Genomic DNA, 113,197 nt, shown 5'->3' on the forward strand with positions numbered 1-113,197 from the left:
TGCTGCTCCAGTTCCAACTGTTCTGCCTGCAGCTATGGAACCCTGACCTGTTCGCCGGACGTGCTACCTGTCCCAGACCTGTTGTCCCAGACCTGCTGGAACCCTGACCTATTCACCGGACGTGCTACATGTCCCAGACCTGCTGTTTTCAACTCTCTAGAGACAGCAGGAGCGGTAGAGATACTCTCAAAGATCGGCTATGAAATTGCCAACTGACACTTACTCTTGTGTTACTGACTTGTTGCACCCTCGACAACTACTATGATTATTATTATTTGACAATGCTGGTCATTTATGAACATTTGAACATCTAGGCCATGTGGTGTTATAATCTCCACCCGGCACAGCCAGAAGAGGACTGGCCACCCCTCATAGCCTGGTTCCTCTCTAGGTTTCTTCCTAGGTTTTGGCCTTTCTAGGGAGTTTTTCCTAGCCACCGTGCTTCTACACCTGCATTGCTTGCTGTTTGGGGTTTTAGGCTGGGTTTCTGTACAGCACTTTGTGATATCAGCTGATGTAAGAAGGGCTATATAAATAAATAAATAAATAAATAAAATAAAAAAACTTTGAGGAAGCAACACTGAAGCATGCATGAGAGCACCAGCTGTTCCGGATGACTGTGTGATAACGCTCTCAGTAGCCGATGTGAGCAAGACCTTTATACAGGTCAACATTCACAAGGCCGCGGGGCCAGACGGATTGCCAGGACGTGTGCTCCAAGCATGTGCGGGGCCAACTGGCAAGTGTCTTCACTGACATTTTCAAACTCTCCCTGACCGAGTCTGTAATACCCACATGTTTCAAGCAGACCACCATAGTCCCTGTGCCCAAGGAAGGGAAAGGTAACCTGGCTAAATGATTACCTCCCCATAGCACTCACGTAATTAGCCATGAAGTGCTTTGAAAGGCTGGTCATGGCTCACATCAACAGCATCATCCCAGATACCCTAGACCCACTCCAATTTGCATACCGCCCCAACAGATCCACTGCCCTTTCTCACATGTACAAAAGGAACACCTATGTGAGCATGCTGTTAATTGACTACAGCTCAGCATTCAACACAATAGTGCCCACAAAGCTAATCACTATGCTAAGGACCCTGTGACTCAACACCTCCATCTGAAACTGGATCCTGGACTTCTTGAAGGGCCGCCCCCAGGTGGTAAGGGTAGGCAACAACATGTCTGCCACGCTGATCCTCAACACTGGGGCCCCTCAGGGGTGTGTGCTTAGTCCCCTCTTGTACACCCTGTTCACCTTACGACCTCGAGAGCATCCTGACCGGTTACATCACCGCCTGGTATGGCAACTGCTCGGCATCTGACCATAAGGCGCGACAGAGGGTAGTATGTACGGCCCAGTACATCACTGGGGCCAAGCTTCCTGCCATCTGGGACCTATATATTAGGCGGAGTCAGAAAAAAGGCAAAAATATTGTCAAAGACTCCAGTCACCCAAGTCATAGAGTGTTTTCTCTGCTACCGCACGGCAAGCGGTACCGGAGCGCCAAGTCTAGGACCAAAAGGCTCCCATACCCCCAAGCCATAAGACTGCTGAACAATTAATCCAATGGCCACCCGTACTATTTACATTGACACCCCCCCCTCCATTCGTTTTTTACACTGCTGCTACTTGCTGTTTATTATCTATGTATAGTCACTTCACCTCGACCTCTATGTACAAATTAACTTGAATAACCTGTACCCCCGCACATTGACTCAGTACCGGTACCCCCTGTATAAAGCCTCTTTAATGTAATTTTATTGTGTTACTTTTTAATTATGTTTTACTTTTGTTGATTTGGTCAATATTTTCTTAACTCTTTCTTGAACTGCACTGTTGGTTAAGGGCTTGTAAGCATTTCACGGTAAGGTCTACACCTGTTGTATTCGGCACATGTGACAAATAAAGTTTGATTTGAAAACCCCCATACCATTTCATTACTCCCCTTACAAAAAAACTTGTGAAAGTTTTCACATGTTGAGCTGACATGTTTACATGTGAAAACAAAAGAGAAACATGTGAGGTTAGTTGTTCACATGTGAAACCATTAAACACCACCTTTTCACATGTGAAGAGAATAACATGTTTTCACCTCACATGTGAATTGTAGTTTCACATGTAGAAAACTTCACATGTGAAAATAACATTTTCACTTTCACATGTGAAAAACTTTTACGTGAAAATGTACCTCTCACATATGAAATTGCATTTTCACAACTGAAGAATATTCACATTTGAAAATAGAATTTTTAGTTTTCAAATGTTGTCACGTGTCATCTCACGGTATCCCATGTTGAAATGTTGCATCCCCATCTTGTCACATTTATTTCACATGAGATCATGTTTTCACGTGTAGCTTCATGTTAACATGTCGCATTTACATGTCACATGTTATGACATTAACTTCACATAAGATCATGTTTTCACGTGTAGCTTCATGTTAACACGTCGCATTTACATGTCACATGTTATGACATTAACTTCACATAAGATCATGTGATCACGTGATATTTATTTGTTTTTCCTCAAGGGGAATTTTTGCTAATATTTTTCTGTCACTGCTGTAACCGACTTGAGCTGGTTACACCGACCCCTCTCTCACATTTATTACAGTTTGTATGTTCTGTTACACTAACATGAGTCTGGTATTTATGTCATTGTAGGAGTGTTACTGATGGAACACTGTGTTGTATTGGTCCCCTGCTACACTAATGGTATTCTGGTCAGTGGCCACACTCAGACAGGACTCCTAACACAGCAGAGCAGAGTCTTTTGAAGCTCATTTTGGAGTGGAGTAATTTACTAATTGTGTGTCAGCACTGATGTCTGTGGATGTCCATCAGGGGCAGGAACAGCTGATCACACTAACATAGGGACAGAGGGGTGAGGGACAGACTCACACTGACTGAGTGAAGAGGTTTAACATGTACCATTTATCATTGTGTTGCAGTAGTGTTTTTGAGATTGTATACAGTCTGTCTGTCTGTCTGTCTGTCTGTCTGTCTGTCTGTCTGTCTGTCTGTCTGTCTGTCTGTCTGTCTGTCTGTCTGTCTGTCTGTCTGTCTGTCTGTCTGTCTGTCGTCTGTCTGTCTGTCTGTCTGTCGTCTGTCTGTCTGTCTGTCTGTCTGTCTGTCTGTCTGTCTGTCTGTCTGTCTGTCTGTGTGTGTGTGTGTGTGTGTGTGGGAATTGAGCCATTGTTTTGGCATTGGTATGCTGGCAGGCACATGGTTGAGCAGCTCCACTGTGACATGCTCATATGCAGCTGAGGGGGCTGAGAGAGAGAGAGAGAGAGAGAGAGAGAGAGAGAGAGAGGAGAGAGAGAGAAGAATGAGTGAGTGAGTGAGTGAGAGAGAGAGAGAAGAATGAGAGAGAGAGAGAGAGAGAGAGAGAGAGAGAGAGAGAGAGAGAGAGAGAGAGAGAGAGAGAGCGAGCGCGAGCAGCGGCATTCCACTAGTCAGAGCTAACCCTATCTCAACCCCCAGCCTACCTGCAATCTTCTCACAGACACAGTGATGCAGGATTCCACCACGCTGTGCTGAGAGTGAGCTCCTTCTGCTTCTGACACACCACACATCACACAACTCTCTTCTCAGCCAAACACAACCGGTGAGTCTCTACCTTTTCTGTGTTGGTTTTTCTGTGCTTATTGGGCTGTTCATTTCTGGATCTGGCTTTTTGCTTGTTTCTAGTAGAGGTACTAGAAGCATGTTTTCTGTAAGTGGACTTTTGGGATGGCTCATACTGTTAGCATCATAGGACTGCAACTGGTAGTATCCTGATTCTGTTCTTCAGTTTGGTTCAAATATAAAGACAACACAGCCGAACTGTTTCTCTGGTTCGTGAGGTGGCTAGCTAACTGCACTGTTGTTGTTCCTGGTATAAAAAGATCATGCCAAGGGGTCTCTTGATTGAGTAATCTTTTAATCTGTGTAATCCTGGACATTTGTGCTCCGCCGTCCGATTCTCCCAATGGGGGGTCTCTCAATCGTCTGTCAGTCTAATTTAAGGGGTCTGGGCATTAAGCAAAAACACTTTCCTTTCTAGACACAATCTGAAAGCCCGAAGAGTCACCATCTAACTAACTGGACCAGAAGTAACTAACATAGTTCCTCTCCACTTAGTAGTTTAGTAGTTTCTCCATCCATTTACTACTGGATGGGAATGTCTTTACGTTTTAGATAATGCATTGTGGATATTGTCCATGACAAGTACACAGACACAAATACACTAAGAAAACATTAACACCCACACACACGCAAATGTGCGCAAACAAACACACAAATCACCTCCTTACTCTGTACACCCACATACTGAATCTCATCACCTTAGAGAGATTCTGTAGTTGAGTGAAGAAAATGACTTTATAGAAACGGTATTACATGGATTTTGGTACTGTTCTCATAGCCCAAAGAGCTATGAAGCCGTCATTATAAATAAGAATTTGTTCTTAACTGGCTTGCCTAGTTAATTAAAGGTAAAAAACATGTTTTAAAAAAAAAGAGTGCTGGTGTTCATGCTAGTTGAGATGGTAAAGGGTGTACTGTAGTATAAGGGACAGTCTACAGCCAGTGGTAAATGTAAATGTATCTAACCACAAACAGTGTTCTTCATTCTAGTTAACACGACATGTTGAAGCTGCAATATGTTACTTTTTGGGCAACCCGACCAAATTCACATAGAAATGTGAGTTATAGATATGTCATTCTCATTGAACGCAAGTCTAAGAAGCGGTAGATCTGTTCTATGTGTGCTATTTTTATGCTCCCCATTTTTAAATTCAGTTTTTGCGTCTTTTACTTTCGGTTTGGCACATTAGCTTCAATCAGCTGAAAATACAATATTTTTGGTTATGGAAAATATATTTCACAGCAGTTTAGATGGCACAGTGATTCTCTACACAATGACTGCTGATTTGGTCACATCAACTGAAACTATTCTAATTTTAGCAAGCAGAAAATGGCTGAGCGATTTCTGCATATTGCACCTTTAAGTACAGTACATTCTTAGAAAAAATGGTTCCAAAAGGGTTCTTCAGCTGACCCTATAGGATAATCTTTTTTGGTTCCAGGTAGAACCATTTTGGGTTCCATGTAAAACCATCTATGGAAAGGGTTCCACATGGAACCCAAAGGGGTTCTACCTGGAACCAAAAACGGTTCCTCAAAGGGTTATCCTATGGTGACAACCGAAGAATCCTTTGAGATTCTAGATAACACCTTTTTTGTAAGAGTGTACAGTACACTACTGCATATGGGTCAGTGTATCGCCAGTGGATCATGTAAATATATCTACTGTATGTCCAGTTTCCATGCTAGAGGCAGATGCTAGAGGAGCTCGATTGGGAACCCTAACCCTTAATCCAGTGATCAGATTAGGGATGAGAGATTACAAGGTGTGTCTCTCTGGACTGTGACGGTGGCCAGTCTGAGATAGCTGGGGATCAGGTTATTGTGGCTAGAACACATAATTAAATAGAACACACCTACGTCTCTCCTAACATTTATTCCAATTGAATGTATTATTGACCAACATGGCTGATATGATCTGCACATTTTCGAGCTTTGCAGGTCTATGCCATCAATCTAGTGAATTATAGGACCTCTATAAGTCAACTGGCCTCTCACCATGCAGACCCATCTCATTAGAGAATGTCAGTATGTAACTAACGTTATACATCATTATAGAGGCATTTAACTATGATTTTAGATTATTATAGCAGCAGATAACTTGACATATTCGAATGAGCCCATGCTACACTGGACAAACAGTATGCTCACAAATGGGTTAAAACTCTAATTTAATAAAGGAATTTATTGTTTAACATTTGACTAGCTGTGTGCTTTGGTTACAGGTTTTCAATGTGATCATATACTGCATAGCTATTGTACAGACAATGAACCATTGTGATATGATTTATAACAATATTTGGAAATTGAGTGGTACCACATTGCCAATATTACTGTATATTAGCCAACTGTATTACATCAGATGTCTCCCTCCCTGTGGTTGCAGTATCTGATTGGCTGAGTAGTGACCAAGGGGTTAGGGGTTAAAGATCAGTGTGTACATGATTGACTTGTCGCTGGTGGTTTGTCTAGATCCTATGTGCTCTTAGCAGCTACGTCACCTGCTGGAAACCTTCACCTCAAACAAGCCGCAACATACATATGCTGACATACACACACTCACACACACTGTGACTTGCTGGTAACAGTACAGCTGTGAGAGAGGTCTCTATTTTGAGCCTGGCTGGATCAGGGTAGAGAGGAGCACGCTATAGTGCCAACAGGTGGGGCAACGCTAACCGCCTCGACCTTCTGTAGCCTCCCTCTCTGTCCACGATAGCTGTCTTGTCTTAGCTCCTGTAAGCTGTGGCTTCAGGTTACGAGGACAATAATGAAGCATGTGTGTGTTTGTGTGTGTGTGTCTCCCCAATTGGTAACGTGCATGTGAACGTGTGTGTGTAAGTGGGTTGGATGAGTGTGTATGTGGGAGATGGAGGGATGCAATATAGGCCAGTGTGTGTATTTGCTGAAGGATGTCCATCTCCAGGTTGTGTGTGTGTATGGTGGAGACATGTCTCTATTTCAGCATACTGTATGTACAGTGCAGTGTATGTGAGGTTACATCTGTGACTAACACTGCACTCCTCTTCAGTCCCATATCGCCACCCACTCCTGCCTTCTCTCCATTTCCCAGTGTGTCTAATTTGCTGGTTATATAAATAAGATCCATAGACATTGTGTATGGCAGGTTTTACATAAAGATCCTATAATTCAATAGAATTATTCAACATAATTGTGATTCTAGTTAATTCTATAGGCTTGCATTTCAACTGCTCCCATTACAGGCCTGAGTAGCATCGTCACATACAGATATAGCTTTCTATAGAGCACATCTCTGACAGATCACATGGTTAGGAAGAATTCAATGGCCTAATACCTATATGTGTCAACGCCTAATACTCACTTACACTGTGGGATATGTTTAGTCTGGACTGGTTTTCAGGGCATCGATCTGAAAGCTAGTTAGGCTGTTACCGATCTGTTAGTCTAATGGTAACCTAATTACCAATCTAATATCCTACCCAGGCTAGGGCTGCAGGTTAGCTGAAAGAACTACACTGTCACTGGATACTGGGGCCCAGAGTTGATCCTGGTCCGGTCATGTGGTCAGGGAAAACAAGTCGTGATGGCGTCAATCGAACACTGGTCCAGATATGAGTTGTATGCTATAGAACAGGCAAATAGACCTGGGACACCAGGTGGGTGCAATTAATGATCAGGCAGAACAGCAATACTCCAGACCTCCAAGCACGGATTAAATACCTGCTATAGAGAAGAAACTGTTCCTGATATATGTTGGAGGTTATTAGGCTACAGAGGGGTCGGCGTCAGAATGTCTGTGTCTGATGTTGCTGCAATTAGTGTGGAGCATGGCAATAATTACGTTGAGAATACACACACTTTCATGTGCGCGGACAACCACTCTCACACACACACTCGCACAAACATGTAAGCACACTGGGCAGTACGTGCTGCATTGTTCATGTGTGTATGGAATGCATATGAAGTCTGCAGCCGTGTGGTATCATGGTGTATTATATTTCATAGACATAGTGACAAGGCCCAGTTAAAGGTGGACACGGTGACATTTGAGTAATCCAGGTGCTAACTGAAATGTGAACTTCGCTGCCACACAAATAAACTTCCTTGGTCATTTGACATGAGACTTCTCACTTTCCCTCATATTTTGGGGATTTCAATTCATATCTGGCATATGTAGATAAAATTCCCTATAATTGTAGATGCTGACATTTAAAAAATGCTTCAACATAGTGTCTAAAAGAATTCAACTCCTAGAGAAAAAAGGGTCAGCTTTAAAAGCAGTCTGTAATGAACACAATGTGAGACAGAGAGCTGGTTTCAAGCGCAGGGCGCAGCAGGTGTTTATTGGTAAAGGACCACAGGAGGAGGCAGGTAGCTGGGTCCAGGGGCAGGCAGAAGGTCATACACAGGGAGTCCAAAAGGGCAACAGTACCGGCAGGGAAAAGGCTAGTAAAGTAGTCCGCGAGATCAGGCATTAGGTAGATCATTCACAGGAAAACCCGACACTCTGAAAGACGTGTGTCACAAAACAAACAATACCTCAGTGATGGGGTGCAAAGAAGTGAACTAAATAGTGTGTGATAATGACATACAGGTGTGTGAACAGGTGATTAGAATTCAGGTAATTGGGATCTGGAGAGTGAGCTGCGTTCAGGGGATCTAGGTGTTTGAGGGTGTGAGTTGGAAGCAGACGTTACAGTACCCCTCCTCCACGGGCGGTTCTTAACAGCCTAGGAAGCTGAGCAGGGAGCCTCCCCCGGGGGCATGGAGCTGGGCGGTCAGGACAGTTACTTTGGAAAGCCAGGATCATGGCTGGGTCGAGGATGTCCTGGACGGGGACCCAGGACCGTTCTTCGGGTCCGTACCTCTCCCAATCTGGTCAAGGAGGGCTCGGACGGAATAAGCCGATGCACCGCCGACGTCAAATGGAGAGGGTGCGCCACAGGAGGATGGAGAGGGCTGTACCTCACAAGGGACACATGGAAGGATGAGGAGATCCGGTAATGGTGGGGCAACTGGAGACAGTAGGTGACAGGATTGATGTGGTGTGTTATTTTGAAGGGACCAATGAACCAGGGACTGAACTTTTTGCAGGGGTCACAAAGTCGGATGTCCCGGGTAGAGAGCCACACCCGTTGCCCAGGGCGGAAGAGTGGAGTAGGTTGGCGACACCGGTCAGTGAACCGTTTCTGGGAGAGGGAAGCGTGATGGAGGTGCCGATTTGCGGTCTCCCAAACCTGCTCGCTCCATCGAAACCACTCATCCATGGCAGGCACAGTTCTGGGCTCTGTCTCCCATGGGAACACGGGGGGTTGGTATCCGAGGACACTGAAAAGGAGTGAGATGGAGTGAGGAATGCACCAGCAAGTTCTGTGCGTATTCAGCCCAGGCTAGATAGTGACTCCGCTCGTGTGGTTGGTGGGTGCAGTGTTGGCGAAGGTACTTCTCTATTTCCTGATTCAGGCTTTCCGTCTGCCCGTTGGTTTGGGGATGGTATCCCGAGGATAGGCTGATGGAGACCCCCAGTTGGTCGCAGAAGGCTCACCACACACTGGAGATGAACTGGGGTCCCTGATCCGAAGCGATGTCTTCCGGGATCCCTTACAGACGAAACACCTGTTGGAACATGGACTCAGCCATTTCCATGGCATTAGGTAGATGCGGAAGGGGGATGAGTCGGCACATCTTCCATTACAACTAAAATAGTCATGAAGCCCAAAGAGTCTGGCAGATCTGTGAGGAAATCCATGGCGATGTGGGACCATGATCGGTGTGGTGTAGGTAAAGGCTCGAGCTCACCGGTAGGTAGTTGGTGAGGGCTCTTTGCCCAATTACAGACGGGACAGGAAAGAACGTAAATCTCAGATGTCGGCTGTTAGGGATGACCACCAGAACTTGTGTGTCAGTAGCTCCGTGGTTCGGGTGATTCCGGGATGGCCAGAATTCAGCGAGGTATGGCACCACTGCATTAGTTGGGGTCTGACGGATGCAGGTCTTGCCTGCAGGGGTGTCGGGAGGTGCTGGGTCATGGCGTAGGGCCTCTTGGACAGCTGCTTGGATTTCCCACTGTATGGGTCCCACGACACAAGCAGGATGGGCTCGGGAGCTGGGTTAGAGGAAGGGGCGTCAAATAAATGGGATAAGGAATTAGCCTTCACATTTTTCTTGCCGGGCAGGTAGGTGCTGGTGAAGTTGAATCGGGTGAAGAGTGCCCAGAGAGCCTGTCTGGGTTTGAGCTCTTAGCACTTCTTAAGCACTCCAAATTGCAGTGGTCGGTAAGGACAAGGAATGGGTGATGAGCTCCCTCTAACCAGTGGCGCCACTCTTCAATAGCCAGCTTAATGGCGAGGAGCTCTCGGTTTCCGACCTCATAGTTCCTCTCATCGGTTGACAGTTTCTTGGAAAAGAAGCCAAATGGGTGTAATTTGGGAGGTGTCCCAACCCGTTGAGAGAGAACCGCTCCCACACCAACTTTGGATGCATTCACCTCCAGAACAAAAGGAAGGGTAGGATTTGGCTGCCTAAGGGTGGGTGCAGAGGTGAAGAGGCGTTTCAAGGTCTCAAATGCGGTGTCAGTCCATTGGAGGGTATGGGTTTTTTGACTGGTGAGAGCTGAGAGAAGAGCGGTTGTGCTGCTGCAGTTTTGGATGAACCGGCGGTAGTAGCTGGAGAATCCTAGGAAGTGTTGTAGTTCCTTTACGGTGGTAGGTTTGGGCCAGTTAATCACGGCCGTGACTTTGCCTTCATCCATGTTGACCTCTCCTGGTGTCAGCACAAACCCTAGGAAGGTTACCGTAGTAACGTGAAAGGCACTCTTCTCAGCCTTGACATAAAGATGCTGGTCCTGTAGCCATTGGAGGACCTGTTGCACATGCACATGTCTTCTGCAAGGGAGTGAGAGTAGATCAAGATATCAATGTACACGATGAAGAACTGGTTGATCATGTCCTGGAAAACTTCATTCATGAAGACTGGAAGACTGCGGGAGCATTGGTGAAACCGTAGGGCATAACCAGGTATTCATAGTGACCCCTAGCGGTGATGAACGCCATCTTCCACTCATCCCCACTTCGGATACGGACCAGGTTGTAAGCACTACGTAGGTCCAGTTTGGAGTAGATGGTAGCCTGTCCAACTTGGTCTAGTGCAGCCGGAATCAGAGGAAGAGGGAAGCAATTCTTGATGGTAAGGTCATTGAGGGGTTGGTAATCTAAGCAGGGACAGAGACTACCTTGCTTTTTTTTTACAAAAAAAGAAACTGGATGCAGCCGGAGACGTGGATGGACGGATGAATCCCATAGTGAGAGCCTCTCCTATATAGGTGTCCATAGCCTCATTCTCTGGAATGGACAAGGGGTAGGTCCGACCCTTAGGGGGCAATTCCCCAGGAAGGAGGTCGATCGCGCAGTCCTCCGGGTGATGAGGGGGCAGAAGAAACGCCTTTTTCTTGCTAAAGACACTCAGGAACTGGGCATATACAGGTGGGATGTGGGTTGGAATGGCAGACCCCGATCCTTCTATAGAGGTGGCTCGACAGGGTAGACTGAAGCAGTTCTTAAAACAAGCGGGAAAACATGACAGGAGTTCGCCTTGCCACCAGGAGATAGCAGGGTCGTGAAGGCTTAGCCAGGGGTGACCAAGGATAAGGGGTTCTTTAGGTGAAGACAACACTATTAACTGAATGACCACAGAGTGAAGGAGGCCAATCTGAAGGGTGATACTTTCGGTCACGCCAGTCACAAGACCAGTTCCGAGAGGTTGTCCGTCCAGCGAATGAATCCTAAAGGGAGGATTAACAGGGATTAGCTTGACCCTTAACTGTTGTGCCAATTGTTTGTCAATTAAATATCCTGCAGCCCCCAAGTCCACTAGTCCCTCCACAAACTGAGTGACCCCATTAGCAGAAAGAAGAGCCGGGATCCCAAACTGCCTTTAGGTAATGTTCAAAAACGTAGAGGTGCTTACCTGGGAGGAAGTGGAGGGGTTGTGGTCACCCCTTCGTGGGGGGGGGGAATCAGACAGCTACTGAGTAGATGGTTACTCTCTCCATAATAGAGGCACAGGTTCACGTAACCTCCGGTGTCTCTCGGCAGGTATGAGAGGGGTGCGGCCGAGTTGCATGGGTTGGGGCTGTTGGACCGTGGTGGACGAGAGAAGGGCGTGGAGGACTCGCAGGCCATGGGCAACTGTATAGGTCTGCGGTCCACCAGTAGGTTGCCAATGGATATGGACATCCGGATGTATTGGTTTAGATCCGTTAAATCTCATCTGCAGGCCAGTTCAGTCTATAACTCCCGATTAAGACCACTCCGGTAGACTGTAAGGAGAGCTGGTTCACTATATCCACTGCGGGCAGCCATGGTACGGAACTCAAGGGCATACTCAGTGGTGGAGCGATGGCCCTGTCGCAGCACACGTAACAGGTCTCCGGTGTGACGACCTGAAACTGAATGGTCGAACACCTCCTTGAAGGGGGCATGGAAAAATGATTCAGAGGACAGATCAGAACTTTGAGCGGCCCACAGGGCTGTGACCCAATCCAGAGCTTTGCCTGTGAGGAGGGAGATGACGAAGTCCACCATGTCTTTGTCAGAGGTGAAGTCAGCAGGGTGACAGTCTATGTACAGGTTTTTCTGCATTGGAAATCCTTGACATTTCCCTGGGGAGCTGTTGTATTTATTAAGCATGGATATGGGGGGAGACGAACGAGAGGAGGCTGTGGCACCTGATATGGGTGAAACAGGAATGGACTGGCGAAGGAGGTTGCAGAGTTCATCGATTCGTTCCTCCTGTCAGGCCAGATGTAGCTGCAGCTCCGCTGGTGAGGTATTCTGTAATGAACACAAGGGGAGACAGAGAGCTGGTTTCAAGCACAGGGCGCAGCAGGTGTTTATTGTAAAGGACCACAGGAGGAGGCATGTAGCTGGGTCCAGGGGCAGGCAGAAGGTCATACACAGGGGGTCCAAAAGGGCAACAGTACCGGCAGGGAAAAGGCTAGTAACGTGGTCCGGGAGATCAGGCATTAGGTAGATCATTCACAGGAAACCCAGCCCTCTGAAAGACATGTGTCACAAAACAAACAATATATCACAGTGATGGGGTGCAAAGAACTGATCTAAATAGTGTGTGATAATGACATACAGGTGTGTGAACAGGTGATTGGGATCTGGAGCGTGAGCTGCGTTCAGGGAATCTATGTGTTTGAGGGTGTGAATTGGAAGCAGACATTACACAATCAGACGCTTTAGGAAAGCTGGAGACAGACAGACAGACAGACAGACAGACAGACAGACAGACAGACAGACAGACAGACAGACAGACAGATAGATAGATAGATAGATAGATAGATAGATAGATAGATAGATAGATAGATAGATAGATAGATAGATAGATAGATAGATAGATAGATAGATAGATAGATAGATAGATAGATAGATAGATAGATAGATAGATAGATAGATAGATAGATAGATAGATAGATAGATAGATAGATAGATAGATAGATAGATAGATAGATAGATAGATAGATAGATAGATAGATAGATAGATAGATAGATAGATAGATAGATAGATAGATAGATAGATAGATAGATAGATAGATAGATAGATAGATAGATAGATAGATAGATAGATAGATAGATAGATAGCCTACGGAAAGTATTCAGACCCCTTGACCTTTTCCACATATTGTTAAATTACAGCCTTATTCTAAAATAAAAAAATAAAAATGATCCCTCGGCAATCTACACACAATACCCCATAATGACAAAGTGAAAACAGGTTTTTCTCAATTTTGGCAAATGTATTAAAAATAAAAAACAGAAATACCTTCTTTACATAAGTAATGAGACCCTTTGCTATGAGACTCAAAATTGAGCTCAGGTGCATCCTGTTTAAATTGATAATGCTTGAGATGGCAGTGCATGTTAGAGCAAAAGCCAAGCCATGGGGTTGTCCATAGAGCTCCGAGACAGGATTGTGTCAAGGAACAGATCTGAAGAAGGGTACCAAAACATTTCTGCAGCATTAAAGGTCTCCAAGGACACAGTGGCCTCCATCATCCTGAAATGGAAGAAGTTTGGAACCACCAAGACTTCCTAGAGCTGGCTGCCCGGCCAAACTGAGCAATCAGGGGAGAAGGGCCTTGTTCAGAGAGGTGACCAAGAACCCGATGGTCACTCTGACAGAGCTCCAGAGTTCCTCTGTGGAGATGGGAGAACCTTCCAGAAGGACAACTATCTCTGCAGCACTCCACCAATCAGGCATTTATGGTATAGTGGCCAGACGGAAGCCACTCCTCAGTTACAGGAACATTACAGCCAAAAGGCACCTAAAGACTCTCAGACCATGAGAAACAAGATTCTCTGGTCTGATGAAACCAAGATTGAACACTTTGTTCTGATTGACAAGCGTCACATCTGAAGAAAACCTGGCATCATCCCTACAGTGAAGCATGGTGGTGGCAGCATCATGCTGTGGGGATATTTTTCAGTGGCAGGGACTGGGAGACTAGTCAGGATCGAAGCAAAGATGAACGGAGCAAAGTACCGAGAAATCCTTGATGAAAACCTACTCCAGAGCACTCAGGACCTCTGACTGGGGCGAAGGTTCACCGTCCAACAGGACAAAGACCCTATGCACACAGCAAAGACAACGCAGGAGTGGCTTTGGGACAAGTCTCTGAATGTCCTTGAGTGGCCCAGCCAGAGCCCAGACTTGAACCCGATCGAACATCTCTGGAGAGACCTGAAAATAGCTGTGCAGCAATGCTCCCCATCCAACCTGACAAAGCATAAGAGGATCTGCAGAGAAGAATGGGAGAAACTCCCCAAATACAGGTGTGCCAAGCTTGTAGCATCATACTCAAGAAGACTCGAGGCTGTAATCGCTGCCGAAGGTGCTTCAGCCAAGTACTTAGTAAAGGGTCTGAATACTTATGTAAATGTCACGCCCTGACCTGAGAGAGATGGTTTATTTCTCTATTTTGTTAGGTCAGGGTGTGGGGTGGGCATTCTATGTTTTGTATTTCTTTGTGTTGGGCCGAGTATGGTTCCTAATCAGAGGCAGCTGTCTATCGTTGTCTCTGATTAGGAATTATACTTAGGCAGCCTTTTCCCACCTGTGTTTTGTGGGTAGCTATTTTCTGTTTTGTTATCTGTTACCTGACAGAACTGTTGGCCGTTTATTTGTTATTTTGGCTTTAGTGTTCTGAGTTAAAATACATTTCATAATGAACACTTACCACGCTGCGCTTTGGTCCCCTTGCTCCCAACGACGGCCGTAACAGTAAATGTGATATTTTAGTTTTTACTTTCTATAAATTAGCCAAAATTATTATTTTTTAAATATTAAAAAATGTGGTTTTATCAGTATGGGGTATTGTGTGTAGGCTGATGAGGATTTTTTTTCTCCATTTAGAATAAGGCTGTAACGTAACAAAATAATTACAGAATGCGCTGTAGATAGATAGATAGATAGATAGATAGATAGATAGATAGATAGATAGATAGATAGATAGATAGATAGATAGATAGATAGATAGATAGATAGATAGATAGATAGATAGATAGATAGATAGATAGATAGATAGATAGATAGATAGATAGATAGATAGATAGATAGATAGATAGATAGATAGATAGATAGATAGATAGATAGATAGATAGATAGATAGATAGATAGATAGATAGATAGATGTAGGAATGGTTTTAAATGAAGGGAGCCCTGCCATAGACATGTGGGAGAGGAAATCTGTCCTTCGGCCTGTGAGAATATCTGGCCAGATACTTGGCCATCTAGTCATCTGTCTTCAGACGAAGAGAGAAATTAAGCCAAGGCCTCCACACACCTTATAAATCACACATCATATTTTTCCGGTTTCATCACGACTCTCAGCACCCGTCATTCCTATCTTAAGTTTCTGTGGTTTCAGAGGGAGCTTGCTACTAATGTGCCTTTTGAATACTGGGACACTATTTGCAGTTCCTCGGTTTACATGAGACTAAACCAGTCCAGTTCAGCTCTAATTTCTGCACAGTTATTATGATAGTCATATTGAACATTGTCTATTGTTACCAAACGATGCAATAGTAGGTATAATACAACAATAACTGTATGTGTTCTCCTTTTCTTATACAGTAGTAATGGCTGGAAATAAAGTAGCTATGTTTGGCCTGTGAGAAAGTCACTCAGTGTTGATTCTATTTAAATCTCTTCAAGGACACTGAATGATTGTTTTTAAAATCCCTTCCCTTTGGGGGATGTCAATGAATGTATTTCTAGTATATTTTATTATTCTGTCATTGTTTGTTTGGAACTCAATGTCATTGGAGGCTGCTGCCCGCCTTTCCATGGGGCCTGTTGTCAGGCAGCCATGCTATCTGATCCTGGCTGGGTCCATAGCTCAGGGATGTTATTTGAATGCCCCCTAACCTTGGAGTCCTGCCCTGACCTGCTTGAGGAAAGATATATCCTGCCTCCTGATGTGTTGATTTGAAGAGGGACAGAGTGAGCTGACTCCACACAATTAGTAACACATCAACATGAAATCACATGTGATAAACCCAGAGCTGAGCTGACTCATGATAGACAGCATGCAGGTAGAGCTCACGGCTCACTTTATCTTGAGGGGGATACTTTAGCAATAAGGTAGGAGGGGCTGTAGTACATGACGCAAAGAGATGTGCCTGGAAACAGCTGCTCAGTATGACACTTTAGCAGTTTATCTCTTTAAATACTCTATGGGCTGGTTTCCCAGACACAGATTAAGCCTAGTCCTTAAGACTAAACCCAGAGGTGCCTTATTGCTTTTATAAAACGGTTACCAAATATGACTAAAGTTTTTCCTGGTCAGGTGACATGGTGAAGAAAAACTCTGGGATCTTGCTATAGTTGATCATACAATGATGTCACGTCTCGGCACAACATACTTACTTTACAAGTTAATATCATCAATCCAACTTCAATTCAGATTGAAGTGTCCCATGGACAAAAGCTATATTTTCCCCCTTTAGTTTACTACATAACAGCACATCAGCCTTGGGGTCAAGTCAAAATCCTCCTAGGTCAGTTCCTCTCTCTGTTTGCATGGTGGGTGCCATGTCCTCTTTATCTGCAGTTATTTACTGTGATCACATCACGGTGCATGTAAAAAAATCTAGTAACGCTATGTCAGATTCCATACACAGGCCAGAGAGGCAAGTGTGTCTGCCTAACTGTTTGCCCCATCCCTTTTTAAACCAACCCCTCGCCTGGATAACTCTGCCATGTGACGTGTCACAGAGACATGCCTGTTATCCCAGTTGGCCTTGGTTTGGGCTTAGCCCTCGAACCCTTCCTGGTGACACACACCCTCCTTCACAGGCTGCCTCACACATACTCCCTCCCTTCCTCCCCAGACCCAGGCCCAAGCAGATACACTCCTGTCACATGCTTCCAGGCCAACTCTGTTCTGTTCTCTCCAGCCTGCTGTCACCATCACATCACTGCCTCCTGTCTCTGTCACAGACCCTGCCAGGCCAGGCATACTAACTCTATCTTTCTCTCTGTTTATGCCCCCCCCCCCTCTCTCTCTATCTCTCTCAACCATACATACACACAGACACATGCACACACATGCGCTCTCACAAATTCTCTTTCTCTCACCCTCTCCTACACACTTCCGGGTAACGCTCTCGCTCCTCTCTGTGTTTCAGGGTCAGTATGGAGGAGGCCGACCTGTTGAAGGAGCGGCTCCAGGCCATAACGGTAAAGCTACAAAACAATACATCTTTATTGTTCCATTACACAGAGACAACAGACATTTGGTAATTTTTTGCTGTCGCAGTACCCAAATGATTCTATTAATGTGAAAGAAAGAGTGGTGTTTCTGAAAGCTACACATTTGAATAGGTCAGAGGCATTTATGAAGCTATTTGTGTTGTGATGATTCTGCAAATGAGAATGGATGGCAACAGTATCTAGTAGCTGTGAAAGAGAGCTAGGAAATCATCAGGATATCTTGTTTTAGAAATGAAGGTCAAACACTTAGTGTCAGGAAGTGAGAGTAAGCTCATCACTTCAGTTCAGTCTGTAGTGTAAGAGATCTATAGACCTGATCTCTTTCCTAGTCTGATTTTCCTGTCTGGCTGTCTTCACGCTTCACTGATTTCAGTAAGCTTGCTTCACTCTAGCTGTGCATCCACAAAGCTATCTGTCAGTAGACTAGACTTCATCTGGGATATCCATTCTCCCTGGGGCTTAGTAATACAAGGATCAAACATGGGACTATTAATAGACAACAATATGTCTGACCACCACACTTTACATTACAGATATGTCTATGCAGTTATAACTTTTCTACAAAAACGAAGACAGACAGGCATTATTTCTCTTTGATAATGCTAACAACCATTACAAAATAAGCATTACATCTTCTGATCTAATGTATGAAGTACTGTGTGGTTCTACACACCCAAAAAATGATGGGTTAAAAACAACCCAATTTGGGGTTCTTTAGTAACACAGCGTTGGATGAATATTGAACAGAACACACGGTGGGTTATTTTGACCGAGCTAGTTGGAATTCCTGAATAACCCAATATGTTGGGTTTCTGGGATTAAGTAAACATTGGTTAATTTAAGCATCAGTTGGGTATTTTTTTGTTTCATGCTTGGTTCACATGGCAGCTGCGTCTTTTTTAATGTAATCCTTAGGTTATTTTCAGGAGGCGTGGCTTATTGGGGGGGGGGGGGGGGGGGGGAGTTCAGATAGATCTTATTGGCCACCCGTGAGAGAAAATTCTATTCCTGTTTGTCATGTTAAGTTTACATACTGCAAATTACATGTGTTTTTTGGGGGGATTTTGCACATTCTTCTAGAATATTAATATTATTGTGATAAGGTGGTATCCATCCCAACAATGGGATTTGCATAGGCTTTTAGTGAACTAATACACTTCTGTAAGCCTCATTGAAGCTACATAAATGTCAATGTTCACCCTTAACATGTGAAAACTATACAACAGAACAGATGAACAGGAATGACATTTCCTCTCACGGGTGGCTAAACATAACTATCTGAAAGCCATGCCCCTACTAAACTACTTTTCCAGTCTTCTGATCTCAATAACCCAGCACCAATAACCCAGCATCAACAACCCAACCCTGCTCTTTTTAAAGAATAGATCGCAACGAAGTGACTGTACCCAGCAGTTGGGTCAACCAAACAATCCAACCATACAGGGTAGGCCTATACAGGGTAGCCATACAGGGTAGCCATTGAAATAGTGTTTAAGTGCAGGACTAGGCTTAATCTGTGTCTTGGAAACCAACCCAAATGGTATTTATAGAGAGAAACTGCTAAACTGTTATATTGAGCAGATGGACACTGTGGACAGGTTGTATCTGACTTGCTATGATGTCACAGGCATCTCCCTGCTTGATTGGACACAGTGGGGAGCTGGGGCATTCCCATTGGTTGGAATATCCATGACTAGCTGTAGATTAATTTAAGTCTATGAAATGACAAAAACAGGTGGAATCTCTCCATTGACAAAGCCATGCTTGAATGTCTTTACAGGAGAAAAGAAGAGTCCAGGATGACATCGCCAAAAAAAGGAGACAAATTGAGGAGGAAAAATTAAAACTCCAATGTTTGAAGGTACGTTTTAGTACAAACTATAATTTACAGTGCACTCGGAAAGTATTCAGACCCCTTGACTTTTTCCACATTTTGTTAAGTTACAGCCTTATTCTAAATTTTCCACATCAATCTACAGAACAATACCCCATAATGACAAAGTGAAAACAGGTTTTTAGAAATGTTGGCAAATGTATTAAAAACAAAAAACATAAATACCTTATTTACATAAGTATTCAGACCCTTTGCTATGAGACTCACAATTGAGCTAAGGTGCATCCTGTTTCCATTGATAATCATTGAGATGTTTCTAGAAACTGGATTGGAGTCCACCTGTGGTAAATTCAATTGATTGGACATGATTTGGAAAGGCACACACCTGTCTATATAAGGTCCCACAGTTTACAGTGCATGTCAGAGTAAAAACCAAGCCATGAGGTCAAAGGAATTGTCTGTAGAGCTCCGAGACAGGATTGTGTCGAGGCACAGATCTGGAGAAGGGTACCAAAAATGTTTTGCAGCATTGAAGGTACCCAAGAACACAATGGCCTCCATCATTCTTAAATGGAAAAGGTTTGGAACCACCAAGACTCTTCCTAGTGTTCGCCGCCCAGCCAAACTCAGCAATCGGGGGAGAAGAGCCTTGGTCAGGGAGGTGACCAAGAACCCGATGGTCACTCTGACAGAGCTCCAGAGTTCCTCTGTGGAGATGGGAGAACCTTCCAGAAGGACAACCATCTCTGCAGCACTCCACCAATCAGGCCTTTATGGTAGAGTGGCCAGACAGAAGCCACTCCTCAGTAAAAGGCATATGACAGACCGCTTGGAGTTTGCCAACAGACACCCAAAGGACTCTCAGACCATGAAGATTTTCTGGCCTGAATGAACTCTTTGGCCTGAATGCCAAGCGCCACGTCTGGAGGAATCCTGGCACCATCCCTACAGTGAAGCATGATGGTGGCAGCGTCATGCTGTGGGGATGTTTTTCAGCGGCCTGGACTGGCCGACTAGTCAGGATCGATGGAAAGATGAAAGGAGCAAAGTACAGAGAGATACTTGATGAAAACCTGCTCCAGAGCACTCAGGACCTCAGACTGGGGTGAAGGTTCATCTTCCAACAGGACAATGACCCTAAGCACACAGGCATTTCTGGAGAGACCTGAAAAGACCTGTGGAGCAACATTCCCCATCCAACCTGACAGAGCTTGAGAGTATTTGGAGAGAAGAATGGGAGAAACTCCCCAAATACAAGTGTGTGCCAAACTTGTAGCGTCAAACCCAAGAGGACTTGAGGCTGCAATCACTGCCAAAGGCGCTTCAACAAAGTACTCAGTAAAGGGTCTGAATACTTATGTAAAAATTATACTTAATCTATTTTTTAGACATTTGCAAAAATGTCTAAAAACCAGTTTTTGCATTGTCATTATAGGGTATTTTGTTTAGATTGATGAGATAAAAAATAATTTTAAAAAATTAATTAAAAAAGAATGTGGAAAAAGAATGAGGAAAAAGTCAAGGGTTCTGAATACTTCCCGAATGCACTGTACATTGTTAAAAACCTATTGCATGTTGGTTTTATCTGAAGTCAAAAAGAATGGAATGGAATTTAAATATCTGCACGGTCGTTGGGGACACACAACAGTTATTGAGTTACAACACTATAGTTCATGGTGTAACATAGTCTATTGATGGTTTCCCCAAATAGAAAAAGGCCCTTCGAGAGCAATGGCTGATGGATGGGCTGAGCCCTCAGAGTGAGGAGGACCAGGAGGCCAACAAACTACAGGCCCAGGGCGACCAGGAGCAAACCCTATTACTGCAGAGTAACATTGACAGGTACATCTTAGAATGGGATGAATGGTGAGGTGTGTGTGTGTGTGTGTGTGTGTGTGTGTGTGTGTGTGTGTGTGTGTGTGTGTGTGTGTGTGTGTGTGTGTGTGTGTGTGTGTGTGTGTGTGTGTGTGTGTGTGTGTGTGTGTGTGTGTGTGTGTGTGTGTGTGTGTGTGTGTGTGTTTCGTGCTGTGATTAACCAAAATGTTGTACTTTTTTCAGTTATTAAACCACTAATTGACTGACGTCGGTTTAATTACTTGAGAGAAATTCCATAGAGAGAAATCATGTCAATCACGTGAGACATTGCATCAAGAACGAACTGTGGCACGCTGTAGGGAGTTTTTAATAGGGAAATATTCAACCTAATTCAGCGCATAAAACGTGGTAAAACCTCTTAACGAGTTTTAACCAATAAGTTAGGTAACAATCTGTTTCCTTAAAGTAGTGGAAGACTATAGTACAAAGGGTTCCAAAATGGTTCTTCGGCTGTCACCATAGGAGAACCCTTTTCGGTTCCAGGTAGAACCCTTTTTGGTTCCAGGTAGAACCCTGAAGCAGTTCATTTAGTTCTTAAGTCTGCTTGGGCTCCGTGTCTGTCTCAGTCATCTGGGACTAGATCATCTTCTGAGTTGTATTGAAGACCATCTGCCTCAGAACAAAGATCTGAATGAGGACGAAGGCCATCCACATGGGTCGGTCCAGCACAGCCCGATTGATGTCCACCCAAATTGTTTTGTCCAGCGTTGAGAGGAACCTTCAATAAAACATTACAGTACTTTACTTTATATAACATAAAACATGCTGTTTTGCATTGAAATGTCTTGAACTGTCCACACGAACACTTTTGACCAGCCAGAGGATAAAACCTGTCATGTGCTACAATATATTTTTACCCTCTCTCTGACCTTTCTAAACACTGTTAATATAGGTTCATGTTTGTTCTCCTGTGGATTCCTATAGTAACAGTGTTCGGGCAGATAGTGTTTCAGGTACCTGTGAATTTCTACAGTAACAGTGTTAGTGCTGTTGAAAACATCCTGTGGTGTGCCAGTCCAAATAAAACATACCCCCCCTGTCCTAAATGACTACAGGTCTGTCGAGTTGATTTCACATTATGAAAAATAACTCACTAGCGAAACTAAACTCAGTTGGTAGATTCTCTGTTCTCTCTTCCCTAACCCTGTCTCTCCTAGATATGTAGATGATGCATTTCTGTCATCATAACTATGTTACTGTTCATCCATTATGGCATCCATATACCACAGGGGGGCATAACAATTATGTTCTCTGAAAATGTTGTTTCATCTCCCATTCATATCATTGCATATTCTGTTAACTTGATGTGACTGATTTAAACTTACTACTTTCATTGTGGCCATCTTCCTTCATTGTGATGCCAGAATAGTGTCCCCTTAAGAGAGAGTCATTTAATATAATCTTGAACTGAGCCATTATAATATCCGATATAGCTAACGTTACTTACAACCAACAACCATAATTGTCACTAACAATAATTACTAATTCCACACAAAATTTGTAGGCCACCATAACTTGTCATCTGCCAAGCTGTATCCTTAAATATAAGCCTATTGCAATGAGCTATTTACCAATTAAAATATAGATAGCTAAATATCTTGGTATTAAATCCTACCAGAATCTATAAGGGCACAAGGTGCGACCCAGATGCAGACACGGGAGGCAGCTGGTTTGAGTCTTGGACCCGGGGACAGAAGACAAAGGACTGAGACACGGGCTTAATCCTAAACACATGGAACGTAGGGTGAATACGGAGGGCACAGGGTAACAAGAGATGGACAGCAGTGGAACTAAGGACTCTAGAGATGGGAAAACGAACCAATGAAACGAGGGGACAGTTTGCAGGACTCTACCTGAAGGAGCAGGTCCCGTGTGGACAGCCATACCCTCTGCCCAATGCAGTAGTAGGGAGCTGGAGTCTGGCGGCGGTCCGCTTGTTGACGATACCTGGAGTTGGTCTTGAGAAGCACTACCCTAGCTCTTCTCCAGGTACGTCGACAGCGGCGGACGAACATCTGAACCGAGGGTACGTTGACTTCTGGTTCTTGTTCTGGGAAGAGTGGAGGTTGATACCCCATAGAGCACTCAAAAGGGGAGAGTCCCGTTGCTGGACAGGGAAGGATGTTCCGGGCATACTCCACCCAGGCCAGTTGTTGACTCCAGGTAGTGGGGTTGGTTGAGGCCAGGCATCTTAGGGTGGTCTCCAGGTCAGCTTGTGCCGACTGGCCGTTCGACTGGGAATGGAGCGTTTGAAGAAAGTTTGGGGAGAGGGATGATATGAGCAGCCTTTGAGAATAGATCCACCACTGTCAGAATGATGGAGTAGCCATCAGATGGGGGAAGCCCAGTGACAAAATCCAGAGAGATATGAGACCAGGGAAGATGAGGGACCGGTAGTGGCTGAAGAAGGCCAGAAAGAGCTTGCCATGGAGTCTTGTTCTGGGCACACACCGTGCACGCGGCGACGAAGGCAGAGACGTCAGGAACCATTGTGGGTCACCAGAAACGTTGTCGGAGGAATGCTAGGGTACGGTGGGAACTGGGATGACAGGTCAGCCTGGAGGAATGAGCCCATTCCAGGACCCGGGACAGGACTGAGTTAGGGACAAACCGCCAGTTAGCCGGGCCCCCTTCAGGTCCAGGCTGGGAACGTTGAGCCTTGCAAACTAGGGTCTCAATACCATAACCCACTGAGGTTGCAAGGCATGAGGCAGGGAGAATGGTTTCAGAGACTGAGGGTTTGGCACAGGAACTGTATAGGCGTGACAGGGCGTCAGGCTTCACATTCTTGGACCCTGGGCGGTAGGAAATGGTGAAGTTAAATCTGGTAAACGGGAGAGACCACCGGGCCTGCCTGGTGTTAAGGCGCTTTGCTGTACAGAGATATTCCACATTTTTATGGTCGGTCCAGACCAGGAATGGCTGTTCTGCTCAGTCCAGCCAGTGCTTCCACTCTTCCAACGCCATCTTGACTGCCAGGAGTTCTCGGTTGCCTACATCGTAGTTCCTCTCTGCAGGATTCAGATGATGAGACAGGAAGGCACAGGGATGAAGCTTTTGGTCCTGGGCAGATCGCTGGGACAGGATGGCCCCCACTCCAACATCAGAAGCCTCCACTTCCACCACAAATTGACGGGACGGATCCGGATGGGTGCTGTGGTGAACCAATGCTTCAGGTCCACAAAGACTCTGTCGACAGCTGGAGACCATGTGAACAGTACTTTGGGAGAGGTGACTGCAGAGAGGGGGGCCGCCAGGGTGCTGTAACCCCGAATGAAACAGCGGTAGAAGTTACAAAACCCAGGAAACGTTGCAACTGCACCCTGGACGTAGGTTGAGGCCAATCCACCACTGCTTTCACCTTCCCAAGATCCATCTGAACATTTCCCTCAGCAATGACATATCCCAGAAAGGAGATTGTAGAGTGGTGGAACTAACTTCTCGGCTTTCATGAACAACTGGTTCTCCAGGAAGCACTGAAGGATCTGTCTGACATGAAGAACATGTTCTTGGGCAGACCAGGGGGGGAAAAAAGGATGTCATCAAGGTAGATGAACACAAAACGGTTTAGCATATCCTGGAGCACATCGTTTACCAGAGCCTGGAAGACAGCAGGGGCATTGGTGAGTCCAAACGGCATGACCTGGTACTCATAATATCCACTGGCTGTGTTGAAGGCTGTCTTCCACTCATCTCCTTCACGTATCCGAACCAGGTGGTAGGCATTCCGAATGTCCAGCTTGGAAAATAATGGTGGCCCCCTGGTGAGGTTCAAAAGCCGAGGAGAGGTGGGGGGGTAATGATTCTTAACAGTAATGTCATTTAGACCCCGGTAGTCAATGCACGGACGCAGGGTCTTGTCCTTCTCCACTAAGAAAAACCCTGGTGGACGGATGGCCCCAGTAGCCATAGACTCCTCTATGTACTCCTCCATGGTCTTGATCTCCGGCCCGGATAGAGAATATAGCCTACCACGAGGTGGTGTGGTGCCTGGGAGGAGATCAATGGCACAATCATAAGGACGTTGAGGGGGAATAGAAGTAGCCCGTGCCTTGCTGAAGACCTCCAGGAGGTCGTGGTACTCTGTGGGGACGGCAAAGAAATCTCAGACTTGACTTAAGCCCTGGGGAGGCCGTCTCATGGAAGGCTGCGCTGCTTTGAAGCAATGGGAATGGCAGAACGGACTCCAACCCAGGATTGAACTTGTGGTCCAGTCAATAACAGGGTTGTGTTTTTTGAGCCAAGAAAATCCCAAAACAGGAACATGGGGAGACTCAATGAGGAGAAGCTGTATAGCCTCACTGTGATTTCCTGAAACCCGCAGATAAATAGGAACAGTGCTGTGGGCAACTCTACCAATGGAGCTCCCGTCCAGTGCTCTAGCATCCATGGGAACAGAGAGGAGTGGAGTGGGGATATCTAATTCAGAAACTAGGGTAGGATCCATAAAACTCTCATCCGCCCCAGAGTCAATGAGCACCTGAAGAGATTTATCTGGTCTCCCCACAGCAGTATCACAAAAAAGGAGTGCGGTTGATGGGATTTAGAGGATTCCCAGTCTGGCTCGCCAGACTACTTGTACCTACTACAGAAATAGGTATCTTAACTGGGCAGGTGGCTGTATACTGTCCCGCAGCACAGGCAACTGTTGGAACTTAGCCTATGTGAACGTTCCCTAGGTGATAACCTAGCTCTGCCCAGTTGTATAGGTTCCGGAGTATCTGACTCACCCGTCGCCGATGATACTTGAGGGAGCTGGGGTGACTTAGGATCCTCTTGGAAAAACAGCCTTTGGGGACTTCCAGATTCCTTCGACTCCTCTCACTCCTGTGTTCCCTTAGACGTCCATCAATTCTAATGGTGAGGGCGATGAGGGAAGTGAGGTCCACCGGTAATTCCTGAGCAGCTAGCTCATCTTTTGCCACCTCAGATAATCCGTGAAGAAAGGTATTGAAAAGAGACTCCGGATTCCAGGCACTACTTGTGGCCAACGTGCAAAAGTCAACAGCGTAGTCTGCCACACTACGGGAGTCTTGACATAATTCAAGAAGTTTTCGGGCCGCCTCTCTCCCGGATACCGGAGAATCGAACACCTTCCTCACCTCTGGCATGAAATCCTCCAGATGATGACAAATGTCAGATTGTTGCTCCCAAACTGCCGTAGCTCAGGAAAGCACCCTTCCCGACATTAGCGTAATAATATACGCTATCTTCGATCGGTCTGAAGGAAACGAAGATGGCTGTAGCTCAAAAATAAGAGAGCACTGAGAAAGAAAACCCCGGCAGGTACCAGGATCCTCAGAATATTGCTCCGGAGGTGGTAAGCAGGGTTTTCCGGGAGCCGGAGTAGGCTGTACAAACTCACCACTCATAAGGAAAAAGTTAGTGTGTGGTTGGGGGTTCTCAGAAGTGGCAGGCTGCCTATGAGCTAACTCCCTGATTTTCTCCATAATAGCCTTGGTCGTGGCATTCCGTCAGGGAACAAAGCCCTTCCAAAAGGTCCTGTAATAACTCTTCATGCCTCCCAATGGTGGCTCTCTGCATAGAGACAGTGTGGCGGAGCTGGTCCAAGTCTGCTGGGTCTGTCATGGCCAGTTCATACTTTAAGGGCACAAGGCGAGACCCAGATGCAGAAACGGGAGGCAGCTGGTTTGAGTCGTGATATTTATTAAACAAGCCAAAAGGGGTAGGCAAGAGAATGGTCGTAGACAGGCAAAAGGTCAAAACCTGTTCAGAGTCCAGGAGGTACAGAGTGGCAGGCAGGCTGGAGGTCAGGGCAGGCAGAATGGTAAGGCAGGCGGGTACAGAGTCCAGAAAACAGGCAAGGGTCAAAAACCTGGAGGACTAGCAAATGAGAATAGAAGCAGGAATACGGGAAAACCGCTGGTTGACTTGAAAAGCATACAAGACGAACTGGCACAGAGAGAGGAAACACAGGGTTATATACACCAGGGATAATAAGCGACACCTGGAGGGAGTGGAGACAATCACAAGACAGGTGAAACAGATCAGGGTGTGACAAGAATTAACAGTTTAGTGTGGTTGAACAGCTTCCCGCACATGAAATGTACGCCATGGGAGAGGAATGTACACAACACATCGACAAGAGGTATAGAGACAGTTTGTGAGGTAGCTCTTGATAGCTTTAGTAGTCTTGAAAATGCCTTTTACTTTGAAGAACTACTAAAATTGTGATTTTGTCAGAAAGCTCTGCAGCATGGGCAGCTGTGGAAACCCAATGATCATGGGCTAACCTTTTCGCTAGCCTAGAGGAGCTTGGCTCGTTGGGGAGCACAGAGATAGCGTTAGATGGTTGTCTGGCAGACTTGCTGCTACTGCCTCAGAAGAGATGAGATGCGAAGAAATGAAATAATAAAGTACTTATATGAAAAACAAGTAATATACATAACAAAAATATTTTATTTAAGTAAAGTAATGTGAATAGATTATGGTAAATAAGTGCTAAGGAGTGATGGTGGTCACTACATCATGGGGGTTCTTTTAATTGCTTTATTCTGTGTTGTTAAGCGACAATGGAATGTTTTCAATGTTTTGGCAATTGAAAATATTTGGCTTTGGAATTTCAATTAAAAAGCTACAAAAATAATTCCTAGGTCATATTTCAGAATGCATTTAATGTTAAAAATTAATAATAATTGACGGTGATTTTTTTTTTTAAACCGAACCAAAACCCACCGAAAGCACTAATCACTCGGCACTAGTGTGCTTGTGCGTTCGTCCATGTTTGCTTGTGTGTGGCTGAGTGCAGTGCACACATTCACGCGTTAGTGAGTCAAGAGCATACGTTTCTAAGTCAAAGGGCAACACAGGAGATTTTCAAACGCTTTCCCTTTCTAGCCTGAGCTACTATGAGTGGGAAACGATTGGAAGGATTATACCGAGATGGTGCTCCTTAACCCACTGCTTAACCCCTGTGAGAGGCTTTGTGTGTCAGCCAACGGTCGTACAGACAGTCTTCCCACCCCAACCATTGTTACATAACAACCTGTCTACTGTGCTTATAGCCCTGCCTGCTTAAACCAACCACCTTAGAGAGGATTACTCCCTCAGAGTCAATGCAGATATATTTAAGCAATAAGGCCCGAGGGGGTGTGGTATATGGCCAATATACCACGGCTAAGGGCTGTTCTTATGCACAATGCAATGCGGAGTGCCTGCACACAGCCCTTATCCGTGGTATATTGGCCATATTTCACAAAGCCCCGAGGTGCCTTATTCCTATTAGAAACTGGTTACCAATGTAATTAGAGCATAAAAAATAAATGCTTTGTCATACCCATGGCATACGGTCTGATATACCATGGCTTTCAGCCAATCAGCATTCAGTGCTCGAACCACCCAGTCTATAATAAGTACTTTAAGAGAGTAATAGTACCATTATGCAATAACATAATGTGTTATAGTGTTATAGTGTTAGTGTATATAGCTTTTAGTATAGCTCTCAGAGTATAGCTGTAAGTGATTGTCACGTCCTGACCAGCAGATGGAGCTAGTGTTTTAGTTTTGGGGTCAGGACGTGGCATGTTTGTATTGGTTAAATGTTGGGTGGATGATTGGGACTTCCAATTGAAGGCAGGTGTGTATAGTTGCCTTTGATTGGAAGTCCTATATAGGTGTGTGTGTTTTTCTTTGGGGTTGTGGGTGGTTGTTTTTGCACTGTGTTTCTAGCCTGCAGAACTGTAGCTGTTGTCACTTTGTTTGCATTGTTAAGTGGATGCTTTACTTCTTTTTTTTAATTAAAGATGAGTATTCACATACCTGCTGCGCCTTGGTCCATTTCTACAGAAGACAGCCGTTACAGAACCACCCACCAAAGGACCAAGCAGCAGAAGAGGAGGAAGCCACAGGAGAAGAAAATGGAGGAATGGACCTGGCAGGACGAAAGAAAATTCTGGGCGGACAAGTTAAGGGAGCTAAGGGAACCCGAGAGGCAGCCCCAAGATTTTTTTTGGGGGGGGCACACGGGTAGTTTGGCCAGGCCAGGGAAGAGCCGTAAGCCAGCTACCCGTGACTACAGGGAGGTGCGTACGAGGTGGAGGGCGCCATGTTACGCTGAGGTGCGCACCATCTCGCCTATACGGACGCACAGCCCAGTTCGCCCAGTACCAGCGCCCCGCAGGTGCCAGGGCAAGGGGAGCATCGAGCCGGAAGGGGTGATGCCAACCCTGCACTCAAGACCGCCAGTGCGCCCTTTCGGTCCGGTGTTTCCCGCCAGACGCACTAGCATGGAGGTGCGTGTCTCCAGGCTGGCACGTCCTATACCAGCCCCACGCATCAGGAGTCTAGTGTGTCAACCCAGCCTCGCCAGTCAAAAGTCACCAGAGCTGCCCGCCAGTCAACAGTCGTCAGTGCTGCCCGCCAGTCAACAGTCGTCAGAGCTGCCCGCCAGTCAACAGTCGTCAGAGCTGCCCGCCAGTCAACAGTCGTCAGAGCTGCCCGCCAGTCAACAGTCGTCAGAGCTGCCCGCCAGTCAACAGTCGCCAGAGAGGTCAGACTGCCCTGAACTGCCGGAGTGGCCAGACTGCCCTGAACTGCCAGAGTGGCCAGACTGCCCTGAACTGCCAGAGTGGCCAGACTGCCCTGAACTGCCAGAGTGGCCAGACTGCCCTGAACTGCCAGAGTGGCCAGACTGCCCTGAACTGCCAGAGTGGCCAGACTGCCCTGAACTGCCAGAGTGGCCAGACTGCCCTGAACTGCCAGAGTGGCCAGACTGCCCTGAACTGCCAGGGTGGCCAGACTGCCCTGAACTGCCAGGGTGGCCAGACTGCCCTGAGCTGCCAGGGTGGCCAGACTGCCCTGAACTGCCAGGGTGGCCAGACTGCCCTGAACTGCCAGAGTGGCCAGACTGCCCTGTTCTGCCAGAGTGGCCAGACTGCCCTGTTCTGCCAGAGTGGCCAGACTGCCCTGTTCTGCCAGAGTGGCCAGACTGCCCGGTTCTGCCAGAGTGGCCAGACTGCCCGGTTCTGCCAGAGTGGCCAGACTGCCCGGTTCTGCCAGAGTGGCCAGACTGCCCGGTTCTGCCAGAGTGGCCAGACTGCCCGGTTCTGCCAGAGTGGCCAGACTGCCCGGTTCTGCCCTCTGGCCCAGCCCGAGGTGCCCTCCTGCTCTCCGGCCCAGCCCGAGGGGCCCTCCTGCTCTCCGGCCCAGCCCGAGGGGCCCTCCTGCTCTCCGGCCCAGCCCGAGGGGCCCTCCTGCTCTCCGGCCCAGCCCGAGGGGCCCTCCTGCTCTCCGGCCCAGCCCGAGGGGCCCTCCTGCTCTCCGGCCCAGCCCGAGGGGCCCTCCTGCTCTCCGGCCCAGCCCGAGGGGCCCTCCTGCCCTCCGGCCCAGCCCGAGTGGCCCTCCTGCCCTCCGGCCCAGCCCGAGTGGCCCTCCTGCCCTCCGGCCCAGCCCGAGTGGCCCTCCTGCCCTCCGGTCCAGCCCGAGTGGCCCTCCTGTCCCCCGGCCCAGCCCGAGTGGCCCTCCTGTCCCCCGGCCCAGCCCGAGGGGCCCTCCTGTCCTCCGGCCCAGCACGAGTGGTCCGTCTGCCAGGGTCAGCCCAAGTGGCCCATCTGCCCGGCGCAGTTAGCAGCGCCACCGAAGTGGGCTACGCCGACGATGGAGCAAGGTCCACGCCCTGCACCTGAGCCACCTCCAGGATAGGTGGGTTGGGGAGGGAGGGTGTAGCACAGTGCCGTCGGTGACGGCAGCCCCCCTCCCTTCCCTCCCTTATTGTTTTAGGGTTATTGTTTATGGGTTTTGTGTTTGTTTTTTTTTGTTGGTAGGTGCATTCCGGGGTCTGCACCTTGAGGGGGGGGTACTGTCACGTCCTGACCAGCAGATGGAGCTAGTGTTTTAGTTTTGGGGTCAGGACGTGGCATGTTTGTATTGGTTAAATGTTGGGTGGATGATTGGGACTTCCAATTGAAGGCAGGTGTGTATAGTTGCCTTTGATTGGAAGTCCTATATAGGTGTGTGTGTTTTTCTTTGGGGTTGTGGGTGGTTGTTTTTGCACTGTGTTTCTAGCCTGCAGAACTGTAGCTGTTGTCACTTTGTTTGCATTGTTAAGTGGATGCTTTACTTCTTTTTTTTAATTAAAGATGAGTATTCACATACCTGCTGCGCCTTGGTCCATTTCTACAGAAGACAGCCGTTACAGTGATTATATGTTCTATCAGAGAGAGGCACTGTTATATTTTCTGATGGTAGAACATTAATAGAGAGACGAGTGAACTGGAGGGACCTGTCTGTTGTCTGTCCTGCCGTCCTGCCTGCTAGCAGTGATGTGATGAGATGGGCTCTGAGCTTTGTTCACTGGACTGTATCAGAGCTGTGTGATAAAGCTATGTCCTAAATGGCACTCTATTCCCAGTCTATTCCCACTCTATTCCCGGTCAAGAGTAGTGCACTATTCAAAAGTAGTGCACTATATAGGGAATAGGCTGGCATTTGGGATGCTGGCGAAAGCTCCAAACCAATCTAGAGAGAAATCCTCCTCATCACCTGGACAAAACAACCTATCAAGGATCAGGATGAGGGTTCAGAAATAGACTTTGACCCCTGACCAAAACAACCACATTTAGAAAAACACATAAACAGCCTATCAATATTCACCTTAATGAGAGTATGATTGAATGTAAAATATTTAAATATTGGATGCAAGTAAAATAGTCATGTTTTTCTATTTGATATGAGCCAAATACGGAACATATTCAGTGTTGTTTTGATTGACGTCCAAGACGCATACTGATAAACACAAATTCAATCAAGCAATCTATCTCTATCAAAGAACAAGCATAGTCATTGCATATGTTAATTTACATGCTAAGCTATAAGTGACCGACTACCAATGATTACGGTTGCAATGGATAAGGTCATTTCCATGCAAATGTCAATTTGTTTTTCCGATTTCCATATGAATACCTCTGCTTGCTGAGTGATTACTGTCTGTTTGGACTGATTGCGGCTGCTAAACTGCTCTATATTTTGCATCCACTTTACAGAATGGAGACGGAAATAGAGGCTCTGGAAACACAGGAGCTGCAGATTTCAGCCAACGAGGAAGTGATTCTGAAGAGACTGAAGGAGGTGGAAAAGACTGCAGAAGACATCATCAAGGTATTGCTCGTCTAATACTAACATTAGACCACTACTTTGTGCTTATAATGTGGGATTTGTATTTATATCCATTATTCTGGTTCTTTGGAGAACAACAAGGGTTCATGGGTATTAGGCCTAATGCTTGAATCTTGAGTTTGCAGTGTACTTGGATTATCATTCTCATCGTCGGCCTTACACTAACAATAATGGGGGGATGGATAATGTCTCATAATCTGTGTCTATGTCCTTTATGTCTATGGGGCATGGCTTCATTCCAATGAAATGGAGGATATTAATTGAATATGCAGGTAGTGATTTGTGTTAAAAAAGAAATTCACCAAGAGGTTGTAGTGAACTGACTGTGTGGGTGTGCGGCGGTAAGCAAAGGTCTGCTTTCAGAGGAAAAGGTGATGCGATATGGAAGGCAATTATATTGATGGAGGGCAGAAGGTGCCGCTGTTCGAGTTGCATGTTTTCTGATTCCTTGGACATGGTGTCTAATCCCTAACCGGAAACGAACAACCCTCGAGACGTTTGGAAATAATCAGTAATTACTAACATACTTTCTTTTTCACCTGGCTTGTTGTGATTTTTTCATCATCCTTTCAGTCGGTTTTGATTGTGAACACCTGTATCTCCACACAGGAGTTAAATGCCGAATACCAGGCAGGTAAATACTTTTGTTGCTCTTGGTGTTGTGCTTGTCTTCCTAAAATTATTTTCCTATATTTATTCCATGTTAACATCTTCTGGTGGACCTGTTGGCATATGTGAACTGACTGGGTTGTTATCTTTACAGACCCGATACAATACGTTTACGCACCGATTCCAAATATGCCAGATTTCCAGATGCAAAGGTCCATCACACCTACCAGTAGACCACTGAGGAAAATAAAAAATCCACAGGAAGGACTTGATGGTGAAGAACCAAAGCAGGGTATATAAACAATATACAGTATTCTGTATGCAATATCTGGCCTATGTTATTTAGAGTGAATATTTTTATACACACAATAAGTGGCCATCTGCACTCTTTTATAGTGCTTAACACGACATTACGTAATGTCAAACGTCCGTAGGTCTCAACAAGCAGGATAATGGAATGAATAGACATCTGCCTGTCGAAAACATAGAAAAAGTGAGATGATATCTGGAATTATTAAGCACTTCACCTGTACATCACAGTGAATTTTTATGTGATATGGGCCTTTATATGATCGTTCTCTGTAGGTGACTCATTTGGATTCCTAGAACATGGACTCAGCTTGAATCAGGCCTTGACACCTGCTGTTCCAATTATGCCGTTTCAAAGCCTGTAATTTAATATTTTTAGCTTAGCAGAAATTGGATAAAAAGCTTTTTTCATTTGTCAAGGAGCTATACTTTGATTATTGATTGAACACATAAATACATGAAAACAGTGTACAGACAGAAGTTATAACCTACTGTACATATTTGTGGTACATTCAAAATACATTCAGTATGTTATATGAATCATACACATTGTGTTCTAGTTGTTATCCATCCTATGTCCTCTCTCTCTCCATAGCTATGTTCGCCATGGAGATCAGTGTAGAGAAGGACATGAGAACAGGAGAGAGCCAAGTTGTGTCCATGACCACCCTAACCCCTGAAGAGTTCCAACAGAAAGGTGTGAAGGTCTACGATGATGGGAAGAAGTCTGTCTATGCCCTACGCTCGGAGGGACAGGTGACCCGGAATGGGGTGGGGTTGGGTGAACTGAGTAACGTTGAGGTGGAGGCGCTCCTGCGCCAGGCTGGGGATGCAAAGGTCCCCACCGAGGTCCAGTACCACAGGCCTGTCTACGCTGCTCCTTACACCAGCAGGCCTTCAACCCCTGCATGGAAGCCCGAGCAGGGACACGTCAGCCCCAGTCCTGGTGAGCCCAATGGCCATCGGACCTCCATTACAACCCCCCATCCTCAAGCCAGCCCTTTCCAGATGCTTCCAGAAGCTCTGCCCAGAGATGGAGCCCAGAGCAGGGAAGAAGTAGCCAGCTCTGCCCCCTCTCACATTCCAAACATCCACGCTGACACGCATCTAGTGCAGCCTCAGTCAGCCACCCATCAAGGTTTCAAAACTGGCCAGAGCCTCACCAATGGTAGCAGTGGTATAGGCCCACACCCAGATAAAAACAGACCAGCTATCATTGCAGTCCTGAGTTCAGGAGAAAGCCGCACTCCCATACCGCTGATAGAGAATACTGTGACAGATTGGGACAGGCAGTCACCAATCTACCCCAACTGTCGTCAGTCTCCATTCTACCCCAGCAGTCGACAGTCACCATTTTACACCAGTGACAGTGGTGAGTCCTCCTTCAACATCATGAACACCTTTCCACCTGATCTGGACTCTGAACCAGTGACAATGATCTTCATGGGCTATCAGAACGCAGCAGAGGAGGAAGATGAGGAGAATATCCAGGCCGAGCTGGTCGTCATCGGAAACGGCGATGATGATGAAGAAGATGACAACAACAACATACCCTCATACCACCCCGAGGGATACAGAAGCAAGATCTTCCAACCCACAGCCAGATGCAACAACAACACAGACTATACTGCAGATTCCACAAACTCTGAGAGTCTGCTACACCGACCCACGTTCACCCACAAACCTGGCAAGCGCAGTTCCGACCCAGACCAACAGCCCCTGGCCATAGAAGTGCCCATGAGCGCAGGTATCAAGACGGGCAAAAATAATTGCTGCTGCTTAGGGGGCTGGGGCTCTTCAATCCCTCTCATCAAATGCTAACCTAGCCTCTCATCTACTCTAACAACCTAACACTCTCTCTCTGATCTTGTGAGCCTTTGAGATCACACGCGAACACTGTGGCTTCTGCGCCAACCTACTCACATCCCAAGCATGTACGGCATTCTCTAACCCGTGGACCCAACGTTCACCCTCTTTTGTCTTCCTTTAACAAGATAATAAGGCACAGTTTTAGAGCGGTTACCACAGCTGGCATTACTTTATGTGGCCTTATTTTAACTATAGTCAGCTCTGACAACTGAATGGAAGCTTTTAACTGCTTTGAATCGAAACAATATCGGAGAGCCGTTGTCATGTAAATCAGTGTATTACTATCTTGTTTTTTTGAGACTTTAGCTCCATCCAGTGGCCGTACTGCTGAACACATCAACATTTGCTTGGTCATGTTCTGGGTACAGGTGTACTGAATGCCAAAGATGATGCTGCTGCTTGAAAGGAAAGGCATTACATTTCTCGAATGAGATGTTCTTTATTTTTTATATAAGATTAAGTGCTTGGTCATTTCTAATGTATGTGTGTGCTATGTAATTTAACTGTTCTGCTTAATGTCTGCTTTTGAATCCAAACTAATTAAAACTAATTCATCATACTATCCACTGGTTGCAGTTCTCTCTTTGTCAATTCAGACTACAATTTCACAGCATGACTAAACTGCTGAATAACTGACTTATACCGCCAATCCTACAATACTCTTTCAATATAATTATTTACCTGACTTCAAAGGGTGATCATTTATATATCACCATTTAGTAATGTTTTGTTTTTTCCTCCTCCCTGAAACACACTCTCCATTGTTGTGTTGCATTGGTACAGATGTTGAACTGTGTTCCATGTTCAAGGTAATGTTCTGTCTATGCTGTTTTCTTTTGGGTCTCTATTGGCAAGCATGTCATTGGGTATTTCTTCCTAATCCATCTGAAAAGCCAAGACTTACGCTGAGGAACATGAAGTGGCATTTGCTTGAGAAGTACTTACATAAGCCTTTTCTTACCATTATATAAGCTACAATTTTGATGGAAAAAATCTCTTCCACCCTAAAATAAAATTCGTAAAGAAGAAATCTTAGAGACAGCAAGACAATGCATTAGTATTACATATGGATATTCACACAGGTTGTTCTTCTTATACCATGGAAATCTTCAGGAGAGCATTTTATATTACTGGGTTTGTGGGATGATTGACTTTAATTTAGGTGAAAATCAAGATTCAGTCAAAAATATTTAACTTAAACATTTTCCATTTTTCTTATCCACAGCTTTGAAAATGAGAATGGCAAAGCTAGGGGGGAAAGTGTAACCGGCAAAGTGATTGATTCCCGTCCCTGACGTTACTATTCGGTGAAGAATAAGGAACAGAAAAGAGTGGTCCTATGGAACAGACCTTTTCTACACACTATTTTGCTCATCAGATACAGAACTTCTTCTAAGAGACAGACCACTGACAAGACAGATGATCAGAATTGTATTTATATTATCATGGAAGTGCCAAGATGGTCTATGAATGTGTGAAATCGAAAATGTCTGTATGTCAATCATGCATTTATGGTATGCCTGTGTTACATTTATTAGGTGTAGTATTCAATCAGCAACAATATTTATTCAAAGACATTTGCTGATCATTTCTAAAATGGATGTGAAAGTGTTTTAATGCCCAAGTGACCGACCTTTTGCTGCTGTCAGTGCTTTCACAAAATCTACAATGAGGAATGAATTCCTGAATGATTAATGCCATTGGTAATATTGCATACTAAATTGGAAAATAAAAATGTGTTATCTGAATAACCAAAGAAAATGAATAAGAAAGACTCGGCATAATAACTTTGACATAGTTTTTTTATCAATATGTTATTTCTATGGTTGAGAGTTTGTTCTTTGATTGACCATAGATTCAGTGAAGGGATTGTTATCAATTGAAATAGTCAGAAAAGCATATCTGAAATTGAGATACACGCAATCGTCAGTTCAAATTACAGCACACTGGACAAACCTCAGGAAAGAAAACCCGAGAAGGTTAGAAAGATTAGAACTTGAACAGTAAGTTCCTGGTTTTGACTAAATGCGTCACAGGGTTATCATAGTACACAACATCAGCATTCTCAACGTTGCTCACAGCAGAGAAGTCTTGGGTATGCTCTTTATGAATATGCGACAGTGTGTGTGTGCAAGGGAAAAGGAGAGAGGGACCATCTCTTTGCACCATCCACACTGCTCTGCTATTGGTTGCTTCCCCTCTACACACATTCATAATCAGAGTTCTAGTCTCTGAGGCTACAGAGAGACAGAGCGCCAGCTTAACACTGCTAGCCAAAACCAGTCTACAATCACCTGCTGGACTGGTATAAGGTAGGACCGCAGCAACAATAACACAGACAGAATAGTTTTTCCTTTGTACAGAGTACTGACAGGGACTAGAAATACCAGCTGGTTTTATAGACCAGAATTGTTATTGCATGATGTAACTTGTATCGGTTTGCTGCAATTGTCTCTTGTAAAAGTCTAAAAGGGTTATGATGGGGAAAGGGCATCGTATAGATAGTGAACTAGAAGTGGGTGTTGAATTGGAGTGTGTTACAGTGTGTGAATGTGTGAGGGTGCGTTAGATTAGGTATAGATCCGCTGAGGTTGGTCAAAGACAGTATAATTGTTGTAATACAGAAAAACAACACAGCTACAGGTAGAACGAAAATATTTTATTACAATCTGAACAAAATCAAGGTGTTCTGACAATATATTTTGATTACATTCAAATGCTCATATTTTATATTTATATTTGACTTCGGATTGTATTAGACTATAACTAAATACTTGCTGAATGTGTTGATGACGCTCAGGTCATTTGAGGGGTTTTGGGGCGTTTTGGGGGTTACATTTAAGTGTGGAGAAAGAGATTGCAAATGTTTTATTTTGATATTTTACTGAAACTTCTTCTTCGATCATAAAACCTCTGAATGGAAAGATCATCCTATCTATTCATTTATTTTCCATATTTGCAAATAATTATTTGGTGGGTGCTTATATTTGTCCTATTTCACACATGTACAAGTGTTTATTAATACTTGTGTGAATTGGAAATGTGATTTTTGCATATCCCAACTCTCCCTAAGTCACAGCCAGGGTCTGCGACCCTGGAGCAATTAGGGTTAAGTGCCTTACTTAAGGGCACGTCGACAGATTATTCCTCTTGTCGGCTCAGGAATAAAAACGACCAATCTTTTGGTTACTGGCACAACGCTCTAACTGCTACAGGTACATCAACAAGATCAAAATGAAGGAATTTGTTTGTCAATTTCATAAAAGTCACATGCACACGTGCACTGCAAATGACAAGGGTAAAAGAATAAGAACTCATCTCTCTGTGTTTGCCTGAAAGCAGCAACAGGTGTCCTTGCATGTACGGCATGCATTTCATTACACATGCATTACATTGTGCTGTCTGGGAGTCAGATAGAGATAAGAGTTTTAGGTACTTGACTATGCAGATAGCGAGTTGCTGAAGAGGCCTCCATCATCACCACTCCATCTAGTCATTCCAGCCTGGGGAGATAGCCAGGTGTGCGGCACTCGCGCACCACACACACACACACACACACACACACACACACACACACACACACACACACACACACACACACACACACACACACACACACACACACACACACACACACACACACAGACCCTCTCTAACATCCTACTATAGAGGCTGTGACTCTTACAGCTCTATCAAGTCTCGTTGATAAATTAAAATGATAATGACATCACCCTCACTAGCTAGCAGTGCATAGCAACAAAAGCTCCAAATGTAGTTCCATCCAATTAGAATGTCACTACTATTGAAGTTTGTAATAGTGAACAAGCTAGCAGTGTAGAGTGTTCTCAAAAGTGCGGGAACGCACCACATGTATTAATTACACAATCTCCGCCAAAAAAACACTATACCACATTTTTCCGTCAAATTAGAATGTCACTACTATTGACGTTTGTAATACTGAGAATTTGGCCTATCAACACCAGAGGACAGACTTCATGTTCTTATTGTCAACGTTGGGTGTTTCAATATGTTAACCTCAGACGAGATGAACATGTAAAACTTGCAGGGCTCAAGGTTTCTTAGAAATATTCTATCACACTACTTTCCTTCAGGTCGTCCTCAATGATTTCCATACACTAGATGACTCATAGGGGTGCACTGTGTTGAAGCCCCGTCATTGTAAAACTATTTTGGACGCTAAATGCATTTATTAATGTCTACATTAGTTTTTGCCACATTTATTCTATTACACACACTAATGCATACTTTTAAATTATATTATATGAGTTAAACCTGAAAACCTAATGTTACTGTCCCCATTAAAACAACCAAATACTTAAATACACTTACAATTTTGACTTTAAACATTTAATCAAAATACTGTAGAATTCCAGTGACAATATGTCCGACCGGTCAGTTCAAAGCCTCTTAATGGCCAGTACATAGCATGAGCAATTAAGGGTGTACATACATCACTGGTCATACTTCATGTTTCCAACCCACCCACGCACACCATGTCTCTTTTCACCGAGCCTGTTCTGTTCCCGAACTTCACAGCTACTGTTCCTTTTGTATAGAGAACAGCCTTGAAACTAATAAGCAGAGTGTACAACAGCTTTCTTGCCAAGCATCATGCCTGCTGCAGGCACTTACGAATGACGCACACGCAAGCGACTTCAGAATTCAACGTGGCATTTAGCTAATGTGTAATTTGGATGATGCTTCGCAAGCTGGGAACACAAAAAAATAAAATAAACACATCACAAATGTCACATGCAGCTTTCAATCTCATTCCCTGCAGGAAATATCTCCATGATGCCACCATTCAGGCCAAAATCAATCCCATCATGACCTTGGTCACCTATTGAGCGGCTTGCTAAAAGTCCATGGCTTACACAGGGGCACTCAATGGCCACTCAGTGACTGGGAGTGCACTAGGACACCACCATAACATGTAGCCACATCCGTGATTAGGAAGTAGCCTGAGGAACAACCATCTCCAGCATCAACCTCATCACAATGGCATTTCTGCCAATAGAGTGCCCCTCTAGTTCTTTCGACACGGGTACCATTCACTGATCAATACCTCTGATCAGTTATCAATAAGGCTGTGTATTTCTCCCATCGCACCACACACAGTCACTCAGAGTCCATGTTAGGTGTTTGTTGTGAAGAGTGTATTTTGATTTGTCTGGACCAGTAAGATCAAGATGATCTCCTTCTGGCTCATCTGTTGGAAGCTTCTGGTAGGTACCATAGGGTCATGCACATTTGATTTTATTTCTACGGATATGGTGTTCTGTTCCGTTCTAACACATCAGCTCTGTCTCTCTTTCTGTGTGCTTGATGCTAATCATCACATTGACGCTGCATTATTTGCATTATTTATTGCATACAGATAGTTAGGACACAACAGTTAGGACACAACAGCTTGCTGCTTGAGAGCCTGTGAGGCTGTGGTGGAAGTTTGTGCACTAGCTGAGCAGAGCAGAGCTGTGTGCTAAGTGGTATGACTACTGGGGGTTGCCATGGTGCTCAGCACTTCTGTCTTATTTTGATTGGACTTAATGGCTTTTTGTGTTTGGCTTGATGATGTGTCTATTTCAGACCTTGGACAGAAGGAAACTTTGTTTTATCCATCTTTGTCCCGTTGTATTGTTGCAGAGGATTTTTTGTGTAGCATTTGTGTGGGATTAGATGGTTAAAAAGGATGATGGTGACAGGAAGAAAAGAGACGAAGGTTAGTGGTGCTGTCAACCAGCGGAAATACCTTAAGCCCTGTATCACCTCTGTTGTTTGTAGCTACACAGTACAGACTGCATTGAACTAGCTATCTGGTTCTGATAAAGCAGGGATAGGGAAATATCTGGGAGATGTTGTTTAGCTGACAATGGAGGTATGATATCATATTGTTGTGCCTTGCCAAATGATTCCACCTAAGAAATATTTTGAATGACTAAACTATTATCTCAACACATTCACAGGGAGAAGAAATGTAAAGTTATAAATATTTTATGCTATTTCACAAAATATGCTTTGAATTGATTTATCTGACATATTGTCAAAACAATCCTGACAATAACGGCTAATAACAGTCACAATTAAAATCTTGTTTCACAGTGTTTTTTGTAGCAACAGCTCTATAACAACACAAAGGAATTTGCCTACAGTGACAGTTGTAAAGAAAGTCATAGGATAGATGAGGATTATGGTCTCATTATGAATGACTGTTGGCAGTCCTTGCTGTTTGGAGCTGTTAAATACTCCGAGCTTTGGTGTGAAAGAGGCTACAGCTCCGTGCTTGATGTGAGCCTTTCTCTGGAGTTGGGCTTGGCAAAGACTCAGGTTGAACATTTAGGTGGTGGTTTCCCGGATAATCTCCATTGAATGTGCTTTTCAGTCCAGGATTACGCTTAATCTTTGTCTGGGAAACCGCCTCATGATGTACAACACATTTTACACAACGGATAGGATACAAGAGATGCTTTTGATTAGCTTGTCTGATCATAGATGCAGAACCGTGGGTGGAATGATGGAGTTAAGATGAGAAGGAAAACACTGTTTCCCTGATCAAATCAAAGCAAGACACCTGACTTGCGTGGTGTCATGGAGACGCTGTACATTCCACTGAAACAGTCAGTTTTGGTGTTGGCATCTAATCAATCCCTGTGTGGTGTGTGAAAAGTAGGTGATAATGAATCACCATCCGTAGAAAAAAATTCTAAACTATAAACAGTAAAGTGTGGATAGCATAAATCAGATATGTGACATGTAAATACTGTTTGAGAAAATATTTTATTTTCACAGCAATTTCAGAGCACAGAATGAATTTCAAATTCACCACCAACAGTTTCAACTAAAACATTTTTAAGAATCATTACATTTCTAAAAGCAAGTTAATTGACTGGAAATGCATGTGTTGTGTGTTCAGCTCAGCCGGTCTTTCTATCTAAGTTTTTCCCTCGTTATGACACTAATCAGCAGTCAGTTTCCTGTCTCTCCCATGGTGGTGGTGCTGAGCGGCGACATGGGGACACCACTACCCCTGGGCATGCTGGGGGGGTCTGCGGGTGTACACACACAGAACAGAAGTAGTGTATAATAACACACACACACACACACACACACACACAGACAAACACACACACACACACCCACGCACTCCTGAGCTTTAGCAGGGGAGGTAAGAGCTAACCGACTACAGGGACAGACCGTCACAGCAGAGCGTGGGCGATAGTCAATCCTGCAGTCTTATATAAGCCGGAGCCAGAGCCATCCAATTCAGCTGGTACGACTGGTGTTCTTGTTCAGCCTCACTGTGGATTAACCCAATTTGTCAGTTCACTGCAATAGTAAACAAACAACTTTGATGAGTCCACCCCTCTGCAATTACATGTGATCCTCTCTGTTTTGTTTTCAATGTGTTTGGTACAAATTGTAAAGTGGCCATAGATGGGAAAAGACAAAGATAGGATTTGCTTGGATTGGTTTCTTATGTGTTCCACAGGATTCAGATAGACTCTGTAGAATAATGTTTTTTGCCATTTTAATACCAACCCCTTTTACCTAGATCTAGAATCAAGCAAAACCTCTTCATAAATTATCTGCTGTCTGTTCTGTGTAATATACTGGTCACTGTAATAAGGTTTATTGTTTGGCTGAAAGGAGCTGTGTAGGTAAAGCCTTATCTATCACTTGGGAAATAAGGGGACAATATAACAGAGACATTTCAACTAAGTAAGAAGGGGGAGAGAGGGAGAGGAAGAACAAACAAATCTAAAGACTAGATAAAGGCTACAGAGAGAAAAGAGAAAATGATTTTCATATACAAAGTGCCAAACTCAGCGATACTGCACCCAGTGAGGGTATAACATGTAACACTGTAACAATTCCCAATCTCCCTTACTGACGGGTGAATACATTTTAATTTCTTTCAGAGAGCTACCGCTGTGGCAAGTGTGACGGATGGTAAAGAACTGAACGAAGGTTGCAGTAACACTCAGAATCACAATCCAAACGAACCCAGATCCTTCTCGAAGGCAGTAACCATGGAGACCAGTGAACAAACGGAGATGACCAGCGTAATTGCCTATGAAAAGGAACTCTCTCTCACTGACTCAACTGAAAACAAAAAGGGCTTAGGAGGAACAGAAGAGGAACAAGTCTGTTTAGAGGCTGACTCACTAGAATCCATAGGAAAGAAAGCATTGCTCGAAATCCTAGCAGATTTACCAGCTAGTATGATCGACGAGCTTGACGGCTTAGGAAACGGGCTCTGCACAGGTAACCCATTTCGAAAGGAGGCTTTGTCTAGCCATGAAGAACTCAACCGAAATGAATCCATCACTTCGTCTGTCTCTGACACACCGTCCAGTGTTGACAGTGTGTATGAGAACGAAGCTCATCGTAAGAGACAGGACACCCAAGAACTAGAACAGCCTGAAGATACTGTGTCCAACCCAGAGGATGGTGAAGATGGTGAGGATAAAGACTCAAAAGAGATTCAATATGGCCCATTAGAAAACTACATCAGTGATGTCCCAGAGGAGTCTTTACTAGAACAGTACATCAGAGAGGAGGTTCTGTCGGATGTCTCCAACGAGTCCTGTCATGGTCTGGACCCAGACGAGGTGGATGAATGCCTGCGTGTTGAGATAGCAGAGGCCTCCTCAGACGATGAGAGTGAAGATGGAGCAAATAAATGGAGGGCGATATTTTCCTCCTCGATCAACCATGAGGACGATGATGACTATCTGGATAGCCTCCAACTGAGTGCACAGGATCTCTTCGTCCAAAAGGTTGAAGTGCAAAACGTTGACAACCATGACGATAACAAGGAGGAAGTTCAAGTGAAGATGCCAAAGGAAGAGGAACTGGAAGTGTTGGAGCAACCAGATTACCTCACTGGTATTGCACAGGAAGTGACATACAACCCTGCAGCACTGCTCCAAAGCCTATCCAAAATCTCTGAAGACGAGGAAGGAAATGGCAATGGTTCAAGGCATAATACATCTTGCAAGGCAGATCCCAACAAGAAGCTTCCAAAGGACTTCTGCGTTATCCAGGAGACCAAGAGTGAGAACGTCAGCACAGAGCACGTGGACTTCCAGCTGGCCCGGAAACAGTGGAGGGAGATGGAAGAGCAGACCAAGAACTTGGTGCTGTCACCCACCACAAAGCAGTGTGGGCCGCTCACGGGCAGCCACAGCTTCATGTACACTCCAGTCAGGAACATTGACAGGCCCAAGACGAGAGATACGAGCCTAGAGAATTTGGCTATGGGTGGAGCTGAGTATCCCCACACCCAGTTCAGCCCCTGCTCAGAGGACTCAGGCCTGGGCGATTCCAGCTACAGGTCCCCTTATGAAGAATTCCCAGAGACCTCCATTGAGAGGGAGATCCGCCTGGCCATGGAGAGAGAAGACAACTTTAAGCGGGACAGGGGTTTCTCCAATGAGACGAAACCTACAGAATGTGCCCAGACAAATGCCAAGCCAGTCATCTTGCTCCCAGCGAAGCTATGTCAGGAGGTTGACGAAAAGAGGAAGACGTTTGAGAATATGGAGGATGGCAGCTGCAAAATACCCAGATCCAAAACTACTCCATCATTCATTATTACGTCTTCACCGGCAAAGGGGCCACTGAAACACGATCTGCCTGCCAACAGCATCATTATACTAGAACCGGAAGGAAGTCCAAGACATGGCGCCAGAGACACCTCCAGAGCTAACGAGTGGCACTCAGATGAGACCTCCAATGCCAACTTCATCATCCTAGAGACATCCAACCTGATCATCAGGAGCACATCAGAGTTCTGCCTGAACACGGCCTGTGAGCAGCAGGGCCAGGAATGCTCCTCAACGTTCCTCAACAACCCCTTCTTCAAGCTGCGCTCCAGGAGCCAGCTGTCATTGGTGGACGAGGAGATCAAGATGGTGAAACAGCGCGAAGAGGAGCTGAAGAAAGAAAGAGCGAACATCTATCCGAAAGGGATGTACAACAACACAGGCCTAGTGGCCGAAAATCTCATGGACAGCTTGTCGTTTGAAGGTAAGTTTATACAAAGTTTGTCTCATATATTTGGTCAGGAAGAACTTCTGACCCTACTCTTAAACTAAGCTGGAACATATTGTGCTTGTGTCTATGAATATCAACCAATTGAAAACATTGTGTCTTGAACATATTTCAGTTGATGCGCCACTGAAGTGTAAGTCTTCGCCATCATCACCAATGAAAACTGCATACAAGATGGATCGCTCAGCCCTATCCTGTGATCACAGAGTAAGTGAACCAATATTCTGTTGTGTTATCATACAACTACTGTAGTCGAGTGTCAATATCGCGTTTGATGTAAAGCATAAATATCATTGAAAGAAAGCCACAGGAGCTCAAATCAGGTGATTGTCTCTCAGTTTCCTGAGGTGTATGGAGCCGGAGGAAGGCGTAAGAGCGCCTTGGCGCTGCGCTGGGAGGCTGGGGAGTTTGCCGAGTGAAGAACAACAGGGTACAACCTGCAGTCACTGGTGAAAATATTGTCTGTCCACTTTCAGCTGAGTTAATAGACTTAATGCAGTGCTACAAACTCATGTTTGTTTCATGTTGCGACATTTAACCACACTTGCTGCTTCTGTAATGTTATCGATTCTCTGGTCGAAGTGCCAGGAAATAGTAGTGTGTGTTCGCCCGCCAAGATGCCTGAATGTAAAATGAATGTAATGTTTAGTCCACAGATGCTAACATTTTATGAAATTTTAATGTGAGCAAATCTGAAAACATATTTTGGTGTATTGTCTTGCTAAAGGAAAGAAGCTTATATTTATTGTACTTTCGTACTGTGTTTTCCAGAAATATTGATGTGGGCATATAACATACTGTATGATACAATACTATAACATGTAACTTGTATCAAAAAATATATTCAATCAGTAGCTGAAAACTGAGATATGTTGAACGGACATTATACACCATGTGAAATCATGTTTTATTGAAATACATTTTTAACATTCCCTTAAAGCTGGAATCCTTAATGGTGAAACCACCACATCTGTTTGCGATATTTTAAAAACAATAACAACGGTGATGGGCAGCCAGTGGTGCTGTTTCCCCTTATTACGGATTCCATGTTTAAAATAAATAAAATACTATTTCCAGAATCAAAAGGGATATGGTAAAAAAAAATGCTTATAAAAAAAATTACTTTTCTATATTGTGCATTTCCCTACAAATGTCAGATGTTTACAATTTTCAAAGAAGGAAAATGTTTCTGCTTTTAAATAATTATTGAGGCAGAGTATTAAACAAGCTCCATTTTTTGAGAATTGCCATTTAACGCTGATAATTGAGTTCATGAAACAAAAAATAATTGACATTGTTTCATTAAGTATGTTTGTATGCTTACTTGTTACTGTTTTGCAAAAATCACCAGTATTGCTTGCTAGCATTTTAAATTGTGTAAGGAAATTACCTAAAATAAGAGAGAGGCCACTTTATTACATTATTTTTCAGGTGATTTTCCTTGTATTCTTACTGCAAGTGTTCAATAGATTAGTGCAACAATAAATACCACGTATGAATACATTTGTTCAAGTCTTTATTTTAATGACAGGGGGAATGATTTATAAAGAGTCTCTTAAGATGATGTAACATATTTATTCAAATAAGCAGAGAGATTTTGTTCTTAAATACAAATGTTGTTCATCCATTTACCATTTAAGGACACGTTTTAATATGTTCAGTGAAATCTTAAAAAGGCAATGGCAGTAGTGTGTAAAAAAGAGCAACATGGCTTAAGTAATACAAAATACGATACATAATCTATACTATTATTGTCTACAATGACCCCTAACAAGGAGTATGTGATTCCCAGTCACACATTTCTTATGGTGTTTAGGAGAACAGACAAAAATCCAACATTTCCCATGAGGAACACCGCCAAGACAATCTTTTTGAATCGAGATACCTGAAAGAAATTGGAGTAAAAATAAAATCAGTGTGGACAAACTTATTATAAAAGAAAACTTCTCAAAAATATATCCAAAACATATATAGTTTATACATTTGTTTCAAGCTTACCTTTCGCTGTCTCTCACTATCCGAGTGAGTACACAGAATCTTTTCTTCGTCCTCAGCAAGAGTCCTCCCTGTACAGAGGTTAGAGATTTACCAGAGTTCCAGTATTCAATAGAATACATAGAGATTTGGCTTTCTGTGTGACTACTACATCCCTGAAAATAACAATTTAATATATATTTAAACCTTATATACACACATTACTGTGAGAGAAATATGTATTACTGTAATCAAGGAAGACATCTCAACAAGTGAAAAATGATTTTACATACCCACATCAAGTCTGTCGTTATAAAGACTAGTGTTTTTTTGTTGACATTTAAACCTGCTTAGCATTCCTGCCCACACACCAAACAATCCGTTTTCAATTCTCTTCTATGCTTAATGGAATCAGACTGTGTAATTGATTTGTTCCCTCCAAGCAAAACAACATTGCAATTATTTGACTGTTTAATAATCATTGTTATAAGGTCTAATTCAGCGGTTCCAGAACCAGGGATATATTAAAAGTTAACAATTGTTGGAAAGGATAGGAAGTGGGAAAGAAAAGAACAGGTTGGAGAAGGTTGTCATTGTCAAGAGTAATTTATTCTTAAAAAGATTTACCTGAATAAATCAAAAGAAACCAACCTGTTACAATGACTACTTTACTGTGGAACTCAAGTAGCAGGTCTACCAGGACTCCCCAGACTACGCAGCCTGCCAGGACACCAGTGGACCAGGGGCCAGGGAGAAGCAAGGCCTGCTGCTGAATACCCAGGAAGATGGCCACAACTACAACAGGGGAGATACTGGGGTTATGATTGACAGGGTAGAGAAGGTTGTTGCAACCACCAGGTTTGGATACACCATTGTTGCTGTTGTAGTCATTGTACTAGACATATTGTTGGCATCATTATCCGTATATAAAGATAATAATCGTCTTCATCATGTCAACATTGTTATGTCAGGATTAAGATGAATTTCTAACCTGCAAGTACCCGTGCAATAGTGCCTGTTCCCAAATGCATCCAGTTGAATATGTACCTTCTGTGGAAAGACAGTAAAATACAGCACAGTTGATTACTGGATCCTGCTACACAATATAGATAGCTAACATGTTTGGCGCATTTCAGAAACTGATCCATGTAGGGGGCTTTAGGTTGTACCGTGAGGAATCTGCGGCGGGTCTGAGGAGGGCCATGATAGGCTGGATAAAAGATAGAGCCATGACAGTACAGCCCAGGTAAGGGTGGGAGCCGGCATGCTGATGGAGACAGCGCAGAGCAACAGTATTACATTACAGAATTAGACACAGTAGAGGTGAACAACACTACAGGAACCTCTGAACAACAGTGCAGTAACACCACAGAGAAAGATAAGCGAGAGGATGAAATCAATGGATCCAGGGTACAGAAGACCCTGTAAATAACAGGAATTGAATTGGCACACAAGATACAGTCAGCCTCTCAAAATAAAATATATATAGCAAAGTGGACAAATATTTGACAAATTAAAAGCCTTCCTTAAAAAGATAAACAGGTGCAGATAATTTCAACCATCGATCAATGTCACTCCAACAAATGATTGATCTCCCATACATGCTCACACTGACGGAATGCAAGTTATTCAGCTTTGTAAGTCAGTGATAATTGGTTACTTGGCTCCACTACAGCACTCAACATTCTCTCTCTCTTGTCCTTCTCTGTCCAGCAGGGCCAGAATGACTAAGGCAGACAGACAGCTTGGTGGAGGAGGCAGCATGAGAGAAGAGGGAGAACATGACACACAGCTGAGTGGTGATGATTCAGTTCTAAGACAGACATTCAAAGAAATTTGATTCTAAGACACACACACATAAGCAGCTAAATTATAACGACACAATATATGGCCAGCCAGGCAGAAATACAGACAGATGGAGTGACTGACTGTCAGATGTGTAGCATGTGGTGATGACCGAGGGAGGTATTCCAGTCTTACCCTGCTCCAACCACCTCGGTAGATGAAGGGTAGTGAGAATCCCACACAGGTAAGGAGCACGGTCAGGGTCATCAAGGCTCGGTGCACCTGTAGAGACATTCCCAAAATACTACATCATCATCACCATGGTGAAAATATGGTTGAAATAACACTCGTTTTCAGGAGGAAATTAGAAAGATGGTGGTTTGAGCATTATCCATCACTAACTCATCTCTGATAACAAGAATAGAATTAACAAAATATTTTAATCAAGACAAAACACTTTAAATAAAACAGTCTTTACCTGAAACCATAGCCTGCGTCCAAATAGTCTTGTTTCTGGCCAGTCGTGTTTGAAGTAGCGCGCGATGATGACCCCTGTGGTCACTGTCGTCATCCAGGCCACAAGCATAAACACACCTGGGGATACAGAGGGATATACACCTCGTTCTCTGTGTTTGTATGCGCCAGACGTATACTGAAACAAGTGTATGGAACTGAAGTGTTAAACACGTGTTATATTAAGTAATGAAATGTATGTCTTTGTTACAACACTTCCTATTCAAACAAAGCAGGTCATAAAAGGCTTATCTTTCTGTAAACTACAGGCTTACCATGGAACTTAATGAGCAGGGGAGACCTGGAGCCAGCTAGATTCTTGGGGGGACCTGTGATGACTGTCTGATGAGTGGATATCAGAGGCTGCCGGTCATGTCTATAGATCACACCTTAAGATGGATGGATGAAGATAATGTAAATGTCTATGTCTGGCACCAACACTAGATCCAGCACTGCCAGTTAAGCATTGTGGTAAATAGATGTTGGAACCATTTACCAATGATTTATTATTGGCATGTGATTCACACATATGGCGGGTATGACTACTGTACTAGATAATCACAGCTTAAACCAGAAATCTCACGTACAAAACAGCAGTGAGCTCGTTCAAAACACTTAGCACAGGTTAGCCCACACCTGAGTCAACAATGAGGGGTTGAGGTCAGGAATGTTTAATCTAACCACAGTAGATGTCAAGTTCAGTACCAGCATCTACAATATATCTGGCACAATAGGAATAATCAATAATATGTATGAGACTATAGTATACGACCAAAGGTTGGTAAACAAATAGGAAAAGCATTACATAAAGACACATGGTCATACCATCTTCAGCCCTCCCGTGGGCTATGAACAGGAAGTAGCTCTGGTCCAGGCTGAACCTGCTCTCAATCTGACGGGGGAGGAGTATGTCTCTACGGAAGCGACACTGAATGACCCCATCTGCCAGCTGCCAAGCTGTGTCTGAAAGAACATTCTAGAGAGAACACAAAAAGGTCACAGGTCAAAGATCAGTTAGGTACTATAGAGGTCAATCTATGAAACAACCATCTAAAACAAACGAGCAACAAACAAATAACACAAAAACAAACATTCACAAAACTATTATTTCATATTTTTATCAGAACTTTGCAAAACATAAATTGTGTATACCTCAGAGGCCAATTCAGGGTGAGTTCGGCCAGAGACATAAGCAGCATTGATGTCCACACTGTCCCCATCTCTCACACACAGGTATACATCATCATTCCCCTACACATAAATACAAAACTCTAATGAGTTATAATTATATTGTAAGACTTCATAAAACAAATCTCACTGTGCATATGCCATATTGAAATACCCCAGATAGTAGCCCTAGATTTGGCATATCATTTAAGTCCACACAAGCTCCAAGTGGTTATAGAATACTTATTTGGTAGTCTTTCTGGGGTCATACCAACCATCCATTTGTCCAGTGACAAGGCGAAGGACAGGTATCCATCAGCTGGTCCACTGAGCTCAAACAGCACAGTCCGCTCCTCTGGAGTGAAGGAGAGGAAAAAGCACAGGGGGTCTCTGCCTGGGTCACATCCCACAGGGTCACGCAGACATGACTTACTCCTACCACAACCCTCTGAGCTGAACTGAGGAAGAGAGGGAGAGAGAAAAAGAGCGAGAGGGTTAAATTCTCCATCACCTATCATCACCACCACACATAATCATCATCCACAGCCTGTCGGTCAGTGTAAACATTATGCTGATTCATCCTCAGTCTCTTCTGTCTATACTTAGAGACAATCCTGGTGGTGAGTGACTCACAGGTCTGGTCAGTGCAGACAGAGTTGTGGTCACAGCAGTAGTAGTGGTGGTGGGGGTGGGGTTTGGTGGTGGAACCCCAGTCGCCCCATTCAGAGACACCACCGGCCCTGGGATCTGCACCCAGTAGACTTTATACTTCTGCACCACTGTGGCCCTGAAACAACAATATAATGATAATAATAATAATGTCATTTAGCAGAAGATTTTTATCCAAAGCAACTTACATAGCTGTCAGTATTGATAGTGAGTAGTGACATTCTGATTCAGTACAACAACATCAACACATTAGCAATAGAATGGAAGAATATCACAGTTAGCGATTGGCATAATGAGAATAAAGGAGATAATTACGCACATAAATTGGACACCGGCTGGGGTTTTTTTTGGAGCCTCCCACACGGCCTGTATCTCTGTCTTCTTGGATTTGCTGGTGTGGCTTACTGCAGATCCCTTCAAAATGACAGGGTTGCGTATCATACAATAAACTTCTCTTACACAGTACTAACTCCATTGAGGTGTGTGGCTGAGACAAGTAGCATCTTGTCTGTTTTACTAATGATATGGCTGGTGAAGGTTGTTGATAGTAATTCCAGACAGCCAGAGCTTTACAATACTTAGCTTGTGTTTCCAGCAATCATGTAGTATATAATTGAGGTCGGGTAACATCATCTCTACCTGTGTGTGGCCACAATGTAGGAGCTGTGACTCAGAAGGGTTGAGGAGGCTGAATGATCCAACAGCAGGACCGTCCGGGTTCTCAGCATCCCTCGCTTCAATCAGGAAACCTTTGAAGGAGATGCTCCCAGACGTGGGAACAACCAGCAAAGTCACTGTTAATAAAAAAATAAAAAAACTCAAGACATTTTCCATTGTCCCAACCCCCCCCCCCCACCACGAGACACACAAATACACACACCCACAGAGAGGTAGGAGGAATGGGTAAGACAAAGTGCAGCACCCCCGGGAGCAGTTTTGGGGTTAATTGCCTTGCTCAACAGCACACTGGCAGGAGATTGTTTCTAGAATACAAAACTTTTTCAGTTAAATATGCTCTTTGAAATATTCCAGGGATTACAGATGAGAATTATCTATTTTGCTAACTCGGGCACATCTACACCGATGTGAACACTAATGTTGATATTGAACAGCACTATCCCTATATAAAACCAGAAACAAATATATAGTAGGCTACCTGTGATATGGTCACCAGGGCTGAATGTGGGATTGTCCACGGTGATGTTATAAGGAGCAGGTTTAGAGCTGGAGTCATGGCCATGCTGTGGTATCATATCTCCGCACGCCTGAGACACTTTCCCATTGGCGAAGCCAGAGGCTGTCTCTATTAAACACACAGCCACCACCACCACTAACAGGAGATGTGGACCCGGCATCTGGAAAGACAAGACAAGACAGGAGGTTATAATGAAGGTTATGAAGATGGAGTTTGTATGAGAGTTCAGGGTCATACAACATACTGTAACTGACTAATGGCATTTTTGGTCATGGGTAGATCTAGGCTTATTCTGCTTCTCAGCTAGCTTACAATTTCTTTAAAAAAATATATATATATTTTTTTTTTATACAAAAGACAAAATGATTCTTAGTCTACTCAATAGCTTACACATAGGCCTACAGTATGGCGCCAGAGAGGATGGAAAAACCATATTGACTTTATTTGATGGCGCTTCATAAAGAGAGAGTGGGAAGAGGAAAATGTTAGTCGACTTCCGATTTACAGTTGTGTGAGGATGTGGCCTATCGCCATCCTTGCACAGTGTGGGCATTCCATTAGGCCTAATTAGGCTAATGTCTCCCCTTATACTCCTGCTATTGCACCGATTTGATTGTCTACATGTTACTTAATCTAAGCCCAAATGTTACCTATCATGCTGGAGGATTACCCCAGTATTTATAACATCACCACAATAGCCATTGTGGTTGGAGATATGCAAGCAGTCATTCACCTTACTTTGTTTGGTTCACGCTCACAGTCATATCAATAACTGCTCTTACACTGGCATTTGATTTTCAAGGTCTGCCAATTATGCCTTTTGCAGTCTTTAAAAGCCAAGGAATTTCTAACTGTATAAATGCAAATCGATAGCTCATTGTGAAAAAATAGTAATGGCGTCATTTTGTAGGCACTAGCTCTGCCATGGTTCGTTTTAGTGATGCACCGATATGAGATTTCTGGCCGATACCGATATTTTCCTTTACAATATTTTTTTTAAATATACCGATATTTAACATTTTAATGGCCTTTTAAGCATTCTAGTACAGTTAAATAGTTACACACACACGGACGCAACGGTCTAAGGCACTGCATCTCAGTGCAAGAGGCGTCACTACAGGCCCTGGTTCGAATCCAGGCTGTATCACATCCGGCCGTGATCGGGAGTCCCATAGGGTGGCGCCCAATTGGCCCAGCGTCGTCCGGGTTAGGCCGTCATTGTAAATAGGAATTTGTTCTTAACTGACTTGCCTAGTTAAATAAAAATGTCACACACACAAACACAGAACAAAAATAATATTTTGTTGGCATTTACGTATATCCCCATTACCAGTAAAACATAATCAAAACCTATTTATTTCACTTACTTACTTGCTGTGCTGTTTCATTGTTCATTTGTTCAGTCGTTTCATTCTCAACCAGGATTTCTCATTCTATGGAACACCGTTTGGGTCTTTGCGTGTCAAATAACACTATTTGACGTGTCAATTAAGCTTGTTGACCAATCAGGACCTGAATATGACTGCACGTCACATTTTAACATTTTAATTTAACACGTTCATACTTTTTTTAGGTAGTTATTTCACATTGATTACACTTCATATGTCATAACGATTCATCGATACGTATGCTATGATGCTGGTAAAGTTGTCTCGCGCACCCACAATGCTGGTCATTAAAAAAAGCTAGCTAGCGCATGGATGCAAACAATGTTCTTCCCCAAAAACATAGCAAAACGACAATCTGTTTCAGTAGCTATAGTTTACACCTAGCTATGTAGTTAGCTAGCAATCATCTAAAATAACCCGAATTGATAAGACAGTTCTTATTTGATTAATGGTGGTCTGACCCATCTATGTGAAGCTAGCCACAATAAGGATTAGCCACAATAGTGGACTGTGCGGTTAGCTTTCTAAATAAAAGTACGTCATCGACAGTAATGCAAATTAATACAAATAGTATAATTACGCCATAATTGAATAGATCATGCTAAACAAGGTGGGAATGTTGTTATATAAAATCAACAAAAGACAATCATTTGTTAATTTGACAAAAATCTGTTGAAATTACATTGGATGTATTATACTTTAGAATTGCATTGGGGGCATACTTATTTCACTGTACAGCCTTACCTATGGATGTGGATCAATGACATGGGGTATCAGTCTACTCAGTGACACCCAGAGAACATTAGCGTCGTAGCTCTTATTGCTCTTACTCTGAAACAACTGAATTGAGACATATTTTGTGTCAACCTGTGTATTGTCAACCTATGTGTACAGATGATGGTGCCGGAGGGTAGGGCTGCTGTCTTATCGGCTCTCAACCAATCCTGCTATTTTGTTTGTTTTTTCGCATTGTTCGTACCTTGTTTTGTACATAATGTTGCTGCTACCGTCTCTTATGACTGAAAAGAGCTTCTGGACATCAGAACTGGGATTATTCACCTCAAATTGGATGAGGAGTTCTTCAATGAGTCGGACACCAGGGATATACTGCAGACACCCGACTAGGCCCAAACCCCGTGATTTGCTGGAAAAGGAAACTGAGATTGAGGCAAAAGATCAGGGTGCCTTGCGAGGATCAGGCGACGAGTGACTAATCTGCCCTTGCCTTCCGTTCTGATAGCGAACGTTCAATTGCTGGAAAATAAATGGGGCGAACTGAAAGCACGTATATCCTTCAAAATGGGATATTCAAAACTGTAATATCTTGTGTTTCACCAAGTCGTGGCTGAACGACGACATTAACATACAGCTGGTGGGTTATACACTATCAGCAAGACAGAACAGCAGCCACTAGTAAGACATGGGGCAGGGGCCTATGCATTTGTGTAAACAACTGCTGGTGCACGATATCTAAGGAAGTCTCAAGGTTTTGCTTGCCTGAGGTAGAGTATCTCATGATAAGCTGTAGACCACACTAACTACCTAGAGAGTTTATCTGTATTTTTCATAGCTGTCTACATTCCACCACAGAGCGAGATTGGCATTAAAAACGCACTAAATGAGCTGTATTCCGCCATAAAGCAAACAGGAAAACGCTCATCCAGAGGCAGCGCTCCTAGTGGCTGGTGACTTTAATGCAGGGAAACTTAAATCAGTTTAACCAAATTGCTATCAGCATGTTAAATGTGCAACCTGAAGGAAAATAATTCTAGACCACCTTTACTCCACACACAGATGCGTACCAAGCTCTCCCTCGCCCTCCATTTGGCACATCTGACCATAACGCTATCCTCCTGATTCCTGCTTACAAGAAAAAAAATGTAAGCAGAAAGCACCAGTGACTCAGTCTATAAAAAAGTGGTCAGATGAAGCAGATGCTAAACTACAGGACTGTTCTGCTAGCACAGACTGAAATATGTTCCGGGATTCTTCCAATGGCATTGAGGAGTACACCACATCAGTCACTGGCTTTATCAATAAGTGCATCGAGGACGCCCCCCCCACAGTGACCGTACGTACAGACACCAACCAGAAGCCATGGATTACAGGGAAAATTCGCACTAAGGTAAATGGTAGAGCTGCCGCTTTCAAGGAGCTTATAAGAAATCCCGCTATGCCCTCCGACGAACCATCAAAACAGGCAAAGCATCAATACAGGACTAAGATCGAATCCTACTACACCGGCTCCGATGCTCGTCATATGTGGCAGGGCTTGCAAACTATTACAGACTACGAAGGGAAGCACAGCCGAGAGCTACCCAGTGACAAGCCTACCAGACGAGCTAAATAACTTCTATGCTCGGTTTGAGGCAAGTAACACTGAAGCATGCATAAGAGCATCAGCTCTTCCAGATGACTTTGTGATCACGCTCTCCGCAGCCGATGTGAGTAAGACCTTTAAACAGGCCAACATTCACAAAGGCCACTGGGCCAGATGGATTACCAGGACGTTTAATCCGAGCATGCGCTGACCAACTGACAAGTGTCTTCACTGACATTTTCAAACTCTCCCTGTCGGAGTCTGTAATACCAACATGTTTCAAGCAGACCACCATAGTCCCTGTGCCCAAGAATACTAAGGTAACCTGCCTAAATGACTACCAACCCGTAGCACTCACGTCTGTAGCCATGAAATGCTTTGAAAGGCTGGTCATGGCTCACAACACCATTATCCCAGAAACCCAACTAGACCCACTCCAATTTGCATACTGCACCAACAGATCTACAGAATATGCAATCTCCATTGCACTCCACACTGCCCTTTCCCACCTGGACAAAAGGAACACCTATGTGAGAATGCTATTAATTGACTACAGCTCAGCGTTCAACACCATATTGCCCTCAAAGCTCATCACTAAGCTAAGGACCCTGGGACTAAACTCGTCCCTCTGCAACGGGATCCTAGACTTCCTGACCGGCCGCCCCCAGGTGGTAAGGGTAGGTAAAAACACATCCGCCACGCTGGTCCTCAACACGGGGGCCCCTCAGGGGTGCTTGCTCAGTCCCCTCCTGTACTCTCTGTTCACTCATGACTGCATGGCCAGGCTCAACTCCAACACCATCATTAAGTTGATGACAACAGTGGTAGGCCTGATCACCGACAACGATGAGACAGCCTATAGGGAGGAGGTCAGAGATCTGACTGTGTGGTGCAAGGACAACAACCTCTCCCTCAACGTGATCCAAGACTAAGGAGATGATTGTGGAATACAGGAAAAGGAGGACCGAGCACGCCCCCATTCTCATCGATGGGGCTGTAGTGGAGCAGGTTGAGAGCTTCAAGTTCCTTGGCGTCCACATCACCAACAAACTAACATCATCCAAGCACACCAAGACAGTCGTGAAGAGGGAACGACAAAACCCATTCCCTCTCAGGAGACTGAAAAGATTTGGCAATGGTCCTCAGATCCTCAAAAGGTTTTACAGCTGCACCATCGAGAGCATCCTGACGGTTGCATCACTGCCTGGTATGGCAAATGCTCGGCCTCTGACCGCAAGGCACTACTTTATCATTATTGGGTATTGTGTGTAGATGGGTAAAAAACTTTTTTTTAAATCAATTTTGAATTCAGGCTGTAACAAGTACAAAATAAAGAAAATCAATTACGGGTCAACATTTAAATATTGCTCCCAGCGTTGATCAAAGCTCAGAATGCTCATATTTTTGATCTGACAGTTCTAATCGCGCCTGCCTCTTTGCGAAAGAGTGGATTCATGAACAGTGGTTTGTTCGTTATGTTCGCCTGCATCCCCTGGATTTGCCTTTTTAGCAGCACATTCACCACTCTCTTAAACGGCTAACTCCGCACTCTCGCGGCACAGGTCAAGGGAAATGCGGAACGAACTACTCTAGATCACAGTCGGCTCAATAGGCAAATAGTCTAGAAACGACTGTGTTTTGCAAGATGCCAGATAAAAGGCCATTTTAAAACCATCCCACGACTCCTGATGTGTCTACAGACATCCCAAACAAACAAAAAACGACTCTCGGAGAATGAGTGCCCAAGTAGTAAATAGTCGCGTATAGATATTTCAGTCAGGTGGATATCTGATGGCAGATACTTCTATCACAGTAACGTTGAAGGGCTCTGGCTAGTACTTCTTAGCCAGCTAGAAGGATGAAGTAAGAAGCCAACTTTACAGAGAGTAGGCTACTGAGACAGACAGTGATGTGGAGCTCAGTGGAGAGGCTGAGGCAGGCTGCAATGCATGCAGGAGGAAGCAGAATTAAGACAGATATAGCCCTTGGTTCACCCTAGACTTGACTGCCCTTGACCATCATAAAAACATCCTGTGGCGTTCTATGACTGGAACGAATTGCAAAAATCACTGAAGCTGGAGTCTTACATCTCCCTCTCTAACTTTAAGCATCAGCTGTCAGAGCAGCTTACAGATCACTGTACCTGAATGAACACAGCCAATCTGTAAATAGAAAACACCCAACTACTTCATCCTCATATTGTTACTTATCCTCTTGCTCTTTTGCACCCCAGTATCTCTACTTGCACATCAGCTGCACATCTACAACTCCAGTGTTAATGCTAAATTGTAATTATTTCGCCTCCATGGCCTATTTGTTGCCTTACCTCCCTACATTTGCACACACTGTACATAGATTTTTCTATTGTGTTATTGACTGTACATGTGTTTATGTGTAACTCTGTGTTATTTTTGTCGACTGCTTTGCTTTATCTTGGCCAGGTCGCAGTTGTAAATGAGAACTTGTTCTCAACTGGCCTACCTGGTTAAATAAAAGGTGAAATAAATAATATAAAAAATATTTAAAAAACAGAGAGACAGAGAGAGACAGAGCCAGAGAGAGAGAGAGAGAGGTTGGTACAGTGGTTCCCAAACTTGGGGTCCCCTGAGAAAATCTGCACTAATCTCATCAAACATGTTAGGAACATAAAAATATATATGTTTCAGTATGAACATCTTCCCTATAGGACTACATTAAAACGCAATCAAAATGCAAACAATACAGTTCAAAAATGTAATATGTTTTTGTTTCGTCGCTGATGCTACGTGTCAGTGTGAATCATTCATCATATTTCCCACCTTTCAAGGGTATAACATTACAATTGTATAGATAGGCTGTGTTTGTGTTTTTTTGTAAATCGACTGAAGTGAATGAACCTAGAGCAGCCATAATGGCCAGGGTGATTTTTTCTTGTTTTTGCTGTTTTCCAAATAGCAGTGTAACGTTCTTTTTGCTATTGTATAGAAATGCAGGAAATTAACAACAACAAAAAAATATATATATATTATTTTAAGTTTCACCTTCCGGATCTCACTAAAACTCAAACCCTAGTTATGGCCCTCGCACCAAGCCAGTGTCTACATATCTGAAAACAGAGCATTTCTATGAGAAGAAAGATCCTATAAAATGCTTCTCTGTGTCATCACGGGGTAGGATTAAAAGCAAAAAGTGTTTTCAAAACCTGCAATGAGTTTCTAGCGAGAGGGTTCTGGCTTCGCATGATGTAGAACTTTTTCTTGTTACACAAAACATAGAAAATGTGCTGTTTTCAAATATGTAGACTTTGTATTGTGATGGAGATAACCAATAAGGTTGAAAGTGATGGAATTGCCCTTTAAAAGGAAAAATCTACAAAATAATTATCTTTTGATCTTTTTTTCCATTAGTCTACTGTTGATACAGTAACAAAATGTTTTGCCTTTCAGCAGTCAAGTTTTCAAGATATAGGACTTTCAAGAAGCAAAGGGTAATTTACCTCATCTGTCTGTTACAGATAAAGAAGAACTGAGCTGGTTGTCACAGATAACAACAAGGAGTATTCTCATGACTTGTCCATGAATGTACTCTTGAGGAGCTACTCTTACTCCTTAAGGTCCAATGACCTTATATGTTAGTTTCAGAGGTAGACTGGCTCTGGCACCCAAAAACTCTTTCTAAACGTGAATTGATTCTCAATTGCAATACGGTTCTAGAAACATAAAGCCCTTTACTTTCATATCACATCAAAATAATTTCACAAATCCAAAATATACACTTACTGTACACTGTTCTAACCGGCTTTATCACAGTTGCAGCTGACTGTATTCATTCATTTACAATATGCTTCTGGTGACCTTCCATTACGGTGTGAATACCTTCAGAAAGTATTCACACCCCTTGACTTTTTCCACATTTTGTTGTGTTATAGCCTGAATTGAAAATGGATTAAATTGAGATTTTGTCATTGCTGGCCTACACACAATACCCCATAATGTCAAAGTGGAACTGTGTTTTTAGAAATGTGTATAAATTAATACAAAATGAAGAGCTGAAATGTCTTGAGTCAATAAGTATTCAACCCCATTGTTATGGCAAGCATAAATAAGTTCAGGTGTAAAAATGTCACATAATAAGTTGCATGGATTCACTCTGTGTGCAATAATAGTGCTTAACATGATGTTTGAATGACTACCTCATCGCTGTACCCCACAAAGAAAAGCATAAATGGAATATCCCTTTGAGAATGTTGAAGTTATTATTTACACTTTGGATGGTGTATCAATACACCTAGTCAAATAAAATAAAATGTTATTTGCCACATGCGCCAAATACAACAGGTGTAAACCTTACTGTGAAATGCATAATTACAAACCCTTAACCAAAGATGCAGAAAAATATTTACTAAATAAACTAAAGTAAAAATGTTATTAAAAGTAACAAAATAACAATAACGAGGCTATATACAGGGGGTACTGGTACCAAGTCAAAATGCGGGGGTACAGGTTAGTTGAGGTAATTTGTACATGTAGGTAGGGGTAAAGTGACTATGCATAGCGAGTAGCAGCAGTGTAAAAACAAAGGGGGGGGGGGGGGGGGGGGGGGGGCATTTGATGAATTGTTCAGCAGTCTTATGGCTTGGGGGTAGAAGCTGATAAGGAGCCTTTTGGACCTAGACATGGCGCTCCAGTAACGATTGCCGTGCCGTAGCAGAGAGAACAGTCTATGACTTGGGTGACTGGAGTCTGACAATTTTTTGGGCCTTCCTCTGACACTGCCTAGTATATAGGTCCTGGATGGCAGGAACCTTGGCCCCAGTGAAGTACTGCGCCATACGCACAACCTCTATAGTGCCTTACGGATGGATGCCGAGCAGTTGCCATACCAGGCGGTGATGCAACCGGCCAGGATGCTCTCGATGGTGCAGCTATAGAACTTTGAGGATCTGGGGACCCATGCCAAATCTTTTTGGTCTCCTTAGGGGGAAAAGCTGTTGTCATGCCCTCTTCATGACTGTCTTGGTGTGTTTGGACCACAATAGTTTGTTGGTGATGTGGACACCAAGGAACTTGAATCTCTCGACCCGCTCCACTACAGCCCCGTCGATGTTAATGGGAGCCGTTTCTTGTATTCCACGATCAGCTCCTTTGTCTTGCTCACATTGAGGGAGAGGTTGTTGTCCTGGCACCACACTGCCAGGTCTCTGACCTCCCTATAGGCTGTTGGAGTCGTGCCTGGCCATGCAGTCGTCAGTGAACAGGGAGTACAGGAGGGGACTAAGCACACACCCCTGTTGAGGATCAGCAGGGCAGATGTGTTGATGCCTACCCTCACCAGTCCGTCAGGAGGTCCAGGATCCAGTTGCAGAAAGAGGTGTTTAGTCCCAGGGTCCTTAGATTAGTGCTGAGCTTTGAGGGCAATATGGTGTTGAACACTGAGCTGTAGTCAATGAACAGCATTCTCACATAGGTGTACCTTTTGTCCAGGTGGGAAAGGGCAGTGTGGAGTGCGATTGAGATTACGTCATCTGTGGATCAGTTGGGGCGGTAAGCGAATTAGAGTGGGTCTACGATCAAATCAAATTTTTTTATTTATTTTTTTTTTATTTATTTTTTTACGATCACTACAAAGTGTATCACTACAAAGATACAGGCGTCCTTCCTAACTCAGTTGCCCGGGAGAAAAAGGAAACCGCTCAGGGATTTCACCATGAGGCCAATGGTGACTTTAAAACAGTTACAGGGTTTAATGGCTGTGGTAGGAGAAAACTGAGGATGGATCAATAACATTGTAGTTACACAACAATACTAAACTAATAGACAGAGTGAAAAGAAGGAAGCCTGTACAGAATAAAAATATTCCAAAACAAGCATCCTGTTTGCAACAAGGCACTAAAGAAATATTGCAAAAAATGTTGCAAGCAATTAACTTTTTGTCTTGAATACAAAGTGTTATGTTTGGGGCCAACCCAATTCAACACATTACTGAGAACCACTCCCCATATTATCAAGCATAGTGGTGGCTACATCCTGTTATAGTATGCTTGTAATCGTTAAGGACTGCAGAGGCAAACTCCCAAAGAAAAAGCTGGTTCAGTCTGCTTTCCACAAGACACTGGGAGATGAATTCACCTTTCAGCAGGACAATAACCTAAAAACACAAGGCCAAATCTGAACTGGAGTTTCTTACCAAGAAGACAGTGAATGTGGCCGAGTTATAGTTTTGAAATAAATCTGAGTGAAAATCTATGGCAAGACCTGAAAATGGTTGTCTAGCAATGATCAACAACCAATTTGACAGAGCTTGAAGAATTGTTTAAAGAATGGATGGGCAAATGGTGCACAAGCCAGGTTTGGAAAGCTCTTAACCTCTCTTGGGTAGGGGGCAGTAATTTGACGTCCGGATGAAAAGCGTGTCCATAGTAAACTGCCTGCTACTCAGGCCCAGAAGGTAGGATTTGCATATCATTAGTAGATTTGGATAGAAAACACTCTGAAGTTTCTAATTTCTACACAGTGTCTGTGGGGTCATTTTGCACTTCCTAAGGCTTCCACTAGATGTCAACAGTCTTTAGAACGTTGTTTCATGCTTCTACTGTGAATGGGGAGAGAATAAGAGCATATGGAGTCAGATGACTGAGAAAATTATATGAGCTCAATCGCACGCACTCCCGTGAGAGTTAGGTGTGCTCCTTTTCATTTCTGAAGACAAAGGAATCGTCGGGTTGGAATATTATGGAAGATTAATGATAAAAATATCCTAAAGATTGATTCTATACATCGTTTGACATGTTTCTATGAACTGTAATAACTTTTTTGACTTTTCGTCTGAACTTACTGCGCGAGCACAGTGAATTTGGATTACTCGACTGAACGCGTGAACAAAATGGAGGTATTTGGACATAAAGATGAACTTTATCGAACAAAACAAACATTTATTCTGGAACTGGGATTCCTGGGAGTGCATTCCAATTAAGATCAAAGGTAAGTGAATATTTATAATGTAATTTTTGTCATTTCTGTTGACTCCAAAATGGCGGGTATCTGTATGGCTTGTTTTGATGTCTGAGCGCTGTACTCAGATTATTGCAAAGTTTGCTTTTTTGAAATCTGACACAGCGGTTGCATTAAGGAGAAGTGTATCTATAATTCTTTGAATAACAGTTGTATATTTTATCAACGTTTATGATGAGTATTTCTGTAAATTGATGTGCTCATTCACCGGAAGTTTTTGGAGGCAAAACATTTCTTAACATTACACGCCAATGTAAAAATGGGGTTTTTGGATATAAATATGAACTTCATCGAGTAAAACATACATGTATTGTGTAACATGAAGTCCTATGAGTGCCATCTGATGAAGATCATCAAAGGTTAGTGATTCATTTTAGCTGTATTTCTGTTTTTTGTGACGCCTCTCCTTGCTTGGAAAATGGCTGTGTGGTTTTTCTTGTCTAGGCGCTGTCCTAACATAATCTAATGTTATGCTATTGCCATAAAGCCTTTTTGAAATCGGACACTGTGGTTGGATTAACGAGAAGTGTATCTTTAAAATAGGATATAATAGTTGTTTGTTTGAGAAATTTGAATTATGAGATTTTTGTTGTTTTGAATTTGGCGCCCTGCTATTTCACTGGCTGTTGGTCCTGCAGCTGGGACGCTAGCGTCCCACATACCCCAGAGAGCTTTTAAGATACTCTGGAAAAACACAGCTGTAATCGCTGCCAAAGGTGATTCTGACAGGAATTGATATATATATATATATATATATATAGAATAAAATTGTAACACACACACACACATATATATATATATACACACACAAATGTTACAATTTTATTCCACTTTGACATTAGTATTTTGTGTAGATTGACAAAAATTGACAATTAAATCAATATTAAACCCACTTTGTAAAACAACAAAATGTGGAAAAGTAATGGGGTGTGAATACTTTCTGAAGGCACTGTAGCTAATTAGCACTGTCTTCCGGTTGTTTGTCTTTCGTAAACGCACGCTGTAACGTGGAGATATGGCCATGTGGGAACACTAACCCTAAATAAGGTGTGTAGTAATTTACCCTTTAAAAAAAAAAAGTATTATTCTTTTTTCGGTGATATGAAAGATACGTTCCCAAAACCTGAACGCAAGCGATCCGTTTTATTGTTCAGAACAAGCATCGGAGCTCTTAACAAAACTTCCGGCGCCAGAAGATACTATCAACAATATGCGCTAAATGTAGTTAGCGTCTATGAATAGGTTAGCTTACCATTTAACTATTTGTATTATTATTTTAAGACAAAAACAAAAAAATACTGCTCACACTCACAACAGTAATAGCTTATGGTGTTTTCTTAAGACGGTGGAAAGAGAAATGTTAATCGACTTTCCATTTACAGTTAGTTGGTTCCATCAGTCTGCTGTAGATAAAGAATAACTGAACTATGGTTGTTACAAAAACGAGTATTCTCATGACCAACTGTAGTGGCTGTTTGAAACACGAGTTTACTGTTTTTCTAGTTATAGCCTACAGGTCCCAGTAGGGTACATGTAACAATTTATTCAAACATATAAATAGTTAGACAAATACATAATGCGTAGAGCAGTAGCCTACAATATGTAGGGAGGGGTCCAATTTTACCTTGGTTATTATGTCATTGAACCTTCTTTTTACATTTATGCATTGAACTCACTGTCAATAATGGGCCTAATTCTAAACAAAGCTACATTTGGCATTGAATATTTCTTCAGAAAATGTCATTCTTTAACATAATTGTTGATCAGTGAATCCATTGTATTCTAAATGTGGTTGTCATTGACAGCCCAAACAATATTGGCAAATAAGACCAAAGCAATGATTCCTTTGGGTAAAATCTGAATGTGGAGGATGGGTCATACTAACCTACTGTGCTTACCTGCACACACACCACTGTGAAAACAAATATTTTCTTCTTGAGTGTGTTCTCCAAAACTAAAGAAACCAAAACATTTCGCAATGCTCTCTTATATACGATTCAGTGTGAAGAACAGTAGGATATATTACCTATTGCAGGACAGTAAGAATGTTTATCTATTTCACTCTTTAAAATAAAAAATGTAATTGAGTTTACCTTACCTTCTCTCACGTAACTCTTAAAACCAAATTCAAGTCCGTCGGCAAATAGCCAACAAAAAGGGGGCTGTCCTTACTCAAAGTGAGTGTTGATTGGTTGAGGAGATGTGAAGGCAAAGAGTATCTATTTAATTAACAAGAGAGCCGAGTGACAGCTTGTGATCAATAAATGACGGCAGGCGAGATCAGGTAGGACCATTCAAGCCAATGAGAGGGCAGATAACCATATGAACAACAGGCACAACCTAAGTAAGACTGTGTCACTTAGCAGTTCATTCTGGTTTTGTATTCTGATCATGAAGTATTGTAGTGTGTCTGGCTAACTCGTGCTCGCACGTCAGGTTCGCCGAGCAGTGCAGAGCTGTTGGGAAGGAAGTTGTCAAGGAAGTGAGTTTGTGTTTGTACAGGACCTACCGTCAACCAATCATGTCAATATGGCGCCCTCCGCATTGTTACAACATTTGAGAGACGCATAGCGGATGCAGTAAAGAGCTCAATTTGGCCTGGCGTGCCTCTGGATGCTTCGCGATTGCGTCACACCATCCATACGGCGTATCCGACCACATTTCATATTAAGGTTTACATTTATTATGATTTTTATTTTATTTTAAATTTGTATTATTATTTTATTATTTGTATTATTATTTGTATTTTTTTATTACCAATGTAGAAAAATCTGTATACATACAATAAGTACATAAATAGACAATGATAATATATGCTAGGGGGTACAACAAATTACAAAGACCTTAAAAGAAACACACATATTGATTGTTTTAACAGCTTTCTTATTAGATGAATCTAGAAGGGTCATAATCTACGGCTCGAATTCCTTATAGAAACAGGAAGAGTGGTTTTTTTATTAGTGAATTTACATTTATGAATATGAAATTTTTCCATTAGCACAATTAGATTTATGAGGTAAAATTGTTTTTCTTTATCTTTGTTATGGTTAAGGAAACCGAGCAGCACATTCTCCCATAACAAACAAAAGTCATCAAGAATATTAACAATTATAAATCTGTGAATATCTTTCCATAATTGTTTTACATGTAGACAATGCCAAAATCAATGCGAAACCGTTTCTGGATGCTCAACACAAAAAGTACAATCAATGTTAATGTATTTTTTGAGTTTCTTCAGGTAATGATTCGCAGGGTAATACATATGGATCATTCTGAAAGAGACCTCTTTGACCTTGTTAACAAGCAAGTATTTGTGTCTTAATAACCAGACTTTTTTCCAACAGATATTAGTGACCAATGTATTCCAGTAACTTGTGACATAAGGAATGGATACAATATCCCTTTGAAAAAAAGCACGTATAGATCTGTTGTTCTGAGGGAGCAAGGAGAAACATATTTTCCCTATTGGAGAGTCAACTGGATTAAGCGAGGGTAGGTCAAGAAGGTGAGGTCTGGCTACACCTCTAAATAACATGAGAGTTCCAGATGGAATAGCATCAAAGACTATGGCGAACTCTCTGGGTGTTACAGGGATATTGTAACGAGATAAAAATTCCTCATAATTGAGTAAAAATCCTTCTGCATTAAAAAGTTGACTCACCAGCAGAATAAGATTATTGAACCAGTTCTTAAAAAATAAAGACTTGTTTCTATACAAAATGTCCTTATTGTTCCAAATGAAATATCTATGCGGGGAAAAATTATGTTTATATATTAATGACCACGCTATGAATACTTGTCTATGAAAAGCAGAAATTTTGCAGGAATCTTATCAATGTTATAGTTACAAAGTAACATAAAATTGAGGCCACCAAAACGGGAGAAGATAAAATGAGGGATGAAATTCCAAATTGAAGTTGGATTCTTTAAAAAATGTTTAGCCCAATTTATCTTAAAAGTTTTATTCAAAGTAGCAAAATCAAAAAAATTGAGACCACCATATTCATATGAGTTCATAACGACAGATTTCCTAATATAATGTGTAACATTTTTCCAGATGAAGTTCAGAAGCACCTAGTCAACCGCTTGACCTATTTTGTTGTCAAGATGTAGGGACTGGGCTGCATAAGTAAATCTGGAGATACCTTCAGCTTTAGAAAGCAATACTCGACCTTTCAAGGACAACATTTCATTTGAAGTATAAATAGTCTCTTAGCCTAGGATGACGACAATGCCGATCAAGCATTCTATCTTCAGAGAGGAAGTGAAAGAGAGAAGCCAAACTCGGCGGAAAATCAGTCACCCTCCAGGTGGTGGTGTTTTTTCGTTGTTTCGCTCACCAAACAAGGCGTTTTTGTATGGTGGTCAATGAGTTTTGAATTTGGGCAACAACCAAAAAATAATGGCTTGTTTGCTTTGAGTTTATTTGATCGAATATACGTTTTTTCAATGATTAAGTTACCTCAACTATACTGAGAGATAAAAAATACTTGAGTCAGTTATAGAACCCATTGCCCTTTATGGTTGTGAGGTATGGGGTCTGCTCACCAACCAAGAATTCACAAAATGGGACAAACACCAAATTGAGACTCCGCATGCAGAATTCTGCAAAAATATCCTCCATGTACAACGTAAAACACCAAATAATGCATGCAGAGCAGAATTAGGCCGATACCGGCTAATTATCAAAATCCAGAAAATAACCGTTAAATTCTACAACCACCTAAAAGGATGCAATTCCCAAACCTTCCATAACAAAGCCATCACCTACAGAGAAATAAACCTGGAGAAGAGCCCCCTAAGCAAGCTGGTCCTGGGGCTCTGTTCACAAACACAAACAGACCCCACAGAGCCCCAGGAAAGCAACACACTTAGACCCAACCAAATCATGAGAAAACAAAAAGATAATTACTTGACACATTGTAAAGAATTTACCAAAAAACTGTGCAAACTATAATGCTATTTGGCCCTAAACAGAGAGTACACTGCGGCAGAATACCTGACCACTGTGACTGACCCAAAATTAAGGAAATCTTTACTATGTACAGACTCAGTGAGCATAGCCTTGCAATTGAGAAAGGCCGCCGAAGGCAGACCTGGCTCTCAAGAGAAGACAGACCATGTGCACACTGCCCACAAAATGAGGTGGAAACTGAGCTGCACTTCCTAACCTCCTGCCAAATGTATGACCATATTAGAGACACATATTTCCCTCAGATTACACAGACCTACAAAAAAATTGAAAACAAATCCAATTTTGATAAACTCCCTTATCTATTGGGTGAAATACCACAGTGTGCAATCACAGCAGCAAGATTTGTGACCTGTTGCCACAAGAAAAGTGCAACCAGTGAAGAACAAACACCATTGTAAATACAACCTATGTTTACTTTTTCCCCTTTTGTACTTTAACTATTTTCACGTCATTACGACACTGTATATATACATAATATGACATTTGAAATGTTTTTATTATTTTGTAAGTGTAATGTTTACTGTTCATTTTTTATTGTTTATTTCACTTTTGTTTATTATCTATTTCACTTGCTTTTGCAATGTAAAATTATGTTTCCCATGCCAATAAAGCCCTTAAATTGAATTGATATCTCAAGATGGCTATGCATATTCATGTCATGAGGCTAGTAGCATAGCATCTCTCTATTGAATACAGGTGGTTGACGTCAACAATCCTCATCGATTATTAAAAAAATTATTACAATAATGATATGTTTCCACCAATCCAAAGAAAGGATGAGCGGGAGCTACAGCCAGCCGCCACTTTGTGGATAACGACTCACATTTTTAGGGCGGAGAGATATGTTATCTTGTCAGTATATCCACAATATTTGCTATGGTCTACGCTTGATGTGCATTCCCGGTAATACACTCGTATCCCTCATGGACCTGCTTGTACATAAAGCATCCTGCATTCAGGCCACAAAGGCATACTTTAAATCCTTAACTAGCTTTAATGGTGAGAAGGCGGAAAAAATGGGGAAAATATGCATAGGGTGAATTCGGAAAAAGTGGGACTTCATATTAACTGGCACAGCTTAATCCTGACATGTTATTTTTCTTGGTCTGAGGAGAAAAATCTAAACTATTGTTGCTAAGAAACCAGAGAAACCACATTATTGCAGAGAAACCACATTATCAAAATCACATCACTTCATTGGTTTGACATCCTAGAGAGGGGCGGAGCAAGCTTCAAACAGGAAGCTCACTCCACAAAGCACACAGTATGATCAGTGACAGTTTTTTTTCTGTTAGATGTTAAGGTTATAAAAGGTTATAAATAAGCTACTGTGCAAAATTGTGATGTAAATGTGCATACTATGTACTGGTGCATCAAAATACAAAAACAAGTTGCCAATATTATGTTTACATTTTGTAATTCAGTCTTTTTTTTGTGTTGTCCCCCTATGCCAACCATAAAGTAGGACGGCATGGAGTAGCTAAAGTAGGACAGTCTTCAAGGCTTTTCCAATAGAGCAAGGAGATCCAGTTTACATTAGGGTAAGGCAAGGCTCTTGTACTATATTCTGTTAATTTTCTTGTAGTACTGTTATTTGAGTGAATTGTATTATCATTGGGATAGAATTAGGATTATAATAATGGTGTCCCAGTATATCAATGCCAACTGAAAATATGTTTTTGACTCAGTGTACACTCCCTGTGGCTCAGTTGGTAGAGCATGGTGTTTGCAATGGTGTTTGCAATGCCAGGGTTGTGGGTTCGTTTCCCACGGGGGGCCAGTACGTAAAAAAAAAAATGTATGAAATGAATTGAAATGTATGCATTCACTACTGTAAGTCGCTCTGGATAAGAGCGTCTGCTAAATGACTAAAATGTCTAAAATGTACACTGGGTGTGTCATGCCTCCTGTGAATATGTCAAAAACATTTTTGTGTGATTAGGTAACATCTTGAGTATTCCAGAAATTGATCATGTGTTGGGCTAATATGTTGGATAGATGTCGAAAGAGGTTACAGAAGACAGAAATGCAAAACGTGTCCCACTTATTTTCCGAATTCACCCTACTTTCTTTATTAAACACCATTTTCCACCACCATTTTCTGACAATTTAGAATATTGCAGACTGTCTTCATCCAAGAGTGTGGATCATCCAAAATTGTCCAAAAAGTGCAAGCTTGTAAGCAAAGCTAAAGGGATTGCAAACGTGTTAGCATAAATAGTCCAACCAAAAAAATGTTTTTTGTAATATTACCTAGCTGTCTAGCATTTGCATTCATTATGGAAACCGTTTACCGTATAAGAAGCAAACAGAGCAAAACGAGAGTTTCTATTGGACACATTCAGGTAGGTCCCGCCCTGTTTTGTTCCATTTGCTTCACCGATTCTGTTGCAAAACGTTTGGCACAGAAACCGTTCACTCCAAATGGAAAAAGTTTTGCAACGAAAATGAGAGTTTCTATTGGATAAATTCAGGTAAGTCCCTCCCCATTTGCTTCTGTTTGGTTCTTAACGGTAAACGTTTCATGACGTAATGAATACACCCCTGATCCTGAGCAGTGATGCCAACTTAGCAATTTTGTTGCTAGATTTAGCAACTTTTCTGACTACCCGGGCAACCTTTTTTTCAAACAGCACCTAGCAACAAATTTAGCTACTTTTAAAAATGTATTTGGAACTTTTAGCAACTTTTGAAAAGTGACTTAAACGCTAAAATGCATGCATTTTCCCTCTAAATGACACAAAAACGATTTTCTCTGTCACACACTCTGTCACAACACACGTGCCTGGCTGCAAAAGTAAAATCAAATCAAATGTATTTATATAGCCCTTCTTACATGAGCTGATATCTCCAAGTGCTGTACAGAAACCCAGCCTAAAACCCCAAACAGCAAGCAATGCAGGTGTAGAAGCACGCCTCCTGTGTGACTGACGTCAGCAGCAGGCGCTCAGCTCCTACACTGGCAGCAGCAGGCCAGCAGCAATTTCAGCAAATTGCAAATCATTGTTGGCTGACTGCAGCAGCAGTAGTACGGATTCGACGAGCCAAACCTAATGAATATAGTTGGTCACGAATGTTTGATCTTGAACATAACTTACAACATCAATCCACATGTCTCAATCAAAATTGTACAGAAAAGAGTTGGAGTCTGTACCTGAACAAATGTCTAATCATATTTTTTGCCGAGATGGCCAGTCAATTTGAGTAACGTTATTGTGTATGCTACGTAATGACGCAGTTTTACGTTATCACGCAATGACATCACAACGTCATTTAGCAACTTTTAGCAACAAATCAACCTGCATCTAGCAACTTACCCTGAAAATTAGTTGGCAACACTGGCAGTGAGCACACGGAAAAACAAGGTGATTCTCCTCTATCAAAGAAACATGTTACTATTATGTTGCAACTATTGTAACATGTAAAATCGTTCATAGTTACAATGTGTCGTTTCTTCTACCAGGGCTGAAGATATACATAGAAATCTATATTTCAATACAGCCAAACAGTTTTGGTGTTGTTTTTAGTAAGAGAAACTATTATTTAACTTACTTTTGATGAATATGGACCCCGGGAAGAATTGCTCCTGCTTCTTGAGCAGCTAATGGGGATCTGAATAAAAATCATGAATGTGTGTGAACAGCAATAAAAGCGACATGTATAGGCCTATGCTTTTTCTTACGTTTAGAGAGAGACATTTATGAATAGGCTACAGTGGCCAGTTATGTACATATGAAACCCATGTACACACATACATGCACGTAGGCTAGCCTAGTGTATTTACGTTGTGCTGCAGGTTAGCGTCTTCTTTCACACGGTGGCGTTATCTCCCATGACTTCGGTCTCTCCCCCTATTGAAGTGTGTCATGTAGGAATCTGGGGGCACCGCTTCCTGCTTGAAAAGGACACCATAAAAAAGGAACGTCAAAATGGTTCGAAGCAGACAGACCAGAGTACTGTTCCTGAATGACATGGAGCGACTAGAGAGGACTCTGTTCCGACTAGAGCAAGGTATGTAGGCAATGGCCATTCAAACCCTGGGCAACTTCACATTTGCACTGGCGAATAATATAAACAAAAAAACTACTGGGCATAATTTGTGGAACGTTCCAACAGGAATCTGTTCCAAAAACTTCGTAAAGTACAAGGATGCCAACAAACAACGCATACAAAGTAGCATGACCAATTCACCTCGCTAACTAGCTGCTGAATAGGCATCAACTGACCACGTAGCTTATTCTTAACGTTTGTCCATAGACTACCAGAGTGAGGACAGACATGTTTCGGAATTTACGTGGTGAGTGAAAAACATAATTATATTGCCCACTGCAGTATCTTATTCTTATCCTACCGCTATACAACTTTGTATGCGTTGTTTGTTGGCAACCTTGTTATTTACGAAGTTTTTGGAACAGATTCCTGTTGGAACGTTCCACAAATTATACCCCCCCCCCCCCCCAAAAAACAAACAAACAACAAATGTCTGAATGTACAAGTCCTGCGAATTATAGGCTATTGGAAGTTTGTCATTATTAGACAATTGTTTCTTTTGTATGGTGCCATCTTGCTTATATTTTACCCCCAGCAGGGATATTATTCCTGCTGTTGAAAATATAGACATTGAAATGCACGTTTAGTTAATGGGAGTGGTAGGCTAGGCATGAGCTGAACATTGCTATGTATTTGACACTTGAGTGAAGTAGCCTATCTTGAAATATTCTAGTGAAAAGTTTGCAGCTATAAATAGCAAGGTAAAAGGCCTTGTGTTCGCTCAGTGGCTTAGCTGTACTGTTTCTACTGTTGGCAAGATCAATTGCTTGGACGGGCATCACTTCAGACATTGGATTTGTTTTTAAACTGAGTTTTAATGCACATTTGATTGGCAGGACACCATAACAGCTGCCTATGTGTTTTCCAAGTTGACATTTTCGCATTAGGACATTATTAGTTCACATCAAATCCAGTCATTGTCCAGGGTGAACCTTTCTGATTTCACTGTACACTCCAGCAGTGCTTTTAGCACATATCCTGCTTGTGTATGACTTGTTATTATGTAATGACATACTATTATTATTCTACCATCAGGCTTTGAGCTCCAGTTCCGGTTGGGGCCCACTCTGCAGGGGAGGCATGTGCAGGTCCACACTAACTACCCTGCGGAGGGAGAGAAGTTTGACCGGCTTAAGTTCTGGCCTCTGGACTGGATAAACCCAACAGGGAGAGAGGATGACTCGGACAAGTACTGCAAACTGGACCTGCAGGTGGCAGGGTCCTACCAGTATTACTTTTGTGCTGGGTAAGAAAGCAATGTTTCTTGTTCAGAAGGAGTGTACACACATCTAGTTATTTGCAGGTTCAGGGTACAAGATAGATTCCCGTTCACTGTTCTGTGTGCAGTACTTTCATAGGCATTGAATCAAAATGTTGTACTAGGTATGTGGTGGTGGTAAGCCAGCACTGTTTATGCACTGTTCTTTTTGATTTCTGACATCTAATCATGAAGTGTTCGATCGAAAACAAGACATAAGAGTCAAAATGTGAACTGATGAATCACAGTTAAATCTCTGTCTGTGACCCCAGTCTCCGAGAGTGTCACAGGGGGAGTGAGATATGCAAAAACGTATTTCCATTTCACGCCTCACACTTGTACAGGTTACCCACTTGCACATACAGTGAAACAGGACTATATAAGCACCTAATAATAATAATAAATGTTATTATTAAACAAACCTACAGGTGATTTTGGGGCTCAACCTCAACAGTCAACCCTTTTATCCCATACACGTTATGCTATTGATTGATCTCGTTTCCTGTTGTATTGCCTGATGTGTTCTGTGTGATTCCCAGGAATGAAGAGAAGACTGGTAGTGGCTACGTAGTGGTGGACCCAGTGCTGCGTGTGGGTGCTGATAACCATGTACTACCCCTGGACTGTATTGCCATTCAGACATACCTGGCCAAGTGCCTGGGGACTCTGGACGAATGGCAGGACAGGCTCAGGGTTGCCAAGGAGACCGGTGAGGGGCAGAATGGGATACCATAGCCGGTTGGCCAACAATCAGAAGCATGGCTATTGTCTTCATCAGTATAAATTGGTGTTTCTCCTGCTTGGGTTAAGTGGTCAGGAAAAACTCCTGTCCTCACTCATAAGTGTCACACTGTCGCATATTTAATTTGGTTTAAATTGCTGAAGTAAATAATTATTTTTGATGGCACAGCAATTGTTTTTGCATATTCTTAATCATGTGCCTGCAGTTCAAAAGTATAATTACTAACAAATACAGAGTTCATCTTTATTGGTTCATCGTATAGATTGTGCTGTACAAAGAGTTGTGGTTTGGGGGATTATCACACAGTGGTTGAGATCTGTTTGGTTATACTGGTGGTCATTGACCCATTCTAATATCTGCAAAAAATATTTGCATTGTTTGCTGTTTCTTAATATCTGTCTGTCCAGACACGCATTGGGTTCATTACAAAACATGTAACGTACCTGTAGCATAATTATTACTGTGGGTTCATAGATTCACATTTCTCATTCATAAAAATATATTATCTAAACTCTCTCCCTAGGTTATAACATGATCCACTTCACCCCGCTGCAGAAGTTAGGGATGTCTCGCTCCTGCTATTCTCTGGCCGACCAACTGGAGCTCAACCCAGAGTTCTCTACTGAAGGGAAGAACTACACCTGGATGGATGTGGGCAACCTGGTGGAGAAACTGAAGAAAGAGTGGAACATGGTCTGCATCACTGATGTGGTCTACAACCATACAGGTATTGTTTTAGTATATAGTGCACTACTATAGTCCCTAGTCAAAAGTAGTTAACTATTAAGGGAATAGGGCATCATTTGGTGCACTCTACACATGAGCATCAGCTCACACTGTCTCAACACAGTAGGATGAATGCATTCCCATTTTGTGAATGGTGGTGTGGTAGGCTACGTAACATACCGCATGGATACGTAACATACCTATCCATGCTGCCATTTATAGATACAGAGACAGGGGATCTCATCTCTAAGCTCTTCAGAAGATGGTGTTTCACGAAGAGTTATGACTGTGACCTTCTGGGTACTATTCCCAAGCCACAGGGAAGGCTTGCAGGACTGACTGATAGTAAAACACGGGTTAGCAAAGTCTCTTCTCAGATAACCTGGGTTTGATATAATATATAACTTTGCAGAGGTGATATGTAGTAGCTCCTGTGTAGGAGGCGAAGGTCGAGTCATGCGTCCTCCGAAACATGACCCGCCAAACCGCGGTTCTTAACACCCGCCTGCTTAACCCGGAAGGCAGCCGCACCAATGTGTCGGAGGAAACACCTTTCAGCTGACGACCGAGGTCAGCCTGCAGACGCCTGGCCCGCCAAAAGAGTGCGATGAGCCTAGTATAGCCCACCCTGCCAAACACTCCCCTAACCCGGACGACGCTGGGCCAATTGTGTGCCTCCCTATGGGACTCCCGATCACGGGCCGGTTGTGATACAGCCTGGGATCGAACCCGGGTCTGTAGTGACTCCTCTTGCACTGCGATGCAGTGCCTTAGACCGCTGCGCCACTCAGGAGGCCCAATACAGGGTGTTTTTATACAGCAAAACAAACAATGTTACCCAAGAGTCCAGCTTAAAAGGAAATGCATGTATATTTATCGATATTGTATCATGAACGTATTGCAGGGTCATGGTGACTCATGCCCTTCTAGTAGTCTAAAGGCTATGACAGAGAAACTGGTGCCAGGTTGTAGTGGACTTTGGCATCCACTCAAGTATGATCAGCAGGACTACTACCAATGCATTAGCCAGTATGTGAGGAGAGATTTGCAACCTTTTACATCATGTGTTAATGGACAGAGGAAGATGGTATGTGAACAGCAGGTTATCCTATATCCTTACTAGAGGTACACAATGAAAATATTGATTTAATAACCAAACATGTTCGACTTCTTGTCACCAAACATACATTTGATAAAATCAATGGTAACAACCATTGTGATAACACTAACAATACAAATTAATAGAACAATCATGTGTTGGATGTCCATAGCAACGGAAGCACTTGACGATGGCCATGATTAAAGGTGAAAGTTGAAGCACTTGGTCATAAATTGAAACATAATAATGTCACAGAGAGCGGCGCACAGTCAAACAACCACATTTATTACAATCCAGTATTAGGCACAAATGTAATCAGAAGCTCAGCTTCACACATTGTGCTGCAGACATGGAGGAGCCATGGTTCTCTTTCCACCCCTATCATAAGCACCAATAACTAATGAAGGTGTGAACATGGTGTGGCAGTGTGGCAACATTTTAAACCCCCCCCCCCCCCCCCCCCCCTCCCTCAGTTCCCTTTGAAGACACAGGATGCATCCCAAATGGCATCATATTCCCTATTCCGTGCACTACGTTCTGGTCAAAAGTAGTGTACTATATAGGAGATGGGGTGCCATTTGGGACGCAGTGTCATGGAGTGATTGGCTGCTTCATTGCAAAGGGGAATACTTCTGTCTGACCTTCAATGTGAACAGAGGCTAAATGCTGACCGAGGAAACTGAGACCATGATGCAAGAGCCACAGCTGCCGCTGCAATGTTTGTTCTATGTAAAGGGCAACGGTGTTAGTGTGCACTGCACAACGCCTACCCCTTTAGTGTTTCTAAGTTTATTGATCTCTGGTACTTAAGTACGACCCGCAAATTACCATTCAAGCAATGTTGAATGTGCTTCAAATATGTCTTATTCCATGACATTGGAGAGAATTCCCTACTGGGGTTAGATCTATTCTTCCTGTCATTTTTAACAACTGTTACCTTCTTTCCCTCCTAGCTGTGAGTAAGTGGTTGTGGCTGCACCTACCCACTGGGCGCACACTGGTTGAATCGACCTTGTTTCTGCGTCATTTCAATGAAGTGACGTCTGTTCCCAGTGGGTATGGCTACAACCTAGTAACAGCCCCTTCTCTCTCCCTAGCTGCTAACAGTAGGTGGTTGTGTCTACACCCTGAGTGTGGCTATAATCTGGTGAACTCTCCTCACCTGAAGCCAGCCTGGGTGCTGGACAGGGCTCTGTGGCACCTCACCTGTGACATTGCAGACGGGAAGTACAGTGACCATGGTGTTCCTGCTCACATCGAGAATGAACACCAACTCCACGTGAGTTGGTTGGGTTACCCTTTTGTTTTGTACTGTATTGAAATAGGAAAATTGTCAATTCAATTAATAAAGAGATATTTTGAGTAACCCTACTTTCAACCCAAATGTCCCTCTTAGGACAGACTTGGATTGATTGATTGCCTCCTCTTGTAGATGCTGCGAGGTGTTCTGTTGGATGAGATCTACCCCAGGACCAAGCTGTGGGAGTTCTACCAGGTGAATGTGGAGAAGGCTGTGGAACAGTTCAGGAAGCTGCTTCAGGCAGGTAAGGGCTACCAACCACTCAGGATTTGTATTTCAGTGTCATTACATTGAATTATGTTGAATGGGATGAATGGTGAATGTTTTTCATATCTCTTTTGAGCCACCCCAGGAAATCATTTGAAACAAGTTATTTGTGTTCCAGATATTGTGCTTCCACTGTTGAAGTAGCGATCAGCTCACACTAAACATCTGGTGCACTAATCTTCTTCAGTTTTTTTGTGTTTGATGTGTTCTACCCAGGAGGCAAAGCAGTGAGATTAGAGAATGAGGATAAGAAGCGTCTGAGGATCCTCCCGGACCCCCATTGTCGACGCTTCGGTAACACCGTGGACATGACCTCAGCCTTGGAGACCTTCATACCCAATGGGTGGGTCCACTTTAGGATACACAATTACAGAGAGCACAGAGGGCTAATATTAATAATATGCATGTCAATCTCTCCTGGCTCAAAGTGGAGGAGCGATTAACTTCACTACTACTTGTATTTGTGAGAGGTATTGACATGTTGAATGCACCAAGCTGTCTGTTTGAACTACTGGCACACAGCTCGGACACCCATGCATACCCCACCAGAGGTCTCTTCACAGTCCCTAAGTCCAGAACAGACTGGGAGGCTCACAGTACTACATGGAGCCATGACTACATGGAACTGTATTCCTCAGCAAGTAACTCATGCAAGCAGTAAACTTTGATTTAAAAAAAACAAAACAGAAATATACCTTGGGGAACAGCGGGAATTGTGAAGCAACACAAACATAGACCCATGCATATGAACACACGATACTATACGCACATGTACACATGGATTTTGTGTAGTAGATATATAGTAGTAGAGTAAAGGCCTGAGTTCACACACTTAATGTTGTGAAATCTGTTATGAATGTATTGTAATGTATAACTGCTTTATTTTTGCTGGACTTTATGAAGACTAGTTGATGCCTATGCAGGAACTAATGTGGATCTATAATAAATACAGCAACAGACCTGCTCATACAGTCACTGCTATGCCAATCACCTTTCTTGTAGCGTATGCTACCTTCTATAAGACAATTACTTTGCTTCTTAACCCATCTTTGCGTCCGCTAAGACACTTTGCAAGGGTGCTTTAAATCCATTTGAGAGGAACAGGAATTCTTTGAAGCAATGATCCTGATTTTTATCTTAAGATGGGATTTGCTTTGTCACCACTGTTGGGTCTACAAATGCTTCTGTGCCACTCATATAGTTACATTTTGCTACACCCGTCATAACATCTGCTAAATATGTGGATGTGACCAATAAAATTTGATTTTGATTTACAGCAATGAGCCCTCATCCATCCAGGAGTGTTGTAACTGGTTGAGGAACAGACTGGAGGAGCTGAATGTGGAGAGCTATAAGGAGATGCACTACCATGAGGAACAGGCCACCAACTGCATTTTGGGAAATGTAGTGTACGAACGCCTTGCAGACCATGGGCCTAAGTTGGGACTTATCACCAGGAACCATCCAGTGGTGTGTGGATATTTCACCTTCCCGTTTGAGGACAACTTGACCTTTGACCAGGAAATGCAGCTGATGAGCCAGACAGACAAAGCGTGCCATTTCCTGGCCCACAACGGCTGGGTGATGTCAGACGACCCCCTGAGGAACTTTGCAGAGCCAGGTCAGCTGATAGTTCTGTTCTAACTATTTCTACAGACCAGTCGAGTTAAACAGATAGAACATGCTCAGTATTCACATACTTCTCTTTGAAAAGTTTGTAAGGACCTTGGGTATTTACTGACCACTTGTCATGAAAGAAATGTAGAGCCCGAGTGGCGCAGCGGTGTAAGGCACTGCATCTCAGTCATAGAGATGTCACTACAAACACCCTGGTTCGAATCCAGGCTGAATCACGATGGGTCGCACAATTGGCCCAGCGTCGTCCGGGTTTGGCTGGTGTAGGCCGTCATTGTAAATAAGAATTTGTTCTTAACTGACTTGCCTACTTAAATAAAGGTGAAATAAATTAAATGTTTTTATGGTACATTAGGATTGTTATATCCAGCCTATGCCAGAAGATAAAAACATACTTTTCCTTAAGAAATGACTATTTTCTAATATAAGGTTTAGATTTCAACCTGACTAGTGTGATGGTGTGCAACTCCCCTGTGTCCTCCCTGTCTCTAGGCTCTAACGTGTACCTGAGGAGAGAGCTGATCTGCTGGGGAGACAGTGTGAAGCTGCGTTATGGTGAGAAACCAGAGGACTGTCCCTACCTGTGGGCCCACATGAAGAAGTATACAGAGATCACAGCCCAACACTTTGCGGGCGTGCGGTTGGATAACTGTCACTCCACTCCTCTACATGTGGCCGAGGTACAGTATGCTGATCTGACTGTAGATGCACCATTCATAGCTACATATCCTGGTGAATATTTTCAGTGATACTCTTAGGGTGCGTTTGTAAATTCACTTTGGCTATCTACTCCGATTTCAGAGCACTCTCGACTGAGAGAATAACTGATGAATTTACGAACACGCAACACTAGCTGAATATGACCGGTGTCAGTAAACGTTGGCAATTTATTTTTTTACATTGTTTACATCTGTGAGCTTCTGTGGCCTACCACTTCGCGGCTGAGCCGTTGTTGCTCCTAGACTTTCCACTTAACAACAACGGCACTTACAGTTGACCGGGGCAGCTCTAGCAGGGCTGAAATTTGACAAACTGACTCGTTGGAAAGGTGGCATCCTATGACGGTGCCATGTTGGAAGTCATAATAAGTCATAGTACGCTGAGCACGTGATAACTATAAAACTCCACATTTAATTCTACATATCTACTGCTTGCTTAATCAAATTTTTCAACTAGGCTATAAAAATAATGTTGCATTCTATCCGTGCTGGCTACCTGAGACATAAAACAAATAGGTAGGAGGACATTCAGACTACAATCAGGCTGACAATCAGCCTAAATGGGTAATGGAAGCACTTTAACTTTTGTGGTTTTTATTCGACACTTGGGTTTTGCAAAAACCAAAAAAATAGTTACGTTATGTCCAGCTGTTTTTTTACTGATGCTGGATAGTTAAGTAGAAATGCACCCTAGCAGGAAATTGTTGCATCTATACTGAACAAAAATAGAAATGCAACATGTAAAGTGTTGGTCCCATGTTTCATGAGCTGTTGCCAGAGAATGGAATGTTCCTTTCTCTAACATAAGCCGCCTCCAACGTCGTTTTAGAGAATTTGGCAGTACGTCCAACCGGCCTCACAACCGCAGACAACGTGTAACCACGCCAACCCAGGACCTCCATATCTGTCTTCTTCACCTGCATGATTGTCTGAGACCAGCCCTTTTACGGAGAAACTCATTCTGATTGGTTCCCAGGCCCACGCCCCTACCCAGTCATGTGAAATCCTTAAATTAGGGCCTAATAAATTTATTTAAATTGACTGATTTCCTTTGATGAACTGTAAATCAGTGAAATTGTTGCATATTGCCTTTTTATATTTTTGTTCAGAGTATTTTCTAACTTTCTAATGTATAGGGGGAAAAAAACACTGGACAAGTTCATGGAAACATACAGTAGCTACTGTTGTGGGGCTCCCGAGTGGCGCAGTGGTCTAAGGCACTGCATCTCAGTGCAAGAGACATCACTACAGTCCCTGGTTCGATTCTAGGCTCACAATTGGCCCAGCGTCGTCCGGGTTTGGCCGGAGTAGTCCGTCATTGAAAATTCGAATTTGTTCTTAACTGACGTGCCTAGTTAAATAAAGGTAAAAAAAGAAAGTCTTATTTTTATTGCTCGGGGCAAAACTTTCTGAAGATATTTTATTTAGACTCCATGACTTTTTCCACATCTTGTTACGTTACAGCCTTATTCTAAAATGGATTAAATTTAATTTCTTTCCTCATCAGTCTACACCCAATATCCCATAAGGACAAAGTGAAAACCAGGTTTTTAGAAATCATTGCAAATTTGTATTTATCTAAAAAAATAAAAAAATACGGAAATACTTTATTTACATAGGTATTCAGTATGTTAAAATAGCTAGTGTCAAATATGTACGTAGTATTCAACAAAACAATGTAGCCCTTAATTTTATTATGTAGGGAATTATGACACTTCGTCATGCATATAAAGGTTTTATGAATGCTGCATGTCACCACTCTAAGTGAAGTTTTACCTTGTGCTCTGTAGGCGATGCTGGCAACAGCCAGGGCGGTCAGACCTAACCTCTATGTGATAGCTGAACTCTTTACGGGCAGCGAGCTGATTGACAATGTGTTTGTAAACCGCCTGGGGATTACCAGTCTGGTCAGAGGTACTGCTACTGCCTTATCATACTGTGGGAACTGGACTGATGCATTCTGACTGAGCATGATGCTAAATGTGTGTTCTTTCTTTCCTTCTCTTCTTTCTTTCGATAATCTTATTCCACTCTTCTGCCACGGGTTTACTTTGAATCTGACATTTTCATCATACTTATCCTGGAAAATTAACATTTTGTTGCATGGTAATTGACACTTTGCATGTCGTCGTTGTCGTCCCCCCCCCCCCTGTGTGGGTTGTTTTCATACTTTCCCTCTTTCTTGCCTTGCCTATACCCCTTCCCATCTCTTGTCTCATATCTAATCTCTCTTTCTAAATCCCCTTCTTTCCTCTGTTCTGCCTATCTTTTCTCTCTCCCCCCCCCCCCCCCCCCCCACATGCCTTTCTTGCATTGCGTGCCCTGGCTTTGGCCTGTGTTGGGGTGTGGGTGGCTGTGCTGTGTGTAGTACATGCTGGAGAGAGCTCGCGAGCTGAAGCCTGACCTGTATGTGGTGGCTGAGCTGTTCACGGGCAGCGAGGAGCTGGACAATGTCTTTGTCACTAGACTGGCCATTACCTCCCTCATTAGAGGTAAGAGCCTGGGAAATGCACAAATGGCACATAATCTATAGCCTGTCTGCCAGTCTATTTGTGCAGTCTCGCCAACTCCTTGACAATGAGCGATGGAGTTGACGATCACAAACAGATCTGAGACCAGTCTACACATCTGATAGAAAAATACATGTTTTCTGTTTTGCTTCAACATGTGGCATGGATATGTGTTAGTGAAGTTGGGTATTGGCTTTGTTCATGGTATGAAATACCTTTTATAAAATATTGATACACAGGAAACTGAATGAATCTGCAATTGATCGTCTCTTGGTTAAAAAAGGACCGTTGGTGGTAATATTTGATGTAAACTGAATTGATTCACTATTTAAATCAGCCTAGGTTATTTGTTTTCTTATAAATGACTGCAATGACCATATTGGCTATAACCATTTGCCTGTTCTACAATAACAATATAATCTGTCTCTCTCTCTGTCTTCCTCAGAGGCTATGAGTGCAGGGGACAGTCATGAGGAAGGCAGGCTGGTCTACAGGTTTGGTGGAGAGCCTGTGGGCTCGTTCGTCCAGCCCAGCCTCAGACCTCTGGTGCCCTCTATCGCCCACGCCATGTTCCTGGATGTTACCCATGACAACGAGTGTCCTGTCCAGGTAGTTTGCAGTATGTAGCTGGGATTACCCATGACAAGTCCCCTATTCAGGTAGTGTACAGTATGTTGTTACCCATGACAACGAGTGTCCTAATTCGGCAGTATGCAATATGTCACTGGGATTTGTCAGCATCCCTATTTATACCGAATTAAAATATAAACACAACATGTAAAGGGTTTGTCCTATGTTTCATGAACTGACGTAAGCACAAAGGTTATTTCTCTGTTAGTGAGAATTTCTCCTTTGCCAAGATAATCCATCCACCTGACAGGTGTGGCATATCAAGAAGCTGAATAAACATGATCATTACACAGGTGCACCTTGTGCTGGGGACAAAAGGCCACTCTAAAATGTGCAGTTGTGTTACACAACACAATGCCACAGATGTCTCAAGTTTTGAGGAAGCATGCAATTGGCATGCTGACTGCAGGAATGTCCACCAGAGATTTTGCCAGATAATTGAATGTTGAGTAAAGTCTTTGCAGATGAGCAGGGACCCTGGGCATTTTCCTTTGGTGTTTTTCAGAGTCAGTAGAAAGGCCTCTTTAGTGTCCTAAGTTTTCATAACTTGTGACCTTAATTGCCTACCGTCTTGTAAGCTGTTAGTGTCTTAACGACCGTTCCACAGGTGCATGTTCATTAATTGTTTATGGCTCATTGAACAAGCATGGGAAACAGTGTTTAAACCCTTTACAATGAATATCTGTGAAGTTATTTGGATTTTTACTAATTATCTTTGAAAGACAGGATCCTGAAAATGGGACGTTTCTTTTTTGTTGAGTTTATGTAGTAGTGTTATTGTTGATCGATGTTGTGACTGTTTGTTGATGGTGTTATTTATTTACTATTCCGCTTCTGTGTTGTAGATTCGCTCTGCGTACGACTCCCTCCCGAGCTCTGCTATCGTCTCCATGGCCAGTTGTGCCACAGGCAGTACTAGAGGATATGACGAGCTGGTCCCTCACCAGGTACGAAAAAGGGCCATGATTATCAAAAGTGTGTGTTTGTGAGCGTGTTGTAAAGTGAGTTCACTTCAAAGACATAACTGTAAGCTAAAATCTCTTCTATTTATCTCGTCTATATTGAAACTGCTGACAGTGTATGAAACGAACAGTGTTTAGTTCTACGTTTGATTCCAACTTCCTGTGTGTTCTTGTGCAGATCTCTGTTGTGAAGGAGGAGCGCTTCTATCCGAAGTGGAACTCAGAGGCCAAGCCCTCCTCTGCAGGAGAGGTGAACTCCCAGAGTGGTATCATCGCTGGGAAACTGGCCCTCAACAAGCTGCACCAAGAACTGGCCTCTAAGGGCTTCTCACAGGTTAGAGGGACTTCTAAGATCCACTCTGAGATATGCACTGGGCACATAGCCATGGGTACAGATGGGCAGCCAGCAAATGTCTTTCGACTATTTTTCCAGATTTAGCCTAAACCTGGACTATAAAGCATGCTCAATACAGAATCGCTATGGAAAGTGTTTTCTAGTCCAGGACCAGGCTTATTGAAAATGGTCATCCGGAAACTGGACATGGGGAACTAAACTGAGCAAGGGACTTAACCTGAGAGAAGCAGAAACTCTTTTGAGGGAATATTAAATTGTAGAGTTGCAGAGTAAGTGCTTCTACTGAAGAACACAACAAATAATGTATGTGTGTGTGTGTGTGTGTTTTTTGCAGGTCTATGTGGACCAGGTGGATGAGGACATAGTGGCAGTAACCAGACATTGCCCCAGCACACACCAGTCTGTGGTAGCTGTGTGTCACACTGCCTTCAGGAACCCCAAGACCTATCAATATAGACAGGAGGTTCCCCCCATGTGCATCCCAGGTACAGTACCCCAGTTTCCCTCAATCCTACTCCTGGAGAGCCACAGCCAAAAGAACAAAAGCCAGAACTACTGTGGCTCTCCAGGAGCCAGGTTGAGTATCACCGCAGTAGGCTATCTATCACTAATCATCCTGATATCACTTCCTTTAATAGTTTCCAGGAAAACCCAGATCAGGTCAGTGTTGACTGTGTTCTCCTGCAGGTAAAATAGAGGAGGTGGTCCTGGAGGCCAGGACCGTGGAGAGGATCGCTGGGTCTTACCAGAAAGACCGGAAGAGCATCAACGGTCTGCCTGACCACACATTAGAGATCAGAGAACACATCCAGGTAACACGAGAACAGCACCATGGAATTACAACTTTACACCCTGGTTTAGAATACTAGTTGCAAGCTTATCTCTCTAGTCTATCATTCCCTTCTATTGAAAGAAGTGGGCCAGGATTTGCTCAGGTCGCAGAGTTAGCAATGTTTGTTTTCTTGTTGAATTGTTATGGTAGTCTCATAGACACTTGGTAAATTACAGAGTGTAGCGTAGCACAAAACAGGTTTTGTTCTCGGGTCACTTCAGTCTAAACACCTGTATATTCGTTCTATTTAATTTGTAAGACACTGTTACTACATCTTTCTACTCCAACTGTCTTGCAGCTACATGACAGCAAGATTGTGAAACAGGATGATGTCATGTGTAAGGGCCGCAGTGAATTTGTCCAGGAGATTGAATTCGAACACCTCAGCCCTGGTAGTGTGATAGTGTTCAGGTAAGAATACACTGTCCTATTGAGGTCATTTCAGGTGCTGTATATATCAAGTGTCTAGGAGTAGGAGTCTCCCGTGTGTCCATACCATATGCCTTTATGATCGGAAAAACCAAAACTGATCCTAAATCAGCACTCCTACTATGAGTCATGCCTTACGAGTTTGTAACACGTGTTCTTTGTCCCCAGGGTGAGTCTGGACCCCAAGTCCCAGGAGCTGGTGGGGTTTCTGAGGAGACACCTGGTCCAGTTCAGTGACCATTACAAGACGGGCAGTATGCCTGACAACAACGCGCCAGCCATACTCACTACTCCACTGGCAGCGTATGTATACTCTAGATGATTCTTTCACTTGGTAAATTGATGGTTACTTTTGTAAGGAATCTCAGCCCATATCTCTGCTAATATCTGACCCATGCGTTGCAACATAAGACATGTTAACTAATTAAGCAACTGCTGTAAGACTTTTTCGTAGGCTGTCTTCCACTAGTAAATGTTAATCCAGCCTACTGTTAATCTTCCTACCTGTCTGCTTCCTCCCAGTATTATGTCCAAGGTGACCCTGGCGGACATGAACGTGTTGCTGTTCCGTTGTGACGCTGAAGAGCAGGAGGACGGTGGAGGCTGCTACAACATCCCTTCCTGGATGAGTCTCAAGTACGGAGGCCTGCAAGGTACAAAACAAGGAAGTGGGGGGGGGGTCGGGCTTCAAGAAAATCATGACTCCTATTGTATATTGCAGTGTTGTTAACCGTTTTGTGCCGGGAACCGTAAAACTATAATCTTCCATTTACCAGTCGGGACCGCCAAGCTACCCTTCCTCCTTTTAGGGACTAATTACATTGAAATTGATATGTATACATGTATGATGAGTTTGTTTGTCAGATGTAGTAACCTCTTTTGACATTCACAGGTCTGATGTCGGTGATGGGGGACATTCGTCCCAAAAACGACCTGGGACACCCCTTCTGTGACAACCTGAGACAGGGGGATTGGATGATCGACTACGTCAGCAACCGGCTGGTCATCAAGGGAGGAGCACTGGGCGAGGTAAGACATGACAAACCTCACCATGGTGGCATCCCAAATGGCACTCTGTTCCCTATGTAGCGCACCTCTCAAAAAGTAGTGCACTACCGTATATTGGGAGTAGGGTGCTATTTGGCACGCATATCTGGTCAAGATAATGTCTATTCCTTTGGGTCCACTCAAATGTTTTTGAGAGCCATGGTGATTCTTCAATTGGAACTTTACAGATCCTTACCAAGCCTTACTACTCATACACTCAGTATCATTGTTCTATTGCATTGATTATGTCTATTTAGCCTGCTAACTGGCCATAGACACACAGTTTTGCCGTTTTAATTGATATGCTTCTTGTTGTCCCTTCAGGTAGGCAAGTGGTTCCAGGCGATGTTTACCTATCTGAAGTGCATCCCTCGCTACCTAGTGCCATGCTACTTTGACTCCATCATTGTTGGGGCTTATACCACCGCCTTGGATATTGTGTTCAATAAAATGTCAAAGTAGGTTGAGTAAGAACCAGCTATTCCTATTCATAAATGAAATAGAAACATCTGAATTTGTAGTACTTAAAAAAAAAAAAATGTTTACAAAAATAATTATGGCCCAAGTGAAACTTGAAATCATTCCTCAAGCTTCCAAATTCATGGCCTTGGGCAGTCTTTCATCTTGTCATCTCTGTGTGTTTGTTCTCTAAGCTTCATCCAGACTGGTTCCACCCTGGTGAAGCAGTTAGCTCTGGGATCAGTACAGATGTGTGGAGTGGGCCTGCACCCCGCCCTTCCCCCCCTGGCACCCACGCTGCGTGACGTGCCCTACCGTCTCAATGGCCTTACCAACGAGAAAGAGCAGTGCTGTGTGTCACTGGCTGCAGGTGAGGCATTTCATTAAATTCAATACAACTTTATTCTGGGCAATCCCTACTGGGGAACAGTCAGTCTATACTCTTACAGACATACAGATACATCCACACACTTTATCTTTCTTTATTTCTCTCTTTCTTTCTTTCTCTCTCTCTGTTACTGGTTGGCTAATGGATATGTCTGTCTGATGTCACAGGTCTTCCTCATTTTGCGGCTGGGATGGTCCGTTGCTGGGGCCGGGACACATTCATGGCACTGCGAGGTCTGATGCTGGTGACAGGAAGACACCTGGAGGCCAGGTACTTGTCACATTCTCCAGTAGAATATCGGTGTCCTATCTGATGAATGGGTATATATTTCAAATAAAGTATGACCAAAAAAAGTAACAAACTCCAGTACACCTGTGGTCTTGGATGCTGCCAAACAATTTAATGGATTTCACGCCAGTGTTTTGGTTGACCTTCATCAGAGTTATAAAGATGAATCCTTGAATTAATCTGTCACTGTTTTCCATAGAAACATAATACTGGCGTTCGCTGGCACCCTGCGGTATGGCCTGATCCCCAACCTGCTGGGACAGGGGACTGGCGCCCGCTATAACTGCCGTGACGCAGTATGGTGGTGGCTGCAGTGCATCCAGGACTACTGCAACATGGTGCCTGACGGAGTAAACATCCTCATGTGCCCTGTGTCAAGGATGTACCCCACCGATGTGTCCCAGCCACAGCCCGCTGGAACCTGGGTGGGTACACACAAACTCACACACACAATCCACAGCCCGCCAGCGCATGAGTAAGGGCCATGGTGGTCTTGCTTCGTCACCGCAAGACTTTGAGTCTGGCTCATGAGACTAGGGCATGTCGGGGGTCAAACAGCTTGGTTATAGCAGCCTATTGAGATGTCATACTCTGTGTAGATCTGACGATGCAGTCCAAAAAAAATGTTGCTTATTGTTAGAAGTTCAAACAAGCACTTTTAGACAGGACTGTTAGTCATTCCTTATTGTCTGCCCATATTAAGTTGTATCTGTGATGTTAACTCTGCAGATCCAGCCCCTGTATGATGTCATTCATGAGGCGATGACGCGTCACATTCAGGGGACGGAGTTCAGGGAGAGGAACGCTGGACCACAGATAGATCGCAACATGACCGATGAAGGCAAGACACACACACACACACACACACACACACACATGCAAATCTAGAGGCATGGTTGATCAGCTATTTATGTGTTTTATCATATCGATTTTTGTCTTTCCCTATCAGGGTTTAATGTTGAGGCCAAGGTGAATGAAGACACTGGATTTGTCTATGGAGGAAATCGTTTCAACTGTGGGACGTGGATGGACAAGATGGGAGAGAGTGACGAGGCTCATAACAAAGGAATCCCAGCTACACCAAGGTACTGTTTTCCTCTCCTTTGGTAAAGAGTTGCCTTGTCTTCACTCAGTCTAGGACAAACCTACATATCCATAATAATCTATTGTAGTATGTGCAGTGCTTGTTCTTTTTTTTCCCCCCTTGAGTTAAGTGTTTTCACAATGGTGTGCCTGCGTGTCTTCCAGGGATGGCTCTGCAGTGGAGATAGTGGGTCTCTGTAAGTCCACAGTGCGCTGGTTAGTGGACCTTCATACGCACGGCTTCTTCCCTTACGCAACCCTCACCATCCTTAGTGATGGTATGTTCTGGAATAAACCCAAATCTTCGTTTTTCCCAGCTTTCTCACATCTTCAAATGTTCAGAAATTAGACCATTATGACAATTGGGATACTACTACTATTTCAGATGTTGAAATCTGTATTTTAAACAATAACCTCACTAGAATTGTAAAATTGCTGTATTTTTTTTTCTCCATAGTGAAGCTAGACATATCTGTTCTCTTCTAGGTCGTAACATCTCTGTGCCCTATGAAGAGTGGAACAGAAAGATCCAGGAGAACTTTGAGAAGATGTTTTACGTGTCTCACAACCTTCAGGACCCCAATGAGAAACACCCAGACCTGGTGCACAAGAGAGGCATCTACAAGGATAGCTATGGGGCCTCCAGTCCCTGGTGTGACTACCAGCTCAGGCCGAACTTTGCTATCGCCATGGTGGTGGTAAGCACTGTTCCTTTTAACTGCCTCATTAGCCTTGTAACTAATGTCCTAGCGTCCTGTCCAAGGAATGGACAATATCAAACTGCCTCATGCTAAAGAAACAGGAAGATAGGCCCCTACTATATGGGCCGTTCTGGCACTGATGAGGCTTACCTACTTCGGTGTTGTAAAGACTAGGCCAGTCAGTGCTCTGGTTAACCCTAACCTACTCAATGTGGGTGTACTGAGGTTACCAATGTATTTCTGCTGAACATTATTTCAGTCTTGCAAACCAATTTACAAAGATATATTACTTTTACAAGTTGTCGTCTTAGTTCAAGTATCTCAGCTCTGTGTGTACCTTCTCTCTCTCTGTGTTCTCCAGGCTCCAGAGCTGTTCACAGTGGAAAGGGCCTGGGAGGCACTAGAGATGGCAGAGAAGAAGCTGCTCGGCCCCCTGGGAATGAAGACGTTAGATCCAGAGTGAGTGGGGTGCTTCATCCATACCCTCATTTACAGTAACACATTCACTCTGTTGCTTTGTTTAGACAGATCGGAACTGCAGAGAGGGTAGAGGACAGATGAAGAGGATCAACAGTTACGAAATTGGTGGCGTATCAGGGATTCACTCCGAAGTAGTCCGGAGACCTAATAGACTAGACTAATGGTGTATACAAACCCTGGATTTCTGATGCTATGTATTGGCCAATGAGAGGCTTTGAAGCCACTGCATTGGTACTCCTCACAAGGAGCAGTCCTCCGTAGGAAAGAATGGAATTCTATAGTATTCCAATTAATTATTTCATGGACAAAATGACATGTATTTAAGAATGTATCTATTGTAGTGGGGACATGCAGTAACGGTAGTACTCTCACAAAATACACCTTTAAGGTAAAAGTTTTATTTTATCATTTATGTTCAGTTCACATAATATAATTTAAAAGTATTTATTAAGGTGTCTGTAATATATTTAGCAAAAATGAATGTAAACATTAGTAAATGCATTTTTATAGCTTCTCAATTCTTTTTTACAATGGTGGAAGATTAGAAAAATGGGTGTGCAGGGCTTCAAAACAGCGCCCCCTGTCTGTCATGTAGGGTTTACACACATTAGACTAGACCAGGTTTTCCCAAACTCTGTGTAGTGTTAGGGCAAAAACCAAAACGTGCACCCCTTATGGTCCCGAGGACTGAGTTTGGGAAAAGCTGGACTAGACCCAGTTCTGGCACCACAGTCATTCTTTATCTCATTCTTGTCCTCCTTGTCCCACAGATAACATTTTCTCTCTTTCTTTCCCCTCATAAAGTGACATGAAGTACTGTGGTGTCTACGATAATGCTCTGGATAGTGAGAATTTCAATGTTGCTAAGGGCTTCAACTACCATCAAGGACCTGTAAGTACATTTATTGCGGCCCACGTAAACATTGGTCAGTAGACGGGAACTTAATGCTGATTGTATGGTACCTATATGGTAACCATTATGGCAGCATTTCCCAAACTAGGGTTCGTGTTTCCATGTGGGGTCGCCTGATTTGAAAATGAGGTCGCCAGAGAAACGTGGTTCATAGAACCACGGTTATGTGAGTAACCTCTAACATCTGCTAAATGCTGTTGTGACAAACAGAATTGTTTCTGTTTTCTTCCTACAAATTTAGCTCGAACTTTTGAACGGTTGGAGCTATATGCTGTTATGACCACATTCCTGAAAGCTTAGACTCTCATGAATATGGACGTTCTGTATTCCTCCACGATCCTCAAAAGCCACGCAGGACTCGTTAGTAGAGTAGACAGGACCAGGCACCAAATCAAACTGGGTAAAAAAAGAACATTGAAAGCAATGATGACAGGGATTGACATTAAGGTCTGAAAGGCACTTGCCCATCGTGCAAGACAAGAGTATTTTGGGGTTTACCGAAAATTATGATCACTTGCCCAAAAATGAAAATTAGACATGGGCGCCATGACCAGTGGAAGCAGAAATAGCCCCATAGCATCAAATATCCACCATATTTATTTTACAGTATATATTCAGCATATGCTTCTGTTTTTCAACACCAAATCCACCACTGCGTTGCCAAAGAGCTCTATTTTCATGTCATCTGACCATAGCACCGGTTCCAATCCAAGTACCAATGCCGTTTATCAAACTCCAGGCGGCGCTATGGTCAGATGACATGAAGAAAAAAGCTCTTTGGCTACACGCACACCAGTTGTGTGTTTGGCATCTCAAAAAGGAAGCATATACAGAAAAGTACCTCAAACCTACAGTAAAATATGGTGGTGCATCATTGATGTTATGAGGCTATTTTGCTTCCACTGGTCCTGTGACCCTTGTTAAAGTCAACAGCATCATGAACTTTACCAGGAGATTTGAGCCAAAAAAAACTGGTTTCCTCTGCCAGGAGGCTGACACTTGGCCACAAGTGGATCTTCCAGCAAGACCATAACCTCAAGCACACATCAAAATCCACAAAGAAATTGTTAATTGACCACAAATCAACATTTTGCAATGGCCAGCTCAGTCTCTGGACTTGAACCCCATTGAAGATGGCGGTCCATAAGAGCAGACGAAGGATATCAAGGATATGGAAAGATTTTGTATGGAGAAATGGTCTAAGATCCCTCCCAATGTGTTCTCCTGCTCCAAAAACTTTTTCTGAAAAGGCTCAGTTTTGTTATCCTCGCAAGGGGAGGGTGCTGGAGTATGAAACTATATTTTTTTAGATTTTGTTTTATTACTTGTTAAAGAAAATCTCTTTAACAAGTAACCCTCTGGATAAGAGCGTCTGCTAAATGACTAAAATGTAAATGCAATTGTATTAGTATGATATATAATATAAGGGGGAACCAGGAAGATCAGTACTGGAATTATTTGTATTTTGGTTGTTGTCAATAAAATAATTCTCACTGCAGGCTGACTGCCATGAATTCCATAAATTATCTGTCGACGGGGAGGAACCAGAAAGATCAGTTTTAGGCTACTAGAATGATTTATTTATACACAAAACTCAATCACCTGCCGAATGGTGCAACCTCAGAGCAGGCTTAATTTATGTGACTGCTCAGTTCACTTGCTTCGGACAAGGTCAACCCTTAATGTCAATACCTGGATGTTCTTTTCTACACAGAAAGCCATCTAGTCGACACTAGAAAGTGATGTTTTCAACTAAAATGATGGAAGCGGGGTACAGAAGAAATCTTTCCCTATTGAAAGCAGTTCAGCCAAGCCTGAATTCAAGCGATAATGACACAAAGTAAAAAATAAATAAAAATGTTTGTATTGTAACTGGATTATAGCTCCTGTCTAAATATTGTGAATTATATATATTCATGTCATAGTCACCAGTAAACTCTATGAAACTCAAAAGTTACTAATGATGGCTAGCTATTCTACCAGTCTGTCTTAATGAGCGTTAGCATGCTAATAGCACACCATGTATATTTTTAAGGGGTATGCAGTAGGTTGATAACAATATCACCAGAGTATGTTGTATCAGACATTTCAAATAAAATGTCAAACTAATGAGAAAACAGTCATGGTATTTAATTTTAAGAGAATTAACAAGATTTAGCAAGGCAACGTTGGGGCTAATTTGAATGGGCTCCAACAGCAGATATAGGGGATTTTTATATCCATCCCAGTATAACCCACGTGACTGCAGTGAAACATCACTCTGTTAGGGCTCCTAATCAACTATTGCCTGATGATCTTTTGAATTTCCCAAGACGTTTCCGATACATTTTAGCCACTTCAAGCCGTACTTCCTTCAGATTAAGATTCTTTCAACGTAATCTGACTGATTTGTAATAGACTGTCAAGGCCCCAAATATAAACGTTACATTGGCTGCTGATTGCATCATTGTTTTTGCACACTTTTATTTTATTTTTTTTATTTTTTTTATATATCACTTTTTTTTCCTTTTTACATTTCACCTTTTTATTTAACTCGGCAAGTCCGTTAAGAACAAATTCCTATTTACAATGATGGCCTACACCGGCCAAACCCGGACAACGCTGGGCCGATTGTGCACCGCCCTATGGGACTCCCAATCCCGGCCGGTTGTGATACAGCCTAGATGGGGCCACATGCCAATAAAGTTTTTGAGCCCCTGCACTATGGTAACCATAAATGTGTGTTTCCCTCTCTTAGGAGTGGCTCTGGCCAGTCGGCTATTTCCTACGAGCCAAACTGTACTTTGCCAAGAAGATGGGGCCAGAGATATACGACAAGACTGTGTACCTGGTGAAGAATGTTCTCTCTAGGCATAACATCCACTTCGAGAGGTAAGACACAAGCACAAAGACTTATTAGGTGACTTCAAATACTATAATGTTCTCAATTGTTTTAACAACAATTCAGGTGAAAGGTACTTTTTTTTTCTTTTTTTTCACTCAATTGATATGATTGATTATAAGTGTCACATAATCAATATTGTCTTTTATCACCCACCAGATCGTCTTGGAAGGGTCTACCTGAGCTGACTAATGAGAATGGCCAGTACTGTCCCTTCAGCTGTGAGACTCAGGCCAAGTCTATCGCCACCATACTGGAGGTTCTGCATGATCTGTAGATGGAGAACATCTTATTTTCTTTTGCAGTTTTCACAAATATTTCCTTTATGCAGTATTTTCGTGAAGCCCTTTTAACCATTATGCCATACCATAGCTAGAACCATGTGGCTATCTCTACAAAACTGCCTTAAACAACATAAACCTCTTTGTTACATGTTGATATAATGTCAATGTATGTTTTCATAAATGTGGCTTGCATATTCATTGTAGTCAATACATATTTAATTGCTTTAAAATTGGTTAGACTATTCAGTACATTCAGAAGTACTTTTTTCTTAATTCTGCATTCACATCGCTGCAGGGGTGAATTGTCCCTTCTTCCAGTTCTAAATGCTGTCTCATACTATATATATATATATATATATATATATTATTTTGTCCTTGTGACTGAGACATTAAACTGTGAATCAGAAATATGAATCAGATCCACCACAAGAATATGCTTCACATGATACACCACCATAATAAAAAAAATACCAATTCACATTTTTGTTCCAGTCCAAACTTGTGTGGATCACACCAGTAGAAATAAATCATATGAAGTAATCCTCTCTTGCTGTTTTTGTGCATTGTCATGATTCACCCCCTCTTTTCTGCAAAGTCATGGTTCACTTATCCCCTATTACTGGAAGACCGCACCCCCTACGGATTCTTACTGTACATACTGGAAGTGGCATTGCCCAACGTACTGACATTTCTCCCAATTAGCTGTGTAGAAACAAAGGAGACTCAACCAACAGCAGTTTCAGTGCCACTCACATCCTGTCTTTCTAAATGATCCTGTCAATATTAATCATTACAAAAAGGAAAACACTCTTGTATAATTCCAGTCATCCTCCTTGGTACCTTTGTCATAGATTGGTGGTAAATTGTATTCATGCATATCAGTGAAATTATAATGTTCTACCTATTGTTGGGAATAGCAAGGGACCCACTTGGCACAGATGTCAGTTCAACGTCTAGTTTTGACTTACATTTGGTTGAGTTGTCAACTTACATGTATTCAATGTGAAATCAAACATATCACCCTGTCATTGGATTTTGGTTATTTATTTAAGAAATTACGTGAAACAATGTTTATTCAAACAGTTTTTGCCATACAAAGTTCCATCTTCTGTAGACACAGTTTGTCTTTCTAAGCCTCGGCTCCAGGCTTTGCTCACGTTGTCTTTATTGTCACTAATGGGAAGGGTGGGTGTTTCAGCACATACAGTGCATTCGGAAAGTATTCAGACCCCTTTTTTCCACATTTTGTTACAGCCTTATTCTAAAATTGATTAAATTGTTTATTTTCCTCATCAATCTACACACAATATCCCATAACTACAAAGCAAAAACTCAAATCACATTTACATAAGTATTCCTGACCCTTTACTCAGTACTTTGTTGAAGCACCTTTTGCAGCGATTACAGCCTAGAGTCTTCTTGGGTAGGACGCTACAAGCTTGGCACACCTGTTTTTGGGGAGTTTCTCCCATTCCTCTCTGTAGGTCCTCTCAAGCTCTGTCAGGTTGGATGGGGAGTGTCGCTGCACAGCTATTTTCAGGTCTCTCCAGAGATGTTCGATCGGTTTCAAGTCCGGGCTTTGGCTGGGCCACTCAAGGACATTCAGAGACTTGTCCCAAAGACACTCCTGCATTGTCTTGGCTGTGTGCTTAGGGTCGTTGTCCTGTTGGAAGGTGAACCTTCGCCCGAGTCTGAGGTCCTGAGTGCTCTGGAGCAGGTTTTCATCAAGGATCTCTATACTTTGCTCCGTTCATCTTTGCCTCGATCCTGACTAGTCTCCGAGTTCCTGCCGCTGAAAAACATCCCCACAGCATGATCCTGCTACCACCATGCTTCACCGTGGGAATGGTGCCACGTTTCCTCCAGACGTGACGCTTGGCATTCAGTCAGTCCAAAGAGTTCAATCTTGGTTTCGTCAGACCAGAGAATCTTGTTTCTCATGGTCTGAGAGTGTTTAGGTGCCTTTTGGCAAACTCCAAGTGGGCTGTCATCTGCCTTTTACTGAGGAGTTGCTTCCGTCTGGCCACTCTACCATAAAGGCCTGATTGTGGGAGTGCTGCAGAGATGGTTGTCCTTCTGGAACGTTCTCTCGTTTCCACAGAGGAACTCTAGACCTCTGTCAGCGTGACCATCGAGTTCTTGGCCACCTCCCTGACCAAGGCCCTTCTCCCCCGATTGCTCAGTTTGGCCAGGCAGCCAGCTCCAGGAAGAGTCTTGGGGGTTCCAAACTGTCCTTGGGGACCTTCAATACTGCAGAAATATTTTGGTACCCTTCCCCAGATCTGTGCCTCGACACAATCCTGTCTCGGAGGGCTACGGACAATTTCTTCGACCTCATGGCTTGGTTTTTGCTTAGACATGCACTGTCAACTGTGGGACCTTATATAGATATGTGTGTACCTTTCCAATCAATTTAATTTACCACAGGTGGACTCCAAGTTGTTGTTGAAACATCTCAAGGATGGTCAATGGAAACAGGATGCACCTGAGCTCAATTTTCGAGTCTCATAGCAAAGGGTCTGAATACTTACATAAGGTATTACTGTTTTTTATTTTTAATATTTATGCACACATTTCTAAAAGTCTGTTTTTGCCTTGTCATGGGGTATTGTGTGTAGATTGATGAGGTAATGTTTGTATTTAAACAATTTTTGAATAATGCTGTAGCATAACAACGTGGAAAAAGTCAAGGGGTCTGAATACTTTGACGGCACTGTATGTCCTAGGGAGAATCTCAATTGCATACTCCTCACGCCCTCTCTCCTCACCTCCTCAAAACCCATTGGATGAGAACGCAAGAGGTCCCTCCCCTCTGACCTTCTCTAATGGATTTTGAGATAGAGGGGACACGATGAGTAGGCAATTGAGATTCTCCCCTAATCTTGTTCACCAGACACTTCCTTTTTAATTGTGTCCAGGACAGCATCCAAGTAAGTCTGCAGCGCAGAGTGAGGAGTAGCCTTCCACCTAGTGGAATAACATCACTTACCAATGGTAACATAGGCCTGCTATTGGAAGTTGGTATAAAGTGAACAATACCATTATTTCAACAATTTATTCTCATTACCCTTTAGTGTTATATTATAAGCTGATAGTAGATACATTTAAATGTATGTAAGCTTTAACAAATACTGTATATAAATATGTAACATGTCCATCTAAATAGTTAATTAAGTATTGTATTTATTTTAAATCCTATTGACTGTATTCTTGTAATAAAGTCCTTCTGAAGCTCTTTAAGTTGGGATGATGCCATGTAGGCTAGCTTTGAAGGAGAGGCTGCTTCACTAGAGACATCATTGGACTCTTTTTAAATGTGTATGAAAGTTATTTATTTAGAGCAAGAGAATATTTTGTATTCATTCATCAACATTCAAATCCTTCCATAAACAGTGCTTACTATAAGTCCCAACTGCCAACAGTTAAATTAAAAATAAATATCCAGTTAAAATGTCACTGTTAAAAGTTTGTATATAACTCATACCCGAATAAAGTTGTTGACTTGTCCTATTGTTGTATTTGTGGCAAAAGCATGAATTAGAGAAAAAACACTTATAAAACCACACCTCAATCGCAAACAGTTTTAAAACTGCTTGCTATTTCCTCAAAGAACGTGTCATATTAGCTCATTGGCTGAGCAGTCTAATCAGTGGTCCACTCACGTCTGTATTTTTAATGATGGTATAATCTCATGCCATTCTGTTGTTGGGGTATGCCTACACCATTCCAACACAGAAAAGCTGCTTTTACCATACTTAATTACCATTTTCTGGAAGGAAAACTATTAAACTCATATTGTAATTAATTATAGGTAAGCTATTTCATAGAAATCTGGACACACTAGACAGTTACTTTAAATATTTCAATTGTCTTCATTTTTATTGTCTTAGTTTTGTATGGCAGGTAACACTTCAGGTGTGCCTGATTATTTAATTGCTCAAGCCAGATAGAGCAACAATGGTGTTTTCAGATTGTTCTATATCAGGGCTCTCCAACCTTCTTCCTGTACGTTTTTGCTCCAACCCTAATCTACCGCACCTGATTCTAATAATGACCTGGTTGATCAGATGAATCAGGTTAGTTACAACTGGGGTTGGAGTGAAAACTACAGAAGGGTAACTCTCTAGGAGCAGGGTTGGAGACTCCCTCTGTAGTGTGTCTATGTCTGAAAGGCAAGATTTTGTTTTATCACCTAATAGGCCTACTGCCAATCGATTTTGTTAAATCTTGATCTTTTTGCACAATTAAGTATTTCTATTAAGTTGTATCCTCAGTTTACTTGTATTACATAATTAATCTCCTTATACCCAGATGTATAGTAGCAACTGTTGTCTTCTATAAGATGTAGTGTTTAGGTAGAAAAAAAATGGTAACGAAACCAACTGTTCTGAGGCAGAACTAGCTGTATTTTTGTAAGTGTTGTAAGAACACTTTAGTGTCACAGGGTTAAGTGCTTAAGGCGATGGCCGTACTTGCCACACTAGTATCCAGAAGGGAGTTCCTCTCTCTGTCTAAACGTTAATCGCACACAAGGCACTAAACTAGAAATTCTGCCCTCACCCAAACTCCCTAACTTGTCGACTGTGGTACGCCACGCTCTCCATCAGTAGCCTGTTCTTAATTATTTTTCGGCTTCATTTCATCTAGATGGATCGATACATATTGATCATTGCGTGTGTTCTGCGGGTCGTGCGGTGCTACAGCTCTGGAGAGGTGACTGAGGCGTGTGACGATATGGCACCGCAACACTTCGTAACCGCACAGACGAGCCCTGCTCCATTCTCCGTCACCGCTGATCGGTCCAGCTTCAAGGAGGGTGACGAAATAACAGGTGGGAAGTCATGTCATATTTTTCATGCAGTGACCTTGAACACTCGCCACTATAGTTTTTATTAATCTTATGGTTTGGCTGTTGTGGGGCTATCTTTTAAAAGTAGATATGGACTGAATCTCTGTCTCCATTTTCAATGGTGATGCAACTGGCGTTTTAAATCAACTACACACTGTGTTAACAGTCCGGCTCCTGGCAGATTCCACTCCATTCATTGGGTTCATGTTACAAGCCAGAGCAGTTAATAATGGAAGCAGTCCTGTGGGAGTCTTCACTGTAACAGGTGGAGAGGCCCAGCTCCTCACCTGCAACGGACAACCTGTGAGTCTATTCCCATAAAGATTGTATAATTTAATTCTGTCTTCCCACATGGTCTATAGCCTGATTTGCTGTTATGAGAGCTACAGTATTACATAACATTGAAACAGTAATGTTTTTTTAACATCTTATAGCCCTAAATGTATTTAAGATGTAAGAAAACGCTATTTACAAACTGATCAAATATCCTGTTCCTGCATGGGTCTTCCTGCTACCCCAAACCCACCAGCCTACATTATGTAGTTTGCTCATGAAATCTGTTTTGAGCCATCTGAACCCAGGAAGGCAATATTTTTTTGGCATTTCTAATTGGCCTGGAAATGTTCACAGTTACTTAATTTGGGGGAAAATCATGATAATTTTAGGCCCTTTTTAGACCTAAACATGCTTCTTGTAAGACCCTATGATCAGTGAACCATACATGATGCAGCTGTCTTGGTGTCATTATTCTCCTAATAGTGATCTAAATATGGATTGTCAAGATTCTAAAATCTTTTTCACATTGAATAAATTAACATAAAAAAATCTGAATCTCAAGTACCCTTTTTATTTTTATATTATACTCTTCAAATTTCCAGTGGGCTCCTTCTTTTGAAGATGATGCCAGTTTTAGAGAGAGAAATTGACATAGGTTGTTAACCACAGCCCTCCTTTAGGATCGCACATTCAGCAAATCACTAGTAGAGGGAGTTCCCTTTTAACCCATTTCCATTCACTATGTTGGGGGTGCTCCTAAAATGTATCATAATTTAGAGGTTGCACCACAAGTCTAAGGTGTGTGGAGACCAGGTTGAACTCTGAAACCTAGTAGTAGCAGGGACCTTATTATTTGAAACTCAAAACAAGGCTTACTGAATTCCAGTAAGCCTAAAACTGAGCTCTCTTGTTCATCCACGTTGGTGAAAGATGGACAATGTATGGGAGCCGGGCAAGTTGAACCTGCTCTGTGGTTGTCCCATGTAGAGTGCAGTCTCTTTTCTATAGACGTGCATCTTTTGATATTTAATGTTAAATAAATTAATGTTAAAAAAATGACTGTCTATATAATGTACGATTCATAGGGTCTTACAGGAGGCATGTATAGGTCTAAAATGACCACTTTCATCATGGTTTGATACAAATGTAAAAAATTTAAAACATCCTTTCTGGTAATTCTCACATAGAAAATCTGAGATGCCAGACATAATTTTGGGCCCTCCTGGTGTGGAATCACCCTGTTGCGTCGGAATAAAACATAACTAAATGTTCATGCATCTTTTTTTTTTCCTGTTCCCAGAAGTCTGCAGTTTCTCACACATCAGCATCAGCTAAATTATCCATCCAGGGAACATGGAGGGCCCCCACATCAGATGACTTCAACTCTATCCAATTCATGTGATTCATCCATCCTGTAGCTCCTGAACCAGAATGTTCAGTACTTATACCCTCAGATCTGGTTTCCCGGACACAGATTAAACCTAGTCCTAGACAAAAAAAAGCACTTTCAATGGCGAAACAACACCATTGAACATGCTTTTTTGTGTAATACTGTGTCTGGGAAACCAGCCCTGGATGCTATTACATTGTTGTACTATTTGTTCTGCCAGTGCGTCCTTTGTAATAGATTTCTCCACCTTCTGGGTTGGCGTGAGAAGTTATCCAGTCACTTTCAGCGGCACTGCAACATCCATACCCATCACCTCTACCACCTCCGCCTCATCTACAGCAGTATTTCCATCGCAATCCTCAGTACGTATGGTGTCGGATAACAGTATTTGAAACATCATCTTAACAATGTATTGCAAGTAACTGACTCTGACAATATTGCCATATTAGATTTTCAAACTTATATATTTGTAAGAACTTACATCAGTTGTCCCAAGTGCTTTACAGAAAGATTGATTTATGTTTGCAACAGTTGTCCATCTCGAGTGCTGGATGTGGCAGCAGTAAGGTCTGTTTCAGGCAACCTCTGAACTGTGACCCTGGGGTCAGCCCAGACTGTTACTTCCTATCTACTATGACCTCTACCAGGGATACAGCTATCCATTTGGAAATGAACGGCCCTTCAGATGGCTACATCGCCATCGGCTTCTCAGATGACCAGATGATGGTAACGCTCACTGCCCTCATCTAGCCTGGTACTCCTAATGGTCAAACATGTTTGGCATGACAATGACCATTAGGAGTTGGCAAGACTGCACTAACAGATCTGTTACCAGGCTATCCCTCAAACAATTTTCAAATTAAACTTTTTATTTTTTCATTTATATAAAAGTAACTGGACTGAATGTCTCTACATTTGAATGAGCAAATTCAACAGATGTGACTGTGTTCCTCATCTTCTCATAAGGGAAATGATGATATCTTTATTTGTGGCCGGGACAGTAACGGGATCATCCAATTGCAACACGCCTATTCAACAGGAAGAAGGAGGCCAGACATAGTTCCCCTGGTATTGAACTTCTCTCACACTCGCTTGTTATTATGACATGAATGGCGTACGTGTTTACATAAAGCCTAATAGGGTTGGGGTCCATTCCAATGATTGGGATTGAAATTTATGTTTACTTCCTGACTTGACTGAATCTAAATGGAATTGACCTCAACCCTGATGCTTAATAAATCCAAAAACAATTGGTATTGATGCAAATGTTTCTTGTTTGTCATTTTGTAGGGAAATGTTTCTGATGTTAAATCATCAATGAAGGATGGTATCATTAGCTGTTCCTTCATGACTAGGAACCCCATCTCAACTCAGCGATCGGTACGGTCCAGTTCCCCCTACTACCTCATGTTTGCGCACGGACCAACCAGTAATGGTAGAGTATGAGACCAAATCTTACAGTATGGTAGCACCAGTAATGGTAGGGTATGACAAAAGAGGACATGGTTGTATCCCGCTTCCATTTGATTTTCAGATTGTTATAACTGAGATTGTGTTATCTAACAAGGATTATGAACTGGTTGTTTCGAACAATGAGTGCTGATTGGCTGAAAGCCGTGGTATATCAGGCCATATATATTTTAACTTCTAATTACGTTGGTAACCAGTTTATAATAGCAATAAGGCACTTTGGGAATATGTCCAATATTCCAAGGCTAAGGGCTATCCAAGCACTCTGCCTTGTTGTGCAGAAGTCCAGCCTTTATCCCTGGTACAGAAAATTCGGAAAGTATTCAGACCCCTTTCATCACATTTTGTAACGTTACAGCCTAATTCTAAAATGTATTTATTTTTTCCTTATCAATCTACACTACCCCATAATGACAAAGTGAAAACTGGTTTTTAGAAATGTTTGCAAATGTAAAAAACATAAGTATTCAAACCCTTTGCTATGAGACTTGAAATTGAGCTCAGGTGCATCCTGTTTCTATTGCTTGTCCGTGATGTTTTTGCAACTTGGAGTCCACCTGTGGTAAATTCAGTTGATTGGACATGATTTGGAAAGCAACACAGCTGTCTATATAAGGTCCCACAGTCAACAATGCATGTTGGAGCAAAACCCAAACCGTGAGGTCGACAGAATTATCTGTAGAGCTCCGAGACACGATTGTGTCGAGGCACAGATCTGGGGAAGGGTACCAAAAAATTTCTGCAGCACTGAAGGGCCCCAAGAACACAGTGGCCTCCATCGTTCTTAAATGGAAGAAGTTTGGAACCACCAAGAATCTTTCTAGAGCTGGCCGCCCGGCCAAACTGAGCAATTAAAGGAGAAGGGCTTTGGTCAGGGAGGTGACCAAGAACCCGATGGTCACTCTGACAGAGCTCTATAGTTCCTCTGTGGAGATAGGAGAACCTTCTAGAAGGACAAACATCTCTGCAGCACACCACCAATCAGGCCTTTATGGTAGCGTGACCAGACGCAAGCCACTCCTCAGTAAAAGGCAGATGACAGACCACTTTGAGTTTGCCAAAACGCACCTGAAAGACTCAGACCATGAGAAACAAGATTCTCTGGTGTGATGAAACCAAGATTAAACTCTTTGGACTGAATGCCAAGTGTCACATTGGCATTCAGTCCGATGTGACACTGACACACAACTTAATACATTTTAGAGTAGGGCTGGAACCTGAGAGTCAAGGTGTCTGAATACTTTCCCGAAGGCACATGTACCACAACCCCTCTGGCCTTATTGCTTAATTATAATACACTGCTCAAAAAAATAAAGGGAACACTTAAACAACACAATGTAACTCCAAGTCAATCACACTTCTGTGAAATCAAACTGTCCACTTAGGAAGCAACACTGATTGACAATAAATTTCACATGCTGTTGTGCAAATGGAATAGACAACAGGTGGAAATTATAGGCAATTAGCAAGACACCCCCAATAAAGGAGTGGTTCTGCAGGTGCGGACCACAGACCACTTCTCAGTTCCTATGCTTCCTGGCTGATGTTATGGTCACTTTTGAATGCTGGCGGTGCTTTCACTCTAGTGGTAGCATGAGACGGAGTCTACTACCCACACAAGTGGCTCAGGTAGTGCAGCTCATCCAGGATGGCACATCAATGCGAGCTGTGGCAAGAAGGTTTGCTGTGTCTGTCAGCGTAGTGTCCAGAGCATGGAGGCGCTACCAGGAGACAGGCCAGTACATCAGGAGACGTGGAGGAGGCCGTAGGAGGGCAACAACCCAGCAGCAGGACCGCTACCTCCGCCTTTGTGCAAGGAGGAGCAGGAGAAGCACTGCCAGAGCCCTGCAAAATGACCTCCAGCAGGCCACAAATGTGCATGTGTCTGCTCAAAAGGTCAGAAACAGACTCCATGAGGTTGGTATGAGGGCCCGACGTCCACAGGTGGGGGTTGTGCTTACAGCCCAACACCGTGCAGGACATTTGGCATTTGCCAGAGAACACCAAGATTGGCAAATTCGCCACTGGCGCCCTGTGCTCTTCACAGATGAAAGCAGGTTCACACTGAGCACGTGACAGAGTCTGGAGACACCGTGGAGAACGTTCTGCCTGCAACATCCTCCAGTATGACCGGTTTGGCGGTGGGTCAGTCATGGTGTGGGGTGGCATTTCTTTGGGGGGCCGCACAGCCCTCCATGTGCTCGCCAGAGGTAGCCTGACTGCCATTAGGTACCGAGATGAGATCCTCAGACCCCCTCATGAGACCATATGCTGGTGCGGTTGGCCCTGGGTTCCTCCTAATGCAAGACAATGCTAGACCTCATGTGGCTGGAGTGTCAGCAGTTCCTGCAAGAGGAAGGCATTGATGCTATGGACTGGCCCGCCCGTTCCCCAGACCTGAATCCAATTGAGCACATCTGGGACATCATGTCTCGCTCCATCCACCAACGCCACGTTGCACCACAGACTGTCCAGGAGTTGGCGGATGCTTTAGTCCAGGTCTGGGAGGAGTTCCCTCAGGAGACCATCCGCCACCTCATCAGGAGCATGCCCAGGCGTTGTAGGGAGGTCATACAGGCACGTGGAGGCCACACACACTACTGAGCCTCATTTTGACTTGTTTTAAGGACATTACATCATAGTTGGATCAGCCTGTAGTGTGGTTTTCCACTTTAATTCTGAGTGTGACTCCAAATCCAGACCTCCATGGGTTGATAAATTGGATTTCCATTGATTATTGTGATTTTGTTGTCAGCACATTCAACTATGTAAAGAAAAAAGTATTTAATAGGATTATTTCTTTCATTCAGATCTAGGATGTGTTTAAGTGTTCACTTTATTTTTTGGAGCAGTATATTTTGGGTGTGGTACAGATGACGTCAAGCCAACATGCAACACACATGAATGCTGAACTAAGGTTATTCTATCTCTTTGGTTGACTTTCACAGGGGAAATTGGGCATCATACAAGCACCTTCATCAGTGACACTAAGCTGGATATTTCAAGACCTCAGGTCGTCACCAATGCAATCCAGCCTCTTATCAAAGCACATGGTAATGTTACTTTTGTCCTAGTGAGGAGAGTTTGCATGCATAACATCAAACATTATTGTAATATACTGATTATAACTACAGATACTTGTGTATTGTTGACTGGTTATGCTGTTGCGCTTCAGGTGCCCTGATGTTGATAGCATGGATGACCACAGGTAGTCTAGGAATGATCACAGCCAGGTATCTCAAGGAGAAGGAATGTTGGCAAGATGTTTGGTTTCTGGTGAGTTTCTGTTACACTAACACATTGGGTACAGTATAACGGCGTTCGATTGTGATCTCCCGCCTTTGCTTGAATTGTCGCTACCGAATTGGTACCTTTTACTATTGCATGATTGGCTAAGTGTGTCAAGCGGGCTGTCACGTGTTTGCGAGGCCGAGATCCGGGAACTCCCAGTCGCAAACATCTGAAGCGATACTGTTAATCCAGCACATTGACATCTGTCACATTGGCACGTCTAGATGAAGTTTTCTTTATCTATGGGTCAGGATGCAAAGTTTGGGCCCTAGGCGTGTGAGAGGTGTGTCGTGTATATCTAATCAAACTTATTTTTTTAAGGCGAGGCACCACACCCTGGTGGGTGGTGGGACAGGATAAATGAGGCAATTAAGACATGGATTGTGTGCCATTCAGAGGGTGAATGGGTAAGGCAAATGTAAGTGCCTTTGAACAGGGTATGGTAGTAGATGCCAGGTGCATCGGTTTGTGTCAAGAACTGCTACACTGCTGGGTTTTTCACTCAACAGTTTCCTGTGTGTATCAAGAATGAGCCACCATCCAGACAACTACAGGAAGCATTGTAATCAACATGGGCCAGCATCCCTGTGGAACACTTTCGACTCTTTGTAAGAGGCCATGTCACGACAAACTGGGGCTGTTCTGAGACACACACAGCACAACTCCATATTAGGAAGGTGTTCCTAATGTTTGAGTTAACTTAATCTTTCTATGCAAAATACTAAAGACGTGTACGTGAAGTGTTTATTTTTTTATTAAAATGTTACCTAGAATAAAAATGTTGCCACATCAATAATTCCCTCTGTACACGTTTTGAGAATTTATCTAATAAAACCACACACTTTGAATGACGATAGATGAGAAATTAGTTGAAGAGTCCAACTTTCATAAAATGGCAGTTAAAGACAACTCTCCTGAATTTACCCAATCAATCGCGATACCTATTTTATAAATCACCATCCCTACAAAGTTACTATGTAAATATTACAGTTTAACGTTCTATGTAATGGGCTTTTAAATTGATTTAATGTAGAGTTTTGAAATTATAGATGTCAATTTGAATGTGGTTCAAATTCATAAAATTGACAGTATGATAAAACAAACAAATGAGTTTACATGAAGTTTGAATTTGTTGACCAATGTAATTTCAACCTGTGGTGCCTTGCCTTAATTTGACTTGTTGGAAGACTATTTGCATCACAGGGGGATGGTACATTTCTCATTGGAGTTGAAAGTTTAACAACTCCTGGTCTAGATTGTATTAGGTGGAAAGTTCTTAGTACTAAATAATGATGCTACATTATGTCCTCTTGGCTTTTGTTCATCAGGCACACGTGTTTCTTATGACATTCACTGTTGCTGCCACCACCATTGCCTTCATTTTGTCCTTCTCATATGTTAGAGGCTGGAGTGGGGTATGTATCAAACCTTTTTATTGTGCCTATTCATTTATTATTAAATCAAACGTCAGTCTTAATAGCCAATATCTTCTGAATGAAGTTGACAAATGCTGGATAGCCTACAGTTTTCTCACTCAAACAAACCAACTTCATTATGGAAGGCTCGGATAATTGAAATGGTTACGAGACACTTTATGAGGACACTGTGTTCATAGGGAGCCCATCCTGTGTTGGGCTGGGTCGTTATGATTCTGGCCTTCTTCCAGCCGATCGCTGCCATGTTCCGATGTGGACCTCAAAGTCGCTGGTAAGGGATCCATAATCATACCTCCTGTATGTGACTTTCCTTATGTGTAATAGCTTATAGACAATGTGCCTTATTTTCTCAATGTGTTTCACAGGCGATTCCTCTTTAATTGGTCGCATGCTTTAAATGCAGTGGCGATAAAAGTTTTAGCTGGTAAGGAACGTGATCATATTTTATTTGCATAGTACAAAGTGTTTTTTATTCTGTCAGATGTTTGTTGCTCTATGGCCATGTTAGTAATTGTTAACATTTTCTTCCAGTGGCGGCCATATTCACTGGGTTGTCGTTGATTGACAGCTCTGAGGATAAGTGGCTTCTGAAGGTGATGGGTGGTTTTGTTGGATGGGAGGCAACACTCTACATCCTGCTAGATGTTCACATGCGCTGCAAGCGCAGTGGTGAGCGAAAACAAATATACATCTTCATTTTGTTAAATTCCGGTTAATGATATACGACCCCCTACAATATTGAGCAACCTAATATTGTGTATCTTAAGGAACGATTTATCTGCCAACATTTTTCGGCCTCTTGGCCTTTGCCTAAAGCTTTGACAAAGGACGATAGGCGACGCATAAGCTTGAATAAACAAACTGATACCAGCAACAGCAGTGTACTGGTTTTGCTATTCTTTGACAATACTACATCAATCAACTTTTTTGTTCTTCTAGATAACGAAGAGGGTGCTTCTGAATCAGTAAGCTGAATCCCACCATTGAATCACATTTTCAATATACTTATTGTATTAGTGATTTAAGTGACACATTAACTATTCTGTTACGGTGTGATTGTATTTATTTCTCCCCACAGGCATGCAAGGCGTTGTTACTACTGGTCCTGTTTTTCCTAGGAAATGTGGCTTTTTTGGTGGCACTACTTGTTGGAATTGGCATGTCATGAAGAGCTGCTGAGCAATGGACAGATGTCATGATATTTCTATAATATAGCTCACTTTGACTGTATAATTGAAATAATTTTATAACGTTATGCTCTGAGAATCATACCGAAAATAGGTGTGATACCTTGTTTACACTGGACGATAAAACGGTATTTTAAATTGACTTCAACCATAATGTTTAAATTACGTTACATGTATATCAGCATTAATACTGTCAGTGACTTATAATAAAGTAATTGTTCAAAATGTGTAATAAACAATTGTGCAAACTATGCGTTTCCTATTTATATTCACCAAGTTACTGGTTTGGCAACGTCCCTCCAACAAGGTGGATGGCAGTGTTGAGTCCACAAATTCATTGTGGTCGATGGCTTGCTAGCACCAACGATGAAGTCGAACAAAAGCAAACGGATTCGAATACTTTTTTGTTCGAAGCCATTTTGTCAAGGATACGAGGCGTGCGCTGAGGTTGTTTTTGTCCTTTTATTTGAGCTACTTTGTTAAATAATACTCATATAAGTAGGCACGGCATTACATCGCCGAGGTATTTCATCTCCACAAAGTTATCGTCCTAATATCGCATGTCCTCTATTCAGAACCTCCAATCTTTTGGTAAGTTAAAGCGCAAATTCTAGCCAGCTAGAAAGGCTAACGTTAATTGACAGTAGCAAGTAACGTTAGCAAATGTACATTTGACCATTCTTGACTTGATGGTACAATTTAGCCAAGGCTGTTTTGAAAATAAACAGTTTAATGAAATACGATGGCCCAGCTAAATTATTGTAAAATAGTTATATAGCTAAAAGCTGGCGCTAACGTTGGCCAGACAACTTCCCATGGCAACGGTCTGTGTTAGCTACGGTCTGTGTAATTACGCGTTAACGTTGGCTAGTGATGTTATCCATGTTTAAGCTTCTATCGTGTTGGGTGTCCTAAACGGGGCAAAACGACCAGTCACCTAGTGAACGTTGAATCCAAGCTAGCTAACCATCTAATAGAATACAGTAGCCAGCCAGGACGAAAGTGGTATTTCTAAATAAAATCACTTATTTTTTATATATAGAGAGAGATAACAGTGCAACATTTGATATGACACCCATCACCGAATTTAGCCTAGCATGAGTAGCTAACTAAACGCGCAGAATTGTTTTCTCCCCTTTGCTTTTCAGATCCCTTTGCTGATGCAACCAAGGGTGACGACTTACTCCCGGCAGGGACAGAAGATAAAATCCACATAAGGATACAGCAACGAAACGGACGCAAGACCCTAACCACTGTTCAAGGGATCGCGGCCGATTACGACAAGAAGAAGCTTGTGAAGGCCTTCAAGAAGGTGATGATGCGGTCTAGACGTATTCAAGTAGATTTCTTGTCATGTACAAATACATTTTACTTGTAAGCCCTAGCCTAGTGAAATATTCAATATTAAAGTCTAAGAAAACAAGCGGGGAAGCTATGTACAGTGTCAGTACCAAATGTGTAGAGATACTGGAGTATTGAGGTATGTGTAGGCAGGGATTAGCGTGAGGACTTTTTGTTTACATCCATTTGTAAGCAACACTCAGAGTGCATGATGCTGAACCGCTATGGTCGATGGCTATTACCCTTTGTATAGTGGAAAATCTATTTGCAGCATCAATAGGTCCGTTTTATTCCATAAGCCACCAGTTATCACTGGGGAATTTACTCGGGTACCCCCCCACACACACACACGAGGACGTAGCTAGCTAGTGATTAAAACTGGCTTTGGGCTTGTGTTAGTCAGATGGTGATGCACTGAATGCTAATGGGAAGGTTACTTAGCCACATGCCCCTCTCAATCTCTCCTTGTGTCTTATTCTATTATCTCAAATTGGAATGTGTTACAAAACAAATACACAAGACTGTTTGTTTACTAATTAATCAACTTTTCATGCCAATGTCAGCTAATTTACACAAAGCTAAGCATGTTGTGATTTACTGGGGTTGTCTCTCTGTGCCTGACAGAAATTTGCCTGCAATGGTACTGTGATTGAGCACCCTGAGTACGGTGAAGTCATCCAGCTGCAGGGAGACCAGAGAAAAAACATCTGCCAGTTCCTCATGGAGGTAAGCTTCTTTCAGATGTGTGGTTGTCTTACCTACACTTGTTGAATCCACTGATTTGTAAGTCTCTCTGGATAAGTAAATGCATTCAAGTAATCAGATGTTAGATACTTTGCTGCATTTCACACAACTTGGTCACACACATACTCTATAGTACTTAAGCATAGTCTAAAATGAATACTTAACAGAACCAATAGAAAAAACAAACTGTAGTGCAGCATTATCAGAGTTGTGACACTGTTTTGATTCTGAGAAAATTCTGAGAAAAAGGGTTATCAGTGGTGCAGAAACTTAATGCTGGAATCCTTAAAGGGGTAATTCACCCAAATTATAAAATTACTCATTGGTTTTCTTACCCTGTAAGCAGTCTACAGACAAGGTATGACAGCAATCCAAGATTTGGTTTATTTTCCCCGGCACTGTTTCCACCTGCTAAAGTTTTAGCATTTGTGACACAAATCCCACTCAAGTCATGGGACCGATATTACAATATATTGTCCCATCATGTCCAAATTATCTGGAAGTATCGAAAAATCGATTTGTGAAGCTCGGTCATGTATAGATGTTTTTACCATGATGTGTGAAAAATGCTAATGGCCGCATGACATGGGCTTTTTTCCACATACTCTTGGCTCTGTAGTCACTATGACTGTAACCTACTGGCTGTTGTTTCTTCTGTTAGTGTGTCCTGTGGTCTTACTGTTATTGTGTAGCCTAATTTGTATCTTTCCCCCACCAGATCGGCATTGTCAGGGAGGAGCAGTTGAAGGTCCACGGATTTTAAAGTAATGCTATTGCTTCAAGACCAGGACCTCATCAGCTTTTAGACTTTTCCGTTATGTATTGACCAATAAAGTTCAGCCGCATGTCTGATGTAAAACTCTGAGGCAATAAAAACACAATGTCACATTTTTTAAAGTGCATAACACAATCTCGGCTTTTATTCACACCGTATCCTCCATCTCTGATCTGATTATAGAAACATGTACAATTGTTGAAAATGTCAATTAACTCCCAATGTCCTGTATGTATGCAACATTACCTTCAGCACACCTAAGCATGCAGTGTTTGCCCATTGTGGCCTGTAACAGATGGGTATTGGGTCTGACAGGAGTCCAGTGTTGGACTGTAACCTGGCCAATATTTTTCTTAACATCACTGCACCAGTGAAAAATCTGCATATAAAATGGTGCTGTCAGGAAGCGGTCTTATCAGAGGTGCAAAATTCCACTGAGCCAATTCCTGTCATCTATGCAATATTGTAGATTAGAACTGCTGGTTTCATTTTTATCAGACCTTCTGCACAGCTGTAGAGTAATGGATGGATACTCTTGGTCATGTTATTAGTCAGTCAGAGCTTGATGTGTTGTCTGTTTTTTCTGGATACCCTGGTTAAACCAGATTAAACGCTGCAGCGTTAACCAGGCTATATTGTGGAATCTGCAGCAGAACAGAAGGGCCCTAGCTGCACTATTAATTTCTACAAATCCCACACGTAGCTAAAGCCACAGGGTAATCAGATTCTGTGTTCGGTGTACGAACAAGCAAAGGAAAAGTGAGTGACTCAATCGATGCCTCCCTGATGTCTCTTCCATGGACAAACCTAACAAGTGCATTGCGTTCATATTTGGCCAACAAAGAAAATGTGTTTGAACTGTAATTTATGATATTAGGGAGATCATTGTGTTTTTTTTGCCTCAAAGAAAATACTTATCTAAACTATCACTCTCCCAAGATGGAGAACTATGCACAGGTAAACATCTGAATAGGGACAAAGTTCTAGTGTGGATTTGGTGACGGGAAGTTAGTGGTAGTGATTGGCGTTTCAAGTCTTTTCAGTGAGCCTGCTTATTTGGCTTCGTTCATCTAAAAGAGCTGTTCATTTGGCTCCCAAATGGCTCTTAGTTCAGTAGCGCTTAAAAATGTACCTGAAACTGAAAAAATGGCTAATCTACAAAGTTGCATAATGTGTGGACCTGAAAATGTCTCCTCACTGTTGCTCCTGCAGTGAGGAATTACAATCTTCAGAGAATGTTTATATAATTTATCTGCAGATAATTGTCTGAAACTCTAAAAGCAGTAGCAACAGTATGCAATCAGGGAGCCAAATTAATGGCTTTTTCACTAATGTGATTCGGTTCCCGACATTCACCAAAAAGTCGGTTGTTTGCAAACGACCCATCACTTGTTACTTGGTAGTTGTTGAAGACAAATTGCTGGCATACTTTGATACTATTGCAATTGGTCATAGCTTGGAACCAAACTGAAATGTTATGTTTGCCTTTTGTTTTACTTCACACCAGAATTGGAGCAGTTTATTTTGGGTTACCAGGCTACCTTTCTTTGTGGGGTGGGGGTGTATTTTTGATGACTGACATACAGGATAAAATCCCAGGGCATTTTAACACCTCATCTTAAGTGAAATCACATTATGAAGTTAGTTAGCTTGATGCCAAGGACTCCGGTGAGCTAGAGCCACCGGAGAAAGTATGGTCAAGTGTAATTACCGATTGAACGGCGTATCAATTATGCCCTCTTTTTCTTGTCAAACTATAAATGTAACATCTTGGCAACCTATTCCCTATGTAGTACACTATCAGGGAATAGGGCTTTTGGAATGTTTAATTTTGTTACTACAAACTGCAAAGCAATATAATGGGTTTTATTATAGCCTAATCATAGAGCTCAGAGATTTGTTGCTAAATGTTTTTTTGTGTGAAAATGCAGTAAATGCAGTTTGTTTTATGAATATTTGATATGGAAAACCATGCCCTATATATGTAACAAATCCTTCCTTGCATGACAAAATACTCTGTATTTACCTTTTATTCATTTAATGTATCATATCAATGACCCTGAACAGTTTTTAATAGCATAATCTCTGTATTAACCTTAATACTATAATACAATCAGGTTACAATCTATGTTTGACTTGCATTAGCCCTATTTCCTCTCATATCTACTATTGACTGTGTGACTTGTTTTAAGCATACTGTATATGACCCAATGATAATATCTTGTAATCATCTTCTAATGACAAATGTAATTGCACAATACATTGTTTGAATTTGCCATGTCTGTTTGTCAGCACAGTAGTAACCCAAAACTAGGCCTAGGTCAAAGCTCT

At 42.8% G+C, this 113,197-nt stretch overlaps 5 protein-coding genes across 14 annotated transcripts; 4 read left to right on the plus strand and 1 right to left on the minus strand.

Moving 5' to 3' along the window:
- Positions 1-3,378: 3,378 nt before the first annotated feature.
- On the plus strand, positions 3,379-46,595 carry palmdb (palmdelphin b). Of its 4 annotated transcripts, XM_014157397.3 has the most exons (10): positions 3,415-3,610; positions 17,307-17,358; positions 19,172-19,252; positions 20,937-21,067; positions 32,101-32,215; positions 32,807-32,867; positions 32,997-33,134; positions 33,747-34,898; positions 35,804-35,829; positions 36,246-37,949. In XM_014157397.3, the coding sequence occupies exons 2-10, from the start codon at positions 17,314-17,316 to the stop codon at positions 36,249-36,251; spliced, it is 1,755 nt and encodes a 584-aa protein (XP_014012872.1). In that variant the 5' UTR covers positions 3,415-3,610; positions 17,307-17,313; the 3' UTR covers positions 36,252-37,949. The 4 variants fall into 4 exon arrangements, with proteins under 4 accessions (XP_014012868.3, XP_014012872.1, XP_014012871.1 ...); XM_014157396.3 differs by lacking the exon at positions 35,804-35,829 and having other exon boundaries at positions 3,418-3,610; XM_014157393.3 differs by lacking the exons at positions 32,807-32,867; positions 32,997-33,134; positions 33,747-34,898; positions 35,804-35,829; positions 36,246-37,949 and adding exons at positions 42,958-45,070; positions 45,210-45,301; positions 45,433-46,595 and having other exon boundaries at positions 3,379-3,610.
- frrs1b (ferric-chelate reductase 1b) lies at positions 46,594-72,125 on the minus strand. 5 transcript variants are annotated; one of them, XM_082965497.1, is made up of 17 exons: positions 71,854-72,125; positions 71,622-71,681; positions 52,359-52,557; positions 51,842-51,996; positions 51,522-51,616; positions 51,167-51,320; positions 50,809-50,991; positions 50,519-50,617; positions 50,192-50,342; positions 49,642-49,755; positions 49,332-49,447; positions 49,049-49,135; positions 48,238-48,335; positions 48,060-48,118; positions 47,720-47,863; positions 47,093-47,160; positions 46,594-46,979 (listed from the first exon to the last, which is right to left on the minus strand). In XM_082965497.1, the coding sequence occupies exons 3-17, from the start codon at positions 52,555-52,557 to the stop codon at positions 46,887-46,889; spliced, it is 1,815 nt and encodes a 604-aa protein (XP_082821623.1). In that variant the 5' UTR covers positions 71,622-71,681; positions 71,854-72,125; the 3' UTR covers positions 46,594-46,886.
- On the plus strand, positions 71,931-94,647 carry LOC106578509 (glycogen debranching enzyme). Of its 2 annotated transcripts, none has more exons than XM_014157391.3 (31): positions 71,931-72,080; positions 73,155-73,365; positions 73,917-74,086; positions 74,643-74,846; positions 77,042-77,223; positions 77,377-77,488; positions 77,728-77,854; positions 78,789-79,132; positions 79,639-79,826; positions 81,656-81,779; positions 82,821-82,984; positions 83,851-83,952; positions 84,146-84,301; positions 84,657-84,807; positions 85,010-85,134; positions 85,453-85,565; positions 85,752-85,886; positions 86,106-86,236; positions 86,476-86,612; positions 86,955-87,088; positions 87,284-87,459; positions 87,645-87,747; positions 87,965-88,190; positions 88,495-88,606; positions 88,715-88,850; positions 89,014-89,126; positions 89,335-89,546; positions 89,911-90,008; positions 90,834-90,921; positions 93,680-93,813; positions 93,983-94,647. In XM_014157391.3, exons 1-31 carry the CDS (start codon positions 71,999-72,001, stop codon positions 94,098-94,100), a joined length of 4,608 nt encoding a protein of 1,535 aa, XP_014012866.3. In that variant the 5' UTR covers positions 71,931-71,998; the 3' UTR covers positions 94,101-94,647. The 2 variants fall into 2 exon arrangements, with proteins under 2 accessions (XP_014012866.3, XP_014012865.3); XM_014157390.3 differs by lacking the exon at positions 81,656-81,779 and adding an exon at positions 82,234-82,357.
- A 3,534-nt stretch (positions 94,648-98,181) lies between these two features.
- Positions 98,182-108,257, plus strand: LOC106578511 (ferric reductase 1). 2 transcript variants are annotated; one of them, XM_014157398.3, is made up of 16 exons: positions 98,182-98,279; positions 98,755-98,938; positions 99,123-99,259; positions 100,533-100,630; positions 100,843-100,984; positions 101,154-101,348; positions 101,589-101,690; positions 101,913-102,057; positions 105,041-105,145; positions 105,268-105,368; positions 106,712-106,798; positions 106,999-107,090; positions 107,185-107,243; positions 107,351-107,488; positions 107,759-107,784; positions 107,898-108,257. In XM_014157398.3, the coding sequence occupies exons 2-16, from the start codon at positions 98,755-98,757 to the stop codon at positions 107,985-107,987; spliced, it is 1,701 nt and encodes a 566-aa protein (XP_014012873.2). In that variant the 5' UTR covers positions 98,182-98,279; the 3' UTR covers positions 107,988-108,257. The 2 variants fall into 2 exon arrangements, with proteins under 2 accessions (XP_014012873.2, XP_082821769.1); XM_082965643.1 differs by having other exon boundaries at positions 100,536-100,630.
- Positions 108,258-108,386: 129 nt separating this feature from the next.
- Positions 108,387-111,001, plus strand: eif1b (eukaryotic translation initiation factor 1B). The gene is made up of 4 exons (XM_014157400.3): positions 108,387-108,597; positions 109,155-109,318; positions 109,972-110,073; positions 110,810-111,001. Exons 1-4 carry the CDS (start codon positions 108,567-108,569, stop codon positions 110,852-110,854), a joined length of 342 nt encoding a protein of 113 aa, XP_014012875.1. The 5' UTR covers positions 108,387-108,566; the 3' UTR covers positions 110,855-111,001.
- The last annotated feature ends 2,196 nt before the right edge of the window (positions 111,002-113,197 follow it).

The sequence above is a fragment of the Salmo salar genome, chromosome 19 (genome assembly GCF_965601325.2).
Source record: "Salmo salar chromosome 19, fSalSal1, whole genome shotgun sequence".
NCBI lineage: Eukaryota > Metazoa > Chordata > Actinopteri > Salmoniformes > Salmonidae > Salmo > Salmo salar.

Bases quoted from the DNA above. Each gene is read 5' to 3' on its own strand.
- frrs1b (XM_082965497.1), bottom strand. From the start codon at position 52,557: ATGCCGGGTCCACATCTCCTGTTAGTGGTGGTGGTGGCTGTGTGTTTA. The intron at 51,321-51,521 runs GTGCGTAATTAT...TTGTTGTTTCAG, and splicing joins CCAGCCGGTGTCCAATTTAT to GGCCACAGTGGTGCAGAAGT. The intron at 47,864-48,059 runs GTTAGAAATTCA...CCCCTGTTGTAG, and splicing joins TATTGCACGGGTACTTGCAG to TTGTGGCCATCTTCCTGGGT.
- LOC106578511 (XM_014157398.3), top strand. From the start codon at position 98,755: ATGGATCGATACATATTGATCATTGCGTGTGTTCTGCGGGTCGTGCGG. The intron at 98,939-99,122 runs GTGGGAAGTCAT...CTGTGTTAACAG, and splicing joins GGAGGGTGACGAAATAACAG to TCCGGCTCCTGGCAGATTCC. The intron at 107,244-107,350 runs GTAAGGAACGTG...ATTTTCTTCCAG, and splicing joins GGCGATAAAAGTTTTAGCTG to TGGCGGCCATATTCACTGGG.
- palmdb (XM_014157393.3), top strand. From the start codon at position 17,314: ATGGAGGAGGCCGACCTGTTGAAGGAGCGGCTCCAGGCCATAACG. The intron at 17,359-19,171 runs GTAAAGCTACAA...ATGTCTTTACAG, and splicing joins AGCGGCTCCAGGCCATAACG to GAGAAAAGAAGAGTCCAGGA. The intron at 21,068-32,100 runs GTACATCTTAGA...TCCACTTTACAG, and splicing joins CTGCAGAGTAACATTGACAG to AATGGAGACGGAAATAGAGG.
- LOC106578509 (XM_014157391.3), top strand. From the start codon at position 71,999: ATGGTTCGAAGCAGACAGACCAGAGTACTGTTCCTGAATGACATGGAG. The intron at 87,748-87,964 runs GTACTTGTCACA...TGTTTTCCATAG, and splicing joins GGAAGACACCTGGAGGCCAG to AAACATAATACTGGCGTTCG. The intron at 88,851-89,013 runs GTACTGTTTTCC...CGTGTCTTCCAG, and splicing joins GGAATCCCAGCTACACCAAG to GGATGGCTCTGCAGTGGAGA.
- eif1b (XM_014157400.3), top strand. From the start codon at position 108,567: ATGTCCTCTATTCAGAACCTCCAATCTTTTG. The intron at 108,598-109,154 runs GTAAGTTAAAGC...TTTGCTTTTCAG, and splicing joins TCAGAACCTCCAATCTTTTG to ATCCCTTTGCTGATGCAACC. The intron at 109,319-109,971 runs GTGATGATGCGG...TGTGCCTGACAG, and splicing joins TTGTGAAGGCCTTCAAGAAG to AAATTTGCCTGCAATGGTAC.